We start from the raw sequence: 144,179 nt of genomic DNA on the forward strand, positions 1-144,179 counted from the left end.
TGGTGAAGTCACAAGTCTGCCAATTGTTGAAAAAAAAATGTGGTAAACAATCTGGTACTAGGGTAGGGCCCAGTAGCAGTTCTCAAATAACCTGAGATTAATCTTTGCTGCCCATTCATCTGAGCAAAAAGCAACCAGAAAAAGCCACCAGGAGAAACAGGCTCATTTTTGATTAAATGGCAAATTTATGTCTTCGATCAAGGGTCCTCAAATTATTATTATTATTATTATTATTATTATTATTATTATTATTATTATTGGACTTGTAATCCGCCTTTCTCCCCGAAGGGGAGACCCAAGGCGGCTAACAGCAACTTTAAAACCATAAAATACATAAAAATACATAAAATTATAAAATACAGTAATAAAATAAACAGTAAAACAGCAAGGCCAGCAGCGTTAAAACAAGCAGTATAAAAGCAATTATTTTTAAAAAGCAGCCATCATGCCCTCTATGAGGCATCAAATGCTTTCTGAAGTATGAAAGTCTTCAGGCCTTGCCAGAAGGTTAACAAAGAAGGAGCTGTTCGAACCTCAAAGGGGAGGGAATTCCACAGTACAGGAGCCACCACCAAGAAAGCCCTGTTTCTGGCCACCAACCCCCTCACCTCTTTCAATGGCGGCACAGCCAACAGGGCCCCGCCTGATGACCGAAGAGGATGGGTCGGACTATATGGAAGAAGGCGATCTCTCAAATAAACTGGTCCCAAGCCATTTAGGGCTTTAAGGTCAAAACCAGCCCCTTGAATTGGGCCTGGAAACAAACCAGCAGCCAGTGGAGCAACTGGAACAGTGGCGTAAAAGAGTCAAACCACTGACCTCCAGCAACTACACGAGCCTCCGCATTCTGCACTAGCTGCAACTTCCAGACCGTCTTCAAGGGCAGCCCCACATAGAGCGTATTGCAATAATCTAATCTTGATGTCACCATGGCATGGACCACCATGGCCAGTTCCAGCTGAGGCAGGTACGGCCGCAGCTGGCGCACCAACCAAAGTTGGGCAACGGCGTTCCTGGCCACAGCTGACACCTGGGCATCCAGGAGCAGCTGTGAGTCCAGGATACCCCCAAAGCTGTGAGCCTGCTCTTTCAGGGGGAGTGCAACCCCATTCAGAGAAAGGCGATTATCCAGCACCCACATCATGGATTTCTACACCAGGAGGACCCCTGTCTTTTCTGGATTTAATTTCAGCTTGTTTGCCCTCATCCAGATCCCAACTGCCTCCAGGCAGCGCTCCAGGACAGAGACAGCCACACTGGAGTCCAGTGGAAAGAAGAGATAGAGCTGGGTGTCATCATCAGCATACTGATGATCCAACTCCCGGATGACCTCTCCCAGCAGATGTTAAATAACATGGGGGACAGTATAGAACCCTGCGGCACCCCACACTCTAAAGGCCAAGGTGCCGAACAGGACTCCCCCAGGACCACCACCTGGGACCTGTCGGCCAAGAAGGAGCAGAACCACCACAAAACAGTGCCTCCAATCCCCAACTCAGCCAACCGTCCCAGAAGGACACCATGGTTGATGGTGTCAAAAGCCACTGAGAGGTTCAGCAGGACCAGCATGGATGCACTCCCACCATCCAGCCCTTGGCAAAGGTCATCCAAGGTGACCGACTCCGTCCTAAAGCCTGGCCTGAAGCCAGACTGAAAGAGATTCAGATAATCCGCTTCATCCAAGGCCCTCTGGAGCTGAGACGCCACCACCTGCTCAACCACTCCCAGCCAGGGGGCTAGATGCAGCCCGTGGTGAGACTCTATCCAGCCTGCAGTCAACCTCTGGTCCCCATGAGCTTCTAGCCCACTCAACCAAACACAACCGGAGCTGTGCTCCGGTTGTTTCCGGAGAGTGTTCTGAGGGACAAGGAAGCTGCCTAACCCACCACTTCCTGGTTTTCTTGAAAAACTGGAAGTAACGTTTTGTGCCTTCTGAAGGTTTTCTGAGGGTTGGGGAGACCTCCCCGGCCCTCAGAACAATGCTCGAGTGTTTCCTATGATGTGCTGGGTCAGAAGTATTTGCTCTTCTATATTTAAGTAAGCTGCTTGGGGGGAATGGGGGTCCATTTGAGTGTGCTTTATTTTTTTATTCTTTCTGTGTGCTTTATTTCTGTGTGTGCTTTGTTGCTTGGAGAAATCCTGGAAATTTGAGTCCATTCATTCATTTATTCGTTCATCTAAGTTCCATCTCTAATGTATTTATTTAAATTCTATATTTAAAAAAAAGTTTCCAGCATTCAACACCATACCAGATATTTGATGCAGCCCTCTGGCTGAAAAGTTTGGAGAACCCATCTTAGATGGCCACTTTACACAGTCTCATCAGCAGACAGGCCTTCCTTCCCTCCCACTCACACACAGCTGGGAGAGCATTTAAATGCTATAAGCAAAAGCTCTTTGCCATTAAGAGAGGAACCTTTTTGCATTTGTAAAATAAATCAGATAACTTTTTCAGGGAGATGAAGGCATCTGAGACTCCTTTGACAGATGATTCTCTCATTTCTTTCCCTAAAAGCAGAACCAACTGGGGGGGGGGGGATTCCTTGAGGCGTAAAGAAAATGAAACATTTTCTCGTCTCCCCCTCCGAGGTATGTGTCTATATCCAAGAATGAACTTTCTCCTTGCCTTTTGATAAGGCAGGCATGCCGGTGAAAAACAGTTGGAGTGTAAAAAGAAATATTGATATACCAAATGAGAGTTTCATGACTTTTAAGGCAGTTGGTGGGATGCAGTGCCACTGAAATGTGTTTATTAGCTAATGGGAAAAAATACTGTAGATCAGAGTTTCTCAAACTGTGGGTCAGGACCCACTAGGTGGGTTGCAAGCCAATTTCAGGTGAGTCCCCATTCATTTCAATATTTTATTTTTAATACATTAGACTTGATGCTACTCTGGTAAGTGAATGCATTTGGGAAAATGTCACAGATCTGAAGGATTGTCAAAAATTTTCCTGCTTGATGATGTCACTTCCAGTCATGACATCACTTCCGGTGAGTCCTGAGATTCTTATTCTATAAAGTGGGTCCCGGTGCTAAAGGAGTGAGAACCACTGCTGTAGGTAAAAAGCAACGGAATGAGAGAGGGTGTAGAATGGCTTGTATATTGGAGCGTGGGGGTAATCAGGAGGGGGTTGAGGGGCTTAGAAAGAGAGGAAAAAAACAGAGCAATTAAAACATATTAGAGGGAGGGGAAGGAGCAATACCACAGAAAATATTTCTTTCCCCAGCATGTAATTAATCTGTGGAACTCCTTGCCACAGGATGTGGTGTTGGTTTCTGGCCTAGATGCCTTTAAAAGGGGAGTGGACAAATTTTTGGAAGTCCATCACAGGTTACAAGAATGCAAGGGATTCAGGTGGAAGGGATGTCATCAGGATGCAGGTCTCTTGTTGCCCTGTGTGCTCCCCGAGGCATCTGGTGGGCGACTGTCCGATACAGGAAGCTGGACTAAGAGCCCAATCCTGAGCTTGGCAGAACGGCTTCGTGCCACCATGCAGTGTTGCAAACGTGCCATAAGCACTGTCACAAATGTGCTGGGCTAGCGCCGGGCTCAGACTGCCGAACCACGGCACAGTAAGTGAGGGCGGGGAGGAGGGTGGGGAGGAGGCATTCCGGGGAGGGGCGAGGCGGATGGAGGGTGGAGAGAGGACAGGGAGGAGGCATGCCGGGGAGGGGGAGCTGGGAGGCAGAGTGGCGGATTCATTGGAGCTCTACTCCACCGGATCCTGTCTGTTCATGTAGGGCTTGGCGCCCTACACGAACGATTTTCCAGCCATTGCGGGGCTACTTCCCTTACCCAGGAGAAGGGAACAAAAGTCCCCTTCTCCCAAGGCACCGTCAGTGGCAGGTTGAGGCGCGCAAGATGCGGCGGCAGCCGTGTGCCCCAGGCAGCTCAGGATTGGGCTGTAAAATGGGCCTTTGGCCTGATTCAGTGGGGCTCTTATGATCTTAGAATACTATGCAGGTGATGATGTATGAATTTTTCCCAGGCCATGGTAAAGATATCCCTGATATCTTAGATCTAGTAAGTCTGTAATCTCCTGATCAGTTTGAGAGATCAAGATTTCCACTGTTGCAAGACCTCTCTCAGCAGTTACTGCCACTCTTGTCCCCCAAATTACTTTGACCCCATTCCAGCTCAGCCTGATTCTACGCATGTACATCCCACTCGTGTCAACAGGATTTACTCCTACAAAATGAGCACAGGTTTGCTGACTCAATCCCATTGAAGCAAAGCGTTTTGCTCATAATTAAACTTGCTCAGGTTTAATGCTCAGTGGGACCTACAGTGCAATCCTATGTATGTCTACTCAGAAGTAAATCCCACTGATTTCCATGGGACCCACTATCAGCTATGTTTGGATTGCAGTCCTAGTTAAAATTAGCTACATAAGAACAGCCCCACTGGATCAGGCCATAAGCCCATCTAGTCCAGCTTCCTGTATCTCACAGTGGCCCACCAAATGCCCCAGGGAGCACACCAGATAACCAGAGACCTCATCCTGGTGCCCTCCCTTGCATCTGGCATTCTGACAGCCCATTTCTAAAATCAAGAGGTTGCACATACACATCATGGCTTGCACCCCGTAATGGATTTTTCCTCCAGAAACTTGTCCAATCCCCTTTTAAAGGCGTCCAGGCCAGTCGCCATCACCACATCCTGTGGCAAAGAGTTCCACAGACCAACCACATGCTGAGTAAAGAATTTCACGCTGAGCTAGATTTCAGTTGCTAGTAGTGGCACCAATTTTAATAGATTGGGGCCATTCATATACAGTATAGCTCAAACATGGGGCAAGGCATTTTAAAGAAGTAAAAGAGACAGGTCCCTGCCCCAAGGAATTTACAATCTGAAATTTTGATATAGGAAAGACACTGGAAAGGGGAAGCAAGGTAAAAAAGGGAAGAATATCAATTTAGAGCACAATCCTATGCTTGTCTACTCAGAAGTTAGTCCCATCATCTTCAATGAGGCTTTCTCTCAGGAAAGTTTATATAGAGTCGCAGCTTCAATGTATTTAGGCTGTCACAGTGGAGAAGGGATAAAGCCCACAGTGGTTCTACAAGTGGTTCAAATTAAAAGGATTTTTTAAAAGTCGTTCCGGAACATTCCAAACAAAACTGAGGATGTTCATGCAATCAAACTTGGACAGCCTATCTTGGCAGCTGTATACAATCCAACAGCTGGGCTTTTTAAGCCAGGCTGCTCCACTGGAGTAATGCGAGGTGATGGCCCCGTCCTTGGAACTTTGGTTCACTTGCTCTTGCATCCAGCGATCCCTGGGAACTGGCCAACACAAGAGCTGATTAGGGAGGTCCAGGGTGTAGGGGAGGGGCCAGAAAAATGGCAAGAATGTCTTTTTGTTTCCCCCTCCTTTTGGGCGATGGCAAGTCAGTCTCAGAGAAGTCCAAGTCTGCCTCCAAAGGGAGGTGAGAGATGGCGATCAAAGGGTTTGTTCCATTTGGTGTGACACGTTATAAGCAAGGCCGTTTTGTGGCTGCAGCTCAGTCAGTTTAAATGGGGAGGGAGAAAGAAACACTGGCAAGCCAGAGAAGCCAAAAAGCTTTATAAGTGACTCAAGGATAAGATGGAAGAAAAACTCAATTCGGTTTTGGAGGCTGCTTCTAGTTTCCCCAAACTGAAGCCCGCCCCAGTGTAAGGTAAGGAGGCGTAGGGAGCACATTGCCCCAAGTACCACGCCTTCAGGAGGTGCAGATCCCAAGGCACAGGAGAAGGTACTGCAGCAGTATGGTGGCCTCCTCACTGCCACAGTACCTTCTGCTGCAGACACTCAGAGCAGTTGCAAGCCATCACATCACTGCATTTTACTTCCGGGTTAGCACTTCCAGGGTGATGACATGTGTCAGGGGTGTCATGTGCCCTAGGTGCCAGATGCCTAGCTACACCACAGACCTGCCTACTCCCATGTGAACCTGCAGAGGCGTTAAGGACTTCATCAAGTCACTTCTCCAGGTGCCCCCACTATCAGATGTGAGGTAGGCAGTGACCAGGGAGAAGGCATTTGCTGTGTTGACCTCCAGCTTATGGAAAGCTTTCCCCACAAAGATTCACTGGAGTCTTAGGTTAGATGGATCCAAAAGCCTGAGATTTCTAAGGAAGGGGTCCGTTCATACCTCAAGTCAGAGGCTGGTGATGTCACAAGACTACGAACCTTAGAAAATTGGGGGGGATCTGGAAACAGCATTGACCCTCCAAGAGTAAAAGGGCTACATTTCAGCAGTCAAGGGGCAGAAGTATCCCCAGCATATTGAGATAGTTTACAACCTGTCTGCCTGAGGAGAAAGAAGTCAGAGAAATAAGATCATTTGGGCTAAACTGGTAATCCTAGTGTGTACACATTTTTTTGATGCGCACGAATCAGATCCCACTTTCCCTTCTCCATTCGCCCCAGGTTAAGCCTTGGTTGGAGAGATTGCCTCATTTCAGAGATGAGGGAACAGGCACTTGAAACTGGGCCAACAGCAAATGGTTTAGTGGGTAAATGTTTGTTCAGGGATTGAAAGTTTTATTTTTTTTTAATTCTATAGATATATGTAGTTTTCTACAGTATTACTATACACTTCAATGGGTTCCCAGTGCAGAGCCAACACAAAAACTCCCAGAGCCTCACCAAATAACCACCCCATTTTCTCAGTGTGGCTGAGAAAAGAGTGATGGCACTTATTTCTGAATAGACAAGTATAGGACTGTGCACACTTTCCTATGTACACTTTCCTGAGAATAAGCCCAATTGAAGACAATGGAACTTACTTCTCTTGTAGACAAGCATAATTGTCTCCCCTGCAACTGGTACCCTGAGGTTTTGCATAGTCTTCATGCCTAATAGCCACTGTTGTGTCTCCCCCCATGACTTTTTCTAAACCTAAGAGCTGCTACCAGTCACATTGCACCTTACTATGTGACATTCAGGTGGAGCCAGTCACACATATCCTTTCCTACCCAATTAGACCCTTCACAAGAGGGTGAGAAGTGCCTACATAGTCTACTATACGCCCATGATCACGATATTCACACACACGCCCCAGTCACATGAGCTCATGCCTAGAACAGCAGCTCACACACTGCTGGGAAGATCACCACTGGCCCAGATTCCCTTGTTAAGGTACAACTAGACAGCATAGTTGTGGGCCTAGGCACTAGATTCATTTGATGCAGTTGACATCTTTGGTGACCTTTTTCAAGCTCCCAAATTTTGCCTGTACTTCATAGACAATGTCTTTCTAGCAGAGGATGGGTCAAGGTACACCCGATATTTTAGTTGGGCAAGCTGCACTGTCACTTGATGTATGACCCATGCCACCAAACCATCCTGGAATGGAAAGGTCATCCAACAAGCGTCACATTCCATTTCACCTTGGCCTAGGAAAAGAACAAGAAGAGCAGCAAAGACAGACAGGGGTGTTTGTTTCCATAAACCTCTCATGCAGAACTTTGCGACTGTCCTGCGGCTGTAGTTGGCTGTAAGGATTCCTCATAATTTAGTTGTCTAGAAAGGCCCGGTTGAGTCCTGACCCCCCCCCCGGCCCCAGATACAAATATACAGCCAGTTTTCTGCTGAAAATCATTCTTCATTGAACTGAAGTTGAGTTTTCCACTCAACCATTTAATAGTTTCGAAGAACTTAGCAACGTGCTAAAAATGGCAGTAAAAACTAAACTACCAGAACAAATAAAACTCCACTCTTTGGCAGCCTCTCTCTAAATTTCCAAGTGTTTCTGGATAGGAACCATCCAATTAATCCTCTGTTGACGTGAACGAGGATAAACTTGAGTAATGTGTGGAAAGAAACCAAATATTTAGATCTTTCCATGCTCCATGCGAAGGGGGTTCTAGAGGATTTGGAACTGACCAGTGCAGACCAACTGCATGGGAAAGAAATTATGGGACAGCATGGGGCCCACCTCCTGAAAGCAGTAGAGCTATGCAAGGGGGGTGAATATGAGCAGAATCACACCCAGCCCTATCAATTTTGTGTTTAAAACACCTCCTTTGGAATTGACTTAGCACTGATTAATAAGCAGATGAGTTACTGAAGGGGAGCAGAGCTCTGGGACACCTCCTACAGAAGGAGCAGCGATGGCATCAGCAGGGGTGCTCAAGCTAAATTTTTTCTCTTAGCCAAAAAGAAGCATCAAGTGGAAAACTGAGAAATTTGCCTATGGGCACATGTTAATGCCTACTCTCTTGCATGTGAAAATATATGGCTTATGTTACGAGGGTCGCCCAGAAAGTAATGCATCACATTTTTTTTCTTCAACAATTACTCCTAAAAAAACAGTTTCTTTGCTCCAGTGATTTAAAAACAGCCTTGCTGAGCTTTGTGATGTAAGATAAGAGTCATCAGTCAACCTCCAAGCTAGCCCCTCCCTTCACCAATGCAAAATTATCACCTTTCTTTCATGTGCTCAGGGGGAAGGGAGGGGTCTGCTGGAGAGAGAAGGATGGATGGATGGTCAGCCAGCTGCCCTCTCTCTCTCTCCCTCTCTCTCTCTCTCTCTCTCTCTCATTAAGGAGGCTACTGTTAAAAGACTGTTCAGTTTTTTAAACTGATTTTAAAGGGATGCATTTTCCCCTTCTCCAGGGATCAGCACATTCCTTCTCATTTGCAGGGGGCCATTCGTGTTGAGTCAAATCTGTGTATAAAAAATTTGTGTATAAATAGGCTGGACCTGTATAATGAAATTCAAAAGCAGAAAGAAATGGCAGGCACACTGGTTGGCAACCTTCAGTCTCGAAAGACTATGGTATAAGCCTACAGCACCTGGTATTCCCAGGTGGTCTCCCATCCAAGTACTAACCAGGCCTGACCCTGCTTAGCTTCTGAGATCAGATGAGATCGGGCATGTGCAGGGTAACAGTTGCTGCTGCAGGCACACTAATGAAGGAATTTAATTTTTTTTTGTATTGTCTTAGTAGGGTGAGATGGGGGTCATGGCAAGCTCATTTCATTCCATTTTTGTAAGCTGCTTTGGAAATTTTGATTGAAAAGAAGGATAAAAAACATGTAAACAGACAAACCTTTTCAGTCATCCATTCTTCATTCATAAATCCCCTCCACAGCAGCTAGAGATCCCTTTCACACTTCCTCATCATTCCAAGTTGATAGATTCCTTCTTTTCCGGTGCACAGTAATTTTAAAAAGTCACACTTTATTCCAATTATCATGAATACCGCTGTTGTCACTTGTCATTCATCCATCCTTTGGGAACTTCCGATCATATTGGGCTCTGTGTGGAGCTGCCTTTGAAAGCAATTCAGGAGCATTAGCTGGAGTACAGTGCTTTTGCTTGGTAGTTGGCAGGTATAGATTGATGTGTCAGTCTTCTTGTGAGACCTGCACCACATACTAATACATTTCTGGGCCCAATTCCAAGCGCTGTTTTTAAAACAACAACAACAACAAAAAACTTTTAAGCCTGTAAATAAGGGGTCCCCAAACTTCTTGCCAGCAGGTGCTGAGATGGGCGCTAAGGAGACCAGGCCAGGCCAGGGATGCACCTCCCACTGTCTCCACCAACTGTTGCTCCCTCCATCTCACCCGCCCAGCCAGGGTTTGAGATAGTGGAAATACAGAAGGGAGATGCTCTACTTGCCATACTTCCTGTATTTTGCAGAGCAGGGCAGATGGGGGTAGGGCGTAGAAGGAGTGGAAGAGGCAACAGGGGCCAGTAGGTAACCAAATAGTTCTGCCAGCACACATGCACCTAGGGCAGTGTTTCCCAAACTGTGGGTCAGGTTGCACCAGTGGGTCACAAGCTGATTTTTGGTGGGTTGCAAAAAGTTTCTGAAATATTAAAAAAAAAAAAATCTTGCAAGGACTCTTGCCCTGTTTGCAGAAAAAAATGGTAGCAGTAGGCAATTCAGATGAAAAGACCACTCTCGTGGCTGGAATGCTAACCCGTGATATATGAAGTAATCATCATACCCCCCCCCCAAATTAAAATAGCACATTTTCCCGTTTTCTCTAGTAATTGGTGTGCTATAGATCACATGTGATCAGTTTCAGCCTTTTATCTGACCTGGAATTGCACATCTTGCTATCCAGTTTTCTGGGCACTCTGGAATGACTAACAGTTTGGGGGAACAGTCCTTGAACTCCATTTCTAGGGAGAGTCTAGCAAATGTCTACATGCATATATAATATGTACGGTCTCTAGCAGCCTTGGAAGCACAGGACCCTGATTATTAATAATTTAAAATAGTTATTTCTATATCTTTTTTTGTCTAGTAAAGCTGTGAGGGTCACGATAGTCATTTTAAGAAGCGGGTCCTAGTGCTAAAAAGTTTGGGAAGCACTGACCTAGGACTGTTATACAGAGAGAGCCTTGCTATAAGTGGGCTACAGCAGGATTATATCAGGGAAGCCCTCTGTCCCATGCAAGAATCACCTTTCCTATACTTCACATTTTCTAATAAAAAACTTGTTCCAGATTTTGTCTTATAAGAGGTCTCAGTGAACTGTTACAAGGAGCAGGGTATTCTTGGTGTTGGCTCTGACACTTAAGAACAGTCCCACTTGATCAAGCCATAGGCCCATCTAGACCAGCTTCCTGTATCTCACAGCAGCCCACCAAATGCCCCAGGGAGCACATCAGATAACAAGAGACCTGCATCCTGGTACCCTCCCTTGCATGTGACATAGCCCATTTCTAAAATCAGGAGGTTGCACATACACATCATGGCTTGTAACCAGTAATGGATTTTTCCTCCAGAAACCTATCCAATCCCCTTTTAAAGGCGTCCAGGTCAGATGCCATCACCACATCCTGTGGCAAGGAGTTCCTTAGAACAACCACATGCTGAGTCAAGAAATATTTTCTTTTGTCTGTTCTAACTCTCCCAACACTCAATTTTAGTGGATGTCCCCTGGTTCTGGTGTTATGTGAGAGTGTAAAGAGCATCACTCTATCCACTTTATCCTTCCCATGTATAATTTTGTATGTCTCAATCATGTCCCCCCTCAGGCATCTCTTTTCTAGGCTGAAGAGGCCCAAATGCCATAGCCTTTCCATATAAGGAAGGTGCCCCAGCTCAGTAATCATCTTAGTCGCTTTCTTTTGCACCTTTTCCATTTCCACTATGTTTTTTTTGAGATGCAGCGACCAGAACTGGACACAATACTCCAGGTGTGGCCTTACCATTGATTTGTACAACGGCATTATAATACTAGCCGTTTTGTTCTCAATACCCTTCCTAATGATCCCAAGCATAGAACTGGCCTTCTTCACTGCCGCCGCACATTGAGTTGACACTTTCATCGACCTGTCCACCACCACCCCAAGATCTCTCTCCTGATCTGTCACAGACAGCTCAGAACCCATCAGCCTATATGTGAAGTTTTGATTTTTTGCCCCAATGTGCATAACTTTACACTTACTGACATTGAAGCGCATCTGCCATTTTGCTGCCCATTTTGCCAGTCTGGAGAGATCCTTCTGGAGCTCCTCACAATCACTTCTGGTCTTCACCACTTGGAAAAGTTTGGTGTCGTCGGCAAACTTAGCCACCTCACTGCTCAACCCTGTCTCCAGGTCATTTATGAAGAGGTTGAAAAGCACCGGTCCCAGGACAGATCCTTGGGGCACACCGCTTTTCACCTCTCTCCATTGTGAAAATTGCCCATTGACACCCACTCTCTGCTTCCTGGTCTTAAACCAGGTTTCAGTCCATGAGAGGACCTGTCCTAATTCCCTGACTTTGGAGTTTTTTCAGTAGCCTTTTGTGAGGGACCGTGTCGAGCGCCTTCTGAAAGGCCAGATATATAATCTCTATGGGTTCTCCTGCATCCACATGCCTGTTGACCTTTTCAAAGAATTCTATAAGGTTCATGAGGCAAGACTTACCCTTACAGAAGCCATGCTGACTCTCCCTCAGCAAGGCCTGTTCGTCTATGTGTTTTGAGATCCTATCTTTGATGAGGCATTCCACCATCTTACCCGGTATAGATGTTAGGCTGACCGGCCTATAGTTTCCCAGGTCCCCGCTCCTTCCCTTTTTAAAGATCGGTGTGACATTTGCTATCCTCCAATCTTCTGGCACCGTGGCCATTTTGAGGGACAAGTTGCATATTTTAGTCAAGAGATCAGCAACTTCATTCTTCAATTCCTTAATAGCTCTTGTGTGGACGCCATCAGGGCCCGGTGACTTATTGATCTTTAATTTATCAATGAAAATGAATTAATTTATCAATAAATTTATCAATTTATCAATGAGGTCACTTCAGGATTCTCTTCCTAGAGGAGGTACACTTTTTCAAAATGCCTTTCAATTACTGATCTGTTTTTATGTTCTGCTCTTTAGTGGTTGCCTGAAGTTTTGTGACAACATTAAGCAATGTAAATACGTAGTTTGTGTACAGATGTGAAATTGTATGAATGGTAATATTCTTAGAAAGGAAATAAGAAAAAAGTGACCTACATGGCACTGCTTGGGATGTCCGACATAAATGAGGACCTCTCTATGGACCACCAAACTGGCTTCTGACCATCATATGGCTGCAATAGTGCTGCAAAATTTACGTTGTATGATTCATGGCAAGGACTGGAAGTTTACTGCGTCCTGATGATGTCTACTCAACCTGATCAAATTGCGAAACGTTGCATTCGTTTCCGGGCTTGCATTGCAGAGGGATAGCAGGAGATAAATAAGGGTAAGATTATAGCGTGTGGGTTGAGGGTGCCTGTTATGAGTCTACGAAGGCAAGGCGGAAATACTAGCACACAGCAAATGATGATTCATAGCTGAAATGTCAGAGTTTCTCTAAATGCTGCAATGGCTTGTTTCACCAAATGTAAATTATGTTAATGCCATTAAAGTTGCTCACATACCCAAATAAGATGTCTAGACGATGGGAGTGTATATAAAGTAATGCAAACACAACATTTCATAGGCCCTGGTCTTCACCACTGTATTTTGAATTAACTTCACAATCATTTGTCTAACAGTATATTTTAAGTTGATGGAAACCAGATGTGATTCTGGGCTATCCTCCCTTGTGCTCAAGTGTTAAAGGCATGGCTTAAGACACACAAAAAAGGTCTCCTTCTCCCCCTCCCTACCTGATATTTGCAAAGGTATAACCCACGCGGAGATTGGAAAAGTTTAGCACTTTTCATCACATTCTTCGCCTTAAGCATTCCAGAAATAGAACAGGTTTGCTTCGGCACTGTTCAGCATCCACATGAAGCCCCCAGATGTTCGAGGTGGAATGTGAAGTCTTGCTAATGTATCTTGGGGGATATCAATCAGACTGAGTGAAAAGGGAATATTTGGCCTGAACTGACATAGCATCACTTCCATGGGCATAGCAGCAAAGCTAGCGTCAGCAAGAACCAATCTGAGTATATTAACTGTGCGTGGAGGCTTAAAAGGGCAAACTTCCAAGGCTGGGGGCAGTTAGGAAGGCTGGCATTTGACTGATCTCCACCCGCCCTTCAAATGTGTTTAGATATTAGATACAGTTAAACAATAATAATCAATTTATTGGAAGGGGAGCAAAGAACAGTTAGAATAATTATTATGAAAACTAACATATTTTATGTAGCATATGTAAAGGACTCAAATTAAGGTTGGGGAGGTGGGAAAGGATGGTTCCAGGCAAATGGATCCCAGATTTCAGACTTAACATGGCTCTCACTTCAATAGCTTGTTGTTGCTGGCTTAACTTTTGCACACTCTCCCTCTTTGCAATTTAAACACAGGGGTCATGGTGGGATCAGTTCACAGGCCTGAGTGGATGTGGGGTTGTCATTTATTGGGTTGATGTTTCTGTACAATTTCTTTGTAAAATAGGGAAGGTGCAACAGCACTGGAGTTAAAGGCTTGGATCTGTCTTGGCCCTGCTATCAAATGATAGCCAACTTGACGGGCACAAGAGCCAATCGGAACTCTGCCACTGGTATGAGCTGCAGATGCAGTTGCGAAAGCACCCAGGACACCACAACATATTTTACAAAATCCATACCAAAGCCATTGCGCCCGGATGCCTTTTCGTATCTCATTGGGTCATGCCAGATGGAACGAAACACAAAGGCGGGCTGGTGGATTCTCCCAGGAGCCATCCATTCTCAAGCCACTACTTGGCTGTGCCAAGTTTGCTGCCTTGAATTAACAGCAGATTCAATATTACTTAAAAACAATGGCTGAGAGGAAAAAAGGTCTATATCCACTGATTTCTTTTTTCTTTTTTCTTTTGCTTAAATGGGGGGCAAGGCATAGGGATGAAATGTATTTATGCTTGTTGGAAATGGATGAGATACTGAGGGCAAGTATGCACTCAAGATGGGATGTGCTTCAGAATAGATTCATTCTGTACTCACAGGGCCTTGTAATTAAGATGATAAAAAGGAGGACGGCTTATATAAACTTGTGCCAAAGTAATTCAGAGTTCGATTGCAGCCTGGAGAAGGCAACTCCTTCTCTTTGAAGATACAGATCTAAGGCCTTTATTGGCAAACAAGGCAGCCTGTCTTCCTTGGGTTGCATATAAATATCCCCCCCCCCATTCCTCCCTGTGCTTTTCTTCTCAATGCTGGCAGAAGCATCTCATGTTGAATCACTGTTTCTTTCATGCTACAGAGACTCCCTGCATAAACACAAGCATACAATATATCTTCCCTTTAAGATCCTACTTCAAAAGCAGGAAAGGAGCTATGGTTCTAATCGGAAGAGATCCGGATTCAGATGCTGAATAAGAATGCAGAACAAATAGGAAACTTGTCCAACAAATGTAAGATTTGTGGGGCCAGTTAATATGTTTACATGGGAAGCAAGCCCATTTCCAGCATGAAGCAGGGATGTGCCATGTTCTCAGCCATGCACCTAATGTTATGTATGAGGTAGGTGCACCACAAAGAAGCCTATGTACACAAGTCAGATTCTCTCAGTTCTCTTTTTCTTTTTGAGAAGAATTGTGACAGGTGCCTGTGTATACAAGCATCTGTGTATTGTTTATATCAAACCTTCCTTTCTTACAATGCATGACATAGCTTACAACAAGTGGAACAGTTTCTACTACAGGTAAAAACAATACCACAATACTACAAAATGAAGGGCACAATCCTATCCTGCGTTGGAACAGGCTAACTAAGAGGCTAAACCAAAACGGCTCAGCCAGAGGTACGGGGAATCTTTTCCCCTTATCTCCAGGTAAGCCACCCTTGCACCTATGGGTCTCCTTGGACTTACGCTACCTCCTGGGGTGGCACAAGTCTGAGGAGAGCGGAGCAGCTTGAAGCCTCTCCCAGTTCCCTGGGAACAGGAGTTGGGATCCAGCATAATGGGAGGATCCCAGCCTCACCTCCTGCTCTCCACCCACTCGCCCCCAGGGCCATCCACCGCCCACTCTCCCCCCCACCCCGGAACACCTCCCCCCCCGCCCCAGTGTCTTGCATCGGCTGAGGTCAGCCAACGCAAGATGCAGAGCCTCCATCAGCGCAGAGGCTTATTCCAGCCTCCGCAGGCCAACGCACCTCTGCGCAGCTCAGGATTGCACTGTAAGACTGAGTAGCACAGGATAAAACCAGCAAATAACTGCAGAACATACAAGTTATACCTGTTAACTAAAAGGTCAGAAAAATAAAATAGTCTTAACCCAGTGCTTCAGTGACCCTAAGGAAGGTGGCCAGGATAATTTCCCTAACACGTTCCAGGGTTACTATTCACTTGAATTCCAAAGGAATAATAATAATAATAATAATAATAATAATAATAATAATAATAATAATAAAACTTTATTTCTATCCCGCCCTTCTCCCCAAAGGGACCCAGGGCGGCTAACAACATATAAAACAGATTAAAACATAATTTCACAAACAGATAAAAACACATTAAAAAACACATTAGCAGAACCCCTAAAAACACTAGTCAGATAAAAGTCAGAATAAAAGAGCATAAAACAGCAGTACTTAGAGGAATCAAGCCTGTAGAAAGCAACTAAAAGATGTATAAAAGATGTTAAAAAGGCCATGAAGTCAGAAGGCTTGATTAAACAACAAGGTCTTCAGGCCTCACCGAAAAGTCTCCAGAGAGGGAGCCATTCTCAAGTCAAGGGGAAGGGAGTTCCACAACGTTGGTGCCACTACTGAGAAGGCCCTATTTCTTGCCGCTGCCCCACGTACCTCCTTAGGCGGCGGCACTTGTAAAAAGGCCTTCTCTGATGACCTGAGAGGACGAGCCAGATTGTACGGGAGTAGGCGATCTCTAAGATAGCCTGGCCCAGAGCAGTATAGGGCTTTAAAGGTCAAAACCAGCACCTTGAATTGGGCCCGGAAACGAATGGGCAGCCATTGTAGCCCCCGGAGAAGCGGACTGACAGAGTCAAACCGCCTAGCTCCAGTGACCACACGGGCCGCCGCATTCTGCACTAATTGCAGTTTCCGAACCATCTTCAGGGGCAGCCCCACATAAAGCACGTTACAATAATCTAACCTCGATGTCACCATAGCATGGATCACCGTGGCCAGGTCTGCACGATCCAAGTACAGACGCAGCTGGCACACCAGCCGAAGCTGAGTGAAGGCCCCCCTAGCCACAGCCGCCACCTGGGTATCCAGGAGCAGCTGCGAGTCCAGGTGGACCCCCAAGCTGCGGACCTGCTCCTTCAGAGGGAGTGCAACCCCATTCAGAGCAAGCCGATAATCCAGCACCTGCATCGAGGATTTCCGAACCAGGAGAGCCTCTGTCTTGTCCGGATTTAATTTCAGCTTGTTAGCCCCCATCCAGATCCTCACTGCTTCCAGACAGCGCTCCAGGCCCTCAACCGCCACCCTGGAGTCTGGAGGAAAGGAGAGATAAAGCTGGGTGTCATCAGCATATTGATGACACCCCACTCCAAACCCCCGGATGACCTCTCCCAGCGGTTTCATATAGATATTAAATAGCATGGGGGACAGAATTGAACCCTGCGGCACCCCGCACTTCAAGGGCCAGGGTGTTGAACAGGCATCCCCCAGCACCACCATCTGGGACCGACCAAGTAGGAGCAGAAACACCGCAAAACAGTGCCTCCAACTCCCAGCTCGGCCAATCGGCCCAGAAGGATACCATGGTCGATGGTATCGAAAGCCGCTGAGAGGTCCAGCAGGACCAACAGGGACGCACTCCCCCTGTCCAGTCCCCGGCGTAGGTCATCCACCAAGGCGACCAAGGCAGTTTCCGTCCCAAAGCCCGGCCTGAAACCAGATTAAAAAGGATCCAGATAATCCGCTTCATCCAAGACCCTCTGGAGTTGGGCCGCCACCACCCGCTCAATTACCTTGCCCAGAAATGGGATGTTGGAGACTGGCCGATAGTTGTTCAACACAGTGGAATCCAGGGAGGGCTTCTTCAGGAAGGAAGGGAGAATTGTAGAAGCAACTTCCAGCCCTGATCTTATCTGACATTGGCTTCCTATGGAAGAAGATAAGTCCCAGACTGCAAGAGTTTTAAAAGAACCAGCATCTTGAATTGTGCCCAGAAACAGACTGGGAGCCAATGAACTGGATTACAAAGATTCTAGCAAGTCATCATACAAGACTCAGCCCGTGTCTGGTTCTATGTCCCCCTTCCTCTGCAAAGGAAATGGAGATTTAGTCATCCTCTGCACCAAATCATGCTGCAACAATTTTGTTCCTATAAACTGCCATCAGGAAAGGGGCCAAAAACAAGCCTCCCAGGACAAAGAGTTCCAGAGGCTAGGTGCCACAACGGAGGAGTCTCTGTCCCACATATCCATCAACCATGCCTCTGTCAGAGGGTTTCCACTGAGGATGGAGAAGACAGGAAAGGTCTAAAAAAAACCCTAACTGCCTTGCTAGATCAGGCCAAAGGCCCATCTAGTCCAGCTTCCTGTATCTCACAGTGGCCTATCAGATGCCTTTGGGAGCACAAGACAACAAGACACCTGCATCTTGTGCCACTCCCAAAACACTGTGGATTCAGAGAAAGACAAGTAGTACCAGGCAAGGTCTCTTAACACTACCAATCTTCTCAAGGAGCTCCCAAAAGATTTTGAATATCCCCATGGTTTTTCAGAACACCGTTTGAAAACTATCATGTTACAAAGAGAGGCAATGAGTTCAACTACACAGAGTGCTCTGTTATCTGAACGAACGTGCAGCCAGTTCAAACATGGCACATACTTGTAATTCAAGGATCCATACCAACTTCTTAATGAGTTCTCCAAGTAACCTGCCACAGGTAACAGATTATGCCTGGGCAGTGTTTCAACCTAGGAAATCTAACCTGAATAAGCAGGTAGCTGGGACACAGGAGCATAGAATTCTTGTTACAAAAATTCTTCTTCAGTTGAGGCGTGCAACTGGACGGATTAACCTCATAAACAGAGCACAATTCTTCCAAATCAGCTCTACACGTTCACCAGCCAATAATAAGAAAAGCACTCTTGGAACAAAAAGAAAAGATCTAAAAGAAAGACATACCGAGAGAGATTGAACATCTGTTATTTGTTATATTTATGGCCATTAGATTTACTCAACTCATGGGTGTTGATAAGACTACAACCTAGCAAGAACCTGACTTGAACAACTGAACCCATGGTTGTCTTGCCCAACACGAGAGACAGCCTCTTCAGCAATTGTCCCCCGCTGGTGGAATTGCTTCCTGAAGGAGATTCACACCACCCCATCCTTCTGGCATTTCAGAAGCTAGTAAAGATCATCCAGACTTTCAGCAGTAAAGGGGCTGCTGTATGTGTGTTGTGACCCCTGCTGTTGATCATAAGCTATTCTACTGTTGCCTTACTTTTTCCTTGATTACTGCTGTTTTTACCATGCTGCAATTTTAATTTTTCTTAAGAATTGTTTTATGATTTATTTTGCAAATCAACCATCTTGACATGAAAAAGTTTTTAAAATAAAAATAAGAGCACCTGAAGCTACCTTATACTGAGTTGTGCCATTCCAGCATAGTTTACATTGAGTAGTAGTTGCTTTCCAGGGTTTCAGACAAAGGTCTTTCACATCCCTGCCTGGAGATCTTGGCTGATTCAAATCAGTCATGAAGTTCAGTGAACCTGTCACACTCCCAGTCTCCCTCACAGGGATCTCCTTGAAGGAAGTGTGGGTTAAACAGAAAATTAACCGATTATTAGAGCCAGCTTCCAGTGGCTGGATTATTAAATGACCTAATCCAAGTCTTCACTCCTGCTTCAACTCCTTCCCCAAACTCTCAGCTGAGGTCCTTGTGCAGCAGCTTTGCCTTCCAGGGAAGCAGGTACAAACTCATGCCTCTTTCATTATATTACAAAATGTAAACCAGTCACCTCGAGCATTTTGATGGGAAAAGGCAGTATATAAAAACACAATCAATAAATAAGAAAAGTTTAAATAAATAAAAGACAGTTGTAGAACACTGTTCCATTTCTTCATTTAACTCAAGGTTGTTTTCCACATTATGCAAGGGAGAAAATTTGGGATTGCCACCGAGTATGCACTGCACAGGAAGTTACAGCTGCACTGTTTCCTAACTGAGCGTATAGAGAAGTATGACTTAAAACATACTTGAAAATTTGTTTGTCGGATTACACATGTTGGGCTCTCTCATGGAAATAAGAAATTTTTGATCCACACCTAAAAATGTGTGAAGTTGCACTCTGCCTGAATAGTTCCAGGATTTCTTTCATAGCACATGGAGGATATACTGGTACTTATTCTAGACCTTCTGGACTAGGCACTATTCAGCTGTGCTGCAGCAAATGAAAAACAATCCTTTAACACCTCAGATTTGGGATTTATGAACAGAATAATTTGTTAGCCTTCAGTCACCAGTGCATAATTAATCTGTAGAACTCACTGCCACTAGATGTGGTGAGCAGAGTGCCAAATGAAAGCAACAACCAAAAAGGATGAGCATCGGGGGGGGGGGTGGAGTTAACATTCAGTGCAGTAGCAGGGAACCTTGGAGGACTCCGGGGGGAACTGCTAACTAGATGTGTTTCCAGAGGACTTCAGCAACTGTTACCCTGCACCTGCCCAATCTCGTCTGATCTTGGAAGCTAAGCAGAGTCAGGCCTGGTTAGTACTTGGATGGGAGACCATCTGGGAATATTGGGTGCTGTAGGCTTATACCATAGTCTTTCGAGACTGAAGGTTGCCAACCATTCAGCAATGAGGGATTCTTCATTGTCCAAGAAGAAGACATGAAGGCTGAGAGCTTGAACTTGGGGGATCTCTAGCGACGGCGGTCACAGAGGAAACCCCCAGATATTGCTATATGCTGGATCACATCGTATACCAGACGCCATCTTCGGAGAAGACAGATTCGGATAGCTGGGTACCCCCTCCCCCATGGCCAAGATACAACAACATGAAAGTGAAAAAAGCTTTAAACTGTGAGTAACCAGTTCATTAAAAGGCTATAAAAAGAACTGCAATCAAGAGGTTGGAAGGAGGGAAAGATAACTTTAAGATTATTTATGTTGGCTGGTAGCCACCCATAGGGGAAAAGAGCGAACCTGGATTTAAAGAAACCCTTGCTGGAGTATTTTTTTCTTTTTTGCAATAAGGGTGACTGGAAGAAAAGGTAAGAGATAAGATAAGATAAATAAGGGAAGATTAAAGATCACCCTGCTGAAATGGTATGCATGGAAAAGAAATAAATAACTAACCTTTAACGGCTGAAATAACTTTTACTTTCGCTTTCCTAGCAAGAAGGCTGGATTCAGGCCTGGTCATTTAAAGGCATGCTAACTTAATTTGACAGTGTTATTGACCTGGATTACTGAACCACCCCTTTTGGATATTAAAAATTAAGGATTACCTTGGACAAGAAGGGATGCAAGATAGTAAGACTTGGATGACTCTTTAATTGTTTGATTTGACATTGTTATTGACTGGAAGTGGAATATTGACTTACCTCTTTTGGATATAAAAATTGGAAATTAGCCCTACAAGAAGGTGAAACAAGATAATGAGAGTTGGTTGATTTTTTTTTAATTGTTGAACCATTTTATCTCTGTTTTTTACAGCCAGAGGTATATTGGCTTGATTTGATATTGATAAGAATGGCATTCAAAAATTTAGTTAGTAGAAGCCAGTCCTTATTAATGGATTCGTTGTGGGATTTCAGAAGTGAAATGAAGCAACAGGTCAGAAAATTATCTGAACAAATTAAACTCCTCCCTGACAAGCATGCAGGAACAGATTACAAATAACAGACAAGAAAAAAGAATGGATCAAGTGTCGGATGAAACTAAAGAAGTGGAGATTTTTGAAATGAGACAGGAGATGGAAAAAGCAACCGTTATTATCAGAATTAAGAATTTTAAGGAAGAAAAAAGAGGGAACTTTCAGAGAGCCGTCGTTTCAAGAAGAAGAAGAAGAAGAAGAAGAAGAAGTAGAAGAAGAAGTAGAAGAAGAAGAATTTTTGGATTAAATCCAAAAAGAACAGATTGAAGAAAAAGAAAGAAGAAAAGAGAGGGATCAAGAAATACAAGAGAGTTAACAAGAAAAAGAAGAAGTGGAAGGAGCAGTGAGAGAAGCAAGAAAGAAAACACCAACAAGACAGAGAACAAAGAAGGTACTAAGACAGAAAGTGAAAATGGTTGAACAAGTAGAATTATTTTTTTTTTTGTAGACCAAATTCTCCTTAATGGACCAAATTCTCCTTAAAAGTGAAGAGTATTCCATTAATTATATCAAGTCAAAGTAGATGTAAATTAAAACAAATTTGGAACACAAATATTGTGATAATGAAAGTGGTATTAAAATAACTAAAATGGTTACTTTTTAAAAGAGAAATTATATAAAATGTTTTATAGATGGTATTTAATTCCAGAGAAAATAGTAAAAATGTACCCTGGGTCATCAAACAAATGTTGGATAAGTAAAGAATTGAGGGAGCTTTTTATTATGTGTGGTGGATATGCAAAAAAGCAAAGAAATATTGGAAAATGATATATAAACTGTTTCAAGAGATACTGAAGTGTGTATTACCATTCAAACTGGAAACATTCCTTTAAATGCGACATCAGAAATTAAGAATCAGATAAGAAATATTTTATTCTAAATATTAGTTCAGTGGCAAGAATAGTGTATAAGTAAAATCTGAAGCCTTTTTATGATAGGATAATTTTAGATAAAAAATATTGAGTGTTTAGTTAAATTATATTAATCAGTAGATTAACAAATATGATAATTTTTGTATTGATGAATATTTTTGTTTTTAAACACTATCAAATTTTTTTTGGACTAATGCATGTTGTAAACAATGGCCAATACCCTTATGCGTAACCTGTGTAGTCCCAGCCCTAAGTCTAACCTATTTTCCTTACCTGTATCTGTAATAAATAAATAAACACCGTTGCAAAAAAAAAAAAAGATGAGCATCAGAAAGTAGGGCTTGCTTTCTTAACACTAATGCTTCGGCACAATAACAACAACAACAACAAAAAGCAGAGAAGATTCAGGAAACCATAGCACAAACACAAAGTTATCAGTATGTTGCTGATTCAAGCCAAGGACGTATGCGAAAAAACAGACAACTCATCTGAAAACTTGAAAGAGAAAGATTTTACCGTGATAATGTCTTCAAGGAAAACATTGTGTTTTAAACAACAAAAAAAGCATTCTAGTAATTTTATAGTCCAGTTTAGGCCTTTGTGAAAAATACCATAAAATACTGAAACGCAGAGGATGCCATGTGTTTACAGTTTTTGATCAGTGATGCGCTGTAAGCAAAGCTTCATGTAGGAATCCTTGTTGCGTATCTCAATCACTGCATCCCTGACAAGTTCAATGAACATCTGAGGCCAGAGTTTCTGCAATGATTCATTTTTCATATTGATATCAGACGCTTCCTTCACTAAGTCTTGGATGTAGGTATGGCAAAACATCTTCCTGTCCTTCGTTTCCTATACAAAAGAACCATTGACAAGGGCAGAGATCAGGAAACAAAGCTCTTCAGAACAGCAAACTTTAATTATACAAATAGCAAAAACATAATAGATGTAGTGGCTCACATTCTGGTCCCCAGAAATACCAAAGAGGTAAGGGGATCTCTCTCTGGGGAGAGAATTCTCTCAGTGGGAGAGCATGCAAGTCTCTGAGTGCCACCAAGCTCCTTAGGCTGATGGGAAAGGAAGGCAACTGTCAGCTTCAAAGTAAAAGTAGGTTAAAAACAAAAACATTTCAGTCTTTTCGTATACTAGCCTGATCACAGGGTCTTTTGTCCACTTTGAACAGATAAATATTAACTTGAGCTCATGGATTTTTATAAAATTTTGTATTAAAACTATGTTGTTATTTATTATGTGGTGCTTAATGAGATTATCTACAAGCATACCAAAAAAACCCAGAAGCTGGTCTGGTTTTTTTCCTGATGCAGTAATTCCGTCTTCACTCTTCAAAGCATATAAATAACTGCATCCACAGAAAGTACTGATTTCCTCCTCAATTTGGCACCTTTCTATATAACACCCTTCTTTTGGTGTGCTGTCCACATGTTGTTTGTGCAAAGTACTTGCTTGTATGATTATACATTTAAATAATAATTCCGTGCTTGCTTTTGTTTAAATTCTTTCAGAGTGAGATTTGGGGGAAAGGATGTTCCCAATGTCACAGGCACCCTGGCAATCAGTGCTCTGAAACAGCCTCCTTTGCTTTAAACAGATATAACTTGCTTTCTCAGACTGAACATGTGACAACAACGTAGTAAGCACACTTCAGAGGAATAGTCTGTTATTTATGCATATTGAGATATGCACCAAAAAGCATTTTGCAGTTAAGATGGTCACCTGAAGGGAGATACTTCTATTCAATCAGCCTTCCTGACTCAGCCCTTCTGATCTGTTCTATCATGTTCCAGATCTACAATGCAAAATTCTTAAATAATTCAGTAAAAGGGCAGAGAAATTGCACAATCATAGTTGTTCAGGATATTCCTTGTCCCTTCTTGACAAATACAGCTTTGCTATGTCTGAAAAGCTACACATGAATCTGACACACATATTATAGACCACAAGCTGGAGGAATGCAGTGCATGAGTTAAAATGTGCTGTTTTCAGGCATTTACAAAGTTGTGTACATCAGACAGTTTTTCCCAGTTCCTTCCATCTTCATGACACAAGTTCATGACTTCATGACACAAATAAGCTCTCGAACAACCCTTGTGGCAATACATTTTGGGATTTTATTTGCCACATTCCAGTGTTTGCAAGTGAAACTACAACCTGGCTGAGATCCAAGATAGACACAATTCTGCCGAAGCCTGACTTTATGGCAAGCCTGACTTGGGACAGGCAAGTGTTGGGGAGCATCTGTTGTCCCAACATTGAGGCTTTCTTGTTCCATTATCCTAATCCCCTTTTATGAAGTTTTTCCACAAAGCCCTGTAACAATTTGCCATAACAGTGTTAAATCTAACTGATTTTTAGCACAGTTGAAAATGCGAGGTCATGACTTGCCCCTCCAAACAACAGAGAACTCTTGTGAATGGGTGATACCAACAGTGCAAAGCAAATCCCTTCCAGCTGTCTAGATATAGAGAAAAAAACCTTAAAAGGTCATCAATGAAAATAATTTGCCACCCTCAATAGCGATCTGGCTTTGTCACACGTACAATGACAGTTTGTTCTGAGCAACAAGCAGGAAGTGGCAGGTACTAATTATCTTGCTTGTCCTTTTGAGATGTATAGCAAGACACAAGTAGAATGTTTACTATCTTCATAACGTGCAATCTATGATACACCTCACAAAGAAACCTGCACTTTATGCAATCATGAGTTCTCTCGAGGTGTCTATTTCACTGCAGAACCTTTGTTCCAATAGGATGTGAAAGGGAGCTTATTCTTAATTTGCCCTATATACAATTCACTGTTCTTTTTCTGTAGACTCTCCTGTGCTGAACAAGAATTTCACACACATACCCAACTCCCCGCCCCCCAATAGTTTCTGCAGTGCATTGGATGTGTGCACATTGTGAAGAAGGAAGTCCTCAGTCAAAATCAGACCATAACCATGGAAGTGCTATTAGTCAAGATGGCTATAAGGCACCTCAATGCTCAGAGACAATATATTTCTGAATACTAGCAAACAGCAGCAGGAGAGAGCTATTTTCCTTCAAGCCCTGCTTGTGGGCTTTTCACAGGCCTTTGGTTGGTCACTCTGGAAAGCAGGATACTGAGCAGGAGAGACTTTTGGTCTGATCCAGTAGGACTCTTAGGTTTCCTGAAGATGACTTTAGATTAATTGCTACCCTCCAGCCTTCTTTATAATAAATAGTAAGTTATCCATGCTCTGGAGACATCCAGGTTGGAGTACTGCAATGCATTGTATGTGAGGCTTCTACTGAGGATTTTGAATCTAGAACTGATCCAGAATAGAGCGGCTAAAATACTGCCCAGGGATTAGTCAACTGAAACACAGCTCATTATTATTATTAACAGTATTTATTATTATTATATTTTAATAATCAATTAAATTTGAAAGCCATTACATTGCTCATCAATTTTAAAGCAGTTACACTGGCTTCAAGTTAGTTTCCAGGCACAATTCAAAGTGCTGGTCTTTACCTTAAAAGCCCATATGATTCAGGCCTGCCAGCTCCACATGAAGTTGCCCACCAGCTGAGCTGATCACTGGAGGCCCTGCACCAGGTGCCTCCTCCATAATAGGAAAGCACTTTTTTGGTAGTGATCTCCTGACTTTGAGATGCAGTCCTCAGGGCCATTGACCATTCCATGCCAACAAGACATTTCAATTCGTCCAGACTTATCCACAATTTATTAATGTTTTTGTACTAACTGCAGCTTATTGTTTTTATTATGCTTTTACTATTGTTGATTTGACTTTTGCTAGATGCCCATGAACTTTGATTATGACGCCTTTAAAAAGAGATTGGACAGATTTATGGCAGAAGAGTCCATCACAGGTTAGATGGATTTACTGTGGATTTTCAGGGGTTTTAAGAGGTTACTGTACTGTTTGAACATCTATATGCAAACTTCTGGGTTTGAAAGGTGGCCCATCACTGAATGCCAGATGCAAGGGTGTGGCCACAAAATATAGTGTTATCTTCAGTGCTCCCCGAGACATCTGGTGGGCCACTGTGGGATAGAGGAAGTTTGACCAGATCCAGCAGGGGCCTTCTTATTTTAAGGATTACTTTATTTTTTTAAAAAAATTAAGTAAATAGGCAGTAGGGTAGCTAGCAGGGGGCGAGGGGGCAGTCTGCCCCAGGTTCCACCCTTGGGGGGGTGACACACCACAAACGCTCCAACATCGCTAACATTGCGATGGTTAGGAGTAACCCCATCATGCCATATACTGTTGGATATGGAATTTCCAGCAGAATGCAATGCAAAAATTATTGAAATATCTTCTTTCCATCAAAAGCTATGGCAAAAAAACAGAAACAAAAAAAATATATGGAACCTATGGAAAATGAAACTGAGCCATATCGCACATTTACTCGTGAGTAGGTGAACTTCATCTGAAAGGGCAGGTTGAGAGGAATCCATTGACACAAGAATGGTTCCTATCCAATGAAAGCAGCCCGCAAAAAACACCCAAAAAGGAAGTTCCTCCCTCTAAGCAGGAGTATTGAGCCCTATGGAAAGAAAAGTAAGCAACAAGGTCACATTTACTCGTGAGTAAGCAAACTTGCCTTGGCTCCTGGTCGAATCAGGCCAAGGGGAATGCAAGGTTAGCTGCATGGTCCCAATCTAATGAAAGTGGAGCTCAACAAATGCTCCAGAAAGCAGCACCCCCAAAGAATAAAACAGGCTTCAGATGGTAAGGTCCATTTTACTGGTTTTTAGACTTGTAAAGCCAGGTGGGTCCTGATAGTGCTATGCTTGAAATATAAGAATTTACACTGAACTGGGAGGTTCAGTGGGGAGGACTGAAAGCTCACTGATATTTTTTTTGGGAGGGAGGTGTTCTTGCAGGCAGGCTACAGAGAAAATTCACTTGGTGGAACAGGACTGGCTTCCTCTTATTTAATTATCTGTTTTACTTTAATTATTTATAATTTTTTTATTTTGCTTGATGATGTCACTTCCAGCCATGACATCACTTCTGGTGGGTCCTGGACAGATTCTGATTCTAAAAAGTGGGTCCCAGTGTGAAAAGTTTGAGAACCACTGCCTTAACTCAAAACAGGCCAATGAGACATCCTGGAGCGGGGAGGTGACACCCTAGTGACCAAAATTCTGGAAATTGTGGCTTTTAGGGAAAATACCATCATGTTATATATACCATTTGATGCAGAATTCCATCCATTGCTTGTGGGGAAATATTCACTGTATTTATTTTCTGGTCATTATTATTAATTTCATGTCATGACTATTACTATCTCTCCGTCTCAACTACCTCACAGGGTTGTTGTGAGGACAAAATAAGGGAAGGAACCATGTACACCACTCTGAGCTGCTTAGAAGAAGGGTGGTATAAAAATGTGAATTAATTAATGATAAATAAATAAATAATTATTATTTTGTATGGGGTGACAAAAATTTATGGGCCCCGGGTGTCAAATGACCTAGCTACGCCTCTGTAAACAGATAAGGAATGGTACTGGCATGATTTGCTTTGGGCTGTTGTAAAAATTACTGAGGTAAAGCATGTGAAGTAAAGAGTTTGATATTATGAGGTTAGGGCCACCAGGAAAGAGGATTATGAAGGAGTTCAGCAGCAGGGAATATCTAGAGAGGAGGGTGGAGGAGAATGTAGGATTACACACATCTACTGCTGCCACATTCTACTGCGGCAGTTGATTATTTTAACAGCAAGTCCTTTTAGTTCATTGTAAAATGCCTTGGGAGCCATTATGGCCAAAAGGAAAGTCTACAAATATGATTGGTAAATAAAATAACTCTGCATTAGTTCACTCCCAACTGCACATTCTTACTGCACATTCTAATACAGCTTTTTTAAACCATGAAACGCCAACGTGTTTATATTCACTATAAAGCAGAGGAAAAAAGGAAAGAATGTGCCTTTGCGCCTGTTCGGTTTGCACTGGATATCTCCTTTTGCAATAAATGTATGCGTCAGTTTATGGATATTTTTAAAAGTGCTACTGCCACATTACTGAGTACAAGGTAAACTGGAACTTAACCATTTCACTGGGTGGAAGCTGACTCTGCTGTTACAGGCAAAAGAAAATATGTAAGAATGATTAAAAAGTAGATGAGGTACCACCACAAAAACAAACATTTGGAATTTTTCATGGCACATGTTCTGCTTGGCCTCTTTACCTCCAACTTTTCTGTCTGGGCGTCTCTGGTGGCATAATTCAATGTAGACCGATTGGCGTTTTCCCCTCCAAGCTTTCGGCGGTCATTGCTATCTTCACTTACAGGCCCCAATTTTTTTCCTTTTGCCTCCAAAAGGTAACACAATTGTTTCTTCCTGAAGGTAGACAAGCAAAAGATTTACAATAATCTAAATGACTTTGGGCACAATCCTAACCAGCTTACCAACACTGGAATAGCTGTGCCAGTGGGGCATGTGCTGCATCCTGCAGTTGGAGGGTAGTCATGGAGGCTACCTCCTCAAGATAAGGCAATGTTTGTTCCCTTACCTCAGAGTTGCATTGCCCTTATGTCAGTGCTGGAAAGTTGGTTAGGGTTGTGACCTTTATTAGCAATTCCTTGTAGCAATTTCATATGTTGGCCTTTTGGGGAGGGGGGAATCATCCATTCTAATTTTCAAGTGCCCAGTTTACTGCATATCCGACTGCTCAATGCATGCAAAAATGCTTTAAGGTCAGTTTCTGTTATCTCAGAACTGAAAGCGCTTGATATATGTATGTTTGATGGATACTGTAAACCAGTGATTCTCAAACTGGTGGGCTGCAACCCACCAGTTTGTGTAATACTTCCCCCGTCCCTTTAAGGGGAAGGGGAAGGAGGCAGCACTGCGATCCCCAGAATCACGTTACTAAGGGGGGGCGCTTTGCACTTACTGTCAGAAGGCAGGGCTGCAGCAGGCTACAGGAGGTGCGGGGGGCCCTGTGCAGCCCTGCACAGCACTCCCCAAGGCTTGGAACTTTCACTAAAAGCGGGTGCAAAGCACTTCTGTTTGGCAGGAGGTGCTTTGTGCCCGCTTTCAGAGAATGTTCCAAGCCTCGGGGAGCGCTGTGCAGGGCTGCGCAGGGCTCTCCGCACCTCCTGTAGCCTGCTGCAGCCCTGGCTTCTGAAAGTGCAAAGCACCCCCCTTGCCTGCCCCTTAGCAACATGATCCTGGGGATCGCGTTGCTGCCCTAGCCCCTCCCCTGCAAGAACTTACTGAGGGAGTAAAGCTCCCTCAAATTTTGAGAACCACTGCTGTAAACATTTCCCCAAAAAAGGAAGGGTGGGAAGAATCCAAAAAACAAGGAATAAGAAACTATGGTATATATTCTCCTCCTCCCCCCCCCCCCCAAAAATAAACCCTGCTGAAAAAAGACTATATATAAATAGTCTTCTAATCCTCTGTCCATGCCTCGAAGGAGAAAGCTGTAACATGCATACAAGGATCCTACGCACACACCGGCCTCTGTTTTTTATTTCAACCAAAAGAACAATTCAATCTGCCAGAAAGCCGGATATTATAACAGAGGAATGCCCTGTAAACCCAGGAAGCAGCATTGTATCTTAAGTCGTCTGCTCTCTACCTCCCTATCAATCATGATAAACCTTCCACTTGGTCCAAAGGAAAAGTAGTTACCTCGTGTGTAACAAAAAAAAGGCATGACTGCTGCTACCAGGGAGTATAAGAGAGCTAGTAGTGTGGATTTTTTTTTTTTTTTTTTTGTAAACCAGAACCTTTGTATTTGGTAATCCCTACAAGAATAATTATTCTCACACACATATGGGGTGATTTTACCTGGAATCCCCAAGTAATGAAAGCAGGCGGCAGTAGGGGACATCTGAAGATGCTACATATGCCAAGACACCAAACAGTTTTTCTGCCATTACCATATCATTCTGCATAACCTGCAAGAGGCAACATGGAGTAATTTGCATTTGGTGTGATCTGTTCCAACAGAAGAGTGCCACTCAGAGGTGAAGCTGGGCAGCATCTCTTCTGAGGGTTAGAGTAATAACTATTCATTTATATACTGTGTTTCCAGCATCCTTCCCTTATACTCTCTCTTCAAATCATATAACAAGTCTGTAGCTATGCCAGCATCATCATCTTTCCGTTATTGATGCAACACCTTTTCTGCTCCAGTTTGTTTGCAGAATCAACTCAGAGTGCTGACCTTCAAAGGCTGTAATTGGATACATCCTTTCCTGGGAGTAAGCCCCATTGACTGCAATGGGACTTACTTCTGAGATGGCATGCACAGGATTGCACTGACTGCCCTTTACAGTCTGATTTCTCATTTATGGAACTCCCTCTCCAAAGAAATGTGAGTGGCTCCCTTACTCACTGCCTTCAGAGACAAATAAACACATTCCTTTATAAAGAGGGCCTTTTCACTCCAATCTTCCCCCACCCCACCTCAGCCAGGATGTTTTATATTTTTATGCTGGGTTTATTATTTTATTGCTTGTTGCTTTCAATTTCCATTGGTTTTATTACGTTACCTTGATTTTACAAGCCGCTTCATTTTTATGATATGGGGTATACAATTTAAACTAACAACAATGCACATGTGGGGCTGAAGTTGAGAGATGGTGGTTTACCTTCCAACTTCTTATCTCAAGCCAAGTTTTGAACCAGGAACTTGCCTCACAACTCACACGCCTACCATCCAATCCTATGCATGTCTACTCAGAAGTAAGTCTCCCTGAATTCAGTGGGGATTACTCCCAGGTAAGCATGCACAGGATTGCAACCTAAGCCCATTATACGGGACCACAACAGGTTTCACTTGGTTGCCAGTTTTATATGCCCAGATCCAGAAGTTTAAGAACTGGTAAGATTGTTATTGTTCAAAAACCAATATAGATATTTCAGAAAAAAATATATGGGATGTTACATTTTCAGACATATTTCAAGAGGGAAATAGTGAACCTTTTTTATTTTCAAGCATCTGAACGCCATTGCACCCCAATGGGTCTCAGATAAATAAAAAATGTTTGCTTTTACAGTGCAGGATTATCCTAAAATGGTCTCATAAAAATTATTTATCTTTTGTTAAGGAAAAATGTCCACACCAAGATAATATTAGAAATTTAATGTCTTGTTTTCCTTATAAGATCCTGAATGACTAAAGAGAGCTATTCTCTCTCCTCTTTTTCCTCCCTCTGGGAGGTTTCAGTTGAGTTTAGTGTTTGGGCCCCTTCTTCCTCTTCTCCCGTGATTAATGTGTGTCAGATCTGAAAAGTAAATCGTGCACTTTGGGATACATGTTTTAAACTATCTGATATAAACCCAGTTTGTAACAAACTATAAACAACAGTTTCAAATTCTCAGTTAACTGTTACCTGAATCACCAAGATCACCAAACCAAACAAATCCCACAACGACCAACTTTGAATGGGGTTGCTTTGACCAAGCCCATCAATATTCAGTCGGTCCCCGCAATCTTCCAACCATCCACTTACTATCCCCTGTACGACATTCCCTTGCTTTGCCTCACTTCATCTTTCTCACACTCTCCCTTCCAAAACTGAGTGCACATTGGTCTATGCCGCTCTTAGCCTCTCCTCTCCTTCCAGTTTGCCTGAAAGGGAAGAAATGGCAAAATGACACACTAGGCATCCCATGCCAATTAGTTGCCACTCAGTGGAAAAACAACTGGAGCCATGACTTCCCACTGGCCCATCTCTCTCACTTGCAAATGAGATACATAGGCTCTTGGAGCCCATGTAACAGGTTGCATTTGAGGTAGGTCCCAACTCTCGACGAGCTGAAGATCACAAACTTTCTTGAACATAAAACTATGCACAGGAGTACTACTCACATAAGCAACATAATGTAGGAAGGGAGAACTCACAGGTTATCTGAACCGTCTTCTAAGTGCTTGGGCAAGGCTTAAATTTAGCAACATGTGCTGTAGGCTTGAAAAATATTACCTTTTCTTACCTCTATCCCATTTATTTTTTGCAAGTTAAAATGGCTCAGTCTAAACAGAACATAATACTTCCAAAGGGTGAAGGTGACAACTGGATTTCCCTGAGCGTCAACTGTCAATTGCTCAAGGCGGCGAAGCTGTGCTAAGGCATTGAATTGCTGCAACATGACAAGTTTTGTTTCTTTAAATTTCAGGTGCTGGAAACAAACAAAAGAGAAGTTTCAGGCAGAAGACAAAAAAAAATGCAAGGGACCAAGTTAAAAGCAATAAACACTAAGGTAAGGGCTTTTGACTAGCCTAGTAACTAGCACCAAAGTTACTAATCTTAGTTTCTAGGTGTTTGTATCGTGAACCAGTGTAATCCATCAAAGGTCATATACTTGGAGTTAGTTTTTTTGCAAGAGGGCTCCCACAACAAAACGTTGCAGTTTGCATGCTACAGTGGGAATTACTTCAGAGTATGAAAGCTCTAGATCACACACCAGATGTCATAAGCTTGAGGAAATCTTCTGCATGGAACAGCTAGCCATACTTTTTGCTCATTCTCTGGTTCAGAGCTTTCCAGTTTGTTCTTTCTGAGTTGGTGTTAGTATTTTTACAGTCTGTTCTCTGTTTCTCTTTCACAGAAATGAAATTCTTTCACTTACACTGAAAGTTCTCTCTCTCTCTCAGTTCAATCCCTGCTCCCTACCTCTTGCTGGAAGCATGATACTTATCTAGGAATCTTCAGTGATCCTTGTCTAGGAATCTCTGCCTTTAACCCCTAAGACTTCCCATAAAGGAAAGTAATTTTGGATTTCTGTCCTACTTTAGTTGTCTTCTTTTAAATGTTTCAAACCTCTGAACTTCAGTGAGTATGTAGAAATCACCATCTTTTTTATGGATGATCTCTTAATATATGTAATAATGCTGCTGACACAGGGCTGGGGACTTTAGAAACAGATTACCTACATACACATTTGTATTTTTGTGGTTTGTTACTCAGTTTGGTACGCAAATTTCTTGTTAAACATATATCATTGTGAGAGTACCTGAATGTGTGCATTGCTTTAAATAGGTCAAATATAATAGTCACCACGATTATTCAAAGCAGCTAAATGAAACTACAGTGTTACAGCATCTGCTGATAAAAACTGCCTGTCATTCATTCTCTATGGCAGTGAAGTAAAAGCTGCTCCACTTCTATGAGAGGAGACTACAATATGTGTTAAATTCATTTACAGTTTAGCCATACCTTCCACCTGTGGTCTGCTGGCCCCAGGAACACAACTCCCCTGCATCAGTTCTGGAGGCAGCCCCCAAGTAACCTCCCTGCTAGAGAGTAATCGCAGGACAATCAACACTTCCCTGAACCTGATAGGATAGTCCTGCTTCCATCTTCCTATGATTCTGCCCCAGAACCAGTAGGGGAAGCACTACTTCACTAATGCTGCACTTGCTGTAATACTAGGAGGCTTTACTGTAATATTGCTGTAATACTTTGTCCTCCGATACATTCCTATCGGAGGACAAAGCTTTGGAATAGTGCTCAGTACCTTTCATTCTAAGTCATTTTCTCCCAGGAGGGCGGGGCTTTACAGTGCTACCATAACTTTTGACTCAGTTCTGGAGAAAGCTCACTGCTTGTCAAATTGACTTCCATCCGACTTCACTTGGTATTCAGCCCCACAGTGAGCTATCTGAGGTCCTGATCACCTGCTAACCTAAACTCATGCTGGATAGTGTATTTGTGCAGGCTCTGGCCTGGAGCAGTAGGGCTAATTGCTTAAGTGTGGAAAAACTATGTGACTCAGTTGCTACTGCCAATATAGTTGCCTGGCATTCAATCTGTTACCTGCCATGTCCCGTACAAATCTGTAAAGCACAAAAGTTATGCAAAGTCGCACCCAATACGAGAAAACTGGAAAAGTAGTTAACTTGAACTAAATAAGGCTCCTAGACATCCTGAGACTCATCCAGACTACCAAAAGCTCAGGAACAAATTCCTTACCACACAATTGGGAAATTTGATCTTCAGTTTGGGTAGCACTGGAACAATTTCATCAAAGTCTATGAAAATAAAGAAGATTGTGATTATGCTTCCAGCTGTGTGAACACTCCAGTTGCGGTCCAGGGATTCCAAAGCTCCAGAACCATACAAGAACAGAGTGTCGCCTTCTACTTCAACCAGGTGAGTGTCTACAACAGACAGCACTTGCGTAGTTTTGTTCAATAACGAATCAAGAGACCTGAGAGGGGGGAAAAAAGACCATTATTTTAAAGCAAGTTCCTGTTGGGTATTGCTTAGCAAGGGGCTGGGCCACTTGTTTAATGTGGAGATCCAAGTCAGAACACATTCCAAGATCAAAGGCCAAACGTGCAAGTCAGCTTGGCACATGCCACACACATCAGCAGGCGGATTTGATGCAGCTACAAAAATAAACTTGTCCAGAGACGGGAAAATCTTGGAAAAAAAATTACGTTCTTCGATGCCTTAAGAACTGAGTAACTAATGATTCGAATCCTCGATATGACTCCACTAGCCAATCAAGGTAGAGTCAGTGGACTTCAGTTTGTCAAGAGCCAGAACCCACTTCAAACCCCAACTTACAACATGGGACACTTGTTAAAAAAAGTCCAGCAAGAAGGAGAGCAGCTAATTAGTGTGTGCTCCCAGTGGGCGGTTTTGCCCTTTCTTCCCTTCTAGGTAAACTGGAAGGAGAAGTGGGGCAGAGTGTGGCACGGCGACAACATGCACTCAGTTTCAAAAGGCAGAGAGTGAGAAAGAGGAAGTGGGACAAAGCAGAGAGTATTGTAGCTATTCCCTGTACGTGGATGGTTGGGAGACTAAGGGGGCCCATAGGAAGAGTAACAGTTCTTCCCAATGTTGCATATATGCAACAGACACCAAATGTGTACACCTGTGGGTTGGGCAGAAATGGGTTAACAGGCTTGGCCAAAGCTACTCCTTCCAAAGCCCTGGTGGACAGTGCAGAAGAGGTGGGATCAGATACAGAAATAACCATATCTGCTTCAAAAGAGCAGGCCAGGACAAGATTAGGTCTCATGTTGGAATATGGTCAGCTGCACTTTTGACATCTTTGCTGAAAACTTCACAAGGTAAATACCCAACTTGCCTTCCAGCTGGGCCACGCCTGTGAGAGGTACCAGGGAGGAGGTCTTGCCCCTTATAAAAACTGAACAGTCTCTGGAGGAATTTTGAGAGGAGGATTAGAGTGTAGGTCCCCCTTCCCTCAAACTTCATGGTACCATTCCAAGAATAACCAATGTACATTCAGTTTACTTTCCCTGGACTGTGCTGTACAGGCTTAATAATTCACATTCCTCACATCCAGATATACATATTCCAGAGCAATTGAAGCAGTAAAACTAGAAATTAATTTGGTTGCTCTGCAATCTCTGTTGGCTTTTTGTTTACTCATTGTATGTCTCAAGTAGCACACACAAAAGACAAGAAGCTTATTTTCCAGCCAAAAAACAAATAACCAGCTGCAGCAAGGCAGCTTCTGAACAGATGCTTTTTGCTAAATTAGGACAAGACACCAGAGAAGGAGCACAACAGAAATGAGAGGAGATTATTGCCCATTTATCGCTATGGGAGTTTGAACTTCTTCAGCTCTACTGTATTTTGGGAACAGTGGGACTTCTGCATGGTTTATTATATGTATTAAAACCCCACCTTCTACTTTGAATAGAAATGCTCAAGGTGGGTAATAAGAAAAAAAAGTGCAGAGCAATTCTATGGATATTTACTCAGAATCAAGCCCACAGCACTCAATAAGGATTTCTCCTTTCTAAGTGTGAATAGGATTGCAAGTCTAAGACGCATCCAAACATACTTGGTGATACTTCCTGTTCAGTACAATATTATATGGTCTCCTGTGTGTGGCCTATGTTTGCAAGGCTAGACTGTGCTTTCCTTGATGTCTGGGTGATCTTCCTATAGTTCGATTCTTTGACCAGCTCAAGGTGGGGGCACACAGGCTGCATCTCTGTCTAATATACATCAGGTCACAATGTAGGCTCCAAGATCGGTGCCACCTGACAGTAGCACAGCTTCCAACTGGGCATGCTCCCCAGTCCAATATAAAGGGAACAAAAAAAAAAATCTGTCTGCCTTATTACCTCACTTATTTTGATTTATAGAAATGTAACCAAAGCTCAGAAGTGGGAACGCTGGTGAAACCTCTGACAAAGGCCTCTTCAGTTCAGAAAAACCAGCTCCGATTGCAATCCAAAACCCACTCACTGCAACACTGAGTGCCTTTAACAGAGCTGCTCTGGGGTAAATATGCAGCAAACTACAAACCAATTTACCATAATACAGGGAGAAATGAAGAGATTGCTGCCCAGAACACACCCAGAATAGTTATAAACACTGCAAAACCACAACAGCAAAGTTGCTATGGTTATTTGGTATCTCAAAGTACTGTGCTGCTTTATTTTTAGAGGAATAAAGGTGGAATGATTCTTCCAACATCTCATTCTATAAAAGTAAATTACTACTTCCAAAAAGAACATGGAAACTTATTTTACACACATTACATTTTTTATTTTAGAAGGCTTGGCTAAAGAACCACTGCGTTCACAATCAGGAAATTACTAAGAATAAACCAGCCTGTCCCAAAGTAAGTAAAGAAAACACTGCACAAGGATCTTTGCTTTAACTGGGTGGAAGGAAAATATCCTGATAGTTCACTAATGTAAAGTTCGCAGGACAAGGAAAGGAAAAAAACTAGAAATGGTGCTGTAGGATTCAGCTACATTTCTATAACATGACAAAAAAAATGTTGTACAGGTGATTTAAAATGTTCTTTTTGCTAAAGTGGTCCCTACAGATTCTAATGAGGGTTATTTGTTCAATTGCTGTTGAAGGGTCTAAACAAATTGAAGTTAAAACATTCACTTCCTCCCCACTCCCTGACTTTGCCTTAGTGGAATTGGAGGCCAGCAGAGCCAGCCAAAACCTCTTCGTGCCTGAGGTGATATGGCAAATGCTGCTACCCCCCTTTATGCATTGGTGGAAGAGGGAGGATGGAGGAGAGTGGTGAACTAAGTCTCCCAAAACTTATGAGGATAGTCATAGCCCTGTGATAGTTTACTACATGCAGAAATTCCCAGATCCAATCTCTTGCATCTCCCGGAAGGGCTGGGAAAGACCCTTGTCTGAAATCCTGGGGAAACACTACCAATTAGTATTGACAATACAGGGATAAAGGTTTGGCTCACTATAAAAGCAACTTCCTGTGATCCTTTCTATGAATATAGGGACAGGTGTATAAATAGGTGCAAAAAGAATTGCTGCCCTAAAAGTTCCTTTCCTTAATTTCAGATATTGTATTTTAAGCCAGGCTGCAGTTACACAGTAATAAAGGAAAGCAATCTGCACAGTGTCTTTATTCCCCTCTCTCTCTTCCATATATCCGGTAGTAAAATAGGATTATAAGTTCATGTCCAACACATGGATTTACAGCTTTAAATAAAAAATGCATACAGAAAAGGACATCAGACATATTTGCCTGCCGTTGTGTAGACAAAGATTCCAGTCTCACCAAGTTTCCATTTTAGAATCCTGAAAGAAGCACTGATGCCATTATTTCAAATAGTTTTAAAAAACTTAAATAAATTACAATTATTGGCTTTGGCAGGCAAACTCAAAGCCGTAAGAATAAAAGCCAAAATAATTCCAGAAATTATCTTATGAATCATCAGAGTAACAGTTAAAGAACAGTTTCTGCTAAAATAACACAGGTGCAGGGTGTCAACCAGGGAAGGAGACAGTTCAGCTTGTCAGAAGCTTTTCAGAAAGGCCAGTGTTTACAGGAGCTATTCATGCACAAAGAATTAACAGCTTCATTCAGCTGATTTTGCATTATCCAATTGTTGGTCTGATCTTATTAAACCAGCTGTATATTTTTAGTAGATCTGCCAGTGAGGAAAAGAAAAAACCACCAGGGGATTTAAATGCCACTCTGAAAATAACGATTTGGAAGAAGAAGAATCCCAATAGATTCAGCTATTAGGTTTACTAATCATCAACTTTCTAAAATAATCATATCATTTGAAAAGGTAAAATAAATCATAAGAACTCCCAGGATCAGATGAGAAGATCCACCCACAGTAGTTCAGCATCCTGCTTCCCACAGTGACCAGACTACAGCTGACGGATCTGAGATCCTGAAGGAAGCTGAGCTCAAAGATCCCACTGCCACTTAGAACAGACAGTATAAAACTATAACTGAAAGACCACCTTTGTCTGCCTGCTCATGGCATTTATAATTAGAGGACTTGCCCCAAGCTCCATCACTTCCAGGAGAGCTGCTGATGGTGATGTGAGGGCCCTCTCTGTGGTGGCACCCAGTTGGGGAACCACACTTTCTTGGGAGACCTAGTTGAGTCAGTCAATGGTTTCCTTTCTTTTTGGAAAGGAGATCAAGAAAGAAAAAAACTACCACCACAGTAGTGGTTGCCCCACCTCATTCTTTGATATCAGAGTGGCAACAGGTGATTCTTTTCCAGAACACCTGGGCCACTTTCCCATAAAACAGGCTGGGAGCAGGCAAAAAGAGCAAAATACAACTTTCTCTTCTGATTTCTCTGCCTGCTTTAAGCCTGTCTGAAAGAGAAGCAGCCCAGGCAGAACTTCGCCGCCCTGAGGTGAGTGAAAAGTAGGAAAAAGGTGCATGCACAGAAAGCAAGCAGAAGACACTGTCATGAATGCAGGCACCAAAAGGAGGCAGCACTATAGGGTGGTCTATAGTGTGCCTCTGTAGTATGCATGGATTTTACTGTGCATGAAGAAAACCAAGTTAATCCCCACAAAAGGTAGCCAGAAAAGCAACCAAGAGAATCATGTTGGCACAGTTGACATAGAAGGAGCACTTTGGTTTGGAGGGATGGAAGTTTGGCAGGGTGGCACTTGGACCCAATTCTATTCTCCTATGCTTATGCTTTCCCAACAGCATTTAAAATTCTTTAACTTAGTTTTAGCTGCTGCTATTAATCTTGCTTTTAGGTTGCTTCAATTCTGTAGCTATTTGCTGTACCTTTATGGTTTAATTGACACTTTCACTTTGATGCTGTATTTTATGACATTTTTTGTAAGCCCTCATTGTCAAGACTTGTAAGCCACCCTACATAAAAAGCACAAGCTGATGTAACCTTGTAAGTCACATTCCTCTCTTCTTGGCTAGCGCTGTCAGTTTATTCAGGACTGGGGTCTTTCAAGGCCTGCCTACTCCAACATGAACCTGCCCGCTCATTAAGAAATCATTTCTTCACTTTTATCTCACTTTTTAAGCTTAAAGCATCACACAGGCTGTGAACAACATAAAACACAACAATAAAACTATTATCAAGACAAACACAGAAGAAAAACAAGCAGTCTACAACCTTAATGTCCAGCAAAAACCAAAAATAAAGAACTGGCACACAGCTCTATCACAAGAACCACCAGCGGTGATAAAACCAGAGACAGACTAGTTTAAAACTTGATGAAAAAGCTTAGTGTCCTTTCAAAAGCAGAGAGGGTAGTGGTCTGAAACTTTTTCCCAGGAAATGAATTCCAAAGCTGTGGGCACCTAGTTCCCGCAAAGCCAATCTCTGTCAACTGAAGGCCAGAGAGCAGGGCTTACAAAACAGATCAAAGCATCAGAACTTCAATAGCAACCCTGCTCTGAGTGCCACTACCTGCACAGGTGGGATGGGTGGTGACAGGGCTCATTCACGGATGATGTTCTATGGAATGTTCTCCCCAAGGACACTGAGTTGGCACTGACTCGGTTGTCTACTTGGCACCAGGTGAAAGCCTTTTATTCTCCCAGCCCTCTAGCAGATAACTTTATATCTGTCTTCCTTGCTATTTTCTTGCTGTTCTAGCACCACCTTTATCTGCTATTTTGTAGTAGTTTTTAGTTTGAAACATTTACAAACAATTTATGAGTTGTTTCAAAATTCAATTTGTGAGTTGTTTCAAAAAAATCTTCTGGAAGCTGCCTTGGAAGCCGACTGAAGAACAGCCTAAAAATCTTTTAAACAAACACCACACAATACACTCTTAACTTCTTTGCAAATGAAATACTAAACATAGATACATAAAATGCAAACAGTAAATATTTGTAAATGATACTTAATATTCTGCAGTGCTTTCCAAATACATAAAATGTTTTACATGTATTTTCTTGATGGAATCCATACAACAACCTTGTAAGGTGAGTTAATATTATTTGCATATTGCAGCCAAATGGGTGAATCTAAGATGGAGTGGCTTGCCTAAGATCACCTACTGAGTTCACTCCAGACAAGAGATGCAAACTGGGAAAGTATCAATTTGCAGCTCAGTTTCAGTGCAGCCACTATGCTGTACCAGATCTCTTAAATAATGAGAGTTTATTTATCATAATGTTTTTAGTACAGTTAGTACTCTCTGGTTCACTTACAGCAAGCTAGAAGTCATACCTAGATTTCTACTTCCTCCCATATTTTTCATAGGTCTCTGGTTATTTGAAAAGTTCAACAACTGGAAGCAGAACCAAACAGTCACAGGCAGTCTCAACAGATATTACAAAGGCTGACTACAGTTCACTTCACTCCACATGTAACTAAATGTGTGCCTGCAGAGAGGGACTGAGCTCACTTGCTCTGCCCTCAATCTCTGTATGTTTAATAAAACGAGACAACAGGTCTCTGCATTTGTTTATGTTCCTGATCACACATAAAGAATCACGTTCTCATGTTCCACTGAATTTTTGCAGATTGGAGATGAAGCCAACAAGCACAGTCTCGCTCGCTCCCTCCCCCCCCCCGCCCCACGACCACCTGAAGGAAGAAGTGGCGGGTGAAAATTGTGCTTAGGTTTTGCAGTATGAAAGAGTATATGGCACATATTTACTGACACATATTTACTTAGCCTAGATCCTAGAAAGAAGGTATTTCAACCATAGGAAAGAGCCCAAATTGTACACACTGAACATCTCTCAAGAAAAAATATATTTTCACAATGTAAACTTTCTTCAAAGTTCTTTGGTCTCACATGCCCAGGGCAAGGATCTATCTTTCTCTGACAGATCTCTTTGACAAAACTGCTCTCCCTCTTCCCAACAAATCCATTCCATTCATTTTAAAAAAAGAATTTGACCATCCAGTTGCATAATGCCTCAGGTGGTGCTTTTGTCCCACACTCCATAATTAACATGATGAATGATAAAGCTCAAGTGAAGAATAGGACTTAAAAAGAAGACTAAACTCCCCTCCAGCCAGGCACCAGAAAGCCTCAGACTTCCAGCCACCAATCTTCTCTGATCACGAAGCTGTACACATTTTCATGTTTCAGAACACAGACTAAGAAGAAAAACTCTGACAACAGAAGCGAGGAGGGGGAGAGAGATAAGGTGGTTTTTTGATTTATATGATAACCACCAACAGAGCTGTCCTCTGCTAGCCATGACAGCCAAATGTAATCTCTGCATTCATAGGCAGTTTACCTCCAACTATCAGATAGCTGGGGCAAGCAATAAGAGATGGCAACACTGTCTTCTTTATTTAGTACATTTTTGACCCGCTTTCCAGCAAAAGCTTGCAGGGCAGCTCACAAGTAAATAAGAACAATTAAGGTAGCACAACAAACCTAACTACATTAAAACAGAATAAAAATATACAAGGAGCAAGATGTAACCAGAGTCAGCTGATCCTGCTTAAAGCCTGGGAATATTAAGATTTGCCAAAGAGCTGAAAACACATCAGAATTGGAGCCAAGAGGCAGTGTTCCAAACGCAAGGCCCCACATACAAAAAGGCTCGTCATCCAGTTGCTGGTTGCTCCAGCACAGAAGGCCAGCTTTTCTGCTCATGGGCATACCACCCGGCACGTCTGGTTGGGCATGCATCAAGCCAGACTGCTGGCCTAGGCAGGCCCCATGTTGAGAGTTCTCTTATCCTCCAATACTATGTCAAGGGGAATGCTTGCATACCTGGTCTCCTCAGGAAATACGTATGCATCACTTCTATCATTCTGACCAGATTCGCCATCTGCATTGTTATCTTGATTGGAAGACTGAAGGCAAAAATGATTCTGCTGACTCTCCCAGTGACGTGCAATATTACTAATTATTAACCGTTTCTTCTCCTGAAATGAGGTTCAAAATGCTTAGTCAAAGACCACAGCTTGCTGCAGATTGAAAGCCAGCACTCAAAAACAAAGGAAAGGTTGTGCAAGGTCAACAGGGGCAGTATTATGGAAATCATACTAATTATGCCAATGTTACTTAAGGTTTTTTTTTTAAAAAATGAAGTCAGTCTGGTTTAAATCATGAACACCTTATACATCTGTGATAACGACTTAATCATCACTCATTCTTCTAATTTGTTGCCCCCATATTTTAAACAGTAAAAAACAATTGACTTTTGGGGGGGATATATAGCATAACCACCTGAAATTCTGTTTTATGATCAACAAATACAAAGAAATCATTAAAAAGTTATAGGAAAGGTTGGTTCAATTCAAAGGATATCAAGATGCAGAGAAAGATTCTACATGAATGTCTGCACATCAAAAACAAGTGCACTTGGCTCTTCAATATAGTTCTACAATTATAAGAACCACAATTTCCCATTCATCCTTGAAGGATGCTTGTCTTGCACATTGCCTGCATACAGTCCCTGCCAAGCTTTTAAGAATATAATACATGTGAAAAGCCAGCCTATCCCTGGATAGCAGCAGCCAATCAAATCAGACTTCTGACTTTTCCAGCCAAAAGATATTTCCAGCTATATTTGCCAGCCTCCAAAAGAAGACAGAAACCGAATCGCCTACGTGGATGACAGGTTCAAAAGAGTTTGAGGGTAGCCCTTTTAGAAACACTATTGATGGATGGGAGCCAAAGCCAGACTTGATTGAAGTTACTTGGACACTTCCATATGTTTCCACTAATGTATTTACTACAACTGCACATCAACATTTTGTCAATGAACTCCAGGCAGTTCCAACTAATGACTTATCTATTAAGTTGTCATTAGTTTGAACTTACCTTGTATCTATTCAGATACAAAAGCGGCAAGAAAAAAGGAAGAAAAGAGATAAAAACTCAAGTACCATAGCCCTCAGCGTAAGAGATGGGTCAAGGAGATGAGAGACAAATGGCAGATGGATCTAGTCAGGCCTCACTGTTTTCCTCTGATGCAACCATATGGAATGGTCACTAATGGAGACAGTTCCAGGAGAGGAGGAGCCAAATGACAGTTGGTCCCAGATGAGCGAATGGAGAGGAGGCATTCCTACTCTTGCAGGTGGCTTTACAAGCCAACATCTAATTCATACCAATCCTGATTCTTTCCCATTTTCTTTCTTGCAGCATGTTATTACAATTCTCTATTACGGAGCGTGAAGGACAGTGGCAAACAGTTAAGTTCCAATTCCACCTTACCCATGAATTCATTAGGTAACCTTATGCAAGCAGGAGAAATAGATCAGTCAAGAAACAGAGTAAAGATATTCTGGAACTGATGACACATGGAGATTGTTGAATAGGGAGTACAGTGGTAGGAAGAGAAAGACATGCCTCAGGGGGCATTAAGCAAGTGGATAGAAGGGGACTCAAGTAACCTCAACTGGCATCATAAACTCCACAATTTCGTACCTTCAATAGGGTCTGCTTGTGGCTTTCTCGCTTCCTCTCTTCCTCTTTTCTTAATGTGACAGATGCCATGCGCCTTTCTTCCTCCTGTGGTTCAAATATAAAAACACACGATGCAAGTGAAACTCTCGGCTGTATCAGCAAAAAACCTGATAACTGCATCATTCCATTAAAGAAACAAAATCCCAAAGTAAAATCAGCTCACCTTTACTAAAGCTAATGAAAATGTCACAAAGTTGTGAATAATATTTCCCAATTTCAACAGCATTTTTTTTTACTGAATGTTCAGTGTGGAGAAAAGATGTTGCTGAGCATGGTGAAAAAAGCCTCAGACTGCAGTGTTGTCATTGTCTTAAGCTGGCATAACACCTCTGCTCATCTAAATTGGGATGTGCTATGCTAAAAGCAAAAAACTATCCCAGGTTGCACCAAAAACAGGATTTTAAGAGAAAAGCAAAATGGCTGCTCTCCCTTTGAAAATATTAATGCCAGAAGTGGTCTGACTCTGTCTCAAGCACTCATCAGGACACACATAATACTACTGCAAGTCCTCACTTAAAGTTGTTTAGTTATAAACTGTTTCGTTATAAAGTTAATGAGGAAAAAAAATGATTCCTGGCCAGGCCCCTATCTCTGTGGAGTTTGCACGTTCTCCTCATGTATCTGTGGGTTTTCTCATTTATTTCAATGTTTACTATTAGAAGTGTTTGGGATCTTTATTTAGTAGTTTGGTGATGTTTTTGTGACCAGAAATATGCTGTAGGAATATAACTCTTGTTTATATATATCAATTAGCCTGTGGATAAACTGGATTTGTTATAAGTCATTTCGCTTAAAGCTGCCATTTCTATCAACAACTTTAAGTGAGAACTTGCTGTACTTTACTAGCTATAGCAAGATGTATGCAGTCCGATCATGAAGACTGGGATTTAGAAAATATGGAAACACCTGCTTTTCATACGGAAGGACTGGGGTTCAGTTCCCTGAATTGAAAGAAACATGTAGAGTTCAGAAGGAGAACTGTAGGCCAAACTATATGTTAGAAAGAATGTGTGAGTTCGGTCTTTGCTTTTTTTAAATTTTAACTAGGTGATGGGTCTTAGTTCTTGCTGTGGTTTTGATCCCCTCCACTATGCTACTGACAGTGGAAAAAGCTTCCATTAACTTTAGATTGAAGCTTCTTTAAAAAAAATAGCGCAAAGGGGACACACGATCGTGGTCAGAACTATAATGGAGGCTAACAGCTAAAGCTCCCCTCCCGCTAGAGTTTTGGAAAACTTCACAACCCACCCACCCCGCAACCAGGTGCTGGTTAAAATAAAAATAAAAAGCAAGGGCTAACATTTTTCATAAAATGTAGTTTGGATCTGAGTAGCAGCGATTTTCTACCGTCTCAGGCAGAGCAAGCAATAATAGGCAAGACAGGTCAATAATCTGACTTGGGACTTGGTCATCTCTTATTTATAGGCCATTTAGAAGTTGGCAAGAATATTAACTTTGGAAGGCCTATATTCACAAATAAGCACTAATGAAAGAGTGGTCTTCTAGCATCAACTCTGTAAGATCAGAAGGGACACTCACACTAGATTAGAGCAGCTACTTCTCTGGATAGGGTGCATTGTACTCAACATGCACACAATTTTTTCATGTTAAGTATTGTTTATTAACTTATACAGTGTCACCTGTGCAAAGAATGAAAAGACAGGTTGCAGTCCCAAAAGGTTCACAATCCAAAAACACACAAGGGATGCAACAGAGGAGGAATAATGAAATAGGAGGGGAAGAATATGCATTTACGTACCACATACACTGACTTGGGCCTGGTTCAGTACTTAAATTTAGTAACTACTTGATCTGTAGTGGTTGCTGTGATCTTACATGAGTAGCTCTGCGGATATTACATGACTCACACAAGTAGATCACTTGCATTGGTGGCTGAGAATTAAACAGTGCAATCCTAAGCATGTCCACTCAGAAGCAAATCTGGGAGTTTAATACACCCAGATAACTGTGCAATAGGTTTAGCTGCCACCCCCCAATCCTGAATATGCATGAATTTTAAAAGGTTCAGAACACAACCATGAAAGCAATCAAGAGCCACATGATATCCCTTTTGGACAGATTGTGTAATCCCATTGATAGAAGTTCAACCATTCCCACAGCAGTGTATTTTTAGAACATGTACTTTCCAAGGAACAAAGTAACAGTCACAATGAAATCAAACATTAAATAGTTCTACAACACAAATATTTTGTGAAGCATACTTTTAGATTTGTTTTGATTTGTTGTTCTCCCTCTTGGATGTTTATTAAAGCTTCTAAAAACACAAGATAACATTTCTAGAAAGCCGGAAATTTCTAGCTCTAGAAAGAACGGAATTCAGTTTTTGCACCAACAAATCTTACACGCTACAATGCAATTAGGGCATTTGGAAAGTTAGTCTTAAAAGAACATTCGTGATGCTACATTTACTTGAAAAATGTATGCTTCAAATGCTCATTGTGATTTTTCTGCTTAGAGTAGCTGGATGGATGCCTGCTGAGAAACTAATAATATTGAACAGGAAATCTGTGACATTGCATTGTCAGTTTAAGCTGTTAAATACCTTGTTAACTAGTTATTGCAAAGATGTAAGACAGCTTAGTGGTAGAGCACATGCTTTGCATGCAGAAGGGCCCAGGTTCAACCCCTGCTTTCTCCAGTTAAAAGAGAACTTTGGGTAGTGGAGAGTTCTTTGGCATTCAGAGTAGACACTACCGGATAGTGGACTGAAGCTGCAATCCTATCCACACTTACCTAGGAGTAAGCCCCAATGACTATAATAGAACTTACTCTTACATAGACATGCATAGGATTGGGCTCACACTCAGCAGAAGACAATTCCACATGACTAATACATAATGCATAACAATGGTTGGATAGAGACATGCATTCTAATCTTTTACCATTTTAGCTTGTTCCAGGATTTTTTTAAAAATGTACACACTCCAGTTTTCAAGCATGTGCATTTAAAAAAAAATACCTGATTGGAACCGGGCTGCCTCAAACCAGTGCCACCTTGTGAATTTAGAACTCTTGATGCCTGCATGGAGTTCCTGAGCAGGCAAAGATTTGCTTTTTGAATTCAATGAACAGAATATAGTGGAAAGTTCTTCTGAGACCATCCCAAGAATGGGAGCTGCACACTGGTTTCAATGGGGCTTGTGTGAGAGAACTCCTTGCTGGATTTGGGCCCCTAAGCAGCACTGACTCTGTGCTTGCAGAGAAGATGGGTGTACTATGATAAACACAAAATACATTTATGTTCTACCTTGCATGACTGTTACAACAACAAAAAATGTTTATAAATACAGCAAATTTAATTCCACTTCATTTTGAAGATCTCATTTAAAAAAAATCTCCAAATCCCCAATTCTGTAAATAGATCTAAATGAAGCCACTGAAGGCCTAAAAAAACATCTAAACATATCCATAGGTTTACTCAAATATTGTAATTGTGAAACCTGTAGTCAAGTAGCACCTCATTCACAGGATGCCCATGTTCTAGGTTGAACAGGTTTGTAACATCCTGATAATAATTTTTTCTTTTTTTTGCTTCATTCATATGCATGGTGCTTTACATAGAATGAGTTTTTTTTTTTACAAAAATCTAAGAGGATGTCAAGTTGGAAATAAAATAGTTGCAGACTAACTGCCTAAACAACTGTAACACTTGGAGAAGCGATGCAGCAGCACCAGCACGGCATCCACTGCAACCCATGGGGGAGTTTCAACTTTCAGAGGTCTCCTCAGTGTAAGGGAACAGCTGACAAAAGTATAAGTTGCTCCGTGAGGGAGGATCAGGACCATGAAGGGGATAAGGATTCAGCATGCGCCACTGCTGCCAAACCTGCCCCCCTCCTTGGCCTGATCCCCCCTCCTCCCCACCCGTTTCACCCACCCCAAAATAATGATGGAAACTGAACGCTTTCCACATGCGCTGCCTCCGATGCATTCTCGGCATCACCTAGCAGGACAAAGTTCCAAACAACATAGTCCTGGAACGTGCTGGAATCCCTAGCATGTATGCACTGCTGAAACAGAGACGCCTGTGTTGGCTCCGTCATGTCGTGAGAATGGATGATGGCCGGATCCCAAAGGATCTCCTCTATGGAGAACTCGTGCAAGGAAAGCGCCCTACAGGTAGACCACAGCTGCGATACAAGGACATCTGCAAGAGGGATCTGAAGGCCTTAGGAGTGGACCTCAACAAGTGGGAAACTCTGGCCTCTGAGCGGCCCTCTTGGAGGCAGGCTGTGCAGCATGGCCTTTCCCAGTTTGAAGAGACACTTGGCCAACAGGCTGAGGCAAAGAGGCAAAGAAGGAAGCCCCATAGCCAGGGAGACAGACCAGGGACAGACTGCACTTGCTCCCAGTGTGGAAGGGATTGTCACTCCCGAATTGGCCTTTTCAGCCACAGTAGACGCTGTTCCAGAACCACCATTCAGAGCACAATACCATAGTCTTTCGAGACTGAAGGTTGCCAACAACGACTAAGTACTAAAGCTTCCCATTCCCTCACCACAGTTTTGCCATGTGTTACAACCCCTCTTGATGTCTGTAAACAAAATAAGCCCATATAAGGCCATGTTACAAGATAAAGTGTGTGTCCAATTAAGCCCCATGTTAAGCTTAATTGTAAGCTTAACATGTAACCCCATGTAACATGTAACCCCATGTAAACCCAATTAAGCTTACATGTTGCTGAAATTAAGGCTTATTTCCCAGTTTATCCTCCACGACTTCCTCTCCTCTCCAGGTTGCTTTTCCTCTTTTTAATTTTAGATTGCAAGTTCCTCAGGGCAGAGACCTGTTTTCTTATTATTCTGTACAGTACAATGCACACTATTAAATTACATTTTTAACTGCTCTTCCATAGAGTACAAGGTGGTATATATGGTCCTCCAGTTTATCTTAACAACAGTTCTGTGAGGTAGGTTATGCTGCAAGAATTATTGGTACCAGGTAACAAAGTTCACTTTGTGGCTGAGTGAGGATTTGAACCCAGATCTCCCAGTTTGTTCACCATTTTAGCTACTACATTGTGCTGGTTTTTACACTGAGTGCATAATAACAATACAAATAGAGGCCAAGATAAGCATACAGCTGCTATGATCAGAAACAGCAACTATGGTTTGTGTGTGTATGTTTACTGAGTGTTAAGTATCCTTTCATCTCCTTGAACAGCCTGCTTTGAAGTGAATCTGTATGAAAATGTGTACAGTATAATGACTGCATCAACTGTTCTGCCATGCTAGTAGCTCCCCCTAGTGGACAATATGGCCTGACTTAAATCAGCATTACCACCAGCTTCTCATATCAGATCACAGAAATCTTGATTCAGAGGCACTGCTACAGATATAACAATTCCCCCTTTAGCTCTTGCCTAAACAAACTATGAGAGGAAAAAACTAATTCCAATATTGCATAAGAAAGTGGTCTTGCAATTATGCAAGTGAGAGGAAAACCAGCCTGGCCCCAGCTGCTGGACCAAGAGCTGCTGCAATGTGTCACCCTCTCTCTGTTCCAGCAAGACCTTCACTAGTAAGACAAAGATCCTAGTCACCAGGCAGAAGATCAGGAATTGCTGGAAGTTTGCCCCCTTTTCTTCTCAGAGTGCTTTAAGAACATAAGAAGAACCCTGCTGGATCAGGCCAAAGGTCCATCTAGTTCAGTTTCCTATATTGCACAGTGGTCCATCAGATGTTTCTAGGAGCACACAGACAACAAGTTACCTGTCTAGCTTACATGACAGGTATCTAGCTTTCCACTCCCTTGCAGCTGGTAACCGACCTATGGTTACTGAATTGAAAGAAAGGACTGCCTAATAGCAGTCACCTCCAAAGACCCTAGACCAGGGGTGCTCACACTTTTTTGGCTCGAGAGCTACTTTGAAACCCAGCAAGGCCTGGAGATCTACCAGGGGGGAAGGAAGCATCTGACAGACCCCCTTTAATGTATGGAGCCCCTGCTGGAGTCTAGTCAGTTTCTTCAGTTTTGTTGCTGCATGCCTGAAGAGCAGCTAAAGTGTCAGTTTCAGTGTCAGTTTAGTGTCAGCTAAATATGTCAGTTTCATCTAGTCATTAGAGGAAACTGCTGACATATTAACAGTTTGGAGAGACAGGGCTCCGCGATCTACTCATTTTGCCTCGCGATCTACCAGTAGATCGCGATCCACCTATTGAGCACCCCTGGCCTAGACCATGGCTAGGAGAATGCAGCTGTCCTCCATCCCAGCAAGAACATGCTCACCACTGGCAGATGCTCCATGAGTCACTGGCACAGGGTACGAGCTATAGAGGAAAGAGCACGGTGCTATTTAGGGAAATTCCACTTCTTGGTCACCCAAGTGCACACACCAGGGGCCCAAGGTATGGTCTGCAGCTGTGTGATGCTGCCAACCTTGTGTAAGTAAAGTAGTTCTGGGTCTGGTCCCAGTCTGGATGAGAGACTCCTATGTACATCATTCTGAGTTTCATCATGGGAGAAAGGTGCAATGTAAATTTAATAAATAGATTGTTGGAGCTGAGACTTTCATATTACGTCATATCAAAAATATATAACCTGCATTTCTTCTCCACATAGAGAAACTCAAAACACCTCACAATCAATCCAATTAAAAAACAAACCCCTGAAACAGCAGCAACTAAACACAGGAAATGTGGTACCCCAGTTCAGCTAAAACAACTACTTGGTGAATATAAACATGTTAAACATGTTAAAATGTTCCCAACTGACCCTTCCACTTCAAAACCATTCAAGTCTACTATCATATACATAATCATATTACAATATGACAAAGTTAAATTCAAAATATAAAATCCATATTTCAAAAAACAAGAAAATCAATCACTAAACACCAGGAAAATAAAGCCATGTCAATTTCATTCCTAAAGGACAATGAAGTCAGTGTCCAATGGATTTGGGGGAGATGAAGAAGACAGTCTTCAACTAGGGCATCATCATAGAGAAGGCCCCATTACTGGTTGCCACTTCCAAAGGGGAGAACACTTTGACAATGCATCAGACAATTATAGGAAGGAATAGGGCTTTTAGAACAATGTTTCTCAAACTGTGGGTCAGGACCCACTAGGTGAGTCACGAGCCAATTCCAGGTGGGTCCCCATTTATTTCAATATTTTATTTTTAATATATTAGACTTGATGCTACCATGGTATGTGACTGCACTCGGGGAAATGCTACAGATCTCTACTTTTATCAGGTTACTATGCTTTTAACAATGATAGTAAATGGAACTTATTCCTGGGTAAGTGTGGACAGGATTGCAGCCCAAGATTGTTAAAACTCTTCCTGCATGATAATGTCACTTCCGGCCATGACATCACTTCTGGTGGGTCCTGACAGATTCTCAGTCTAAAAAGTGGGTCCCGATGGCAAAAGTTTGAGAACCACTGGTTTAGAAAATGGTCCTTCAGATACGCTTGTCCCAAACCGTTTCAGAAACAGGCCCAAAGCTTTCTTGGGCACACAGAATCAACTGCACAACTGCCTGGGTCACACCTGATTTCACAGGACAGTCATGATAATGAAGGCAATTGGGGAGTTAAGCATTTTATACTTGGAAATATGCTATGAAACAGCCTTAATTAGAATACAAATCTGAAAGGCAAGGTAAAAGTTTTAAAATTCTGGTTAAAATTCTTTGCTTAAAGTTTAAGTCCTCAAAGGGTTTCTTACTGTGATTTTCTTCATATCTAGCTGTCGGAGCTGCATCATATGGTGGAGAACCGTATGCTTGTACCATGTCTCCTGCGCTATCGGGTTGCCATCTAGGGTGACATCTGAAAGGGACGTGGAATCGGCAAGGCACACAATGTCGTTGAAACTAAATGAAAGCAAAAGGAAAGAAATTGTCACTGATTTCAAGCATACATGCACCAGATTCCAGAACTGCCTTGACCTCTTAGAGTACTTTTCAAATCACTGCTATTGTGTTTTATTATCCTCTATTTCAGATAGATAAAGCAGCATTTTGACCATAACAGGCTAAAATTTCTTCACACAATCGGTAAGGTTTTGATATTTCTTTTGCATTGAATTTAATGGGATTTTATTTCAAAAAATATTCACGAGCTGCAATTGCAGGTCCCCGCTTTTGATTTATATCCATTCTTTGTACGTTTCCTCAACACCTATGTCACATCTTCCTGTAACTGCAGGCTTGAACTTCCAATTTCCCCGCCTTAAGAAGTGTTAAATTTGCTCAGTTGCACCGAAGCACAATACAGTATGTGATGCGACAAAGTGAAAACAGTGAGATGGGATCCTGAAGAAGCCCTATCTGAAGTCTCATTTTGCAAAAAGAAATGGACAAATAGAAAGGGCCTAAATGTTAGTAGAGAAACAGTATTGCTCCATTGCCCTGTGGGGTTTTATTCACACAATACTCAATGTACATCCCAACCACACTCTTACTGTCAGTTCCCACAGCACTATATAGGCAGAGTATGAGAGAGGCCTTGCAGGAGAGCTTGGTCCATTTCACTTGCTAGCCAATGCATAAAAGTCAAATTGACAAGAGGCAGGGTACTCTAGTGCTGGAGAGTCAATGCACACAGCAGTCCCCCAAATTAATTTTAAGTTAAGGAAGGTGTGAGTGATCTAGAAGCACCTGTGCCAGATGCACTGTTGACAAGGCAGGTGTTGGCTTGATTTACAATTCACCACTGAGAGCTTTCTAACAACAATAGGCAGGCAAACTACTGCAAGGGTGGAGGAAGCTTTGCTTTTTAATACCCTTCTGCTTTAATGGTGGGTGGAGGCTCAGTGTCAGAACACAAACAAAAACTCTCTATTTAAAAAAAAAAAAAGGTGCAAAACTTAAAAAAAAAAAGCATGCTAGCAGAATTTATCAGTTACCACCAGGGATATCACAGATACTAGCCAACTAGTACAGTTTTTTACAACCAGCAGACTAGCTGGGGATCACATTTTCTCAGTCACAAAATATTATTTGAATGTGACTTTCCCAAACAGAAAGTAAGTAAGAGAGAAGGAAATGAGGTACAGTACTGTATTACATGCAACTAAGAAAGAACTGCACATTTACTGTATTGGGGAATATATAACCCAGGACAGTGGTTCTCACACATTTAGCACCGGGACCCACTTTTTAGAATGAAAATCTGTCAGGACCCACTGGAAGTGATGTCATGGCCGGAAGTGACATCATCAAGCAGAAAATTTTTTTCGCAATCCTGGGCTGCAATCCTACCCACACTTACCCAGGAGTAATTCCCATTTGCTATCATTGTTAAAAGAATAAACACAGTAGCTTGTTAAAAGTACAGGTCGATAACATTTCCCCAAATGCAGTCACATACCATGGTAGCATCAAGTCTAATATATTAAAAATAAAATATTGAAATGAATGGGGACCCACCTGAAATTGGCTTGCAACCCACCTAGTGGGTTCCGATTCACAGTTTGAGAAACACTGACCTAGGAGGTTCTTCAATGATGTTGGTTAAAATTTTCAAATACAGAAATAGATGATGTTCAAAACTTAACTCATTAGAGATTTGCAGCTTGGGACCTTTTCAACTTCAGAAATATAAACGCTCTTTGATCCTCTATGTTAGACTAAATGTTACTGAGACATAAAATATTAATCATAAACTAATACTTTTGACCTTCAAAGCTAGGGGTTCGTATATAAAAATGCCTCCCACATCTTCACTTACAAACACTAATTCCTGAGGAACTTTAGATCTTCCAATGCTATAGGCCAGTGGTTCTCAAACTGGTGGGTCTCAACCTTTAAGGGTCAGGGGAAGGGGAGGGAGGCAGCGACGCGATCCCCAGGATCACGTCGCTAAGGAGGGCAAGGGGGGGTGCTTGTGCCTTACTTTGCATGATGCTGGGCTGCAGCAGGCCCTGCACAGCGCTCCCCAACGCTTGGAACCTGCAAAAGAGGCGGGCACATAGCACTTCCGTTTTGCAGGAGGTGCTTTGCGCCCGCTTCTTTTGCAGGTTCCAAGCATCGCAGAGCGCTGCTATAGGCTATTTTAAAAAGAGAAAACAGTATTCTTTTTTCTGAAGGAAGAATATATTCTGATAATTTTGTCCATTTTTTAATCAATTTTTCTCCCAACTGGAAGTGCTTAAAATTTCTGAGCATTCAAACATAGCTGACAGCATTGACACAGAAAATACTTCCCTTTTCAGTTAATAAACCGAACTTTCGTTAAAATATTGAATAATAAAACAAATGGTAAAGATGGCAGCAAGTGTGCCATCTGACAGTGAAAAGTTTGCTACTTCAGATCATATGGTGATCGTAGAGACGATCTTTCTTGCTATAAGCATATGGACCTAAAAATTGAAAGGAACCTTACCATAAAATCAAGAAATGAGGAAAACTCAATTGGGATCACACTGACAGGCTTGTATCAATGGCAAGTAGGGTGGGGAAAGAGAAAGAAGGAAGGCTTAGAAGAAAATTCTCAGGTAGTTAGTGGTCATTGCCCTGGAGTTTCAATAGATGACTGGTTTACTAATCAAGTTCCGGGGACTTTTCATCAGTTGGGACACTTTTTCTTGTTTCCGCAAAGAGGTTTCCCACCTAACCCTAATGATTAGGGCCACAATGATGGGAAGGCCACTAATCATCATCTTTTCTTCTTGATCACCAGCCTATTTAATAACTGCCTTGTGGCTTAAGCATCTGTCCTGTCAGTCTCATTGCTCCAAGTCTTGTAGTTACTCCTTAGTAACTTCAAATTTCACTTTGCAGACATCTCCCTAAAGGAATATACTGGGAGCCTTAACCACACTGACATCAAACACAGACTAGTAGTTTACTTTCCTAAAACTCTACATTTTCATGTTTTTATAGGTTATATGATCTACATATACTACTTCTAGCAGGGGCAGCAGAAGCCAATCCACCACCTATGTTCCCTCCAAGAAAAGTGTGCAGAGCTGTACGCTATCTACATGGGGATGGCTCCGGAGCACTTGGAAATGTCACCACCATCAACAAACTCTAGAACACCAACAGGGAAGCCACAAGGGGCTTGAGTTCTAGCTGAGCAGCTGTCCAGCTTTGAGGGAATGCTTCTACCACCTGACTCCACCCTAGTTCCACCATGTGCCCTCTATGCAGAAAGCAGCAAACCTGACTCCTAACCCCTTAACTTTCTCCTTCTTAGCATCCCTGTAAACAAAACAGAAAGTGTGGAATGTGCTGGCAGCACTTGGCTGGGACTGCCAAGAAGGAGAAAGGTAAGAGGGTAGGAATCAGGCTTGTAGCCTTCTGTTTCACTTCCTACTTGCTTTTAGTGAGCAGGAAGCAGACTGGCTAGGCTCCATCTGCATCAGGCTGCAGGAAGGCAGCAGCAAACTCTGGGCAAGAAGTACTCCAAGTCTTTTTGCCACTCAGAACAGCTTGCCATTCAGTGAGAGCCACAATTGTTGCCTTACCCTTGAGCACCCCTCTAGAGGACATGAATCTATATACCCTGCTGGATGAATCAAGGCTGTCTGAATATTCTGTGGAAAGGCTCTTTTCTCTGCACAATAAGAGCTACTTTTTCACTCAACATAAAAGAGTGAGGGTCAAGGCATCCTGCCCTCACTCCGATTTGGTTTCTGAGCAAATTTCACCAAATCTCACTGACTTTATGATGTCATGAAGCCATTCAGAGTGAGGACAGAAAGTATTGCTATAGCTTTCATCCTGGCATCTCACAGACACAGGAAAAGAAATGGCACTCAGGAACAGTAAGGTGCATAATTACTGCTATCAGTAGATGGAGCAACCTTCCACCGCTACTTCTAACAACCTCCCGTCACCAAAATGGTTCCCTCCAATTTCACAGACAGTAAACAAGGTAGTAACACTGGGAGAAGTCATCTTGGTTCTACCCTGGTCTTGTCTAGATAATTTCTTTTAAAAGTCTCCTGTTTTAAGTCCAAAAACCACCACCACACATCAAGTTGATCTTCGTGGGAGAGAAAATGGGACACTAGAAGAATTATGTCAGTTGCACTGAAGTATAAAGTCATTCTCAAATGACTGTAAGATCCAAAGAACAGACTAGAGGCAGAACTGCTATGGTCTTTCAGCTCTTGAGGGCACAATCCTAACCCCTTATGTCAGTACTTTCCAGCACTGGCATAGCGGTGCCAATGGGACACATGCTGCATCCTGTAGTTGGGTGTCACTCACGGAGGCCTCCTTAAAGTAAGAGAACATTTGTTCCCTTACCCCAGAGCTGCATCGCCCTTATGTCGGTGCTGTAAAGCACCGACATAAGGGGTTAGGATTGCACCCTGAGACCATATCTTAACTCATTAGCCCAGAAAGTAACAAGTTCTATTGGGCTAGTATTTAAGCATCAGAAACAATCTAAACAATCAAAGAGGACCAGAGGGCAGGTTAAACTTGAGTAGTCATCTGTAGGCATCTGGTTTATGTAGGAACTGTAGGCATCTAGGTTTATTTCCGGAGGACATACTGTCAAGTATTGCTTGGAATGAAAGGTACTGCAATCATATTAAAACATCAGCCTCATACTCAGCAAGTGGGGCACATCCTTTCATCATTTAAAACTGTATCCTGCTGCATGCAATATTTCAGTTGCTAATGTAACCAGCACCTCAACACTGATTACAATTAAATCACTTCCCCATTCAATTTCTGCAGTACACAAGCACAATAGGCACAAACAACAGCAGCAATTACACATGGTGAAATTCCACTGAGACCCCTTCCCCTGCCCCCCCACCACCACATGGCTGATTGCAGGATTTCAGCCAGCACTTGCAGCAATGAGACACTGCTGCAACCCTTAATTGCCTCTCAGCAAGAGAGTTAAGCATACAAAACTATGGCAACATTTATGATGATGTTCCAGGAAAACAACCAAAGTACTGCTTTATAAAACAGCCTTAAACTTTAAAAAATATACGCAACTGCCAATATTATATAACTATGAAATAAGGCACACATAGGTTTCCTTTTCCAAGAGGAGAAGCTTCTATACAGAAAAAAAATAAGTTACCCCGGCCTGCTTCAAGAGAAGCATAACCCTGAACAGACTGCAGTCTTAGGTAACTAATAAGGATGTTCACAGACCTGGACAGATGGAAGCCGGTTACTTCAATTAAACAGATCACAGTTGGACAAAATTTATGTCACAGTCTATAGCAAACACAAGGAGCTGTATAATCTCAACCGCACCAGATCATTTTCTATTATAAGCATTATCCCGATTCACAAACCAAGTCCAGTATCACTGAATTTGCAAAATGTAAAATGTAGCGAGGTCATATTTTCACTAGAAGAGAAACATCTCCACAGAATGCTCTGTGCTTTGAAGGACTGGATACATTTTGATTTCATAGTCACTCTCTGAATCTGAACATTTATCTTAATCTGAACATACTAAACATTTTTTGGACCAGTTTGGCATATCAACACACAACCATCTGCAAAATATTTAGATTTTAAATGGATGCCTGAAAGGAAAATACTTGAGAGCAAGCAAACCGAGACTGAATCCCCACCCCGCCCCCAGAGTTGCTCCTTACCGAGATATACTATTAAAGCTGAGGAACAGACGTTGGAGACTCGGCAAAGTATCCACATCTTTCTAGAATGAGAAAGAGAAAATATCAGTTCAGCTTCTGAAGGAGAACATGCTTTGGAGGCCCAGTTTCTCCGAAGGACGGCACATGCCGACTGCTATTTACTGTAACCTTGCTGCAGCACTGACTGCTGTCGAACACGCGGCTCCATCACTCTGTGGTGCAGGTTACAAGGGAGTGTTTCAGTGCAGAGATCTCCTCGGGAAAATAAGCTGTACCACTTGCAACAGAAAGCGTGTTAAGCAGGGAGACAGAGAAAGTGGGAGCAGAAGGCAGGCGCTGGCCTCTTTTTGAGCAGGCTTGCCGGAAAAGGGCCAAAAGGTGCTGCCTCAGCGTTTCAGCTGCAGGGAAAAGGGTGCTGCAATCAAACGGCATGTGAAACAAAAAGCCGATTCTGTAGCCGTGCTGCTCTCCAAAGCGTCAAAGTGCTAACTCATGCATGTAATCGTCCAAGCGGCAATAGAGGTACGAGTACTTGAAGTGACAGGTCTAAGTAGCAGTTCTGCATTCTCAGACATATCCCTATTTTCTTCAAGCAGATTAACAATCTGCAGTCTCCATCAGAAAGGCAGCCCAGGGGTGTGCTCCATGACCAAAATTTTCATCATGATTAACAGTTACCAGTTTTAATCACCTTTGGGGAACCCAGAAAATGTCAGTTCAAAATGATGGATATATTATAAACTAGTGCAGGGGTCTAAAACATAAGGTCTGGGGGCCAGATGTGGCCTGCGGAAGCTTTTTATCTAGCCCTCAGGCTCTCAGCTGCTGAATAGTGCTGAGGTGTTACTGCTGCAAGGGCAGCCCACGTGAAAATTGGGCTCTCCTATAACTTGAAATATGATCAAGATTTGCGTATACTGTCATTTGCAGCTAATGAGTTCCTAAGTGAGAAAAAGTGCTTATTTTTTATTATGACCTGTTTAATGATATCACTTCCTGCCTAATGACATCACTTCCAGCCCTCAGCAGACATCATGAATGCTGTTCGGCCCTCGATATGAAACAAGTTTGACACCCCTGAACTAGTGGTTCCCAAACTCCTACAGGGGATTTGGAAACCAGGTAAATATGGGTCGTGCCTTGTTATCCACTAGGATTCCGTTCTGGAACCCCCAGTGGATTAAAAAAAATCAGTGGATACCAAATCAGTGGAAAAATAGCTTTAAAGACTCACTTCCATGTTTTTTGCTGCTCCATTGTTGCCCCAGAATGCATTGGTATAGACACTATAACGCATTCAGCCACTAGATAGGGTGAATAATGGAATCTAGCAAAATGAAATTATAATTATGTAACAGCACAAAGATGGGAAATTGGATTTTGGTGCTTTTTTTCCTTGATACCGAGGTTCACCCTTAAATGCCTTGTATCAGTGGTGAGTCAAATCAGTGGATACCAAATCAGTGGATACCTGTATTTGTGTGTGTGGGTGGGAAGGAAGGCAGAGGGGGGGCAGCAAGGATGCCACAGCAGTGTCACTGCCAAGGAGTTTATTTCTTGCCTTAGGGGCAAAGCTTGCCTCCTGCAGGGTCCTGGAGGCTTGCAGCCCCCTCCGTTGTCCTCTGAGGCTTCTGAAAATAATCCTTATCTCCAATCAGCAGCTACTTCCATTTTCATGAAGTAGCTGTTGATCAGAGACAAGGATTGTTTTAAAGAAGGATCAGAGGACAACAGAAGGGGCTGCAAGAGTCCAGGACCCTGCAGGAGACCAGCTCTGCCCCCAAGGCAAGAAATAAACCCCTTGGCAGTATTGTGATCCCTGCAGCACTGTCGCTGCCATTGGAGCAAGGTCACTCCCCTTAAGGGGGAATGCCCTCCTTCCAGTTTCCCTGGTGAGTCATGACCCACCAGTTTGGGAACCACTGTTATAAACTATTTCACAAATGACAGATACCTTTTTCTTTATGCTACAGCCTGCACACAAACCAATGGTCAGTAGATGGGTTGACCTTCCTGTCTATGAAAACTCTAGTAAACTGAACAAAATGTGGGGCATCACAGTCTCTCGTGGCTCTTGGCTGCTGAATGGACAAGCATATAGGCCACACGTTACAAGCCAAGCCTATGCAGAGTGTTTCTCATCCAAAGAGTCAGAAGCTAAATAATCCTCTCTCTGGGAAAATTCTTCCCCATCCACTGAAGAACAGACTCACTCTGCCATGCAGACTTTAGACTTACTTCTGAGCTCCCTAAACTTGCATCAGTACTCTAGAGAGATTCAGATCTGCATAAACCTTCAGGCCACATGACAGGATAACAGTGCACTCTGACCACCAAGACAGTGTATTCACAGTGATGCAAATTAGTTAGTTCTGCAGCACTTCTATTTATTTAGGTATTCCTCTGTGGCGCTGCTGCAAATATGGAACAGCCTCCCTTTTAAATTGAGAGCTGCCCCCTCCTTGTTAGTATTCTGATGGAATGTGAAGATCATCATGTTTCACTCAACATTTTTGCTTTGCGTTTGGGTGTTTCTGCAGATATTATTGTGTATTTTATTGTTTACTTTTAAATGTTGTATGCCACCTTGGTAGAAAATATGAAGTCAAACTGCAACTTCTAAACAGCAATTTGTCTTTTAAAAAACAAAAGAATCTATTTTGTTGCAAAGAAAGCCTGCAAATCTTAGTTCTCAAAGGCGATTATATGTATGGGAATAGCAGCAGTTGCCTCCAAAAGACTTGGTTATTTTTTTTTTTTTTAAATCTATACATGAATTTCAGCCCACCTCACTTCTGCAACTCCTAGCCATCTCTTTCTCTTTCTCCACTCTGCCTCCCACAGTCAGACTTGTCATCAGATCTTCTCATTCCTCTGAAACAACTGCTCTTCCAGTCCTTTCCTAGGATCCAATAGACCAGGGTTTCTCAAACTGTGGGTCGCAACCTGACTGTGGGTGGGTCGCGAAGCTGCAACTGATAAGCTGACAGCAGACGACAAAATGCATTGAACCCTATGAAAAGTGAAACTGAGCAATACCATATGTTTACTCACAAGCAGACAATTGTGCCTTGGTCCACTACAAAGGACAGACTGAGAGGAATTCAATGCCACCAGAATGGTCCCAATCTGATGAACGCAGCCCCCCAAAAAGTCTCTCCCTCCAAGCTGACAAATGTACTGAGCCCTAAGGAAAGCAAAACTAAGCCAGCACTGTTACATTTACTTGTGAGTAAGCAACCGTATCTTGGCTCATGTGGAAGGCCAGACGAAAGGGGGTGCAAGGCTACCAGAATGGTCCCGATTCTATGCACATGGAGCTCAATAAGCGCTCCAGAAGGTAGCCCCCCATCATAGTACAGTAAAAAGAGGCTTGAACTAATAAGACCTTTTTTCTTTTTTAGTCCTGTAAAGCTAGGTGGGTCCTGCTGGTGTGTTATTTTAAAAAATGGGTTCCAGTGCTAGTAGGTTTGGAACCACTGCTTAATTGGGAAGATTGTTGTCTTTTACAGATTCCTCTCTCACCCACCAAACCAGTAGAGTCTTATTTCTTTGCCTCATCATTCTGCATTTTTAATGATGTTTAGAGGGAAGCTTTGAATCTCAATCCAGCCTAAACAAAAAAAATATTGGATCTAAAATTGATTTTGTCCCAAATAACACTGAACTGGCTTAAATATAAGAATTTAAATTGAACTGGGTTTCAACTGGGGTAGGGCTGAAAATCTTACAGTGTTTGTTTTTTGGAGGGAGGATGTTTGAGGTTTTTGCAGGCAAGCTACAGAGGGAATTCACTTTCCCATCTCATCTCCCCTTATTTAATTGTAAATGGCACAATTTCAGTGCTTGCTATAGGCAATTTCAGCACTTACAGAATCCTCAGGAAAGCACTTCCTGCTTGATGATGTCATGTCCAACCATGATATCACTTCCATCCCAGACAATCATTCTAAAAAGGGGATCCCGATGCTAAAAGTTTGAGAACCACTGCAATAGACCCTTGGCCTATTGATGGAAATCCTCTCTTTTCCTAGGCCCCCGCTCTTGCTCTCTCTCTCTCTCTTTTCTTTTTGTCCCACCCCCTCAACAATCAGAGCAATTTAGTCAATGACAGCCAGAAACCCTTCTGCCTGCCCTGGCCCTCTGAAAGATGACAGATGTTCAGCCAACATCTGCAAGAGATATAGCCAAAAAATTCCTTAGTGCATTTCTATACAGTACATCATAGGTTGGACCCAAACAGCTGTGAGTGGAAAGAAAATTGCTGCTAGCTATGCTTCACAAACACTTGCCCAGAGGTTCCTGCTGTTACATAACAAGCAAGCTCTATAGGAGTTCTTTTGCTTCCACTTGCACAAGAATTTATACAAAAACATCATCTTATTCTTTAAGTTCTTGCATGCTACATTTCCACTTTAAAGCCCCAAAACAACTCAGAACACCAACACATTCATTCACAAAAACAGCACTAAAAATCTACAAACCAAATTTAATTTCACTTTTCTTACACAGCAATCTATCCTGCAGTAAGCAGTAAGCCTTCAGTAAGCAAAAGGGAACCTTTAGATCCAACCCAATGTGTTTCCATAGTTTATCATGCATTTGTCCAAATGATGTTAAATACTATATTGCAAGACCAGCAACAAGCTGAAAGCACATTTTGAAGCTCCAGTGGCAGCATGGCTCAAACCAATCACAACATTTTTTAGCAGAATCAAAGCAAACAGATTCAGTTCACCCACTTACCACAGATGTGATCTGATTATATCGAAGATTAAGTTCTGTCAATGAATCCAGTCCATTGAGGTTTTCAACACACGTTAAGCAATTTCGGGCAAGATTTAAGACTCTGAGCTCACTTAAATGATTGAGATTTTCTATGCTAGAAATCTGTAAAGAAAAAAGTAACAGTGCATTAGCATGAATATTTTAACAACTGAGGTCCATCCCCTCTTCCCACCCCAAGAATTTATATCCTAAGTTAATCATGACTAAGCACTACTGAAAAATCAGTGGGACAAATTATCCATTAGTAATTAATTTCAATGTGAGTCACAATGCAATCTTAAGCATGTCTGCTCAGCAACAAGTCCCATGCGTTCAGTGAGGCTTACTCCAAAGAAAGTGCCAACTTTCTTGAATTAAGCCCCAATGAACTTAATGGGATTTACTTCAGAGTAGATATGCATAGGATTGCACTGTTAATCATAACTAATTCTCTTGTACCCAGGTATCAAATCAGCTTATCTTCTAAGATTCCAACACTTAAGTGGATGTGAAGCATGGAAGTGAAGTAGTTAATTGCTTGATACCCCACTCCCATGCACGTTTGCTCAGAAGCAAGCAACCACATTCAGTGGGACATAGTCTCAGATAAGTGCGCGATTGTTTGCAACTCAAGTTAACTGTAGATAAGCTACACTTGCATGTGCCACATAGCCTCCAAATGAATAATTATATGGCCAATCATGAAAATAACAGATTTGGCAAGCAAGGGTATAAACAGTTATTTAGAGCTGGATATCACTCAGACTGCAACAGATGGCAAAGCATGAATTGCAGAGCTCTCCAAATATGGTGTCTAACAAAGAGTCCTGCAACACATGCTTTCTAAAGAGCATTCATCTGGGTTTCATGAAGAATTCATAGAGATGTTATTTATAACTTCCTCTCTCAGTGCTTCCTTTATTTCTTCTGCTCACAGCTTCTTCTTTTGCCTTTTAAAAATCATATATATTTTATTAGATGATGGCATGGGCTGGAGAGACATGACATAGTAACCCTGCTGAAGTCTGGTTAGTGCAAGGATGGCAGAACCTTGCATCTGGTTCTGGTTAGAACCCTGTCCGAGTCTGGTTAGTGCAAGGATGGCAGACTGGCAGAGAAAGCAATCAAGCCAGACTTGTTCCATTGTAGAATAGGTATTGCCCATGATCTTAGTTAAAAACATAAAAGTGAAAATGCTATTGATATTTCATTTGTAGTTATTAACGGTATGCTTGAAGAGAGAGAGAATCCAATGATGTATAATGGCGAACCTATCCCACTGATTTTGCAGTGGTGCTTAGTCATGACTTGTCCAAAGTATAACTTCTCTTGGATACAGCACATAATTCTTATGTGATTTTTATCATTCCATATATCATTGGCATCCTTAATAAAGTCAACAAGTCTGGAGAACCATACAATTTCTCAGTTTAGACATCCATTTTCTGAGCTTCACAGATCCATTTCAACATCATGTTTTCAACATTTTGCATAGTAAGACCATTAAATTTGGAATCTCCCAGCCCTTCTTTTCTTAATGATAGAAAAAAATTCAGGTTAAACAATAACATTAAGGATAACCATTTGCATCAATTAGGCATTCTAAAAGACAGAAATTGTTTGTTCTTCAATACTAAGTAAAAATGTCCTGAGTATTTTCAAACTGAATGATTAATACACTATGGCTGGGATGCTTGAGTGGGCTCACTTGGATTTTTGAATTAAGCCTTTCTTCTCATGCCATATGACTAAATGCTTTTGAAAGTTCCCTCAGTTTCAAAAATGGTTTGATGTGAGAAATAGGGAGTTGCTGTAAACACATACAAAGCCCACTTTGGCATGTAGAACTCAGCTATTTGGATCCCATCCCAAGACTACATATCCAAAAAGCATATATGTCACTTTATTAAACTCCTGAAAGTAATCTGTCTTGTTCTCTAGACAAATTTCTTTGAATTCATCTTGATATCAAAGAGTCAGTAAGAGAAATCTAAATAAAAAGTGCATGAAACTGCAATCTCAAAATGACTCCCATATTTATACCATGATTAACATCCTCTGACATTTGAATGAACAGTCACCCCCATTATCAAGCACATAATTTTCTCAGGCACACATGCCCAAGATATTTAGGTGATTGTCATTCACTTCTATATATTGTATTGATATACAATCATAATAGAATCAATCGATATGATTTACATTAAAGAACTCTCAGCAGCTCACAGAATATCCAGTTCACAAGTTCATACTGAAGGTCAGAAGAACTATGTTTATTTATGTAAATAATTTCAACCAGGGATGTGAATGCAAAGGTGCCCAAACTCAGTGGTAGAGCACACGCTTTGCTTGCAGAAGGCCTAAGCTTCAGACTCTGGTATCTCCAGGTAAGAGAAAGACCACTGCCTGAAATTCTGGAACGGTGCTGCCAGTAAGTGTCAATTCTAAGTGAAACCTCTGGTCTGAGTTGGGAAAGGCTACTTTCTACATTACCCTGCCTTTCCCTTCCAAAAATAATGCTCACAGGTGGCCTACATAGTGACTACAAAAACTTTGTTTTATCAAACAATCACACACAAAAGTGAAACCTTGAAGAGTTAGATAAAGAAGCTAATGATATATCTGTTTTTCTGAACAAGTATAATTCTGAGATCCAATTTCTCAACAACCTACTGAGACTGCACATGACTATTGTTTCTGCCAGAAAGAAACAAAGCCACGTTTTTAAAAAGGTCCACACGAGCTGCTGAAATGCTTTTCAATAACTACAAGGTTAAAAAAAAAATGACCTGGTCACAGATGAAGAGAAGCAATTCCATAAGGACAATAAGCATCCTGTTCAGCAGAATTACAGGTGGGGCCTCAGGATCTGCGAGGGATGTGTTCTTGGACCCCTTGCTGATATCCAAAATTGCAGATAATCAAACCTGCGATTTTCCGCCCCTTTCTCCCTCCAAAGGGGACCGGAGCTGTGGAGCCAAGTCTGGCTCAATGCAGGTCCAGGAGATGAATGATTCATCCAGATCCGTGGATGAAAAATCTGTGGATAAATAGGCTCCACCTGTAGTTTTAGAGCCTGATCCTAATGGGCATACTGCCAGTGCTCCAGCCCCAATGCCAGTGCTGGGTGTCATAAAAGTGATGTAAGACACTATACTGCCAGCAATAAATACCCAGCATGACACCACATCAGCTTAGGATTGCACTGTCCATGTTTTACACCCCTACTGTAGTAGAGACGATAGGACAATTATTCGCTTAGCATAGGTATACCTGCTCAGAAGACTTTACCAATCCAGAAAAATACCACGTGGGTGGAGGGGCCAAGGTCAACTATTTATCTTATAGCTCCAATAAAATATATGGTATATTCACTTGATAAGCAATTAGTAAATTTAACTCCATGTTAACTTCTGGAAAAAAATATGCTGACAACGAATGCCCGAATTTGGTAATCCCCACCAAAATGAAAGGAGGATGCAGAACAGCAGCACATAATGGATAGTATGTGAAAAATGAATAACCAGCAGCCCGTGGCCAGGGCATTTTTGCAGAACAATTTGACAAACTATACCTGATTTCCATGAAGATCCAAAACATCAAGGTTTTCAAGGTTTTCCAGATTTGATATTGTCTTTATTCTGAAAAATTCAAGCATTGAAATATCTTCACTTCAAATGGTTTTTTTTCCCTTTTTACTCCCACTAGACTACAACCCATGACCAGTTTTTATAAAGCATAATAGAGAATCTGATCCAGAATTTTAAGGGAGCTCCAGTGCATCCATCAACCTCCAGTATATATAGCTCCCCTGCTTGAAGGCCGAGAATGTTCCACACAGAGATCTAACACTGAGCTATCCCTGCCATTAAAAGTAAATTGGAAAGTCAAAATGTTGAAGGGAGAAACAGAACAAAATTCCATTCAGTCTAAGATTATGCAAAATGAACACCCCTTGCTAATTCAAATGAGAAGTTCCCTTTAAGTAGTGCACTGGTACACTGTTCCATAGATCAGCCATTTTCGGTCACTGTGCCTTGGCACACTAGTGTGCCGTGAATGGTCTGCAGGTATGCCACAAGAGTTTGAGGGAGGGCCAATGGGGATGTGAGCTCCCCAACAGTATGATGTGCCTTGTCAATTGTCAAAAAACTGATGGTGTGCCTTGACAATTTTAGTACCTTTTCAGTGTGCCATGAGACAAAAAAGATTGAAAATCACTGCCATAGATACTTGCCTACAGGGCGACAAATTTTTGCCAAGTAATCAAGCTGAAATTATCACCTCGCCTTATCTCCAAGGTCGATCAGAGGGCAGAACTTTCCAACTCTGTCCTGTCCTGGGTTTCCTTTCAAGCAGCTGCATTTCAAGCAGGCACTGCTTGATTATTAGAAACAATTCAGAGATCATTAGAGGGTTGTTTATTTTTATAGTTACCTTGCTGGGAAATTCCAGCCAAACTTAACCTTTTATTCTCCTCATTCCATTTTGCAAATGCTGCTGCACCCTGGACCCCTTTTGCAAATGCTTGCGTCTGGCAGAGGTCTGTTTTTTTCAACACCAAGATGAGATCCTCCTTTCCAATCGAAACAAAGTCCCAGACTACAATTCAGTGCACCATTACTTAAGAATAACACCCATAGAAAACAGTGGATCTACTTCTGAGTAAAAAAGGTTGCAACTGTATGTAGCTGCACTTGCTCATCTCTCTGCTGTGAACTGAATTGCACACTCCCAGTTATGTGTTTTAAGTTGTATGTTATACGTAGAGCTTTGGACTTAACACACCAACACCTTAAAGATGGATTCGATTCATGGTTCTCCTGCAGTAGTTCCCAACCCTTTTCACTTGCATATCCCTTGGCAGTCTATTCCCATAAATTGTACTCTTCATATTAGCAAAATGTTTGTAATTAAAAATAAAAGCCCCCATCTCCTATCTATGAAAACCCATACTTCATGTATTCATCAAGTATTTTCTCTTTTTATCTGTCTGAAGAACAGAAGACTCTGCCTTTGCACTGTTTTGCACCAGAAGTGTGCTGAGAAATTCTGCGTGATTGATCACTTTCCATATTATGTTTCAGCTTTTTACTATGCTTGTTTTCTATCACTGGTTCATACATGAACTGATGACCAAAAATTAGCTATTGGTGAGGCTTTCACAGCCAACTAGCTACCTCCCTTCCTGCCTTGCAAGGCATTCTGGAGCACTACCTGCCTTTTTCTGCCACTATTCCATTCTTCTTCAAGTACCCCCTAAAGGTCCTGTTGAGTGCCCCTGGGGGTACTTGAACCCTAGGTTGGGAACCACTGTTTTATTGGTATGTTGTTTACAGTGCACTTACTCTGATAGTGTTTATAAAAAGGTGGCAAAGACCAGAATTTAAAAAGAATAAAAATGTATCATGATCTTTTACTATGTTTTAATAAATTAGAGACTGTACAGTTCTTAGGTAACAATTACTGGTAGGTTATTTTTCAGGATCTGGCCTCAGGTAAAATCAGACAAAACTATAGTCAGACACCCTCCTAAGTTTAACTCCCAACTAATCCGAGGGTCATAGAAAATTCCATGATTTTTCCCTCTAACCCTGCCCTCAGATTATCTGTGAGATCGACTTATGGGCGAGGGGCTGCGGTAAGTCCAACATGATGCATTTTCCATGCCTGTTTGCTGGTGTTGCTCCTGTACACTATTTTTTGTTTTATAAAGACTGTGAGCCCCTTCTGAACACAGAACCATGTCTTCATTTATTCTGCTGTGTAAACAGTTGTGTGAACTTTTTTAAAGAAAAGCAATACAACAAATTTTTATCAATAATAATATAAAATGGGTATTCTGGAAGTGGAGTGCTTGACCATTGGGCAAAGGTGGAAAGATAGCAAGATACAAGAACAGTCCCAGGAAAACTGAAGCTTCCTAGTCCTCATACAACACTATGAACTCCATTAGAGGAGAATGAACATATAAAGACACAACAGAAGCCCTGCTGGATCAGGCCAGGGACCCATCTGGTTCAGATGGCCCACAGTGGCCACAAGCAAGAGAGAAAGGAATCGTCTCCCACCATTGTTCTCCTGCAGCTGGTTCGCAGAGGTATACTGCTCTTGAACCTGGAGGTAGCGCATAGCCATCAGGAATAGAAACCACTGTGATAGACCTGTTCTCAATGACTTTGTATAATACCCTCCTAAAGCCACCCAAGCTAGTGACCACCACACCTTTCGGCAACCAACACAAATTATGAGCTACATGAAGACACACTTCCTTTTCCCCATCATAGCTTCCCCTTAATCAGCTTTATTGGATGACTCCAAACACAGTAGCCTTTCGTCATAAGGAAGATGAACTTTTTAATTGCTGTCTTTTGCATCTCTTCCAGTTGATATGTCATGATTACTGAGATGTTCGGACACCTGAAGTAAATTCTGTTGCATTCAGTCACCCAACTACTCCTGTTACCCAGTTAACCGGGTTACCCTGTTACTCCTGCTAACTAGGTAAGAGGCTGTTTTTCAAATGGGTGCTCCTATTTTATTTAGCAGGGGGAGAGTAACTGGCCCTCCTCATCCCAGCAGTGTCTTTTCTAGTGACTGTCTGCTGGTGTTCTTTTGTATCTTTTTAGATTGTGAGCCCTTTTGGGACAGGGAGCCATTAATTGTTTGATTTTCTCTGTAAACCGCTTTGTGAACTTTTCATTGAAGAGCAGTATATAAATACTGTTAATAATAATTATTATAGGGAACATATATGGCCAATCGCTAAAGAGAACATACTGTCCACAGTTACGCTAAGAATCCCATTTTAAAAATAACCTTTTAAAATAAGTCGGCCACCTCTACCTGTTATTTCCAAGTAAAAGGACACGGAGAGACCTCAGTGTGGAAAGACCACTTATTTCCTCTATCTGATTATCAGACAAATCTAGGTAAATAAGATGGTGCAAGTTGGAAATATTCTGAATCCAAGTTATGGAATTATGTTGCAAGCTTAGCAAGCGAAGGTGTTCTTCTCCATCAATAATTGGACAAACTGTCAGCTTTTGTCTGAAAAAGGAGCAATAAAGGAAAAGTCTAAGTAGCAGTTAGCAGAGCAAATATAGGTGATAAGTTCAAACTCCCTCACACGCATATGCAAACTATTTTGTACCAGATTTCACAAAAGAGTGAGCAATATTAAATACTGTCAAACCCCCACTGTAAACATTTGCTGTGACAGTCATAGTTCTAACATGGTTTGTATGGAAGGACGATTTATTCAGTACCCAAAATTGAAAAGGATCCATGGTAGCAGCAGGCCCTGGGAGAGGGGGGTAAAGGGGGTAATTTGTACCCAAGCCCAGGGTCAGAAAGCGGGCCTAGGAGCCAAAGAAAGGGGCCCAGAAACTTCCTGGGATCTTACATTTTTCAATCTCAGCCAGACTCACTGCTCACGTAGGATGCTGGAGGCATTACTGTGGGCACATGGCAGCGACTACTGCCACAAGCCATACACACCAGGCCCAGGAATGCATACATTCCTTAACAGCATCACAACTGGGAGGAAACGGACCTGCTATAGTAGTTCTTTGGTTTATGGATGACTGTAGCCGATGCAGAAGTCAGTTTTGGTGCACACAGGACACTTTCCATTCTAGTGTGAGCCTAAATACAATGATACTAATCTCCTGCAATGATTTTCTATATTTGAAAGATTTTAGAGAGATTTAGGAGTCAGTTTTCCGTATCTAGCTGCCAACACCAGGCAGGCAGGCAGACCTCAGCTCTACATTGGGAAGACTGATAGACCTGGGCTCCAAAGACTGTACCAGTTTTTGCCACTTTCCCCTGCCTGTTTTGCTCCCATTCTGCCCACCTCCACTGCCACAGTTCAGTCTGTTTCATCCGTCCCTCTTTGGGAAGAGGCCCAAAAGAAACTTTGTACCCCCTGGTAAAATTCCTCTCACAGGCTCTGGGTAGCAGGTCTGAGACCTCGGTGAGCTGTTGTCAAAGTGGATAATATTTATTTATTTATTTATTTTAGAAATTTATATCTTGCCTTTCTATCCAATGAAGGACACTCAAGGCGGCTCACAATTAAAAACATTAAAAATATATGATCTGATTTGGTATTAGATAGTTTCATAAGCACCTATGACGTCACTACATGCCATTTCGGCTCTACTATCATCACTTCCATTATGCACATCTGAATGATTGTTTAATAAGGTAGCCTTGAATATAACAGCACAATTGCACTTTTCTTTTAAATCGTTTCAAAATAAAAGTGAATTATTATTTCTGCAATCTTCTAGCAAGTTCAACTTAGATGAATTAACATTGACCAAAAGTGCTTGTATATCTCAAAGTTTCAAGTGCCCACAGTCTTCCCAGACAGATGAAGGCTGCAAACTTATGCAGAATCACCTATGAGTAAGAATCATCTTGGGACTTACTTCTAAATAAATACACTTAGGACTGTGCCATGAACAGCATTACATACTCATCTTTATTCAATATAGATTTATCCTGCCTTTCTTGACATGGTCACCAAAAGATGTCTTACAAGAATGACTCAAATACAAAATATCAAACACAAAACCATCTAAAAATCTCATAGCACAATGAGGGCCCAATCCTATCCAACTTTTGAGGGCCCATGCAGCTGAAATGCAGCCTTGAGGAAAGGGAACAAATGCTCCCTAACTTGGAGGAGGCCTCCATGATTACTTCCCCACCAAAGGATGTAGTGCATGCCACCTTGGCATAGCTGCACCGGCACTGGAAAACAGGATAGGATTTGGCCCTGAGACATCAAAATCAGCAGAGAGAATAACTCAACAGGATTATTTTTAAAAAATTTTTAAAAGGGATTTCTACAGCCTCAGCACCAATACTAAAAAAGCCTTGACACTAGTACCCACCAGCCAGATCATCCCTAAAGAAAGGCCTAGGAGCAGAGCCTCAGAAGTGGATCTTAAGGTTTGGGCACATCTATATGAGAGCAGGAGGTCACTGGGATACTCTGGTTCCAGAGCATTCACGGCTTAAAGCCAAGACCAGCATTTTGAATTCAGCACACAAGCAAATAGGCAGTCAGTGCAGTTCCTGTAAAAATCAGTGTTATAGGTGCCTGTCTAGCCAGCTCCTGCCAGCACGCTGGTGGAGGTACTCTGCACCAACTGAGGATTCCAGACCATCTTCAAAGGCAGTCCCACATAGAGAACTTTACAATCGTCTGACCTGGAAGTAAAGAGGGCCTTACCTTTCCAGCGTCAATTTGTCAGATTGCAGCGTTTTCTCTTCTGCAGTACGACGCACCAAAGGAAAGGAAGCATTCCCATAACTGACATCTAATAAAAAATCATTTTTAAAAACATCAGAAAAATATTTCATACATGCACCAATTTTACTACCAGATGCTTATAGACATGTGCCTATTTGGCTCTACCACTGCGAGTGACTGATTCAGAGTTCAATCCTCTCCAACTTTCCAGTGCTGATGCAGCCATGCCAATGGGGCGTGTGCCTTATGCTGCAGTGGGGGAGTAGTGCAGTGCTGGAAAGTTGGACAGGATTGGGCCCTCACTGCTGGGATGCCTCACTTAAGCTTCAATTCTAGATATATTTTCTGGAAGTGCTTGCAATGGATGTGTGGATGTTGAATGAGGATCCAAAACAAACATTTAACTTCACATGCCTGCTGATTCAAATTGACTGTGGCTAATCAGGAAAGAGAGTTATGTTGGAAAGATCAGACCCCTTGGTGTGTGTGGGGATTGGCTTCTTGTATCTGTCACAGGTTTTTGGAGTGAGGCAAGTTCTGTAACTAAATGAAGTTGATATATGTCTATTTGCCAGAACTCAGCAGCCCAGTTACCACACAGAAAGTGGGAAGGGAGAGTAACAAGAGAGACAAGTTTCCGTAATGATCAGATGAGGACTAGGAAGAGCCAGGTTCCAATCCTCCCTCAGTCATTAAGTTCACTGGGTGACCTTCGCACAGCTACCATCTTGCAGGGTTTGTGGTGCGAATTAAATGGAGGGGCAGGGGAGGGGAATGTCACTTTGAATTCCTTGGAGGCAGGATGAGAAATAAATGCATTATATACATAAAATAATAAAGGAACATGGGAGGGAATAAGGAAGAAAAAGGGAAAAGGAGGGCTAGAAGCAAAGGGCATATCTGACACCTTGGCTACAGCTCTTTAAACGTACCATTGAAAATCTGACAAAAGGTTTTTATTTCCTTGCTATAGCAGTAGAGGCAAGCAAAATCTACTATAAGAGGAGTAATGCATACTGACAGAACCGAAAGAGCAGTAACCTATAGCTTTTGGATGAAATGTACCATTTGACAGCAAATGTTTGGATGATTGCTTTAGCAACCTTCATGTCAGTTACCTGAAATATTTGGGCCAGCACTATGGCAGCCCTGTTGAATCCTGTATTTGGAAGGGTTAGGAAAAGAGCAATCACCAAATGCTGTCAGAGACCCTGAGCCAGGTTTCATATCCAGTCCAGGAATATCTGCAAACTGTGACGACATAGGGACGTACACCTTTTTACTGCGTGCTAAAGGACTTAATCTTCCATCTGCTGGAGAGCGGAAAAAAATAGATTATGACAGAACCAGAGACCAGCACAGACAAAACTAATCTGTCAGATGTGCCTATGAACAAGCAATTTCATTAATCACAAACTACCAGGTTTGCTAGAATTACATTCTAAACATTTAAACACATTTCTGTGCAAACAACGTTCAGTGACATTCTAATTTACTTAATTACCCCTTCTTTTATGCCACTCTTCCTCCAAGGAGTTCAATATGAAATTTACAGTACTTCCAATGACCATTTTATTGTTCACCCTGTGATGCGAGTGAGGCTGAGAGATTTGCCCAAGGTGACACCAGAAGTTTTCTGGATAAGTGGGGATTTGAACCTGGGTCTTTCACTCCTAGTCTGACATTCTTGCAACTACACCACACTGAAATTCACCCAATACTTTCATTAATAAAGACAACTTCACAGGCATGATGCTTTACAGAGGAACAGCAACAACAGGTCCTGCCCCCAATGAGCCAAAAAACTAAATTTCAACAGAGGTAAGAGGAGTTATAGATACAGCTAGGGAGAGAACTAAGGGCCTAATCCTATCCAAGGATTTTCCAGCACTGGTACAGCTGCGATGCAGCCCCAAGGTAAGGGAACAAATGTTCCCATACCTTAAGGAGGCCTCTGTGACTGCCTCCCTACCACAGAATGCAGTGCATGCCCCATTGACACAGTTACACTGGCACTGAAAAAACTGGATAGGATTGGGCCCTAAGACATCAAGCCAAAGGCTTCAAAGAAAACTTGTCTGAGACAGAATAATGTGCTCTAGAAGGAAGTTCCAGGTAAAAAGAGCATTAAGGGGAAAGAGTTGAAATAATTTAAGGCAGCTAAAGACCTTCAGGCAACTAAAAGCGAAGGAGCTGGTGAAATGAAGATCAAAATTCAGGGACAAAAATGGAGAAGGGGGCAGAAAGATAGAAAAGACCATAAAGGGTTTTGGAGGTAAAAAAACAAGGAGTCTGCCAAACATGGGAATGGATAGCAAGAGATTTAAACACTGAGAGAGAAATGAACAATTTGGTGACAGAATTCTGAATTCAGTCGAGCATGATACTTTTGTATGCTACTGAAGGTAATAGCAGACATGGAAGCAGCATAATTTCTGCCTGAACTACTGCTGATCAAAAGTGGGCACAAGGGTCAGGTTTAATGAACAATTTTCTGTAAGAGAGATTCCAAGCCCAGAGAAACTTTCAAGGCAGACATTTCACTTGGGTATGTAGCCCTTCACGTCAGAGAATAAAAGGGCAGTAAATGACAGACACAATTACTAGAGGCACACCAGCGTTTCTCACAAGAAAAGATGACATTACCCACATGTTTAGAGTAAGACTTCCAATTTTATCCGTTCATCTATTAGAAACCTTTCTAATCAACTAAAAAGGTAACCCTGAATAGTAAAGCAGTATTGTAGAAAAATATTATTATTTATTAAATACAACCATTTATTAAATGTGTAGATGGCAGACACTGTCCTCCCTCTTCACTTTCACACATAAGGGAATGTCTCTACTAAGATATCGGCTGTTGTGACCCAGATATGTGCATCACCTAAAACAGAAGGGCATATACTTTTTTCCTTCAAAACGGTTGTAACAATGTGAAGACTAAGGGCCCAAACCTATTCAATTTTCCAGTGTCGGTGCTGCAATGCCAATGGGGTATGCACTGCTTCCTGTGTTGGGGAGGCAGTCACAGAGGCCTCCTCAAAGTATGGGAACATTTGTTTCCTTACCTTGGGTTTGTATTATGGCTGAACTGGTGCTGAAAAGTTGGATAGGATTGGGCGCTTAGTCTTCACATTGTTACAACCATTTTGAAGAAAAAAGTATTCCATCACCCACCTCCTCCACCATTCCTCCTCCTGCTCCCTGGACCGGAAACCAGAGGAAGAGAGCAGAAGAGAACATGTAGAGGTGAGAAGACTAGTGAGCTGAACTGTCAGAGACACTCTAGCCCCCTAGTCTCCTCTTTGTCATGCATCCTCTTCCACTCTTTTCCCATCTTCCTCTTAAAAGTCAGGGAGGAAAAAAGGATTGCCACCATGGGTGAGTGGAGGGGTGGCATTTGACACAGCAAGGCAATATACTAAGACAGGGGTGGCATTTGGCACACTGCCTCAGGTGCCCGGAGATCACGGCCCAGTTCTAAAAGCTATTACACACAAAAATTCATTCCTACTATAACTGAGTCTATTCATTTCATAAACACCATACATAATTTTTAAAAAGGAATCAGCCTCCCAACATTACCTTGTTTCCCTGAATAGTTCTTTTCAAGATCATGTTGTAAGAGCCTGTTGTGAAGATATGGTTGCTCTTTCTGAATCCTGAACTCAAGCTGCAACACAAAATATTACAAAACAAATAGTATCCTGAAAATACAAGCAAGTTGAGAAAACAGAAGTGGATCTAACCCACACATTTTGGAAGTAAAAGTACTTAAAAGGACATGAGGACAAGAAATTGAACTTTATTCTAGACACACACGCATGCTGGAAATATCTGAAAAAACAATGTAAGCCACATGTAATAAAGGAGCATATGAGAACAGTTAGGCTGAGAGGAAATACGAAGAAAGTCTGGAAAGATTTTTAAGAGACAATTAGGCAGTATATATAGAAATCAGAGGTGGGCAGGAAATAAGAGCACATTATTTTACCAAAGTAAAAGTGGACAGGTGCTAAACATTGAAAGTGGAGAGGTGCTAAACACTGACTAAAAGACTCAACTGTTGCTTTTGTATTTCTCCTCTCTGTTCTTTGGTTGCTGTAGATTCCTTTTGTCACCAGCTATGTGAATATGCTTGGTAAGAATTATTAGAATAAAAGAATAAAAGAATTCTTTTAAAATTCTTAAAAATAAAAGAATTCTTTTAAAATAAAATAAAATAATTAGAATAAAAGAAAGTGAGGGAAAGATAGAGAAAGGGGAATGGAAAAAAGGTGAAGTGTAATACATTGTCTTCATGTTGCAAAAGCTTATAAGAACAATCTTTTTAGGTAATTCTACCATGGGGGGACAAAAAGTACAGTGCAGCTAGGATACGCAGTGGAATGGATGTCAGTAAGTTAACAGCTCATAATACTTTGATGAATACATTCTGAAGGTTTAAGCCCCTTAAAGAAGGAAGTTTATAGTTTGTGTACTGTTTGGAAGTAATACAAGCAGTCAATTTCTCCCAAGTATAGTACCGATTTCTCATAATTGAGGGCCAGCTCTAATACTGAAGTGTCTGGAAATTTCATAGAATTAGATGAGCTGTTGGGTACATGTGTCCCTCACTACACATAAAACACTAGCCCAGTTTGGCACTATGAGAATGAGTCTGTGAGCAGCAGGCTCAAGATTCCCCCTGCCCCGTGTGGTTTGATATCCTAGTTTGTTTCCACTAACTATAGTTAAAACAAGCCAGTTCTCTAAGTTTCAACATACGGTAACTTGCTTGTTCAAAACTGGAAGCTTTTCATCTCCTCTTCTCATGCACAGGAGGAGGGATCGGAGAGTACACAAGCCCAGTTCAGTTTGCTAAGGCTCGAGTATAGTTAGAATACAGTTTGCTATGGCTCAATCTTGCAGTGCTAATCCATGGTGTGCCAATACATTTGAACCAGACCATAACTCTGGATCTACATTCATACATAGGTACACAGATACATCCTGTATTATATGCTCAGCTTAGTATACCATCTAAAGTCCCCTGTGTATATGACATTTAGTGAAAAGATTGTGAAACCAGCTCCAAGTGGAGTACAATATATGCCTCGCTCAAAAATTGTGCTAATTTTTTTTAATTTTCTCAATTACTCTTCCGTTAAAAAAATTCTCAAGGTGATTCATAGTCAGATTATTTTTGATACTTAAAAGTATATTCCAACAAGATACACAGCAGGAAAGTTGTTCTACCACTTGCACATCTCAGCAGATTGGCAATACTGTACACTCCTCACCCTAATGGTGTAACCACCAGACAGTAAAAATGCTGTTGCAATACTGAGATTTTAAAAATCTGCTTAAGGATTCATGGGTTCTATTCATTAACATGAATAGAAATTGAAGGTCCAACTGTTTCAACTGAGTTTCAAAGTCTCTGCCAAAGTGCATTATACACAAAATAGGATTAAACGCTTTTACAGGATATCTGTTAAGAATAGCTTTATTTATTTGAGCAAATGAGTGAACAGGTTTAGCAGATACAAAATACGTTGTCCATAACACAATCGTGCCAATTCTCATAGTAATACGCCTAACAGTAAAAAAAAGTAGTAAATTTCATAGAAAGTCTTCTACAAATAGAAGACATCATAAAAATCACATACAGAGCACAGCTGTATAGTTTCATACATCTGAAATCTTGGTATATCAATAATAAAAATTCAAAACTCACAGGTTTGTTTCTTTCTGACACTGCTGCAGACTGGAGAACTAGATGAAGTCCATAATTGTTACCCTGCAAATTGAAAGCGGAAATTAAAAGAAAAAAGTTAAGGACGCTTGCCTTAAGATAAAAGAATGATGCTTGCCATTAGCTAAAATCCAATCTAATGAACAAAAATGATAACTAAATGTTCAGAAATAGAACTTTATCAATTTTTTGCAAATTTTCATTTTAAGAACCTATTTCCAAATTTTAGCCCAACAGACCACACACTACTAATTGAGTATTTTGTGCAGTATCAATTATGCTATATGAACTCTTGAAGAGACTGACTCTTTGCTCCTAATACTAAATAACTGTAACTTAGCATTATGATCATGAGAAATCTTGAGCCCTCATGTTCCCTTATTCCTCTTCCCTCAAAGAGAAGAGGAAATTGGTCTCTGTGCAGCCTTTGAGTGTCTGGCAGAGAGTGTGTTTAAACAACAAAGGCATATGATTGGGCTGAATGTTCACTTAATGACCTAATCGTGTAACAAAGGGGACTGGAGAACATATCGCAGTCAAGTGCTGCACACCTGTACACAAACACACACTACACTTTACTATGCTATAGTGTAGTTTATATAGTAATAGTCATGTCGTGAGAATGGATGATAGCCAGATCCCAAAGAATCTCCTCTATGGAGAACTCGTGCAAGGAAAGCGCCCTACAGGTAGACCACACCTGCGATACAAGGACATCTGCAAGAGGGATCTGAAGGCCTTAGGGATGGACCTCAACAAGTGGGAAACCCTGGCCTCTGAGCGGCCCGCTAGGAGGCAGGCTGTGCAGCATGGCCTTTCCCAGTTTGAAGAGACACTTTGCCAACAGTCTGAGGCTAAGAGGCAAAGAAGGAAGGCCCATAGCCAGGGAGACAGACCAGGGACAGACTGCACTTGCTCCCGGTGTGGAAGGGATTGTCACTCCCGGATTGGCCTTTTCAGCCACACTAGACGCTGTGTCAGAACCACCTTTCAGAGCGCGATACCATAGTCTTTCGAGACTGAAGGTTGCCAATAATAATAATAACTTTGAATAATTATATTAAATATAACATTATTTCATTATTATTAATACATAATTAATATATTGTTGTGAACATATATAATATAATATATTGTTGTGAACATTGTTGCATCTTTTTAGATTGTGAGCCCTATTGGGACAGGAAGCCATTAGTTATTTGATTTTTCTCTGTAAACCACTTTGTGAACGTTTTGTTGAAAAGCTGTATATAAATACTGTTAATAATAATAATATACAGATATATGTACATATATATAAGTACATATAAGTGTGAGTATATATATACACACACACACAAGAATATATGCACACTACTTTACAATGCTATAGTGTAGTTTATATAGTAGTATATAATTTTGAATAATTATAAGGACATAAGAACAGCCCCACTGGATCAGGCTATAGGCCCATCTAGTCCAGCTTCCTGTATCTCACAGCAGCCCACCAAATGCCCCAGGGAGCACACCAGATAACAAGAGAACTCATCCTGGTGCCCTCCCTTGCATCTGGCATTCTGACATAACCCATTTCTAAAATCAGGAGGTTGCGCATACACATCATGGCTTGTAACCCATAATGGATTTTTCCTCCAGAAACTCGTCCAATCCCCTTTTAAAGGCGTCTACGCTAGACGCCAGCAACACATCCTGTGGCAAGGAGTTCCACAGACCAGCCACACGCTGAGTAAAGAAATATTTTCTTTTGTCTGTCCTAACCCGCCCAACACTCAACTTTAGTGGACGTCCCCTGGTTCTGGTATTATGTGAGAGTGTAAAGAGCATCTCCCTATCCACTCTGTCCATCCCCTGCATAATTTTGTATGTCTCAATCATGTCCCCCCTCAGGTGTCTCTTTTCTAGGCTGAAGAGGCCCAAATGCCGTAGCCTTTCCTCATAAGGAAGGTGCCCCAGCCCCATAATCATCTTAGTCGCTCTCTTTTGCACCTTTTCCATTTCCACTATGTCTTTTTTGAGATGCGGCGACCAGAACTGGACACAATACTCCAGGTGTGGCCTTACCATAGATTTGTACAACGGCATTATAATACTAGCCGTTTTGTTCTCAATACCCTTCCTAATGATCCCAAGCATAGAATTGGCCTTCTTCACTGCCGCCGCACATTGGGTCGATACTTTCATTGACCTGTCCACCACCACCCCAAGATCTCTCTCCTGATCTGTCACAGACAGCTCAGAACCCATCAGCCTATATCTCAAGTTTTGATTTTTTTGCCCCAATGTGCATGACTTTACACTTACTGACATTGAAGCGCATCTGCCATTTTGCTGCCCATTCTGCCAGTCTGGAGAGATCCTTCTGGAGCTCCTCACAATCACTTCTGGTCTTCACCACTCAGAAAAGTTTGGTGTCGTCTGCAGACTTAGCCACTTCACTGCTCAACCCTGTCTCCAGGTCATTTATGAAGAGGTTGAAAAGCACCAGTCCCAGGACAGATCCTTGGGGCACACCGCTTTTCACCTCTCTCCATTGTGAAAATTGCCCATTGACACCCACTCTCTGCTTCCTGGCCTCCAACCAGTTCTCAATCCATGAGAGGACCTGTCCTCTAATTCCCTGACTGTGGAGTTTTTAGTAGCCTTTGGTGAGGGACCGTGTCAAACGCCTTCTGAAAGTCCAGATATATAATGTCCACGGGTTCTCCCGCATCCACATGCCTGTTGACCTTTTCAAAGAATTCTATAAGGTTCGTGAGGCAAGACTTACCCTTACAGAAGCCATGCTGACTCTCCCTCAGCAAGGCCTGTTCGTCTATGTGTTTTGAGATCCTATCTTTGATGAGGCATTCCACCATCTTACCCGGTATGGATGTTAGGCTGACCGGCCTATAGTTTCCCGGGTCCCCCCTCTTTCCCTTTTTAAAAATAAGCGTGGCATTTGCTATCCTCCAATCTTCTGGCACCGTGGTCGTTTTGAGGGACAAGTTGCATACCTTAGTCAAGAGATCTGCAACTTCATTCTTCAATTCCTTAATAACTCTTGGGTGGATGCCATCAGGGCCCGGTGACTTATATTACATATAACATTATATTATATTATAATATATTATATTACATATAACATTATTTGTTATATTATATTTGTACAACGGCATTATAATACTAGCCGTTTTGTTCTCAATCCCCTTCCTATGATCCCAAGCATATATTACATATAACATTATTTTATTATTATAGTAATAATATATATTAATTAATAATATATTGTTGTGAACATACAGATATTTGTACATATATATATACACATGCATATATGCATGCATATATATATATATACACACACACACACACGTACATATATACACACATATACATGCACATGTACACACACACAAAGTGGTAATATCTAGCAGCCTGTGCATCAGTGTCTGGCAGGGAGTGTCTGTTGACACACCAGAGGCACTCCACTGGGCTGAATGTCTGCTTAACAACTTAACTGCATAACAAGGGGGATCTGAGAATACATCCGCATTATTAAGTTATGCACACCTGTATACAGGCACACACACACTATACTAGTATAATATATAATTCTGAATAAGTATATTATATATAATATTTTATTATTCTTGAGTGTGTACATATATATATATATACACACAAACACATATACACACACATGTGTGTGAACACAATATATAAACACACATACAGTATGTATAGTGTGTGCATATATATACATATATACACATATATATATACACACCGTGTGTATATACACACGCACACACATTTGAATGTGTCTGTGTAATTTTTATATATAAACATATGTATATATCTGTACATAATATACACACACATATACATATATATATACACATACACACACACATACAGGTATAGATGTGTGTATATCTATATCTATCTATACAGACACACACAAAACGTGAGGAGGGGAAAACATATCAGCCACCCCAGAAAGAACCTCACACTGACACTCACGGGGAGGGGAGCCAGAGGGCTCTCAACAAAGACAGGCGGGGAGCCGAGACCGGTGCCAGGCGCCCGCACAGCCCCCTCCCCCCGCCCCTGGCGAGCGCTCCTCTCCCTCCCCTTACCGAGGCGGCCGGCGCCGGCCTGCTCCCCGCAGCGGGCCGGCACTTGCTGGGCACCATGGCAACGGGCTCCAGCCGCGACTCCGGCGGTGGCGGTGGCGACCACGGCCGGCCAACGAACCTCCACCACCTCCTCTAATCCGGAAACCGCTAGACTGTCGCCATGGCAACCCTCCCATCCGGGTACCGCTCCGGCTCCGCCGGCCAGCGCATCACTTCGGCCTTCATCCTTCGACCACCTGCCTCAGGTGAGGGCACGTTCCGCGGCCATGCAGGCCCCGCCCGCCGTCACTAAGGCTACAGCCACGCATTGGGCGGCACTCGCATGACAACCCGACGTGGCGACTGTCTGCCGCGCGCGTCTTTTCCTATCTCTATGAGGAAGGCTTGGGAACGGTCGACGGCGGGGCTACGTAGCCCCGCCCACCACCACCCCGACTCATAGGGACGGCCACGCAGAGGGCGGTGTTTGTATGATTACCGGAAGTGTCGAATGTGAGCCGCGTTTGCCTGGTCCTACCTCTATGGAGAAGACCTCGGTCTCTTTGCCCTGCGCCTGATGCTCTACCGTGGCTCCCGGAGTGGTTAATGGCACGTGTGAATGCAGCTCACTGAGAAACACGCAAGAATATCTCTGCTTTCCCAGGCTCTGAGCCCATTGCAGGGCAGTCCTCTACTCAGAAGTAAACCCCATTGTAGTCAGTGGGGCTTACTCCCAGAAAAGGAGTTTAACCATTCAGGGCAATCCTAGCCCTATGGATGTCCACTGAGTTCAGTGGGAGTGTGCTGCAATCCTATCCACACTTTCCTGGGAGTAAGCCCCATTGACCATAGTGGGACTTACTTCTGAGTAGACATGGATAGGATTGGGCTGTAACAGCTCAATTGTATGCGGGACTACTCAGAAATTAGTCCCATTGTAGTCAATGGGGCTTACTCCCAGGTAACTGTTGGTAGGATTGCAGATTTAGGGCCCAATCCTATCCAACTTTCCAGCACTGGTACAGCCACAGTGCAGCCCTGAAGTAAGAACATAAGAACAGCCCCACTGGATCAGGCCATAGGCCCATCTAGTCCAGCTTCCTGTATCTCACAGTGGCCCACCAAATGCCCCAGGGAGCACACCAGATAACAAGAGACCTCATCCTGGTGCCCTCCCCTGCATCTGGCATTCTGACTTAACCCATTTCTAAAATCAGGAGGTTGCGCATACACATCATGGCTTGTACCCCATAATGGATTTTTCCTCCAGAAACTTGTCCAATCCCCTTTTAAAGGCGTCTAGGCTAGACGCCAGCACCACATCCTGTGGCAAGGAGTTCCACAAACCGACCACACGCTGAGTAAAGAAATATTTTCTTTTGTCTGTCCTAACCCGCCCAACACTCAATTTTAGTGGATGTCCCCTGGTTCTGGTATTATGTGAGAGTGTAAAGAGCATCTCCCTATCCACTCTGTCCATCCCCTGCATAATTTTGTATGTCTCAATAATGTCCCCCCTCAAGCGTCTCTTTTCTAGGCTGAAGAGGCCCAAACGCCGTAGCCTTTCCTCATAAGGAAGGTGCCCCAGCCCCGTAATCATCTTAGTCGCTCTCTTTTGCACCTTTTCCATTTCCACTATGTCTTTTTTGAGATGCGGCGACCAGAACTGGACACAATACTCCAGGTGTGGCCTTACCATAGATTTATACAACGGCATTATAATACTAGCCGTTTTGTTCTCAATACCCTTCCTAATGATCCCAAGCATAGAATTGGCCTTCTTCACTGCCGCCGCACATTGGGTCGACACTTTCATCGACCTGTCCACAACCACCCCAAGATCTCTCTCCTGATCTGTCACAGACAGCTCAGAACCCATCAGCCTATATCTCAAGTTTTGATTTTTTTTGCCCCAATGTGCATGACTTTACACTTACTGACATTGAAGCGCATCTGCCATTTTGCTGCCCATTCTGCCAGTCTGGAGAGATCCTTCTGGAGCTCCTCACAATTACTTCTGGTCTTTACCACTCGGAAAAGTTTGGTGTTGTCTGCAATCTTAGCCACTTCACTGCTCAACCCTGTCTCCAGGTCATTTATGAAGAGGTTGAAAAGGATCCCAGGACAGATCCTTGGGGCACACCGCTTTTCACCTCTCTCCATTGTGAAAATTGGCCATTGACACCCACTCTCTGCTTCCTGGCCTCCAACCAGTTCTCAATCCACGAGAGGACCTGTCCTCTAATTCCCTGACTGTGGAGCTTTTTCAGTAGCCTTTGGTGAGGGACCGTGTCAAACGTCTTCTGAAAGTCCAGATATATAATGTCCATGGGTTCTCCCGCATCCACATGCCTGTTGACCTTTTCAAAGAATTCTATAAGGTTTGTGAGGCAAGACTTACCCTTACAGAAGCCATGCTGACTCTCCCTCAGCAAGGCCTGTTCGTCTATGTGTTTTGAGATCCTATCTTTGATGAGGCATTCCACCATCTTACCCGGTATGGATGTTAGGCTGACCGGCCTATAGTTTCCCGGGTCCCCCCTCTTTCCCTTTTTAAAAATAAGTGTGACATTTGCTATCCTCCAATCTTCTGGCACCATGGCCGTTTTGAGGGACAAGTTGCATACCTTAGTCAAGAGATCTGCAACTTCATTCTTCAATTCCTTAATAACCCTTGGGTGGATGCCATCAGGGCCCGGTGACTTATTGATCTAATTTATCAATGAGGTCTGAAACATCTTCTCTTTTAACCTCTATCTGACTTAACTCCTCGGTTAGGAGGGGCCGTTCGGGCAGCGGTATCTGCCCGAGGTCTTCTGCCGTGAAGACAGATGCAAAGAACTCATTTAATTTCTCTGCCATCTCTAAGTCTCCTTTTATCTCCCCTTTCCCTCCCTCACCATCCAGAGGGCCAACCGCTTCTCTGGCGGGTTTCCTGCTTCTAACATATTTGAAGAAGCGTTTATTATTCCCCTTAATGTTGCCGGCCATGTTCCCTGGATGTTCCCTGACCTGGAGAAGGCCTCTGTGACTGCCTCCCCAACACAGGAAGCAGTGCATACCCCATTGGCACAGCAGCACCAGCACTGGAAAATTGGATAGAATTGGGCTCTTAGTGCCCTCCCACGTAAGTGTGGATAGGATTGCAACCTTGCTTCCTAGCAGACTTGCAGTGTGACAGTTTAGCGCTGTTAATGCACTAACAGCCCAATCCTATGCATGTCTACTCAGAAGTAAGTCCCATTAGCTTCAATGGGGCTTACTCCCAGGAAAGTGAGGATAGGATTGGGCTGTAAAGCAGTTACTCAACCAGTGGTACTTGAGGTGGTGACTGGTGATACTTGTGACACCTGCCACCTGCCAGCAACACCAAGTTCGGGATGCAACAGACAGTGGTAGGAGGCTCAGCTTAGAGGGCAGAGCTCCAAAGCATGCTTTTCTGTGCCGGGAAAAGCCCTCCCATCCACCCTGAGCCTCTTACTGGTGTTTGTCTGTCTCATCTGGCCACCCAATCCAGAAGTAACTGGTGATGTTGTACTTACCAATTACTTCCAGTGGTACTTGGAATAGGTAGACCATGTGTAGTGATACAGCAGAAGACAAACCTTGAGAAGCACTGCACTAAAGCAGTGTTCTTCAACCTGTGGATTATGATGCCATGGGGATCAGAGCAATCTTTTAAAGTCTGTGCAAGAGAGGGCTAGGATCCAATCCAAGACTGGGTTCTTGATATAAGCCTGCACAACCTCTTCTTGCTGTCTTGCCCCTCAGCTCCTAAGTCTGGTCCTGCTGAGAAGCTGCTGAGGCTGCTACCTCACAGGGTTGTTGTGTAGGGGGAGACACAGAAGTAGGGGGAGGCAAGGCAGGCAGGAGCAAGGGTTAGACGGATCAGGTCTCGAGAGGGGGGCAGGATTGGCAGTGGGGCCCCAGTCTCATTATTTATGTTTTGACACTGCACTAAAGGGTGGGAGGTGCAGTGAGCGCAAGATTCCCTTCAGTAAGGACTGAGGACCCAATTCTATCCAACTTTCCAGTGCCAATGCAGCTGTGCCAAAGGGGTGGGCACTGGATTCTGGGGGGGGGGGCAGTCCCCAAGGGGATATTACCTCAGGATTGCACTGTGGCTGCATCGGTGCTGGAAGTTTGGGTAGGATTGGGCTCTGAGTCCTCAAATATCAGGTGCAGAGGTCAGATTTTGTTCTCAGTGCAAACCTGCCCCAAATGCAGGTCTTCACTCCCCACCTCCCCACCAACAGTGGAGTAGATGGCCACTTTTCCGTAAGAACATAAGAAGAGCCCTGCTGGATCAGGCCAAGGACCCATCTAGTCCAGTTTCCTGTATCTCACAGTAGCAAGATATCCGTCTCCTCATGTTTGCCACTTCCTTGCATCTGGCATTCAGAGGGAGGCTAACTCTAAAACCCAGAGGCAGCATATAGCATTCATTCAAACATTTTCCTACCACTGTACTCAAGACCATTTTACAATTGAAGCAATGGTATACAATCTAGGCATAGTTCAAAAAAGCAGGGAGGGAAGAGAATAAGCAAATGGAGGTACCAATTTTGACATAGTGTCACCTAACAACAATTAGAGCCAGGATGGTATAGTGGTTTGGGAGGTGGACTTAGACCTGGAAGATCAAGATTCAAATCCCCCCTTGGCCTGACCTTGGGCCAGTTACTTTCTCTCAGCCTCACCTACTGATTCTCTCAGGAGAATCCTGGGTTCTCCTATATAAATGGCTTTCCTATATAGTTTTCTAACTTTCTGTTGAATCAGATCAATACAGATATCTGGGCTATTAAAACCGACTGTAATAGATTCTGTACCATCCTCCTGGGAAGTTTTAAATGCATAGGAGAATAAGAGGTTCAATTAAGCTGCTCTCATTAACAAGGTATTATTTAATTGCAGTAATTTCCCTTGGCTGTATATCCGTGGATTCTTCTGTTTGTCTGCATCTTTTCAGTAACCTAGGGCAAAAGCACTGTTGTTCCTCACTGCAGTGTAAAGTAATGCACATTGGAGCAAAAAATTGAAACTTCACATACAGGCTCATGAGTTCTGAGCTGTCTGTGACACATAAGGAGAGCAAGCTTGGGGTGCTGGTGGACAGCTTGATGAAAGTGTTGACCCAACATGCAGTGGTGGTGAAGAAGCCTAATTTCATGCTCGGGATCATTAGAAAAGATATTGAGAATAAAACGGCCAATATTATAATGCCATTGTACAAATCGATGGTAAGGCCACAGCTGGAGTACTGTGCCCAGTGCAGGTTGTCACATCTCAAAAAAGATATAGTGGAAATGGAAAAGGGGCAGAAGAGAGCAACCAAAATGATTACTGGGCTGGAGCACCTCCTTTATGAAGAAAGGCTACAGTGTTTGGGACTCTTTAATCTAGAACAGGCGTGTCCAAAGTTTTTGACAGGAGGGCCACATCATCTCTCTGACACTGTGTCAGGGGCCGGGGAAAAATTAATTTTCATTTAAAATTTGAATAAATTTACATAAGTTTACATAAATTAATATACTAGAGGTGCAACTTATATGAATGAATGAAGGTCTTGCAATAGCTCAAGGCCTATAAAAGGCCTTGCACAAAGCAAGGCTGGCCTTTTCTTTGCTGCCGCTCACAGACATGATACAGCAAGCAGTGGAGGGAGCCCTCATCCCACAGCTAACGCCAGAGGTCAAACAGTAACCCTCACACTGAGAGCAGTTGCGTCAGGCCACTGCAGGCTCCAGCAAGTTTCCGGAGGGCCAGAGGCTCATTGGGAGTCCTCGAGTGGGCAAGTGGCCCCAGGGCTGGGGTTTGGGCACCCCTGGTCTAGAAATAAGGCACCTGAGAGCAGATATGATTGAGACATACAAAATTGTGCAAGATATGGAGAGAGGGATGTTCTTTTCTAGGTGGGTCGTGAGCCAATTCAGGTGGGTACCATTCATTTCAATATTTTATTTTCAGTGTATTAAACTTGATGCTACCATGGCATATGACTGCATCTGGGGAAATGTTATAGGTCTGTGCTTTTAATAGGCTACTATGCATATACTTTTAACAATGATAGTCACTTCTGGGTAAATGTGGGTAGGATTCCAACCTAGGATTGTTAATAATGTTCCTACTTGATGGTGTCACTAGTAGTCATGACATCACTTCCGGTGGGTCCTGGCAGATTCTGCTTCTAGAAAGTGGGTCCCGACTCTAAAGGCTTGAGAACCACTGATCTAAGGCAGGGGTCTCCAAACTTTTTGGCCGAAGGGCCTCATCAAACATCTGGCACGGTGTCGAGGGCCAGGAAAAAAATGAAATCTAAAATTTAAATAAATACATTAGAGATGGAACTTAGTTGAATGACTGAAACGAATGAATGAATGAATGAATGAATGAATGAATGGGCTCAAATGTCCAGGATTTCTCCAGGCACCAACACAGCCCAAAAAATAAAGCGCACACACTTAAATGGAGCCCCATTTCCCCACCCTACAAGCACAACTCTGGTTGTGTTTCGTCAACTGGGCCAGAGGCTCTCAGGGAATCAGAGACTGGCCGCCGGCCAATAGAGGCTCTCTGTGAGCTGCATCTGGCATCCAGGCCAGGGTTTGGAGACCCCTGATCTAAGGGATGCAGAGAAAGAGGAGGGGCAGTGGCCCATGTGAAGCTTTTGCTTTCAGCCAGTGTGCTGAGATTACAGCCATTGAGCCCAATCCTATGCATGTCTACTCTGAAGTAAGTCCCATTAGAGTCAATGGGCTTACGCCCAGGCAGTGGCATCACTAGGGGGGTGCGGGCCGCACCGGGTGAATGCGCACTGGGGGGTGATGCACACTGGGGGGTGACACGCTAAAATCGCGTGGAGTTTGGAGTTTGGTTAGGAGTAACCCCATCATTTTATATACTGTCAGATGTGGAATTTCGAGCGGAATGCAGTGCAAAAAACCAGAGTGAAATATCTCCTTTCTAACAAAAGTTATGGCCAAAAAACCAGAGAACAAAAAAATGCATGGATCCCTATGGAAAGTGAAACAGCTGTATCATGCGTTTACTCGCAAGTAGGTGAACTTGCCTTAGGCCATCAGAAAGGGCAGGCTGAGAGGAATCCAATGACACCAGAATGGTCCTGATCCAATGAATGCAACCCCAAAAAATACCTGAGAAGGAAGTGCCGCCCTGCAAGCAGATGAATGTATTGAGCCCTATGGAAAGTGAAACTAAGCCTCAGGATCGAGTTTATTCTGGAGTAAGCAAACGTGCCTGGCTGGTGTGGAAGATCAGGTGAAGGAGAGTGCAAGGCTACCAGAACGGTCCTGATCCTATGCACCTGCAGCTAAACAAGTGCTCCAGAAGGCAGCCTCCCCCCCCCCCCACTAAAAAGGATCAAAACAGAGGCTTCAGCTGATAAGGTGAACTTTTTTGAGACTTGCAAAGCCACTGGATCCTGCCAGTGATCTGGTTTAAACAGAAGTTCTTAAATTGAACTGGGCTCTGAGTAGAGCTGAAAACCTTACTGGTTTTGGAGGGGGGGCTGTTATTGCAGGCAGGCTACAGAGGAAATTCACTTGGTGGACCAGGGCTGGCTTCTGGTTATTTAATTATTTGTTTTACTTTAATTATTTGTATTTATTTATTTTAATTTGCCTGATGATGTCACTTCCACCATGACATCACTTCTGGTGGGTCTTGGACAGATTGCCATTCTAAAAAGTGGGTCCCAGTGCTAAAAGTTTGAGAACTGCTGCAATAAGGTGTTAGTAGGTTGACACCCGGGGTGTATGTGTGTGACACCACTAGTGACTAAACTCCTAATTTGGAAGAAGAATACCATCAGGTTATATATCAATCAATGCGTAATTTCATGCAGAATGTGTTCTATCTTTGTTCTATCAAAGTGGGGGCGGAGTGATGGTGTATCACCACGCCCACCACCTAGGTTGCCTCGCCTACCGCAGGGGGGGTGTCGCGCTGGCATCCCCTACCGGGTGAGCGAACCCCAGTGACGCCACTGCTCCCAGGATAGGATTGGGCTGTTAGAGCGCGGACAGCCTTCCCCCTGCAGGCATCCGGGAGCGCGGAGAGGCTCCCCGCTGTCCCCCGCAGCGCGCAGGAGGCGGAGGCTGGAGCTGGAAGCGCCGCCCGGGCGCCAGCAGCTGGCTCAGTTCTGCGGCAAGGGCAGCGGGAGGCGGACGCGGCAGAGGCAGAGGGGGATCGGCTCTCGGAGCTGCCCGGGGCGCGCAGTGCCCACCCCGGGGCTGGGGCGCCTCTGGAACTGCGGGCGGGCGGGCGGCATGGCTGAGCTGGAGGGGCTGCTGGGGGCGCCGGGAGTGCCGGTGGAGATCCGAGTGGCCGCCGCCCCGGACAAAGAGGCTGATGATGGTGAAGACGAGGAAGAGGAGGATCGCCTTCGCCGCTGGCGCCTGTGCCCGGCTCTGCTGGGCGGCGGCAGCTGCAGCGAAGACGATTCCAGCCGCGGAGGCGGAGGGAAATCCAGGTGGGGCTCCCTCTCCCTCTCTCTCCCCCGGGGCGACGACGAGGCTAACGATGACGGTGGAGGGGAGCTCTCTCCTCGGCCTGGAGTCCCCTCGGCTGGCCACCTCTGCACCCTCCTCTAAGCTCTCTCCTGCTTGGTGCTGCTCACCCCTTTTCTCCATCACCCAACAAGAGGCATCTCCCATCTCTGGGCTTGCCATATCTCCATCCCCTTGGAGTCCTTGGGTTGGACTTAGACCCCAGTCCTATACCTTTCTACACAGAAGCAAGCCCCACTGTAGTCAATGAGGCTTACTCCCAGGAAAGTGTGAATAGGATTGCAGCCTTAGTAGCTATGCAGATGGGGTGCGCAGGGCAGTCGTGCTAGACAAACTTGCCTTTTTCTCTGGGACCTGAGCATGTGCAGAGTGCTGAACTCACCTGGTTCTTTTTCTTCTTCAAATCTGTTGGTAGGATATTTTGATTGGGGGGAGGGAGAAATGACATTACTACACTCTATTTGATACAAGTCAACATCCACCAGGGCTGTCCCCTTATTTATTGTACAGTTTTAAGGTACTTCATAAGGGTTTCCTGGTGACCTTCTGAATCAGACCATCCATCTCCCACTCAGTACCATCTAATGCCTTGGGAAAAGGCTCCTTTTCCTGTATTGCTGTAAACTTTCATTTTAAAGATGAGCTGCTCATCTTTTTTCAGTGCACCTTAATAAGGGTATGTAGGAAACTTCCACTTACTGAGTCAAGCTCTTACTTTATCTAGTTCAAGCTGCCAACACTGACTGGCAGCAGCTCTCCAAGGTTTCAGATAGGAGGTTTTCCCAGCCCTATGTGCTTCTAGATGCTTCTAGCGGACTGAACCTGGAACTTTCTGTATGCAAAGCATATGCCCTATCTCTGAGCTTTCTATCAACCCCATTCACACTTGCCTGGGAATAACCCCCATTGAGCACAGTGGGGATTACTGCTGAGTAAGCACACATAGGATTGCACTGCTGGTATTTTTCTTACTCGTTTTCTGTTGTTGTTTGCTACTGTGCTTTCTATAGTGCCTTGGAATGCAGCTCTATAAAGACTCCCAACTTTTTGTAAATCATAGGACTGTAAGTTTGAGGTCCGCTTGAGAATCAATAGCAGCAAATGGCTCAGGGAACAATTTCTGTGTTTGTGTGTATGTCCACACAGAGGTTGCATTCACATGAGCATTTTGCTCTTCTAGCTGAATGGCCATATCTTGCCTTAGCTTCTTTTTCTTTCAGCTGCAACGTTGGGCTGATCACATCTTTCTCATCTTGGTGGGTGCACCTGAACAGAATTTGCTCCTCAATTTCCCCATACCGTTTGTCTCTAGGGAGCCGCAGCCTATCCATGGGGATTGCACATTCATGGCAATCCTATCCATGGGGATCACATATCCTATCAATGGGGGTCCTTCCCACAAAAGTGGAATTCTGCTTCCCCTCTCCAATGCCAGTTGCAGAACCTGAGAACTCCCAACATCCACTATGCAACCCACTAATTCCCCAGATTTCCTTCTGTAGTTCAAAAGTGCCATTTGTCAGCAAGCACATCTGCTTGCCAGACTGCACATTTGTTCCTTGGCAAAAGATTGCACCATCTCTTCCCTAATCCAGGGCTGTAATGTAAATTCTTTACTCAGAACCTTCGCATTCTGCAGATCATATGGGAGGGGGGAGTGAGTATTTCCTCCCTTCCCCAATCTTCTTTCTCCCTCTTTTTTATGGTGTGTTACTCTTTATTAGCATGTACTCACTATTCCTCAAGAGGGATTCTCAATTAAGCAGCCTTTATGGGCAATTGATCCCTTTTGACATTTTGAACCCCTTTTGAATTTCTCCTTGCAGCGAGAAGGACCCCATAGCTGTAATGGGGAAAAGCATCTACGCAGGCAGAGCCTGATGCAATGAGTCTTGAGAACTCCCAAATCCAACAGGAAACTTGGTGCAATTGAGACAGGATGTTGCACTAAGCAGTTTTTTTTTTCTGTTTTCAAGTCCTTTGGCAAGGAGCCTGGGAGGCGAGGTTTCCCTGGGAGGGCGGGCAGGAGGGAAGGGTGGAAGGGATCTCCTGGTGATCTGGGACTTGGCAAGAGAGAGAGGGCCGGACTGGAGCCATGGTAATCTGATGCTGGGGAGGAGCAGGGGGTGATGGCTGGAGGATGAGCTGAAGGAGGTGACCTGCCTTGCCTTTCCATCCTTCTCAATCCATCTGGTCAGTCTGACAAGTTGAATCATCCGAGCCCTGTGCAGCATAATTATTGGAGAAATGAAATCCTAGTGGCTCTTGAATCTGCTGTTCTTTACCGGGGGATTTTTTCCCCCCAAGAATTAATGCAGCCAGCTAGAGGCATTCAGAATATTTTCCCCCATCCTATCCTTAAATTCACTAAGAGTCTAAGATGAGCCCTGCTGCATCAGACCAAAGGTCCACCTATTTCAGCATCCTCTTGCTGAGAGTGACCAGTCAGATGCTTTTTGGAATCTATAGGCAGGGCATGGAGGTGATGCCCCCTCAGTTTCACCCCCCCCCCCAATTGGTATTCAGAGGCAGCATACTTCTGAAGGTAGAGGTTCCATGTAACCACCATGGCAAATAGCCATTGCTAGGTCCCATTTTCCTTGCATTTGTCTAACCCTCTTTTAATTAGTGCCCATCCCCATGTTCTGTGGCACTGAATACAGTACTAAATTTGTAAGGAAACGTAGTGGATGGTTTTGAAAGTCTGTTGGATTTCATTGGTCTTGCTGAATGTGTCACTAAGGAAGGCAGAGAAGAGAAAGAAGCCATAGAGCAGCATTAAATCATATTCTTAATAAGAGTAACCAGACCTATGTAATGAGCATCACAGTGAGAGTCCCTCTCTAAGTGCAAATTTGATTTAATGCAAATTTGAATATAAAGAAAAGAATGTATGTCTCTAAAGCATGTCTTCTGTTTCTGGATAAGCAAACGTAGGAAGTCACCTTTATATTAAGTTGAGCTTTTGGTTCAACTAGTGCTTGACACTGACCAGCAGTTCTCTCTGCTAGACAGCGCAAAAGGATGGCTTGTGAGCCAATTGTATAGCTAGTCCCAGTGCATGGTGGTCAGATCAACAATGCCAGGTTTTTTTGGGGGGGGGGGTGAATGTCCTGATCCCCAAAATTAGCCATTTATCAACCTTTTTCATCTCACAGAACACTGACAAGGTGCTAACATTTTCAGGGTACATCACCCATTTTTTTTGGCAATTGACAAGGCACGCTGCAATGCTGGGGGGGGGGTTAACATCCCCCAATGGCCCTACTAATAAATTACCTTCCTCCAAACTCCTGCAGCACACCAGGTGAAATGCACTACCCTAAATCCATTTGGATCTGACTGAATATGTATATCTGAGTTTCCTCAATTTAGTAAATGACTTTTAAAAAGCTGGTTCTGTTAATTTTAGGTATCTCACATTTTTCCAATAGCCAAAGGTATTTAAACTGAAGTACTGTACTTGATTTGAAAAAGAAAACCAATAAGGAGCACTTAATGTGGTCTAGACCGGCTTTTCAAACCAGCTTGAGCTTCATTCAGAGATTAATTTTACTGGAATACATGTAAGTACATTGAGACATGACAACTCAGTAACATGCTTTCTTACATAATTGGCCAGAGCCAAATATAGAGAGGCAGGATGGTGTAGTGGTTCAGGCATTGGATTTAAACCTGGAAGATCCAGGTTCAAATCCCTGCTTAGCCATGAAGCTTCCTGGGTGACTTTGGGCCAGTCACTCTCTTTCAGCCTTACCTACCTTGCAGGGTTGTTGTGTGGATAAGAGAAGGAAAGAACCATGTACACCATCCTGATCTCCTTGAAGGAAGGGTGGTATAAAAGTGAAAAATAGACTTTAAATTTAAAGGAGATACAATGAAGGTATTAATAACTGTTAACCTACTAGCTGTTTTACACTCTCAAAGTGCTCTCTATTTACCTGCATGCTGTAACTAGGGAGAATTGCTTGAGAAAACGTTAATGACCACTCACAAGATGCCCAACTTGGCTGGTGTATCTATTCATTATGTTACTAATTAGTGCTATGAAAGAATGTATTTTTAGACATAGACGATCATCTGCTGCAAGACTACTGGGTGTTGCATAGCGTACGGGTCTCTGGCTCTGTGGCTGGGGAGTGGAAATGTGATGTTTGTGCCTGACCTGTATGTGTGTCATGCTGTAATCTTGACCCGCTGGGCACCTGTTCCTGTCAAAACTGCAGGGCTGTAGGTTCTGTTAAATCTCATCAGCCGGCTGGTGTTCAGATGGTGGAGAAGAAAAGCTGCTTAGGGTGGCTGGAATCCATCGAGCTTCCAAAGATGGAAGGGCAGCCTATTGCGCTGTTGCCGTTCATTAGCGGGATTGGCTTGTTACAGCTTCCCTCTGGGGTGTGACGCACTAGTGGCCGTCAGCAGGGAGTTACCTAGAATTGGAAGATCCGAGGCAGCTCAGAGTAGGAGCCTGATCTTGGATTACCGCAGTCTTAATGAGCTGGCTGCGGGCATTCCCCACAGCTGTGTTGCAGGGTGGGGGTTCTGGGTGCGTTCTGTACCTGCTTGCTTTGTTTGCTGTGACCAAATCCAGTATGTTCCCCTACTGCCGATTAACAGCACAAACTCTAGTGCCCATGCGTAATAATCCCACAGTTCTCTAATAAAGATCAAGAAGAGTAGAAGAGTAACCACTCTTGATAGACAAGGGACACTTTTTCAAGTAGTGTTCCTCCTATAGTGTCACTGTCCCTTTTTACCCTAGCACACCATCTTTTCTAGTAGCTGTTTGCTGGTGGTTCTTCTGCATCTTTTTAAATTGGGGTGGGTAAACCCTGGTCTGGGAGCCATTTGTGGCCCTCAGGGACCCTCAATCTGGCCTGCAGGGAGCTCTCAGTCTCCAAAGAGCCTCTGGCCTGTCGGAGACTGTTGGAACCCGCGCTGGCCCGTGACTGCCGGTTGCGACCACCAGACGCGAGCTACGGGCCAAGTTATAGTTCTCATGTGTATTATAAATAAGCTAAGTAAAATTCATTCATTCATATAAGTTCCGTCTCTAATGTATTCATTTATGTAAATTTATTCAGATTTGAAATATAAATTAATTCTTTGTTTCTCAGCCCCCAACCCAGTGTTAGAGAGATGATGTGGCCCTCCTGCCAAAATGTTTGCCCACCCTGTTTTAGATTGTGAGCCCCTTTGGGAAAGGGAGCCATTTAATTAGTTGATTTCCATCCGTAAACCATTTTGAACTTTTTTTTGTTGAAAAGGGGTATATAAATACTGTTAATAATAATACTTCAATAAAAAGTAGGAATTTGCTTTTCTTAATGAATTGAGCTTATTAATTTTCAAATATAATCAGCACAGCTAAACATAAAGAACTTGGCCCCACTCTCCCTCAATAAGAGCTAATTAAATAATTCTATTGGTAACTGGGATGAAATAAATTAAGTTTTTGTCCCAAATACTTTTCAGCCACCAGCTCTTACTGTTCATCTGTTCTTTTTCTGTGTTTCTCACCCAACATCTGTCTCCAACTGTCTAGTCCTCTCTTCTGGATCTTTTCCCTTCCATCTACAACAGTGCAACAGGAGACAGAAAGGATTGCTGTCTGTGAAATACCTTGGAGGTAAAGGGTGGCACGGAATGATTCCATGCCAGTAGCAGAAGAAGAATTGATTTTTTAACATCAGAGTTGCAAATGATCATTAGTGTTTTCACAGAGGTGCCAGCAGGTGCTCTGTGTTTTGAGAGTACCCTGACGTGTATGAGTAAGTTGGAAAGTATGACTCAGAGCAGAGCATTTCAGGGGTACTAAGGAGATTACAACTTGTCTTAGACTCTTGATACATGCGTACGCTGTACATCCATCCTAATTTGCAGAGCAAACACAAATAGAACTTGTTAGATGTTAACAATGGAAGGTTGAATGCCCCTTCTGTTTCAAACCCTCCCCCCAAATGTTGGGTTCTTTGTGTCTACAAAAAGTATAAATTCATTCTATCTTTAATTCTGTCTTTAACACATTCAAGTGGTTCTATGGTATATGATGGGCATATTTATGGAAACTAGCTTAGCTGTCCTCAGACCTACTTTGTTACCCTGGACACCACCTCTCCTTCTCCCTCAAAACTTGCCTTTCTGATGACACCTAGTGTAAACCCCCTGATCTGAACTGGATCAAAGCTTTAAGCATATGGAGCTACATTTGCAGATGTTGATCCTTGTGACATTTGGCCCCCACTATACTGTCTTTGTACAGTGCCTCTTGAATGTGCAAAGTAACAGTCTTGTAAAATAAGTATCCCCGTATTGCAGATGGCAAAGACTTTCTAGAGTTTCAAGCAGGGGTCTTTCCCAGCCCTGGGACCATGTGCATACTTGATCTCTATTTTTTTTGTTTTGTTTTTGGGTAAGAGAAGTAATAACAGCAATCCCCTCCACCAAGTCAAGACCTCGTGTTCCTTCTTCCTGAGTTACTGAGCCCAAAATGATGCCCAGAAGTGACATCACTCCCAGGCTTTTAATAAAGTGTAAATGGGGGAAAATCCGCCTCCTTCTCCCAGCAGCCCACCGCCCACTTGCTATACCGCCTCCCCCCAATCAACCTTGTTGGTTCCCTATTGTATCATAATAAAACCTAATTGACTCTTGGAACAATCAGTCTCATTGGTCAGTTTTGAGTAAAGAAAATCCAGTTTTTGTCATATGTGTTTTTAATTTTCTGGTTATTTGACTATAACTTTTAATAGAATAGAGATATTTTAACATGATCTGTTTCATTGCATTCTGCATTGAATTAGGCATTGAATGATATATAATATGATGGTATTATTCAAAAATACCATGGTTTTTACAATTCTGGCCACTAGTGTCAAGCTCAGGTTGTTGCCCCCCTAAAGTTTGTTGCCCGGTACAATTGCTACCCCCGCCACTGTCTGTGTCTGTGAAAAGGAAGTATTTGTGCCTGCCGTCTTATTTTCTGGGAGGGCAGCTGAATTGCTTGCCAACTTCTTTTAAAACCCAAGAATATTGGGTGGCGGAACGAGGGAAAAGAAACATGACTGAAAAGAACCGTGGGTAGTGAGACGAAGATGCCTAGAAATGGGGATTTGAATCACAAGGTTTTTGAAGCATTCATAGTGGTGGGCTACGAGCCCAGGCTGTCTTGGGGGCCAAATGTGGTGAGACTTGGGCAGATGCGTGTAAACCCAAATCTGCCTCATGTGTGCGAAAGGGGGCTTGGTTTTAGGAGCAAAAAGGGGCACATGGGCACAGGGTATCTATTTTCTCTTCTTTCTCCCTGCCAGATCTCTTCTGCAACTGTTAGGTTCTGATGCGAGAAGATTCTCTGACTATGGGGGTGGGGGGGTGCTCCCTGGAGGGAGATGATTGGATGGTATGTGGCAGGTGTGGGGAGGGTTCAACCCCTCCTTCCTGCTTTATAAGGTGGTGACCACCATGCAATTGGGATGGGCCCAACCTTACAGAAATTGGCCTGCACAACCCTTGTCATGTCTAGTTTGGCCTTCATGTCTGCCTTCCAGTTTAGTGTCCTTAAGGGAACTGGAGGACCATATTGTCAGTGGAGCTTGTGCGAGAGAACTTGCCTGTGAAAATGGGCCGCTGGACAGACACACAAGAAAACAGGTGGTCTTTCAGGAATGGGTAGCATGAAATGTTTAAATCAGTTATTTTTCAGCCACTATGATGCAGCACACTGGTGTGCTATGGATGATCCACTACTATGCTGCGGGAGTTTGGGGAAGGGTCATTTATTAGTGGGGCCGTTGGGGGTGTGAGCCCCCCACCAGCAGTACATTGCGTCTTGTCAGTTGTCAAAAAAAAAACACAACTGTGGTGTGCCTTGACAATTTTAGACCCTTGTCAGTGTGCCATGAGATGAAAAGGATTGAAAGTGGCTGCTCTAGTACACTGTTTCTCAATGTTCGACCTCCACCGTACCACTTCACATGGTCCACCTATTTGAAGTACCACCAGAAGTAACTGGTGATGACATCAGTACCAGTTACTTCTGGGTTGGGAGGCCAAATGCAACCCAACAAACGCCAATAAGAGAGTGGACGGAAGGGCTTTATCCAGTGCAGAAAAGCATGCTTTGGAGCCTCCTACCACTGTTTGTTATAGGAGGTCTTGGTCTTGCTGCCGGGCGGCAGGGGTCCAGAGATCCCGTGAATACCACCAGACACCTCTTCAAGTACTACTGGTGGTACCTGTACCACTGGTTGAGAAACACTGCTCTAGTATAATATTAGAGCTGTTTTGGCTATCACAACCCTGTTTTCCAGCAGTTTCTTTAAAGGGCAGACACAGCAAGATAGGTTTGTAATTTATGTCTCTGTTAGCAGTTGTAGACATGATTCACTGCTGTTATCTTTGACACTTGGCTCAAAAGAGGGTAGGCAGGCTTTTCGTGTCTTTCTTCCAATTCACCCCGCCTCCCCTGAAAAAAAAAACCACTATATGACTATTCTGAATGTCTGAGCTATATTTCACATTTCTATACCTTCCTTCTTATTCTTCAGTAGCATTGGAGAGCCAACAGCTTGCCCTTGATGCGTCCCTGTGTTTGGATTTTCTTGGATGAGTCACCATCAAATATGGTTGTTTTTTTTTCTTCAAGGCTGCTGAAGCATTTATTTATTGTCCATTGCATTCTCTAGAATCATGCAGTTCCCTCCCCTCCATTTAAATGTATTAAATGCAAATTGGTAGCATCTGTGAAGTCACTGAAGTTTCTCTCCTCCCCTTCCCTTTATTTAAACTTCCAATTCAAAAACAGTTTTGGGAGGTGCACTGTTTATTGAGATGACTACCACTGCGATATTATGTTTTTGGGTTGTGCTTGAAGCACAAAGCCGGAGAACTGAGTCATTATGAAGTCAGTCAAGTGCAATGCTGTGTGGCCAGGCTTCAGCTGTATGAGATATAGTTTATTTTTCTGAATCAAAATTGAAGCCTCGTTCAGTTACATCCAAAAGGTTTCCTTTTGGAAGAAAGAGTGAAGAATGACCTGTATACAGTTGCTGTTATTGGTGGTGCTGGAATATTTGCCTAAAAGTTCTCCAAATCCTTTATATAGCAAAAGGGCCAAGATTGTGAGTCCCTTTGGGGTATTTATTTTCTTTTTCACATTTTTATACTTCCTTTCCTCCAAGAAGCTCAGGCTGGTGTACATGATTCCTTCCTTCCTTTCGTCTTCACAACAACCCTGTAAGGTATGTGAGGCTGGGAGATAATGATTGGCCCAAGGTCACCCAGGAAGCTTCATGGCTGAGCAGGGATTTGAACCTGGATCAAGTCCAATTCCCAAACCCCTACACCATCCGTGGATAGCCCATTTTTAGAAATGGGCTATGTCAAAATGCCAGATGCAAGGGAGGGCACCAGGATGAGGTCTCTTGTTATCTGGTGTGCTCCCTGGGGCATTTGGTGGGCCGCTGTGAGATACAGGAAGCTGGACTAGATGGGCCTATGGCCTGATCCAGTGGGGTTGTTCTTATGTTCTTATGATACTGATCCATATTTGGGGGGGGGGGAGAGACAGAAAGACACCACTGAAAGAGATGCTGCTAGTGTACAGGGTAAATACGTGAGTAGGGAAAGTTGCTTTCTCTATGCTCAGTATCAGAGAATCACCATTTAAAAGGTGCCTCTTGGTCCTGTTGGAGATGGTAGGTGCCTAGAACTCACTGAAGTATTTAACCTCAGACAGCAGATTCCAGAGAGGTGGTCGGGTTGGTCTGTAGTTCTAGGCACCTGGTTTTGTTCCAAAAGTATCATATGGCATCCCTGGGCTGGTGCCTCACCTAGGCCTGCAGTTTGGTGCAAAGGCTCTGGGACAGGGGTCGGCAACCTTAAACATTCAAAGAGCCATTTGGAACCATTTTCCGGAGAAAAGAAAACCTCAGGAGCCACAAAAGCCTCTTGACATCTAAAATGAAGATAACACTGCATATATAGTTTTTTTATCTTTATGCTATGTATAAAAAAACTATAGTGTGTTAAAATCAATGGGATTTCATTTGATTCCAAAGTGGAGTCAGGGGAGGGGAAAAAAACCGACAGATGCTGCTTTGTGCTGAATCGAAGCAATGGGAAGACTTATGCAGGCTTACTCAGAAGTAAGCGCCTCTCTGATTTCCATGGGGCTTCCTCCTTAGTCAGTGTGTGTAGTATTAGGATCGCATCCTTCACCCTCGACTTCTTTTGGGAAGTCTGCCCTGTCAGTTTCAGAGGGACTGACTTCCATGCTCAGGCGCACTGACCAGGAGAGAAATCGCACGAAGGCTAGAGGGTCTGATTCCGGAGTCGGCTCCCAATCCTAAGCATGCCTACTCAGAAGTAAGTCCCATTCAGTTCAATGGGGTTTACTCCCAGGAAAGTGTGCACTCCCTGCAGGCGCACTCCAGGGAGCTCCAGAGTCGGTCACCCCATCTCTTCTGCAGTGGGGGGGGGGCAACATTAAGGCAAAGGGCATAATGAAGCCTGCCTGACTCAGAGGGATGGAGCCGAAGGATCCCCCTGCCTGCTCTGTGCCAGGGGAGGGGGGGCCAATGGCGCCAGGGTGAGAAGAGCCCAGCCTGGGCACAGGGGAGGCGCACGTGCACCTCGGGCTGAGCACTCCAAGTTGCGGGGAGGGGGTCAGAGGAGACTTCGGAGCACAGCTTATCTGCCTCAGAAATGCCTTTGTGTTTTTACATTGTAATTAGTTTAGCAAAGGGGGTGACAGAGAGGCGCTCTGTCACCCCCTTTGCCACTTTCACCCGCCCTTCCCCGCTGAGCCCATGCGCCAGCTCTCCCTGCCCGGCCACAGGGGTCCCTGCAAAGCGCCCCCTGCGCCTGCCACCAGCGGCCCTGCCCCGCGGTTCAGCCCCCTGCAGCTGCAGGGAGAAGGAAGGAAGGGGGCAGGGAAGAGGTGCCCGGCTGCCCCCCCCCCCGTGCCTGCTCGCAGTGGGGCGCCTGCGGCCACCTGCTCACAGTGGGGCACGGAGAGCAGGTGCGGGAGAGCGCCGATTCCCTTCCCCGCTGAGCCCATGCGCGGCCGCGCCAGCGCTGCCAGCTCTCCCTGCCCGGCCACAGGGGTCCCTGCAAAGCTTCCCCCGAGCCTGCCACCAGCAGCCCTGTCCCGCAGCGCCTGCTGGCAGTGGGGCGCGGAGAGCAGGTGCAGGAGAGCGCCGCTGCCCCTACCTGCCAAAGGAGCTGCTGTGGGCAAGGGCGGCGCCCCGACCTGCACTCACCAGCAGCCAGTGCCCACAGCACATTGCGCGGGAGAGAGGCACCCTTGGGGCTGGGCTGGCTGGGCGGCGGCCACGGGGAAGGCGCCCCGCTTCCAGCCGCCACTTGGGAGCCGCAGCAGACCGCTGAAAGAGCCGCATGCGGCTCTAAAAACACAGGTTGCAGACCCCAGCTCTGGGAGAACGGATGCTCCACGCCCTTAGTTTCTTAACATTATCCAAAAAAGAATATAATGAAAAATTGTATCATTGTTGCATTCATTGTAAGGCGATCAGACTCCCTCTTATGTAATTCCCCGCTCTTTTAGGACATCTCACCACAACCTGGCTGTTGCAGGAACCCAGACCTTCTGACTCACTCAGGGCTGAGCTGGCATGCAAGACCTGTATTTTGCAAAGCCCAGATGATTCTAGGGCCACCACAATTCAGGTTAAAATTCATGCCAGCTTGCCTGGGTCCAGTTTCCCCATAAATGTCCAACAGGGCAGATTTCTCAACCTCCCTTGGCAAATTCTAGTAGGGTGCTTGGCAATTGTGTGCGCTCCTCTTCTGCACATCAGAGCAGGTGCCCCCGTGTCCCCAGTCGTGCCACCTTTTGTAACATGCAGCTGCTAGCTGATGCCTCTGCAACGTGCCCAGTGGTGTTTGGTGTTGGCTAAAGGCGATGACTCACTTCTGTTCACTAAGCTTTGCCTCTGGAGTGAGCTTGAGGATGTTTGCTGCCAGGAAAAAGGAGCCTTTTGAAAAAGGAGGCCTTGCTGTGCTCATTCAGACACCGCCTGCACTGCGAGCGAATTGGAAGCCGTGGCTTGGTGCGCTTTTGAGGGCTGTGGTGATGTGTTGACAACACACATCCTTCCAATATAACTTGGGTTGCTTGGATACACCACATGTTTAGAGCTGGCCCTTTGCCCTGGAGCTTGTCTTCAGTACTGAAGTCCTGCCTTAGAACAGTGCTTCTCTAGCCGTGATGCTTGAACTGCTAGTGGTACTTTATGACAGAGCAAATGGTACTTGGCCTCGCTTTCATGGCAACTATTTGACTTCCAGGCAGGTACTGAAAGGTGGAGGTGCACTAGTGGCAAAGTGTGACTTTTCAGCTGCCTGCTCCTTCCAAAGAGGCATGCTTAAGGGAAAGAGGGCCCCGAGCCGAGTTCTAGTTGTGGGACAAGCTGCCCGCTTCTGTGAACCACTGTAATCTCAGATGGTAGTGGTTCTCACAAAAGCGGTACCTGCAGACATGGTTGAAAAGCTCTGCCTTGGGATGTGACATAAATCATGTGCCACTAAGCATGAGCAGAATGCTCCTCGTTCACCACTGAGTAAAAGCTCACCTTTGTGCAGCTGGGATTTTAGAGGATTTTCTACATTGGGTGTCCTGCCTGGTTGGATAACTTTATAATTAAAAATAATAATCTTGACGTCAGCTGTTGTTGGATAATACAAGCATTCTGCACAATAATATTTTCATGAGGCCACTGTTATTGACAGGATGTTGCAGTTTTGCTCATAAGAATGGGGATGGCCTGTCAGTGAAGCTGCTTGAGAAGGTTGCCTCAGGTGGTGGATTAATAAGGGGGAGTGATTGCAGTCTACTTCTGTCTGCCCACTTGCCTTCACTGCTTTTTTTTTCTTCCTGGAGTCAAAAAGAGGGCAATGGAAGAGAGGAGAGTGATAGGCCAGAGTAGTGAAGACACTCTAGCCCACCGCTCTTCTCTGTTCCATTTTCCTCTTCTTTCTCCCCCCCCCCCCCTACAATTACAAGGATGGAGAATGTTGGCAGCTAATGCATCACCAGGTGCAGGCATGTTAACTTGCTATGTAAATGGTTTTGTGAATACTGGTGCTTTTTTTGGAGAAAGGCATTTTTTAAATATTCATAATAGTAGTAGTAATATTTGACACCCTGTCTTAGGTGCTGGGAAGTCTTAGGCTGGCCCTGTGAAAGAAGAAATTAGGATGTCAGCTCTGTGTTTAAAACTGAGTTGGAATGGAAAGTGTTGACCAAATTCCTCCACCCCTCTTTTGTTTCAGCGGTGGCGAGAATGATGGAGATGACCTTGGCCACAGCTGGAAACCTCCAGAGCATGAACTGATCTTGAAGCTGGTGGCTCAGATTGAGTATTACTTTTCAGATGAAAACCTTGAAAAAGATGCCTTCCTTCTGAAACACGTCCGGAGAAACAAGCTGGGCTATGTCAGTGTTAAGCTGCTGACATCCTTTAAGAAGGTGAGTTCCAGGTTGCTTGGTTGGTTTTTTCCAGCAGTAGTGAAACCTTACTGAAATCAGATGGGGCAACAGAACAGGACCTGGGAGGAGGGTGGTCCTGTGTGTATGTGTGTGTGGTTTTCCTGTAATTTCAGTACAGCAAGTAGAGATCATCGTTTGTTTAGAGCAGCTATTTTCAACTGGTGTGCTCCATCACCTTGGTGTGCCATGAAAAGTCCACACGTGTGCTGTGAGTTTGGAACACAGTAGTTGAAAATTGCAACAAAAAAAAAAGGCAGCTTTGTGTATTGTGAGAAGAAAAACATTGAAAATTGCTGGTCTAGAGGCAGATATGGGCTATTTTTAGGCTCGAAAGACCCACTTCCGGGTGTCACAGATGTTCCTGGCTCCTCCCAGGGACACCCCAGAATGTATTATGGGTTGATCCTAGGAGGAGCCAGGAGACCCCAAGCTGAAAAATAGTACTGGAAGCAGAGAAATGGCACCCTTTGACTACACAAAGGTAGGAAAAGCAATTTTAGTCCCTTTTTTGTTTCTACAATGCTTTAAAAGTGGACCCCAGTATCTGCAGTGGACTCTGATATCCACAGATTTTGGTATCAGAACAGAACCCCCGTGGATACCGAGGTTGCACCTGTATTACATCTTTTATTCTGCCCTTTTCCCATGGAGTTCAGGGTGCTGTAAACTTATCTTCACAATGATCCTCTGCATAACCTTGAAGGCCCATGACCTTGCCTGAAGGTAAGCAGGGTTAGGTCTGGTCAGTACCTGGATGCGAGACTGCACCCTCACATATATCACCTGTGACACAGAAAAGATGGGGTCTATGTTTAATAAATAGGCTAAGAGAGTATTGGTTGAGCAGAATTTGAACTCAGATGTCCTCAGTCCAGTGATGACTTTTCCCATTTTGGCATGTTAACTCATGGCTAGCTAGAGGTGGGAGAAAATGGTTTTATTGTTTTGTGGATTTCAATGTTTTCCAAAGTTAGAACTGCAGAAAGCAGTGTTATGTGTTCTTATTGGCATTATAAGTGGTGTTAAGTGTTTTTATTTCATTATCACTGTTTTCTCCCATTCCTACTTGTGGCATTTCAAACTATTTTTGCCTGTTCTGAAAGTGCTACCTTTTCTTCCAGGTAAAACAACTGACACGTGACTGGAGAACCACAGCATATGCCCTGAAATATTCCGATGTTTTGGAGCTGAATGAAGACAACAGAAAGGTTCGACGGAACTTGCCAGTTCCAGTGTTTCCCAGCGAGAATCTCCCTAGCAAGATGCTTCTCGTCTACGACATCCATCTGGTTTCCGATCTCCTTTCTCTGGATGGCGGGCAAGAGAATGGTTGTGTTCAAGAGAAGATTATGGAACATCTTCTCAAAGCCTTTGCCCAGTTTGGTGTCATCTCATCCGTTCGCGTCATCAAGCCAGGTCGGGATCTTCCACCAGATATCAAGAGGTTCAGCAGCCGATACAGCCAAGTCGGAACAAAGGAGTGCGCCGTCGTCGAGTTTGAGGAGGTAGAAGCAGCCATAAAGGCTCACGAGTCTATGTGTGTCTTAGACCATGAAACCAGCATGAAGGTTGTCCTCATTGGTATGAAACCTCCAAAGAAGAAAGTTCTAAAAGACAAGAACCGCGATGAGGACCATGCCAAGGGTCTTAAGAAAGCACGGTCCATGAATAAGAGAGTTGAAGAACTTCAGTTTGTTGGGGATGAATCTTCAGCCAACAGTTCTTCAGAGCCAGAGAGCGACCCAACATCTCCCATGTCAGGCCGCAGAAGTAGCTCCTCCAACAAATTGAGTCCTTGTACCTATCAGAACAATCACCTTAGTCCAAACGTCTCGCCAAGATCGAGCCCTTGGAACAGCCCTTCTTCACTGCGTAAAGTTTCTAGGATGTCTCCACTGGCTGAGCAAGGCAGACTTAGCCTAAGCACTAGTCCTGAAATGTCAAGGAGGTGTGCAGATTATTCGTCAGACAGCAGCATCACCCCGTCTAGTAGTCCGTGGGTTCAGCGGAGGCGACAAGCTCAGACTCTCACACGAGACAAAAGTCCAGTTGGTAGCCCAATGCTTAGCCCAAAAATACAGGGTGCAGGTGGCTTACCCGTTGGAGTGCTGCGTTTGCCAAAAGGGCCAGATGGCACAAAGGGCTTTCATAATGGGAGCGAAAGGATTAAACACATCAAGAGTGAATAGACTTTGTACAGAGTGAATTATTCTCATGTTGAGTATCTTCAATGACTTGGTTCAAAGCAGCATTTCATTTTTTTTTAAAAAAAGTTTTGTACCAGTGTAGCTTTGTATGTTTATATTTTCACATAACCTACATTCTTTATTTCTGTTCTAAAATTTCTGCAACATTCATGTGTTTTACTTTTTTTTTTATGCCAAGCTTACCAAATGTTTTACAGGAAAGAGAATTTTATTTTGCAAAGCTTCTGATTCTTAAAATGGCAAAATGCAAATATTTAGTTGATGTAATGGTCTATGGTACTGGTTGGTGTAATGTTCTGTTGAAGTCTTGTTCTTCGTGTGGGTTTTTGTCTTTGTATTCATCTCGAAAGGAAACTCTTGAGTTTCTGCTAGTTTTATGTTGCTAGCCTAATATTCCAAAGACACTTCCTAGCATACAGGTTGACCAAAAAGTGTATTTGATGGTACGAATGAATGCAAACATCTAAAACTATTCTCTAGGGCTGTCAGACTTTAAAATGCCTAGATGGGGATTGTGGAATGTATAGACCAACAGCTTTCAAATGTTGACTTGTCTGCTGAGAAACTCAGGGTTGACTTCCGGAAGGTTCTCAACTGTCTTCCTTTTCTGGCCCCCTTAAGATTCTTGGTGAGACTTACCTTGGCAGATTGATGGGAGACAGAAAAGGTAATAGAGCTACTCTCATAGCCAAGAGTTGCTCTACCATCATGCAAAGCTATATAGGCTCAGAGGTGTACAGGCATGCAGCGCTTAACAACCTTCCAGTTAATGACAGACCCATATATGACGGTGGTCAAAGCACAAGAAAGAGTGAGGCAGTCAGGTCTCTCTGCAGCAGAGTGTCTGTTTATACAACTAAGGCCCAAATCCTAACCTACTTTCCAGCACTGGCATAACTGCACCAATGGGACAATGTGCAGCATCCTGAAGTTGGGGGGCACTCACGGAGGCCTCTTCAAAGTAAGGGAATGTATGTTTCCTTAACTAGGAGCTGCATTGCCCTTATGTCGGTGCTGAAAAGTGGGTTAGGATTGCACCCAAAGAGGCTCTTAATGCAAATAAGAGGCAATCTATCTCCAGTAGCCTATGCAGCCAGCTAGTGCCTGGCAGGGAGTGTCCATTTACACAACAAAGGCACTAGATTGGGCTGAATGTTTGCTTAATGACCTAATCACATAACAACAGGGATCGGGGAACATATCCCCATTGTTAAGTGGCGCACACCTGTACTTGGAAATTGGCAAGAGTTCTCCAGAGTGTTGTGAAGAATTCTGGGTAGTCAAATTCAAGGTACACTTATGATAGTCCTGCTCTGGTGAAATATTTGCAGGAATTCTGAGGGAAGTTGCAAACATCTGAATATAGATCGGCCACATTCTTCGGAGAGAGATGTGTGGCCCATTCAAGTGTGAGCTATTGGATTGTGCATGGATCAACCAGGCTGTGTCTGGGCTTAGCATGAGCGGAGAGTGCACCCTGGTGTGTGTGACTGTGCATTACAAGGATGGATAAACTGCTTTTTAGGGAAATCTCTCAAGAACCTCTGATATTAAGCATCTGAGGAACCTCAAGATTCCTAGGATCATCGTTTGAAAAACTTTAGTGTAGACTACAGGGAGGGAGCTGTGTAGAGATGCAAACAATGTCTTGCAGTTCCATTAAATAGTGGAGTCAATGTTTTGAGGGACAGCTAAGATACCTTTGGCAACTTGCTGTTCTATGCACTATACACCATGACCAAACCTTGAATTAACCCATTTTTGCCCAACCCACACATGTACACATTTGGTCCCTTTTGCATATATGCATTGTTGGGCAGAAATGGCTTAAGGGAATAATGGTTAGGTCTGCAAGATAGACCAGTCAACCGAGCAGAATGTGAATGGGTTCCTTTTCAAAATATGATACATGTCTTTTAAATAGATGAAGTGTACATCTATTTGAGTCTTATCAAAACTTGTTCCCTTTTTTAGAAGTGATAGAAGTGTGGAAATCTTAAATGGACAAAAACTGACTCTTTTTTAAAAAACAAAACAAAAACCTATCTTTAATGTTTGTGTGATTTTGTCACGTAGTAGCACACCAAAATATCCTTAAACAAGTGTGCCCTGAATTAACAACACCAACAATTAAAATCTCTCTTGCCAATTAATGCCCCCTCCCCCATGTGAACAACCCATTATTTGGCTTGTTTGCGCAAGAAGTAAGCTTTGTTCAGTGGGACTGATTTCCAATTGTGCATGAGATTCCGAGATTGACTGTAGAGGCTGTAGCTGAGTAGCAAAACAACAGGATGGCATGCAGAAGATGCCAGGTTGAATCCCTGGCATCTCTGGGTATGGCAGGAAAGTCCCCTGTCTGAAACCTCACCAGTAAGTATAGTCAATAAAAGATTGACTGAGGGTTTGGTTCAGTATAATTTCTATGCCCCTAGGAGAATGGATGATGGCTGGATCCCAAAGGATCTCCTCTATGGAGAACTTGTGCAAGGAAAGCACCCTACAGGTAGACCACAGATGCGATACAAGAGCATCTGCAAGAGGGATCTGAAGGCCTTAGGAGTGGACCTCAACAGGTGGGAAACCCTGGCCTCTGAGCGGCCCGCTTGGGCCTTTCCCAGTTTGAAGAGACACTTGGCCAACAGACTGAGGCTAAGAGGCAAAGAAGGAAGGCCCATAGCCAGGGAGACAGACCAGGGACAGACTGCACCTGCTCCCAGTGTGGAAGGGATTGTCACTCCTGAATTGGCCTTTTCAGCCACACTAGATGCTGTTCCAGAACCACCATTCAGAGCGCGATACCACAGTCTTTCGAGACTGAAGGTTGCCAACAACATATCAATATACAGCTTACCCAACTAACATCCAATCTTGTAAACTCTCTCTTCCGCCTTCCCCATGTCAGAGCAAACTGCAAAGGGCATGGCTTACTGTTTATCCTGAGACAAAGCATAGGCTAAGTTTGCATTTTACTAGACTGGTGGTGGAGCTCTTCTTGCTCCCTTCTCCCCCCCCCACCCCACCATGATTCCTTTTTAAGGATAGCTTCTACCTAAGGTTCATAGGAAAGGAGCTTTCCAGACACACTTTGGTGCTATTCCAGAAAGACTGCATGGTCAGGCAGACAGGTTGTTTTGTGTTCTGTGGAGTCCTCCCAAGAGCAATAGATTCTATCTAGATGACCTGCTGGGATTGGCATGTGCCAGCCAACAAGGCATCCAAGTCCACCTGAATCACAGGGCAGGTAGGAATGCCCAGGTGATCATAAACAATATAATTGAATAGAAGGGCCCAATCCTATCCAATTTTCCAGTGCCAGTGCAGCCGTGCTAATGGGGCATGCACTGCATCCTTTGGTGGGGAGGCAGTCACAGAGTCCTTCTCAAGGTAAGGGAACATTTGTTCCCTTACATCAGGGTTGCATTGCAGCTGCATCAGTGCTGGAAAGTTGGATAGGATTGGGCCCTTTAGCTCAAACCCAAAGATATTGTTGTTTCAGCTTGGCTCCCTCAGAGAACACATCTGTCACCTGGCTCCCTGGTGATCAGAAAGGTGTAATGATATCCCTGAAGCTGATACTGAAGCAAGTATAGTTAGGAAACAGACCTTAGGTATGTTAGGGAATTGTTTTGCTTTTAATTTTGACTATAATTGCCTGCTTCAGTGTTTTTGCTGGGATCCGCAGCTAGATGATGTCAACATTCAAGCCATTTTTTAAAGCCTGCTTGTGTTATTTTCTCCTTGTATTATCTGACACACACTGTATTTTAATAAACTCTTTTTATGTTGAAACTCTTTACCTGCCTATGATTGGTTGAATTCGGTCAGAGCCATGCCTCAGTCCTCCCTGACCCTTGGCTGACAGAATGGTTTCCAGAGATGGTTCCAGCAGCAAGCAGTAGCCCACTTTTGACAAGTGTCCTGAAGGTTCCCCCCCCCTTTATTTTGAACAAGCTGATTCTAATTTAACAAATGGTCTTAACTCTTTTGCCTCTTATTTACATTGGGCAGTGGTTCCCAGATTTTTGCCTGCCACAACCCACTTTGTCCTTCACGGTTGATCACACCCCCATGCTCGATGCTCCATTGCAAAGCCTTTCTGGGAGTCCCCAGAGGCCACTTCTGGGTTGTGCCAGGCACTGACCCACTCCATTGGCCTGGGGGTGGGGGCCAGAATGCCTCATGGAAGTGACCGAAGCTACTTCCTGTTTACTTCTGGATTGCTTCTCCTACAAGGAATTCTGGGGCCAACCATAGCCAATGAAGGGGGTTGTGGGCCCGATGCAACCTGAAAGCAGTCTCCAGAGGCTCCCAGAAAGGATTTGTGGCAGAGCATTGAGCATGAGGTCGCGACCCACCACATATTGGGTTGTGACCCACAGTTTGGGAAATACTGGCAAAGGGCCTTCCACCACAACTTAAGAAACTGGAAAGCATCCCCAGCAGAATAACAAGTGTCCATTGGGTTTACTGTCTTGTGTCAATTGCACTCCTGTTGGGGGGGGGGGGAGGAATGTAACCAGCACTGCCCTAATGTCAGCAGTCTTGAAACAGCATCTGTAGTAGGGGTGAGATTATAGCTAGAAGGCTGCTGGTACAGTGGAATTGGGGATACTCCAAGAATGTGTCCTCATACCAATTCCATTACAAGTTTTCTGTTCCAACAGGTGATACCTGGGCCCAAGTGAGGACCAGTCTGTCTATCACAGTAACCTCAGGTAGCAATTGGTGGTGTGAGGACCCCTGTTCACCATTCCTCCTCCTGCTTCCTAGAGGAAGGGAGGAATACAACAGAAGAAGAAGTGTAGAGGAGAGCATCTCTGATACTTTAATCCACCACTCTCTTCTCCTCCAGACTTCCTCTTCTGCCCCGTTTCCCTCTTCATAGCCATGAAGAAGTGTACAGGTAGCAAAGAACTGGGTAAGGGGGCTAAATTTGGTGCAAGGAGGTCTTGGACCAGTCTTATCCAAGTGTGCTACCTGTTTCCTTTAAACCCTGGCACTTATCCTGAAAATGTGAAGATTCTAAAACTTGTTTAACCTGAAGCTAATTTATCCCCAGTCTCTGATGCCTGTTCTACATAGTGAACTAGAAAGCAAGGAAGCCAAAACACAGCATAGCCCAAAGCAACTGTTCTCTGGAGTTTATGGTAAAGCAATGTATGAATTGAGATGTAGGTTATTCCCACAAGCTGCTTGTCATAATAAATACTGTGCCTCACAGGGCACCTGTGTGTGGTGGTGAGGTCACAGCTAATTGGCCAACCAGCTTCAAGCAGAGTCCATTGTGAGATCATGGCTGGTATCTATGGGCCCCCCCCCCCCAAAAAAAAAAATCAAATCTGGAACCATCCAAGAGCTGGGAAGAACACAGCATGGCTCTCCACCAGTATAGGTAAGTCCTAAGCATTATTTTGCACTATTTCTGTATGTGTAGTGCAACTTCAGTTTTCAGCTAGTAGTAAATAACGCAGTTATGATAGTAGCTGAATTCCCACTGTGTGCCTTGCTGATAGTAGTGATCAATTATTGTAACATTGAAGCCTGGGGGACAAATGAGATGTGATGTGGGAGAGCCTTGATTGGAATCTCCCATCTCATCCTTAAATTTTAACATAGGGATGTCATGCCCACAAAATGCACGAAAGCAACTACTTCAATGCTGGGGGAGGCAGCTGACTGATAGAAATGTCCCATGTACAGAAAGGTGACACCACTACTAGCCCAAATTTTAAATACCTTGGTATTTTTGAATAATGCCATCATTATATATCATTCAATATGTAATTTTATGAGGAATGCAATGAAACGAACCACATTGAACCGCAGGCTCAGAGGCGGTCGGGCTCAATTTCAGCCCAGCCCAGAGAATCAAGGACATAAAAAGAGCCCCACTAGATCAGGCCATAGGCCCATCTAGTCCAGCTTCCTGTATCTCACAATAGCCCACCAAATGCTTCAGGGAGCACACAAGACAGCAAGGTACAACCTGCGTCCTGGTGCCCTCCCCTGCATCTGGCATTCTGAGGAAGTCCACCTCTAAAATCAGAAGGTTGCATGTACCCATCATGGCTTGTAACCCATGATGGACTATTGATTATTGAGAGGGTCTTAGCTTTTGAGAAGGAGAGTCTGCACATAACCATATTGATCTTACGAAAGTGTTATTTGATCACAGAAAGCATAATATGGTTTATATTAGTTTACTGCTAACGGGGCAAAGAGGCACCTTTAAAAGTGGTGTTCTCTTATATTTAGCAGGGGAAAGCAATAGTCCCTTTTCACCCCAGCAAGGAGTCTTTTTCCTGAGTCTGCTGCTGGTATCTCTTCTGCCTCACTTTTTAGACTGTGAGCCCTTTGGGGACAGGGAGCCCTTTATTATCTTGTTTTGTAAACCGCTTTGTGAACTACTTTTTGCTGCAAAAGTGGTATATAAATGTTCTTAATAGCAATACTGATAAGCAGACAGCTGTTGAAGAACACCACAGATGGGTGGAATGGCTTGCAAAGTTGGTTACCCCTGCCTTCGAACAACTGTGTTGCTTGCATAAGATGGACTAACCCTCTTAATGTGCCTGCTTGTCCTAAGCAAGAGTTGTTTTATTTGGGATTCCAGACAGAATCATTTTCTGTTTCACCAGAAGGGCAGGTTCCTTTTGTTTCTCCTCCCCCCCCCCCCACACACACACTTCTAGCAAAGGGTTACCAGGGATGGGACATGACTCAGATGATTCAGACTAATCGTGATGGCTGCCCATTATGACTCATGGGTGACTCAAGTTAAGGGAGGCAGAGACTCAGGGCTCGACTCGAGACTCAGTGCCGTGACTCCGGCACATCCCTGCTGGTTACAAGCTGTATTTTAAACTCCTCACCCCTGAAATTGCACAAGTGTGACATAGCAGAGTGAGGCATCTATCCCAGGGAAGGGGGGGGCAACTAGTTCTGCTGGGTGGACACAGCTTCTTTGGATTTGCATCAGTGCAATAAGGTATGCAGGTGATTTATCTCAACTTTGCCTGTTATACATTTTCCACAGAGCAGTTCTGCCTCCCTATGCCATCTCCCCAAACTTCACCGCTAGACCACCCTGCCTGTATGTTCCCAGCCCGGTAAGTATGGCTCCCCATTATTTCACTGCAATCCTATATGCAGTAATCTGGGAGTATAATGGAACTAATCGGGGCTTACTTCTGAATAGACACATATAGGATTGCAATGTCTGTTGTGCTGAACTTGGTATGGCTCCAAGCCTAGACTACTGTCATGCGTTTCATACTGGGCAGCCCTTGATGAGTGTTCAGAGACTTTGGTTAGCATGTGGATCATTTCATGGCAGGACTGAGTGGTCGGATATGTGTGTTGCTGGTGCTTCTGAGTTTTCACTCACTCCCTGTAATCTTCATGGTCTCCAAAACTTCCCGGCATCTTGAGGTGGCACACTGAATGCCACCCTTGCTTATCTGCCTGCATCTCCAGTGTCAGTGCCAAGTTGTTAGGGATTTGGAGATAGTGGTACTAAGGGTTGTGGGGTTGGTTTGTCCAAGCGGACATGGACTTGTAGTCTAAATGACCCCTAACACCACACCCTACTACCATTTCTCCTTGACAGGAGATATTCTAGCCCTCTTCACTTCTCCATTCCCCTCTTTGGAATCCAGGGAGCAGAAGAAGGAGCAGCAGCAGAGGAGGTGGATTGATGAAAGTAGTCATCTCCACCAATCTGCCATCTGAGACAGACATCTTAGGGCCCAATCCTATCCAACTTGCCAGCTCCAGTGTAGCCACAGTGCAGCCCTGTGGTAAGGCAGCACATGCTCCCATACTTTGAGGAGACCTGAGTGACTGCCCCTCTATTGCAGGATGCAGTACACACCCCACTGGCACAACTGCACCAGCACTGGAAAATTGGATAGGATTGGACCCTTAGTCAGCCACATAGATGGCTTAGCTTCATCACATATTGCATATAGGTTAAGGTTAAGTCAGAGGAAAGGGAGGAGAAAACTTATGAGTGCCAAGTGTTTTTAATTTACATGTGGTCAAAAACAGATCTCAAAATCATCTCTGCACCACACACTGAGATTGTGATACAGAGAGGCTAGAGAACTGAATACAGTAAACCCTCTGTATCTGCAGGAGATTCACTCCAGGATCCCCCGCAGATACCAAAATCCATGAATGCTTGAGTTCCAGATGGGGGCAGGGTCCCAGCGCTGCAATCACTTACTCTGATGCTGTGCCAGACCCTCCAGAAGTTGTGCCGGCTCACAGTCCACTCAATGGGCCTCCCTACCTTCTCAGAAGGCCTCCTGAATATGACCAGAAAACACTTCCTGTTCATGTCTGCGACCTCCAGTTGCATCCCAGAGGTGTTTTGAGGCTAGGGAAGGCCAATGGCATGGACTGCGGGCCTTCCTGCAACTCAGAACACCTCCCAGACACGACCAGAAGTCGTGCACACAAACTGGAAGTGGCTTCTCGTCATGGCCTGGAGGCCATCGGACATGTGGGGAGGTATCTGCGAATGGTGAAATCTGCAGTGCCAAGTCCACAGATAAGGAGAGCCCAATGTATTCCATCTCTGTCTATTCATCAGGCCACAAAACCATGTTGATTTTATTTTTGCATCCCTTAAAGATTGCGGACTACAATGGATATATGCGAGAGAGCATTAAAGAGCGAGGAAGCATGATTGTTGATCTAAGCCATGTTACAGGTAAAACTGTGTTTCTGCTGATGTGTTCAATATGAGGATCACTTTGTTAACCAAAGTTAAAAACTAAGCCTGGAAACTCCCAACACTCAGGGTTCCCCAACGCCTGATACCTGGGGCACAAGCTTCATAGCCAGCATAGTATAGTTCCTCTTATGAGGAAAGGCTACAGAGTTTCGGGCTCTTAAAGGCACTTGAGGGGGGACATGATTGAGACATACAAAATTATTCAGGGGATGGATAGAGGGGTGTCATTTTCCCTCTCACACAATACCAGTACCAGGGGATATCCACTAAAATTGAGTGGTGGGAGAGTCAGAACAGACAAAAGACCCAGCGTGTCATTAATCTGTGGAACTCCTTGCCTCAGGATGAGGTGATGGCACCTGGCCTAGATCCCTTTAAAAGGTATCGTTAAAGGGGGATTGGATAGATTTATGGGGGGGAAAGTCCATCACAGGTTACAACCCATGATGTGTTCATGCAATCTCCAGGCTTTTTAGGAGTAGGTTATCTCAGAATGCCAAATGCAAGGGAGTGGCAATGGGATGCAAGTATCTTCTTGCTGTCTTGTGTGCTCCCTGAGGTATCTGGTGGGCCACTTTGAGATACAGGAAACTGGACTAGATGGGCCTTTGGCCTGATCCAGCAAGGCTGTTCTGATGTTACCAGGTTCAAATTGGAGCAGGATAAGGTTGCCAGGTTGAATGCATTAAAAAAAATCCTGAGGTTCCTGAGGATGTCACAAGGCTGATAACTCTTAAAAAATGTGGCAGAGAAATCTTGTAAAAGGGTGAGGCTCAGCAATGAATGGATGAAAGGGGATTGGACAAGTTTCTGGAGGAAAAATCCATTACGGGTTAGAAGCCATGATGTGTATGCGCAACCTCCTGATTTTAGAAATGGGCTATGTCATAATACCAGATGCAAGGGAGGGCACCAGGATGAGATCTCTTGTTATCTGGTGTGCTCCCTGGGGCATTTGGTGGGCCGCTGTGAGATACAGGAAGCTGGACTAGATGGGCCTATGGCCTGATCCAGTGGGGCTGTTCTTATGTTCTTATGTCAAGATGAAATAGCTTGAGATTAACCTGTGTCACCATCTGCCTGATGGGGAATAAAGCAAAAAAACTGGAGAAAGAGAGTCATTCTGGGCAAACGGTCAACCCTAGAACAGGGAGAACCAGATTCAGATCCTGACACCATTGAGGAACTCATTAGGCCAGTTGTTATCTCTCAGGCTAGCCTACCTCACAGGGTTTTTGTAAGAATAACAGTAGAGAGAACCACCCTGTGGGGAGAGAAGCACCCTGAGCTCCTTCAAGGGGGGTGGGTGGGATCTAAACGTAATAAATTGAACTTGTAGTCAAATTTTGATGACACTCAAAATATCTCTGCACTCTCTCTCTCTCCTAAGGTGCTAACTTTTCATTTCCTTTTTTGTAGGACGTGGCCCTATGTGGGAGGAGAAGTGGATCAACTACATCAATGTGATCCATTCCATCAAACCATGGAGAACAGCTGGCAAGCCCTTTGGTCAGTTTGTGCCTGCTTTTCTTTCCTTCCCTGGGACCTGCCTTTCACCCACATGGACAACTCCATTCTTGGCCTGTCTCTGAGCCAGTCCATTCAGGCATACCCATCACCGGTTGATGGTGGCACGTGATGATTTGCATCTGCAAACTGTAACTCCTGGAACTGTTGATTGCCCAGCGGCATCATCACTAGGGTTTTCATCATCTGGTGAGGGAGGCCAGTGCATTACCCCCATGATGGACCTCCTTCCATGCAGTGGGCGGGCATTGCCTTGGGTAGTGGCAGTGGTGATGTACCATTGCCCCGCCCCTGCTTGTTTTTTGGCTATAACTTTTAATAGCATAGCTATATTTCAAGGTGGTTTGTTTCATTGATTTCTGCATGAAATTACGCATCAAATGATATATAACATGATGGCATTATTCAAAAATACTAAGATTTAAAAAATTTTGGTCAGTAGTAGTGTCACCCTCCCGTGTGTATCACCTGGTGCGGCCCACACCTTCCAAGCGATGCCAATTTCAGGACCATTTGGGGCCATCACCAGGCTCCAAATCTATACCAAGAAGTTCACTCCCAAACTTCCCCCCTACCCCCGTCATTCAAGCATTGGCAGTCTTTTGATATCACCAGGGCCAGGCTCAGAATCTCAGGGTTTTTCATCAGAGCTGGCAACTCGGTGATTATTTTATTATGAACATGTTATTAACAGTTATTAACAGTAGCACCCTACCATTGAGTGGGAGATACTGTGTATTGCTTCAACATCAAACTGCAGAGTGTATTGCATTATTATAAAGAATAATAAGTTGAGAACCCCACTTCCAGTGGCACAGATCCAACTCCAAAGTCAGGAGCTTGGGTGCCCCTAATCCTGACTTGCCTGAGAGAAGAAGACAGGGAAGAGACCTCTCCTAGTTTTTGTCCCAAGAAGGAAGGCTCACCTTGAATTTTGAGAATGTTAGCTTCCTCCCTCTGCTTCTTTCTCCACATTCCAGTGCTCTGACTAAGAGGAAAGGATGCTTGTTCTCTGGCTGGACCATTCTGGTGGATTGCTCATACAAGTTGCCTCTTTGTCTCTCTTACCTTTTGCAGTGTGTGACCGACTCTGGCTCTGGACCAGCTAAAGACCAGAAATGAAGGAAGGAAGGACAGAAGAAAACCTGTGTAACCCCGTCAGGCTTTGTGCTTTATTAAACTGTCAGCTCCTTGAAGGAATACCTGGCTGGGTTAAGCGACTTTCTCTTCAGTCTTTACAGAACAAAACAAAGGGGAGGGAAACATTTGATTTTCTTACAGAAGCTTTCATGGTGATGGATGGCAAAACCAAACTACTGAATGAAAAACATTTCAATATTGGCATCTTATGGTTACCGCAGACCTACCTCCCCTTGATGGCACTAACAAGCTTCATCAACAAAATGTAGAATTTTAATGATGTCTCTGTTTGCTGCCGTTTGGGTTGAAAAATACCTAATGGCAATCAGTGCTTTTCAAAGATCTGAAATAAGGCAACTTGTACATATTCTCTTCCCCACCCCCCACCGTGCAAGTGCACATATCAAAATTAAGACTCTTCAAAGCAGCAACTTGTCTTTGATTTAGACTCTTCAAAGCAGCAACAGCCTGCAAATTGATTGGGCTCCACCACAAAATTATGATGTCCTGATTGTGTCTCATACCTTCAAGTGTAAGAATGACAAGCATTCATTAGATTGCCAGTTTAGATATTATAAATCATTCTCCTACTGGAAGAACCCAAACTGCTTATTTTAAATGGGAACTGACTTCATTCTGCTATTGTAGGAATCCATTTTTCTCCCCCTCTCCTTTTGTCTGCTCCAGAAGTAAGCCTGAGGGTAGACAAAACTTAAGGTAGACAAAACTGTGTCTTTGATTATAGGGGAGGGGTTCCTTCTTATCCAAGGGTAATGGGGTTAAAAAAATAAATTGTAGCGCTCTTCAGGTAGTGAGGACTTTATCCCTGTAAGAAATAATGGGATATGTTTGATTTTAAACAATATCCCCTCCCAAAAAAGCTTGTTTTGAACACTGTTTAAATACAGTATAAATTATTATGAATTATTATTACTATGCAGGTTTTTTACTTAAACTTCTATGTTTTGTTAAGCCATGTAAAAGTAAAACATGTTAAATTCATTCACTTAGGGAAACAAGGTTTAAGCAGAGGGGAGTGACAGAACCAAAGGGGGGGTTCAGCTGCCATTTCTTCATTATTTCCTTTATTTTTATTTACAAATATATATCCCTCTTAATCTCCCAAGTGGGCATTCAAATTACAGGATCAGGTTCTGTCATCTTGACACTTTCCTCTAGAGCGCAAACTCTTGCCCAAGGTTCTGATTCCCTGACAAGTCTGAAGGGCTGAAACATGAATTGAGAGTCATTTCCTTTCCTTCACATATTTTCTCATAAATGGTTGGCAACCTTCAGTCTCGAAAGACTATGGTATAAGCATACAGCACCCGGTATTCCCAGGCGGTCTCCCATCCAAGTACTAACCAGGCCTGATCCTGCTTAGCTTCCGAGATCAGACAAGATCAGGCATGTGCAGGGTATAATAAGCAGAGGAAAGCCTGGGAGAAAGGCAAGAATGCTACAAAACAATCCCTAGGTGGCAGCAGAGAGTAGAAGGAAGGCCCTTGAATTAGTGCTGTACTCCTGTATTCTTACCTAGAGATGCAGGGGGCAGGAATTGACCCTGGGACCTTCTGTGAGCAAAGTACATGCTCCAGTACTAGCACTGAACTACAGCCCCTTCCTTGTTGCCAACCAGTTCTTCATCCTACTCCCTCCCCCCCCCCCGGATCAGCCCATCCATGAGGTCAATTGAAACAGTCGCCTCAGGCGGTAGATTGATTGGGGGGGGGGTACCCATCTCTTTGCCTCCACTGCCCCATCTCTTTCCATGCCCTGGATTAGAAGAGGTTAGAGAAGAAGAGGAAATGTGCTGAATGAGAACATTGAAGAGTGGGAGGAGAGGAACGGAGGCTGGCACATCATCATAATAATGGAGTCAGCATTTGGCACACTGCTTCAGGAGGTCATGGTTCGACCCTGCCCTCACTCACCCTCAATCAAACAGCATGATCGCCTTTATCCCAGTAAAAGATTCCATCCTCCCAGTCCCAGAGGTTCTGCTGAACAGTCTAGTCATGATACAAAACCAGCCCTGAGAGCAACAGAAAGACATGAAACCACTAACAGATATGCCTTCCCATGGGAGAGAGTTTGATTCTAACTGTTTGGGCTTGAATGAAGATGGGGGTTTCTTATCTCACTACTGAAATAACTTAGTTCAGCTAGAAAGACTAATTGCTGCGGTAAATTACCTATGTATTTAGTTTCACATATGAACAGTCATCCACTGTACCACAACATGGCCATTTGTTGATCCCTTTATCCATGCACCTAGATCAGGGGTGTCAAACATAAGGCCCTAGAATGTTTAAGGCTGGATGCGGCCCTCAAAAGCTTTTTATCTGGCCCTCAGGCTCCCAGCTTCTGAGCAGTGCTGAGGCGTTACCGCTGAAAGGGCAGTCCGCATGAAAATTGGGCTGTCCCTTATCTTGAAACATGATCAAGATTTGCATGTTTTCTCTTCTGTCATTTGCAGCTAAGTGAGAAAAAGTCTTCATTTTTGGTTATGACCTGTTTAATGACCTCACTTTCTGTCTAATGACATCACTTTCGGCCCTCAGCAGACATGATGAATGCTATTTGGCCCTCTGTATGAAATGAGTTTGATGCCCCTGATCTAGATCCTTTCATTTAGGCTCCAACAGGAAATGCTCCTAACTCAGTATTTTAAGTTACCATAGCTAGGAAGCCTGTCTATGACTACAGCCTTGTGAATCATCTCAGCATTTGTCTCTTATGTTTTAATGCTACAGAATAACAGTCACTGACTGGCTTCACCTTTTAAACCTGGAGGACATTCTTTCTTTATCCCCCATGTATGTATTGATGGACAGATGGATGGGGAAAGCAATTCATGGATCTGATTAAGGTGATTCTCATCCACAAACACAGTGCTGAAATAAATGTTAGTTTTTAAGCTGCCTCAAGACTATACAGTACACCAACCTTTTCCTTGAGCACTGTTTATTGACAAAAAAATTGTATTCAGGAAACTTACATTTTATAGCACCAAAGTACAGAAACTAGTGCCCACTGAAAGCAAAGAGCTGGACAGCTTCTGATCCATAAAACACTCCATTTAAACAAAAAAGCCTCTGAGAAAAGATAAAACTTTAACACAGCCTGTCATTCATTTGCCTGAATCCCTTAAAGTAGGGATTCCTACTTTAAGGACACTTTCCTAATCTAGGCCATTAGCTCCCTTCCTTTGTGACTCCCCATTATTTGAGCTTCTTGACAAATGGAAACTGCTAAATGAGAGTTGAGCAATTTGTTCTGAAGAAATGCTGGCATCCTCAGTCTGGTCACACATACGGCGCTCATTACTTGATTTATTTCCACTGTACATTTCAGGGTTAGCCCCTGAACATTAGAGGTTACTTGTTAGAGGCTCATCCCTGCACTGGAGGTTACACGGGGCAAGGCAAGATTCCTAGCCATGCTTTCAAACCTGTGATGGCCAGTTCACATGTGTAAGTAATTACTGGCTCTTGCACATGAACAGTGAACATGCCAGCACACAGTGGGCTGGATCCAAGTATGCCCTTCTGCATGCACAACCTGTCTTCCACTCACAGAAGGGCGACTTAACAACTCAAGCTAGACTGTTGTAGGCATGTTCTTTGCTTTTTCAGCAGAGACCAGTCAAAGATGTGAACTCCAGCATGCAAGCTGAAGTTGTATAGAATTGCCCAGGGGAAGTTTCAGCAATTAACTTTTCTGAGCAGCCTGCACTCTATCTAGAGGGTACTCTACATGGAGGGCATGTAGGTGCCTACCCAGATCTTGGTATCCAGTGTAGCTATTCAAGCAGAGATGACTTCGATTTGTGCCACCGTTCCTTTAGCTTTGCTTTGGTTTGACTGGAAGCACAAATGTAGTTGATGGCATCATAGGAGAGGTCCCACATCTGTGCTCGGGACAGCTGAAATGTGTCAGCAACCAGCTGGTACTCCTGCGACAGGTCAGTTGCAAAAATGCCTTTGTCGTCAGTCTAGCAGAAACACAAATTTTGAAAGATCAGATGTGAATCCTCTTAGCTCTGAACATCTGACACCACTGGCCACTTCCTTAACAGAAAAGCTGTCCTCTAGTTTAATGGTTTTCAAACTTTTTACTTCCTGAGAATGTAATTTTTATTTCCAATCTGTTTGCCTAAATTTGTGAAAACGCTGCTTGCATATTGCAGATGATTCAGGGGTATACTGCATATTGTATAGTACACAGTTTACACAGGGCTCCAGTAGGGTCTGCTGGGTCTCAAACGTCCTTCAGAGGCAGGGCCAGCCCAAGCCCTCCTCCACACCTGAGATGGCTATTACTGAACCCTGTGCACAGGAACCCTCCCTTCCTTCCTCCACACTGCCATCTTTGTTGCCACCACTTCCCCCTCTTCCTCCTGCTCCACCATTTGAAAAAAGTCAGAGAGAAGCAGAAGAGGGCGTGGAGGAAGAGAGTAGAGCAGTGACCTAGAGTGTCCTCTTGGAAGCTGCCACTCTACCTCTCCACACCCTTCTATTTCGGTTCCCCTGTATGGAGGTGGAGGTGGGGAGAAAAAGTAGTTGCAGCTGCTACTAGCACATGGCCAAACCAGGTTAGGTATGAGCCTGCAGAGATAGCAGATGAAGGCCACAGGTGCAGGTACATGGGACACCTGCCCTCCAAATCCACCTACTGAGGCAGCCACTTCACCGAGGCCATCAGCAGGCCATCTCCTGTCCATACAACCCGAGCATGCAACACATTAATGCTCTCCTTCGCTGCACAATACAAGGGAAGACTGGTAGCGGGTGGCTAAACAGTCATTCAGGAAAACTGGTCTGACATTACTGGTCTTCTCTTTGAGGAATGCCTAATAACCTGGAATGCTGTCTGAAGACCGCTCTAGAGACAACGGGACATTTACTGCTAACTGGTGCCATTCTACCGTAGGGTCCCCAAACTGTTGACCTTTTTTGAAGTGCCCAGCTGCAGATTTAAGCCTTAAAATGACTTGGTGACATCAGAAGGGGGGGGGTCTCCATATTGCCTCTGAAACAATGTCCCCATCCTGATCGTTAATGCTCAGATAGTCAAACCATCTTACACACAGCACAACGGGGTGGCCCATGTTGTACCAGAATCCAAAATGGTGTTGGTCACTTGAAAGCACAGTCTGAGCTTTGATGTTTGATGTCACACAGAGTTCTGAGAGAGAAAAGGGAGAATCTGTATAAGATAAAATCCAGAGGAAGGGCTTTTCTAGCTTCTTTCTCTTGCAGGACTTATATAAAGTGCTTCTTCATACAATATTTCAACCGACGTGCCGTGAAAGATCTGCAGGTGAGCCATGGGAATTTGGAGCACAATGGTTGAAAATAGCCAAAAAATTATTCCGAGTTGTGAGGCTCTATTTCTAGGGCAACTGTCTGTAGTAACAAATTGTGTGTCCCTCTTCCTCCACTGGCCATGGAAGTGCTTTCAGGTCAAAGCTCCCCACTGGGGATGAAAGTTTGCAATGGAACGGTGAGATAGGCATTCAGAGGGATGAGAACTGGTGATGCTCATCCAATAGTTTCTTTTGAATAGCCATCCAATAGCCAGTTTCTTTGCCTCTCGTACCACAAATAGGCCTCTACCAGTTCTGAGGCACAGTTGCTACAGCAGTGGTTGTCATGGCAGCAAGAACCAAGGCAGCAACATGAGATGACACCATGTTATGTTATTTTAAAAGATGTGTATCCAAGCTCTTTCCCAGAGGATCTCAAGTACCTAACGACATCATTGAAAAGAAGGAAATGTGAACTCTAAATCTCTCCACCCCATATTTAAAATGTCCTTCCTTACCTAGCGGGATATGATTTTGTCTAACAAGCTGTACCAGATCCTGAGATGTTGATGAAGAAGAATGAAGAAAAGTGCCATGTCCAATTCTGTCTGGAGGCAGGCCCAGGAGAAGCTTGGTCTCCTCTTCCTGGTTTGGGATCTGAAAAAAGATCAGTTGGACTCAGAGATGGGCCAGCCCTGACTTTAATGAGTGTTCCTACTACAGGTCCCTCAAATGGAGAGCTAACCAGGGTCTGGACCAACTTCAGAATGATACCTCAGAGAGATGCACTGCCAGCTTCAGACCTGCCTTTTTAGCTTCTAGGAAGGGTTCCAAAAAATCTTTCCCGTGTCCTGCCTTAAAGATAAAAACAAAACAAAAATTTAGCTTAAGAAACAGAGGTAAATAATGCTCACTCTATTACAACAACATGTAATAATTTGCGGGGGGAGGGAGGCAACTTACAGCAGGATTTCCACTGAAGTCAAGGCCTACAACTACCCCATCAGTGGAAAGCAGAAACTCCTCAGCCAGCTTCACTGTTTCCTTGGCCACCGTTGGCCCCCCTCTCCTATCCACAGACATTAAAAACCTAGGATAAAAACACCCAGGTTAATTTGGGGAAGGGATATCTACAGCCTACGTACTTATGTAAGAAGTGTTGCTAGGATTCCACCCCTATACTAACAGCACAATCCTATGCGTGTTTATTCAGGACTAAGGCCCAATCCTAGCCAACTTTCCAGTGCCGGTGCAGCTGCAACGCAGCCCTAAGGAAAAGGAACAAATGTTCCCCTACCTGGAGGAGGCCTCCGTGAATGCCCCCCTTCTGCTGGATGCAGCATATGCCCTATTGGCATAGATGCCGCAGCGCTGGAAAGCTAGATAGAATTTGGCCCTCAGTCCCACTGCATCCAATGGGGCTTACTCCCAGGCAAGTGTGCAATAGGGTTTCAGCCTCAACAGCTTAGAACTCACCTAACCTCTATGTCCAATTCCTCTTCTTTACATTGTCTTATGCCCTCAAGTATGGCTTCCACGTACGTTCTTTTGGTCATACCTATGAAAAAGAAAATGGAGACAAGATCTATATTGATTTACATTGCACCAGGAAAGAGTCATGGCTCAGCCTGGAACCCAGCTATGGGAAGGCAAGAAAAAGTGTGCACTTTAAAGATGTACATTCCACCCTTCTGCCATAGTGAGTTACAAAATACAACTAAAAAACAAAATTTAACAGTTAATTGTTAAAAGCTACAAAAGACACAGAGAAGCAGGTTAAAATGCCAGCAGAGAGCCATTCCAAAAAGTTGGGCAAATAAAACTATGTTCACCTGGTGAAGAATGTAAAGATGGCAACAGGAAAACTTCTTTGGCACAGTTGGAGTGCCATCACAGAAGAGGCCCTGCTTTCAGTCACCCCCCCCCCCCCAATCAGAAAGCACAAGGGCTTGGTGCAGGATTTTTGACAAGATCTGGGCAGGATCATGTGGGAGAAAATGATCCTTTAAGTACTCCAAGCCATTTAGAATTGTAAAGGTTTAAAACAGGAAGCTCTAATGATGTTTGAAAATACTTCTGTGCCCAAGCACAGGAGCTGGATTTGGGATGAGGAAGAGAAGCAATCACCTAGCTTTGGAAGCTGAGCATATATTTCCAATGTGATGTGCTTTCAAACTATGGATCTCCCCCTTCAAAAAGTCCCAGGTTTGGGTGCGAAATGACAATGTATTGTTGAAAGGAGAAGTTGGGGGGCAGGGGTGGAGAAAACATGTAGTTCAATAGCAAGATAGAATAACGGAGTCACCAGTGGCAGACTCTTCTCTGGGTGTGCTCCTCAGCTCTAGGTATTTGACTCCATCAGCAGCAAATTCTTGAACCACATCTTTGGTTATCTGAAATTATAGTCATATTTGTAACAAACACATAAGTGAAAAATACTCTGCAATGCTTTAAAGCTAAAATGAAACAAAAAAAACCCCAATCACATAGGAGGATCTCACATTCACTCACATCATTCTGTCCATCAAGATATTCACTGAATGGCACATCCCTCTCCCAACCCAGGAGACTCTGGCTGAAATCCCCACTCAGCCTTTGCCAATCACTGTTTTGCAGCCTAACCTACCTTGCAGGGTTGTTGTGAGACTAAAATGGTGGTAGGGGGAAAGAATTTGTAGGCTGCCCTGAGCTCCGTGTAAGAAGTGTTGGATTAAATCTAGTATTGACATCACACACCTCAGAAATTAGTTAACGGTTGATCTTTTTTCAGCTTTATCTGCCCTCAACCAACACTCTCCATCACCTTCAAAGGGGAATATGTTAAAAGCAGCTTGAATTAATTTACCATTAATATGTCTTCGTTCCTATTGGTAATCTGATGGATGATCTGGAACATCTGAAAACATCTACAACAAAAAGGTTGAAAAGAAAAAAAAAATCACACAAGAGTATATTGATAAGACCTAAGTATTCAGAAACACGCACCCCACAAATGAGAGATTGGAGCTCATTCTACTTTTGTTTCATATCACTATCTGCACAGGTGGGGCAGAAACTTTCAGCACTATGCCTTTATTCCCATTCCTTAGCATAACTAAGCTTAAGTAGTGTAAATGAAAGAATTGCACTCTTTCCCCTCCTTTCCACTCCCGACTCCCTTGGGTCAACATCTAGACCAGAGGTGGTCAACCATTCAATTTTAGGGCTCCTGGACCTTTAACAACTGTGTAGAGGAGAGAATTTCAGCAGGTGCAGCTTGTCATAAGTTCTGGCCTAGTGCAGTGTTTTTCAACCAGTGGTACGTGAGGTGGTACTTGAGGAACCCCCAGACCCCTACTGCCCAGTAGTGAGATCAGGAATGCAACACAATGAACAATAGTACGAGTCTCGGCTCGGCAGGCAGAGTTCCAAAGCATGCTTTTCTGTGCTTAGAAAGCCCTTCCATTTATCCTGAGCCTCTTATTGGTGATGACAGTGTTGCAACCGGTCTCCCAACCCAGAAGTAACTGCCGATCATGTCATCACCAGTTACTTCTGGTGGAACTTCAAATAGGTGGACCATGTGAAGTGGTATGGGGGAGGACAAATGTTGAGAAACACTGGTCTAGTGGATTCTAGTGGGCTTCCAAGTGCCACAACTCAAGATGCACTCACTCTTCCAGACTCCTCTTCTTCCCCTTGTCAATCATAGTCATTCCATTCTTAATCTGGAGATCTGGTTTCTGGGCCATTAACTTCTTCATGGTATCAGAACTGATGGAGCCATTCAAGTGAGCGTGAAGTTCCTAAATCACAAGCAAATCAGTGTTTAGTTCCAAGTGTTTTTGCCAACCCCAACATTTCATTTGAAGCACTTTTTAAAAGCCATTTCCTGATTCCGAATCATTTTTAAAGCCAAGGAATAGCACACTCTTTTGATTGAAGTGATCCTAGAAAAATATGGTTGTCCTATAATCTTGCCTCAACAATATGTGAAATGGTAAGCTGTAGTCTGTGAGGTGCTTCAGAACTCATGCAGGGGAGGGGAGGGCAGAAGACGGGTTGCAGGGGAGGGCATCAGAACGCAGGATGTGTCTTGTCTTGTGTGCTCCCTGAAGCACTTGGTGGACCACTGTGAAATACAGGAAGCTGGACTAGATGGGCCTTTGGCCTGATCCAGTGGGGCTCTTCTTATGTTCTTATGCATATGTATCTAGATTAGGGCTTCTCAACCTGTGGTCTGCAGGAGCAAGGAAAGTGGTCAGTGAACTGACTAGGCCTGGCAGATGGAAGGCAAGTGGAGCACCATGTGCTTGTTGCTTTACTGGCATTTGTGAGGGCCTTCCTTTGGTCTGGACTGGTCCAAAATTGGGGCAGCCACTGGTGGTGGCACGATGAAGTCATTGCACCATCACCAAGTCATCCCGTGGCTATGCACCCGGTGGTCTACAACGGATTCAAGTGCGGGCGCAGTGGTCCATGCTTGCCAGTAGGTAGGCAACCACTGACCTAGTTTAATGCGCATTAAGAATAAGATGCAATCACCATCAGGAGTCCCCAACTAGAGATGTAACTTACAGAGATACTGAACAGGGAACTACGTTCTGAAGAGCATCACCACCAGTCCATGAGGTGGACTGAAGTAGCAGGGGTTAACTCCCACCTCCATCATCACTGCAGTTCCTCTTTCCATACTTACTCTAATGGGAAATAAGAAGGGAACAACGAGGAAGTATGAAAGAGAGTGGTGGACTAGGGCGGCGGTTCCCAAAGTGTATGTCACAAAGCCCAAGGGCATTGCAGGAGCCCTGCCACCCAGCAGTGAGACCAGAATTTGAGCCTCCAAACAGCGACAGGAGGCTCAATACAGCAGGCAGGGCTGCAGCCGCAAAAATAGCGGAAAGCTCTCCCTCCCACCCCAACCCTCTTACTGCTATTTTGAGGCCCACATCAGGCCTCTGAACCCAGAAGTAACATCTTCTTCTGCAGTGACATCATCACATGACACGTTTCATGTCATCGCCACACACTTTTGGGTTCTGAGAACATCGCAGCAGCGGTAAGTTTGGGAGCTGCTGGGCTAGAATGACAGGCGCTCTAGTTCAAAACTCTCTTCTTCTTTTCCTTTTCAAATACAGTGTACTTTGGAGGAAAAGAAACAGACACTCTTCGCATGCTGCCCCTGAGCTAGATGAGCGGTAGCAGCAGGTGTGAGGAAGGTGCGGAGGAAAGGTTGTGGGAGTGTTTCGAACCATCTCTGTTGCTAGTAAGGCATACTAACCAAACGTTAATAAGCCACCCTCAAAAAGCCAAAACAGGGCAGGGGATTGACCAAGAACAGATGCCAGGAAACAGGATCAGTCCCTGGTTAATCAAGGCACATGGAACAAATGAACAAAAATAAACCAAATGAATGCAAGATAAAAACAGAGCTAACAGGCCTTACACTACTAACGCCGTATTTACCTCCACAGTACAAGATACTGTAGTGCAGTGATTTTCCACCTTTTTCAGCTCATGGCAAACGGACAAGGCACTAAAATTGTCAAGGCACACCATTAGTTTTTTGACCATTGACAAGGCACACCATGCTGCTGGTAGGGAGCTTAACTTCCCCCAATTGCCCTACTAATAAATGACCCTCTCCAAAGTCCTGCAGCACACTTGAACACCAGTGTGCCATGGCACAGTGGTTGAAAATCTCTGCTGCAGTGTACGCCATCATTTGACACAGCATTACTCTTGCTCATTACTAAAATCTTCTCTGTTCATATCAAACTGTCTCAGCTAATGCTTTGATCCTGGCATCAGGACAGTTTGCCAAGTCTTCCACTGGACAGACACACCACACAGCCTGTTATGGTAGTCTGGCAGCCAATTGCGCTTCCAGGAATATACACAGCAAAGAAATTACAGCATGCACACACACATATATGGGAAGCAGCAGAAACTGTTATCAGAGGAACCCTTATGGGTGTGGCTCCAGAGAAACTAAATAACAAAAAAAAAAAAAAAAACAAGGAAAAAAATGTGTTGATTTGCTCACAGCTACAGTTTTACAATGTTGGCAGCTGGTTGAACTGTTGGATTTGTTCCTTTTTAGTTCTATCTTTATTTGTGTTCTTTGGTCATTTTTAAGCCAGGTAATTTTATGCTTGCCTGGATTGTTTTTTATTATTAAAAGCAGTCACAGGCATTCACAAGAGTGAAATGGCCAGATATAAATGCACAAACATCGATAATAAACAGTACCAAGCCTTAAATACATACATTTTTGGAGTAGCACAACCACCATTTCGAAGACAATCCATGTACCTTAAGCAAGCAACATGATTTTTAGGGCAAACGCTTTGTGTTACAATAAACTGGTCTCCCTGTTACCTTCTAGGTATCTTATTGCAAAGATGAGTAGCAAAAGGAGAAGAGCCTTCAACAATGTGTAAGGAGGTAGGACCTCTTCCCCTTGAGTGAGAGCAGAATATTCCAGATTCAAACACTAGTGTGTCCAGGAAGGACTGGGAAATAGTCATCTGAAATAGCTGCTACAAGGCAGCTTAGGGCACAATCCTAACCAATTTTCCAGCACTGACTTAGCCGCAATGTAGCCCCCAAGGTAAGGTAATAAGCATGTCCTTACCTTGAGGAGGTCCCCCTTGACTGCTTCCGCAATGCAGGATGCAGTGCACACCACACTGGCACAGCTATGTCGGTGCTGGAAAGTTGGTTAGGATTGGGCCCTTAACTGGACCAATGATCTAACTCAGAGCTTCCCAAACCTTTTAGCACCAGGACTCACTTTTTAAAATGACAATCTATTGCAACTCACTAGACCAGAGAGAGAGAGTGAGAGAGAGAGAGAGAATTTTATTTATTAATTTTTATTAATAATAAATATTAAATAAATAATAATCGGGGTCCTGTGGTCCCGAGGCTGCCAGAGACCTTATGTATAGATGTGTGTGTGTGTGTGTTAGACATTTGCTAGACTTTCCCTAGAAATGGATTCCAAGGACTGTTTCTACACTATGGACTATCCAAGGACTGTTCCTACACCATGGCTTCCTCATGAGGAAGCTGCTTGAACCATTCACTAGTGAGGCTATACTATATCTCTAAAACTAGACGTGATAGGACAAAACGGATGCCGTTTTTGGAACTGGCACCCCAAATTCATATCAAACCACCTTAAAGTTTGGGGAAAAATTTTTCTGCCCCTCAATTTTGTAGGTCTGTGTAATCATTCCAGGATACCTAGAAGGCTGAATTGGAGAGCAAGATGTGCAGTTAGACTTCCAGACCAAACAAAAGACTGAAACCAGGTTCACATATGATCTACAGCATGCTATTTGCTAGAGAAAATTGGAAAATGTGACATGTGAATTTGGGGGTATGAAAAGTACCTCATACCACAGGTTGGCTTTCTAGCTAACAATTTTCTCTTGCAAGGGCGCTTGCAATTTTTTTAAACGTTTCAGAAACTCTTAAGCTCTAGGCCTCCAGGTGCCATCACTAGGGCCTAGGAGAGGAAGGGGGTAATTTGTACCTGGGCCCAAGGTCAAAAAGGGTGCCCAGGAACCAAAGGATGGGGCCCAGAAATTTCCTGGAATCTTATCTTTTCCTAAGACTTGTTGCCTGCACGAGATGCTGGGAAGGTTATCACAAGTGTGCGGCTGCAGCTTCTGGGCCAAGGAATGCATACATGACACACCTTAACACAGTGTCAAATCTGGAAGAAACTGGCCTGCTACAGTAACTCTTTGGCTTGTGGATCTGCTTAACACCGTGGTTTTCAAACTGGTGGGTCACTTCCCTTAGGGATGCAATCCTTAGGATTGCTTCCCTGCCCTTGCCCCTTTCCCATAAATACTTACTGAGGGAGTAAAGCTCTCTCAAAGTTTGAGAACTACTGGAAGGAGTGTATAGGAGCTCAGGGACACGGCTGTTGGACTACAGCTGGTACAGCACTGGACGCTTTCCATTCTAGCGTGAGACCAAATACGATGGTGCTAATTTTCTGCCACGATTTTCTCTATTTAAAAGGTTTTAGAGAGACTTAGGAGTGTGTTTGGTTTTCCGTATTACTGTATTTAGCTGCTGATGCCACGTGGGTGGGTAGACCTGGGCTCCAAGGACTTTTCCAATTGCCTTCCCCCCCCCATTCTGCTTGCCCATCACCACCCTCCCCTGCTCTGTTCCACCCCTTCCCCTCTTTGCAAAGAGGACCAAAAGAAACTTTGCACCCCCTGATAAAATTTGTCCCGGGGGGGGAGGCCCCCTGGCCATCCCCACATCCTGTGGCAAGGAGTTCCACAGGCTAATGTTTTCTTGAGTCTGTTCTCCCAACGCAGCCTTTCCCGGGCAGCCGGTGCAGGGTCAGGTCCCTGCGGCTGGAGCGGGGAGAATGGGGTTAATTCCCGGACACCAGCCATTCCAGGGGCGGGGCGCGCGCGCAGAGCCTCACCACTTTGGGCAGCTGCTGGTAGAAGCGGCGCGCCGGCTCCGGCTCCTCCGTGGCCGCAGACATGGCTGGGAGTGGAAGGCAGCCAACGGGCTCAGCCGATCGCGACCATCTGCCTCTCTTGCGTCTCTGCGCTGCAGCCGTGACGCAGGCGAAGGGCGCTGCCTGCACTGGCCACGCCGATTCGCCAGCGCAGCCTCTGCAAGCTCAGCTAGGCTGACTCCCAAGCAAGCCCCCGGCTCAGGGCGCCTGGCTGCCAGGGCAGGGGGCAGCAGCTCCACCGCGGGGCACCCGCCACGTGGAAGAGGGCATGCGCTGGGAGAGCACCAGCTGCAAGTACCCTGATTCCAAAGGAGAAAAGGGGGGGGGGAGTTAGTGGGAGGGGTGTCAAGGAGGGACCAGGGAGGATCCAGGGTTTGTATTGGGGGGGGGGCATAAGCACTACCTTAAAACCCATTTCCGCCCTGCACAAAAGTGTGCACATGTGCAACATTGGACAGAAATGGCTTAACTCCTGAGCCCAGGTCCATCAGGCGGGTAGACCTGGGCTCCCGGTTGAACTTGTGGCCTCTGCAGCTGAGGTTTGCTGCGTGGGTAGAGCTGGGCTCCAGCCTGGACTTGGAGCCCAGATCTACCTGCCAGGTAGACCTGGGCTCCCATGCCGCCTGCCCTCTGGAGTGGCCTCTTCCAGGTCGGTAGACCTGGGCTCCCTGTTGAAATGGCCTCTGTGGCCAAGGTTTGCTGGGTGGACTTGGGGCCCAGATCTACCTGCCAGGGCTCCCGACCTGGGCTCCCATGCCGACTGCCCTCTGGAGTGGCCTCTTCCAGGTCGGTAGACCTGGGCTCCCTGTTGAAATGGCCTCTGTGGCCAAGGTTTGCTGGGTGGACTTGGGGCCCAGATCTACCTGCCAGGGCTCCCGACCTGGGCTCCCATTCTGCCTCTAACAGGCAGGTAGACCTGGTCTTCCAGCTATGCTTGGACTGCTCCCCATCCTGGTGGGTGTCCTTCCCTATTGGCGCAACAGTTTGGGGGGCATGTTTCCATGCCCCCCCCCTTGGATCCACCCCTGGCAGGAGCACATCTGACATCTTGAGACCTTGGAAAACCATTGTTGAGCAGACTGGAGAGATGGGCTAGTGGCCAGCTTCCTGTGGACTGCTATCCATGCCAGGGGCTGCTGAAACAGTCTTTAAAGGTGCCACAAGACTCTTTGGCCCAAGTATGATGTACCTCTGCACTCCCTATTATGAGCCCTGGTGAGATCAGAAAAGATCCCAGAAACCTTTGAGCCCCCTTCTTTGGCTTCTTGGCCCTGGGATAGATACACCCCCTACACCCCCCCCCCCATGGGTGCCTCCCCATCTGCTGCCTGAGGCATCTGCCTCAGTCGAGCTCATGGATAGGCCAGCCTTGCAACAACCTCTGATGGTGTTACCCTGCACATGCCTGATCTCATCTGATCTTGCAAGCTAAGCAGGGACAGGCCTGGTTAGTACTTGGATGGGAGACTGCCTGGGAATACCGGGTGCTGTAGGCTTATACCATAGTCTTTCGAGACTGAAGGTTGCCAACCTGTTGACATTCCAAGAGGCTCTCTATATTGGAGAGACAAGGTCCCTCAGAGGTGCATGCAGTTTGCATGTAGAAGATCCCCAGCTTAATCTCTGGTTTGTCAAGCTAAAAGGATGTCAAGTTGAGGAGCTACAAACAAGCTGCTTTCTATCACCTTCTGCCAATCCAGGTAGACAGGTCAAGGGCCATATGGGGTATCTGCATATAGAGTGACATTTGGGTGATCTTGAAGGATACCCTTTCTCAGCCTAAGCCTAACCCTGTGTTTTCTCCAATTTCAATGTGGTTGTACTGCCTAATGCTACATTCAGTTGACAGGCATAATTCACAGAGATGAGAAGATAACCTGAGCTTGGACTGTACCACTTTAGGCCTCACATAGGGGCTCCACATTTAATAACTATAAAGATATACCCAATCTACACATGACAGAGGGAGCAAGGGAGGTAGCATGCCAGCTACTCTTCCAGCTCAGATTGCAGGTGGAGAGTTGCATCTTTCAGTCCTCCATGCCACACACATCTTGCTTGTAAGCAAACCTTACATTTCTGGGTCTGCACAAGAGGGTCTGCATGAGACCTTGCCTCTATTTTGCTCATTTCCTACATGCAACAAGGATTTCTTTTGCATGGAAGATTCTAAAATATGGCACCACCTCCATGTGCACGTACACATAGTCTGAAGCAGAAGAGTCCAGAATTTTATCCAACTTCCTACCTCACTCTGTGTAATATGCAGATTGGGCTTACTCATTTTCAGCATACAAAAACAATAAGGAAAAGGGGGGGGGAACAAGCATGACGAATGAAAATATTATTTATTAAGAGTCCATCATATTAAACTGAATAGAAGGTTCAACTTCTGCATTTATCTGTCCATCACAAAACTGGTGAATGCCCAAGTCCTACAAAAGCCAGAGTATCTTGCTATGTAACATACACCGTGTGTGTGTGTGTGTGTGTGTGTGTGTGTGTGTGTACTGTATCACACACACTCAAAATTAGAAAGCAAAGAACTGAAGGATATGGGAACAAAATGAAAGTCTTAATGTTTGTTGGAATTACTTATCTGGTGCTAGAAAGATGCATCATTTATAGATTAAGTCTCCCCTTTCTACAAGATCCACATGCAAAATTTACTCTCATCAACAGAGCAAACAGAGCAGTACATCCTATTCCAATGAACTGGTGCCATCTTATTCACTAGCTATTATAATTAGCCTATCTTCATTTTTGCTATATTGAGGAGCACAGTCTTCATGAGGACAGCCTGAATACAAGACCCAATTCCTGCACATGGGCATTTGGAACATGCTTAAAAGTATGAAAATGTGACTATTTGAAACATTGCAGGCAAGCACAATTGCAAATGCAGGCACTTGCCTCTGGAGTGTCAAACATACAGACTAATGACCTGCAATACCCATTTCAAAATCTTCCTTTTCAAATCCAGGGACTGGGAGGTGGGGTAGTGGTGCTAGGTGGATGGGCCAAGAGAGGCCATTGGTCCCTGCCAGTCTACCACCTGAAGCAACTTCCTTAGGTTGGCCTCATGAATGGGCCGGTGCAGATTTGTCTGAACAGATTCCAGGCTGTAGAAAGGTGACTGCATGAATTTATTCAGGAACAGAAGATACACAGATTCAAGTATCTAAATCTTAAAATGGCTCTCAATGTCAGAAGTCTAGGTGAAGACCACCTCTCAAGTCATCCATCAGTTCAATATTTAAGAACCTGAGCAGCAATGGGATACGTCACAACATTTCAGCAGAGACAGGTTTTTTAAAAAAAAATCCTTTCCAATCTTGCTTGGAATAAAATTAAAGCTGATAGGCCAGCAAACAAGTGCACATGAGATACAGCTTAGATGAGCATCAACTCCATGGAGAAGTCTGTTCAAAGGGCCTGGAGTTAGGACATTTTTATGCGTATGAAAAAAAATAGTCCTGTAGGCATGAGAGAGAATTTTGCCAGCTTATCCGTGAGCTTGAATTAGTTTACATCTGTCTGTGAAGCAGTTCAGCGCATTGGTTGTGCAACTTAAGCTGTTTTTTCATAGAAAAATAAGGTACATTTGAAGACCAAAGGAAAAAACTTCAGGAAAGCATAGTTCAATAATCATTTTACCTTAAGTTAAAGGTAGGCTAAGTACAGATACTGTACGTTAAATATATGTCTGCATGGCATGGAACAAGTGCTCCTCGGTCTCTTTTGCAAGTCCAGTTTGTGTGTTTCTCCGTGCTGGTCCTTCTCTGATGTCTCTTTTGTGTTGATGGTTAGATGTAGAGTGAGCCGTCGGCAGGGCCCACGTAGCCAACTCCAATGAGTAGCACATCTATCAGGGTCCAGATTCCGAGGCCACCAAAGCTGAAGAGTTTCCCTAGACCCTCTCGCCACTGTCCCAAGTAGAAACGATCTGCTCCAAAACCACCCAGTGTGATGCTGCAGAGACAAGGACATGTTAAATCTGGGCATCCTCTATTAAAACTACAGCAAGGCTACTAAATTCACATGTAAATGACACACTTCAGACTGCTGAGTATCCCTGATCTGAACTGCTTGGGTTAGGAAGGTGTCTGGATTTCAGATCTGTCTAGATTTTGGAATAATTGCATAAACACAATGAGAAATTTCTCCTCTTGCTTTTTACATTATTATCCATAAGGGTGTCTGCTGGCTTCTTAGACATTTTTCAAAACTATCTGTACAGGTACGCACCACAGAGCATAGAACTTACAGCCTGCACTTGCACTGTAATGAGTGCATACACATGGGAATGAGCGTAAGACCTTCTAGTGTTCATACTGCAGAAAGTTTTTAAAGTCTTAAAAAGATGATGATTGTTAGATTAGCAATTTTCAGCCACTGTGCTGCAGAACATTGATGTGCTATGGATGGCCCGCAGATGTGCTGCGGGAGTTTGGAGGAGGAAATAATTTGCCTTTTAGTCAGCTAAAGATTTCTATCAGCTGACAGGGTCAAATGTTCCAGATATGCAAGAAACCCAGAAAAATGAGCATCGGAGACATCCTCCCTACCTTAAAGCCAATGCTGTGGACCATTTATAACCTCCAGTCCAGTTGCAGTAAAGCATCTTGGGAAAGGTACGATTACCTTAAAATAACAGACATTTTAATGTTCAACCCATGAGCACAATAGTGAAAGAACACACTGACACTCAAAGCACAAGCTTTCCAATCACTTTCCCTACTGGCCAAACGGGTAACCAAAACAATCAAAAGCCAGGCTGGAGCACCACCACTAAGGAGGTGCATAAATCTTTCTTTTCAGAAGATACATCCAGCACTGACTAGAAGCAAATATGGAGGTGCCCAACTAAGGATGAGAAGCTTTCGCAGAAATTCTGCAGGTGCCGTTGGTTATCATCACTTGCAAGTAAGATGCAGTGGTTACAGGGTAATGACACAAACCCTAAACATACAGGAAGATTAAAAAACTTCATTTAGCCTAATGCCAAATGACCATATTAGTACCATCCAATTGCACCTCTGGATTCTAGGACAGGGGTGCCCAAACCCCGGCCCTGCGGCCACTTGCTGCCCTCAATGCGGCCCTCAGGGAGCCCCCAGTCTCCAATGAGCCTCTGGCCCTCCAGAGATTTGTTGGAGCCCACACTGGCCTGATGCAACTGCTCTCAGTGTGAGGGTGACTCTCGCGTGAGCTGTGGGATGAGGGCTCCCTCCACTGCTTGTTGTTTCACGTCTGTGATGCAGTAGTGGCAGTAAAGGAAAGGACAGCCTTGCTTTGTGCAAGGCCTTTTATAGGCCTTGAGCTATTGCAAGACCTTCATTCATTCATATAAGTTCATCTTTAATATATTCATTTATGTAAACTTATGTAAATTTATTCAAATTTTAAATGCAAATTAATTCTTTTTCTTCCCTGGTCCCCGACACAGTGTCAGAGAGACGATGTGGCCCACCTGCCAAAAACTTTGAACGCCCCTGTTCTAGCATGTGAGGAAACTACATGTAGCTGGCCATGCTGCTGGAAGCACTGTTTCCCCACGTACGGTAAATCACACATTGATCTGTCACTGATCCCTCACTAGATCACACACTGATCTAGTCAGCTCATGACAGTGCTTGGGCTCATGTGTGCAGGCCACCCGCTTTGATTCTATCTAGTTCACAGCAGATAGTGATTTGTTTACATAGCTATGCATCTAAGCCCAGGATCCCAAACCTCTTCCAAGTCTGCATGTTCCTGCTACAAAATATCTGCCATTCATGCAAAGAAGGCAATATGTCAAAAATGTTGCAAGATCTCTTATTTGGGAGAATGTTGTGCTTCTGAACACATTTAGCGAACAAACCCAAAGACATACCCAAGGGGGGGGCCATGAGTAGCCTAGCCACACCGATCAAGACTTTGTACCAATTTGTTAATTCTTTCAGAACAAATCTCTTAACTTTAGCAGTCATTCCAATTCCCAGATACATAAAGGAACTGTAGTTACAGAGAAGCCCAGTGCTCCAGATCAAACTCTCTCTCTCAAAACAAAAAACTGCATGCAATTGTAAGCCTTTCATATATGTGTGCACACTGATGGCATGATATCAAGACACCTATGGCTTACCGAGACAATGAATATGATCCCGCACAGTGCAATTTGCACTGTATCGCTCTCGTGGACAAGAGACTGTCTTGCAGTTTGTTGGGTTGGAACAAACGTAATCTGATGGAGGCAACTGCCAACAAAACTGGCAAGTCATGTTGACCATAAAGATTTCCGGACGATTGTTTTGCTGATCCTGTACAGGAATTGGAAACCAGCCTCTAAGAAATAACTCATTGGAAAGATGCATCTCTAAGTACTTAACAAATCATATACAATACACTTTAGATAATGAAATGTCTAGCTTTCTTCCTTATGAGTTGCATGACCCAACAGAAATTAAAGATACTTAAGCCACTTCTATCCCATGCTGCATATACGCAAGAGGGCCCAAATATGTACACCCATGGGCTGGGCAGAAAGGGGTTAATAAGATTACAGGAGAGACAATTTTAAAAAATCTCAGCTATTCTGGCTGAATCAAAGGTGGCCAAATGGGTAACTGCACAACCTGTTGGAATCACCCATTCAATGTTCCCAATACTTTGATGGCACCTCTCTTCCAGACCTTACAATTCTATCCAGACACAGCCGTTTAAAAAGCATCTTTGTGGGGAATCCAAAGGGGCATGTTTTTTAATAAAATTTGCATAGTGCTTTCAGAGTGTGAAAAATGCTTCATATGTACTAAACTGATGAAATCTTTACCTCAACCCAACAAAAATATCACCTGCATATTGAGGCTGAGAGGTAGAAGGATGCCTTAGGCCACCTAGCAAATTCATGACAGATGTAATATTCAAGTGAGGAAAAGTCCTGATTTGCAGACAGGGATGGGAGGAGAGAAGCACTATTGCTAAGTGGAACAGCAGCTGCTTTGCATACAGAAGATTGCACACAAGATTAATCCTCGGCATCTCCAGGTAGGGTAGAGAAAGATCCCTGTCCGAAACCCTGGAGAAGCATTGCCAGAGTAGACAATACTAATCTGATGAACCAACAGTCTGACTCAGTGTCAGACAGATTCTGACATTCCTAGTATTGTAAGGAATTGCAATACCACAGCAACAACAACAGAGATGGTTATGCCACCATCTCTAGTCCAGCCAGAAAGCAGCTCAGTAGACTGTCCTGTTTATCTGTACCCAGGACCTCTACTACCTAGACAATTACACAGGTGAAAATTACATAAGCGTGTACATCTGAACACATAGGCGTAAGCATTTACGCATAGGTGTAAGGCAGTGGTACTCAAACTTTTCCGGCCCGTGGCTCCCTTGACCCCCGTGGCTGTTGGCCATAACTCCCCATCATGCTCCTGAGGGCTGGAAGTGTCATCATTAAACAGGAAGTGGCCAGAAATATTAACAATATTTATATTAATTATATTACTCATATCATTAAATAAATGCAGATCTTAAAAATATATTATTAATACACAGCAATATACATGCTTTATAAATGATCAACTGCAGATCACTGTTGGAGACAGCATGCTGGAGTAGGTAGATTTTGTCTGGTCCAGGAGGACTCTTTTTTTTAAACTTTGTAAGCATACCAATAGAATTGTTTTATCAAATGAACTTTGTGAACAACCAGTCTGACCAACATTACACACACACACACACCCCTGTGGACCCCTAGTCATTTCTCCCATTCTCCTTGGATAGGATTGAACCCTTTATTAATTAAATTGCATTAAGTTTTTCCAGCAGCTGGTAGGGAAAACAAAAATAGACCATGAAAATATATCAGAGCTGATAAGGGTTTGGTTAGGAAGCTGATTTGTCTCCTATACTAGGAGATGCACAGCTCAAGCCTATGAATGTCTACTCAGAAGTAAGTCCCATTAGAGTCAGTGGGGCTTACTCCCAGGAAAGTGTGGATAGGATTGGGCTAGCAATCACTTCATCAATGGCTGATAAGTATTCCCTTCAAATAGCAAGATTCATCACTTTAAAAATACAGCCTCTCCTCTACAGTCAAACAACAAGATTCATAAATCACTTTAAAAACTGCTCCCTTTTTCGGCTCTTGGCCAAGAAAAGTGTGCGCTTGCCTTCCCCCCCCCCCTTTGCCAACTACATGGAAACAACTTTAAGAGCCCTGGTGACTGGTCAAATAGGAAGCGTTTTATTGGAGGGGGGGAGGAAAGCAGGACGGTTTGGAGATCGAAAGGGGGGAGTGGAAGAGGGAGGGGGTTGAAAAGAGAGATTTCACTTTGATGAGAAGTGATCTTCTGCTTTAAAAAAAATGCGCAGAAGACGGAGGGGCTCGCATTCTGCCCAGGAAAGGTGGTGACTGTATCGCTGCGAAAGGACTTCCCGCACCTCCCCTGTGCATTCGTGGTGCCTCCCCAGGGAGCAGCGCCTCACAGTTTGAATAACACTGGTGTAAGCCATTCGTTATTTGATTTTCTCTGTAGATCACTTTGTGAACTTTTCGTTGACAAGCAGTAAATAAATATTGTTGTTAATAAATAAATAAATAATAATAACAATAACAATAACAACAACAACTTTTCAAACAAGTACAGTGCAATACTTTTGCGAGATTCCCATTCATGGGACAAATTAAAAACCATCTTACTTACAACACAATGAACTTGGGGTCGGGCTTGACATTCAAAAGCAGCTGGTTTTCCATAGATGCAAGAGTAGTTTGTTTTACAGGTCATACATTCTGGAGGCAGTCGTATGCATAGCCCATTACTAGGGCATTGGGTCACATAAGAAGGAAGTGCTGTGGCTTCTGAAGAATTAAAATCTGGTAAGAAAGAAAGCCTTAGTACCATCCACAGCAGGGTAGGGGAAAAAAAGTCTGACGTTTCCAGGTGCCACCATCAAATGCCAAAACAACTGTGTTTCCCCAGCCTGCTCTACAATGTTCAATAATTCATTTACTGTTACTTTAAATATTTTAGTAGTCACACAGCATGCCCTGATGCAGGTTTACTCTGCAGTTAGGTCCACAGTAGCCCTGCCTTACCCCTGCTAACTGGGTAAGAAGCACTTTTTCAAGTGGGTGCTCCTCTTTTTAGAAGGGGGAGAGTAACTGGCCCGCCTCACCCCAGCAGTGTCTTTTCTAGTGGTTGTCTGCTGGTGTTCTTTTGCAACTTTTTAGATTGTAAGCCCTTCTGGGACAGGGAGTCATTATCTATTTTATTCTTCTCTGTAAACCACTTTGTGAACTTTTTTGTTGAAAAGCGGTATATAAATACTGTTGTTAATAATAATAATAATAATAATAATAATAATAATAATAATAATAATAATAATAATAATAATAATAGCAGCAGCCAGTGAGACTTATTCCCAGGTAAGTGTGTGTTGGAATGTAGCCTCACAGCACAATCCTAAACATGTTTATGTGGAAGACCCACTTAGTTAAGTGGATCTCATCTGTGAGTAACTAGGATTAAGCTTGCAGTCCCAGGCAGCTTATGCAATGCAGGCATGCCCCTTGAGGTGAAGTCAGGGCTCACATCCACCTGGAAGGACAAATGACTGAGACCTTAGGTTACAGAGCTTAGGCTATAGAAGTCCTGGGTTATAATATTCAATGGGGGGAAAAGGGAGGGGAGAAGCCCAAAAGCACAACTGGGAGTTCATTTTGCAAAAGACATAAATTTGAGCTATGATTTATGAGCAGGAAGAGTTTATAGAAGGGAAAATGGGAGAAGTACATATAGTATCAAGTTCGCGGCTGAGTTTCACAAATGCCCAAATAATATTTGCAATCACATGCATTCAAATCATTGGTCAAATATTCATGTCATTTCCAGTGCTATTCCTGGGATTACACTGTTCCGTTTCATTAAAAGCCTTTTGCTCAAGTACCAGAAGGGGATCAATAGCTTTTTACCAACAGCATACAATTCTTTCATTTTTTCCAAAGGTGCCAGATAGAAAATGTCTTTCATGGATAGTGTGTGTTTTAAAAACACGTCTTTAAAAATATTTGTGTTTCCAATTATTTCCACCACCCACATTCCAGAGATTGATGTAATTCTGAGTTTTTTTAATGGAGAAATTTATTTTGCATTATTGTGCATCTATTTTGCATCTGGCCTGGATGCCTTTAAAAGGGGATTGGACAAGTTTCTGGAGGAAAAATCCATTATGGGTTACAAGCCATGATGTGTACGTGCAACCTCCTGATTTTAGAAATGGGCTATGTCAGAATGCCAGATGCAAGGGAGGGCACCAGGATGAGGTCTCTTGTTATCTGGTGTGCTCCCTGGGACATTTGGTTGGCCGCTGTGAGATACAGGAAGCTGGACTAGATGGGCCTATGGCCTGATCCAGTAGGGCTGTTCTTATGTATGGGGCTGTATCCAACAATAGTGGGGCTGTTATGTATAAGTATGGGCATGTTCTCCAGTAACTCAGTACTCATAGAAAGACTGACCCTGCTAACTGGGTAAGAGGCACTTTTTAAGTGGGTGCTCTTCTTTTATTTCGCGGGGAGAGAGAAACTGGCCCTCCTCACCCAGCACTGTCTTTTCTAGTGGCTGTCTGCTGGTTCTTTTGCATCCTTTTAGACTGTGAGCCCTTTTGGGACAGGGAGCCATTAGTTGTTCGATTTTCTCTGTAAACCGCTTTGTGAACTTTTTTGCTGAAAAGCGGTATATAAATACTGTTAATATTATTATTTATTATTTTTATTAATAATAATAATAATAATAATCCTGATTTGAGAAACACTTAACTAAAGAGTTAAGATAAATATTTCATTTTATATGGGAGAAAGATGTATCATATCACAGAGAGCATATTAGCAAATGTATGATTATAATTTCCTAGCCGTTTCCTTGGACTAAAAGGCTTGTTTTCTGAATTTAGACAATTTGGGGGGGGGGCGGAATAGTCTCAAAAGTAAATTTTCTTGTATATGTCAGATCCACCAGCACTTCTACTGAACCTCTAATAAAACCATGTTGCAGCCATGTGAAACACGGGTAGTGAAGAGACACATTTTAATGCTAAACAACCACCACTGTCAGAGAGGGGAAAACACCACTATACCTGGTACATTAGAAGCTGGAATATGCTTGTTTGTATGAATGACTGGAGATTTTGCCAGCTGAGAATGCTCTAAGCTCAATGATCCTGGAGAAAGAAGAAAACAAAATACTAGCATGATTCAAAGCACTTCAGTTATCATTAGGAAGGGACAATGAGATCCAGAGATAAGAAAGAATTAAACCAGGATTTTTAGTGGGAATGTTGATACACATGTAGATAGGTACCTGAGAAGGAAGTCCCAGGTTGTTGAAAAGGAGCACCTACTATGAAATAGGAGGTCTCTTAAAAAGCATGTACAGGTGGGCCCCTGTATTTTCGAATTAAGTTATCTACAGATCAAGGGCCCCACAAGCATCCAACCCATGTGCATTAACATTGTTTCAGAACTTATAGGGGGCAGCCTTGCCTTAGCAGATCGCTGTAAGTATTTGAGCTTACAGCAAGGCGAAATCAGGCTGCCAGCAGCCTGAATACTTGATTAAACTAGCTCAAATGCTAAAGAGGAAGCAGAAGTTAACAGTTTAACTTTAATAATAGAGCTATTTAGTCACACATTCTATAGTATATGTATTCAGACACAGATAATGTACATTTTTCCAGGTTGAACAGGTGTTCATCTATAGAATATAGTTACACACACCAAGACGTGTGTAAGTCAGTTTAAGTCAGGAAAGAACACCAAGTTAAGCCAATGGCTTCACCGTGGAAAAGAGATGTATAGAGACAGAAATTGTAGTCAGGGGAATAGATAAAAAGAACTCTGTAAGTGTACTGCAAGGGAGTTGGAAGCCTTAGGGACAGCAAAGGAGAATGGGTGAAGTCATGTTAAATGGCAAGACATTTGGGGGAAGTGTCACAGGTAGGTATAAATTAGGCAGAGATGGAGGGATAAGGAGAGCAAAGCGATTGAAAGCTTTGAAGTTAAGAAATTTGTGCTAAATAGCAAGCCAGGGAAAGGGTTTAAGGAGCATAATATTGCTTTAAAAAAGAAAAGGGGGGGGAGCACTTAAGAGTAGCACAGTACTGATGTTGACATACTGCTGAAAGGTAGTTTGAAAGCAGCCCATACCTTCTACAGAACAGATTCAATCCCCCTTAGCCTGCTCTAACTTCCTAAAATAAACAGCACACACATCTCCATGAGGCTGACAACTCAACACTTGCCTATTATTTTTTTAAAAGCTGCAGGAGCAAAGTGAGGATGGGAAGGAGAAAAGAAAGGGAAAGGAGAGGCATCCCCATTCCAGACCTCAGCTGGTGCCAGGGACTCAAGCTCCTGCGTCCTTTCCCAAGGCCAGGACTCCACCCCTTGGAAGGCAGGAAGCATCAGATGAGAGACAGAGTGCCCCTGAGAAAGTGCAGAGTGCATTTTCCATACCTTTGGAGTACCTGCAAACACTCACCTTCCTGTCCCAATTAGAGCTTAGTAGAAAGAACACCCCAATCTAAGGAAGACAAGGAACCCCCCATAACAGACCAGGCACTCCAGCACCTCTTCCCTCCCACTCCTACTACTACATATGTGTATGTATGTATATATGAGTCCCCTGACCTTTCCCCCATGCAGCCCTCCATTTATGGTTGGTTCAGCTGCCATCTGAGGATGTGCATCTAAACTCTCCAATGGGGACTATTATTGTTGTTATTGATGATGGTGATAACACACTCTAAAGCAGTTCAGCTTCACAGCCCATCCCCTCCATTACAGACACAGATGTACATACACACATATATATACATACACACACGTATGTATACATATGCGCGCGCACACACGCATGCATACATACATACATAAACACATACACATACACACACATATATGAATACATATACATACATACAAGCACATATATACACATGCATATACATACATGTAAACACATATATATACATTCATAAACATACATATATACATAAACATATATATACATACACAAACATATATACAGACACATACATATACACACATATATATTATATACATCCACATACAAACGTACTGTTCCCCCCACTCACCCCGCCCGGAGAGGACGCAGAGCTGCGAGAGGAAGAGCGCCACTCTGCACATCCCCTTCAGCGCCCTCAGCCCAGCCACAGCAAGAGCGGCCATCTTGCACTCATCCGGGGACTCGCGCCGCCCCTCCCCCCTCACAGGGAGCGCCTCGCAGCCGCTTCCTTGCCCCGCTCTGCGCATGCGCGACTCCGAGAGGCGGTTGGGAGGTTCTCTCTCCCCCCCGTCCGAGGAGTTTGCTCTCTGCTGCCACCATGCGGGCAAAAGGCGCACGTGCCTCTGCTTAGCCGTCCAGCTTAAGAGGTGTCTGCAGGCTGCAATCTTAGGCACGCTTTCCTGGGAGGAAGCCCCACTTCACACAGTGGGGCTTACTTCTTAGGAGACCTGCAAAGGACTGTCCTCTTACAGCCCAAGCCTGTGCATGTCTACTCAGAGGTAAGTCCCATTAAAGGCAATGGGACTTACTCCCAGGAAAGTGTGCATAGGATTCTGAACACACTTTCCTGGGAGTAAGCACCAG

The 144,179-nt window shown here is 43.7% G+C and overlaps 4 protein-coding genes and 2 pseudogenes across 7 annotated transcripts; 2 read left to right on the forward strand and 4 right to left on the reverse strand.

Moving 5' to 3' along the window:
• Positions 1-8,772: 8,772 nt before the first annotated feature.
• LOC136659514 (5S ribosomal RNA) lies at positions 8,773-8,895 on the reverse strand (annotated as a pseudogene).
• An 11,069-nt stretch (positions 8,896-19,964) lies between these two features.
• Positions 19,965-20,084, forward strand: LOC136659767 (5S ribosomal RNA; annotated as a pseudogene).
• A 2,427-nt stretch (positions 20,085-22,511) lies between these two features.
• LRRC49 (leucine rich repeat containing 49) lies at positions 22,512-81,160 on the reverse strand. 3 transcript variants are annotated; one of them, XM_066635624.1, is made up of 17 exons: positions 81,086-81,160; positions 76,950-77,012; positions 74,816-74,903; positions 72,349-72,540; positions 71,210-71,297; positions 68,809-69,012; positions 65,537-65,603; positions 61,942-62,085; positions 57,196-57,257; positions 51,337-51,484; positions 43,603-43,686; positions 41,938-42,092; positions 33,961-34,198; positions 31,982-32,167; positions 29,831-29,940; positions 28,219-28,372; positions 22,512-22,872 (listed from the first exon to the last, which is right to left on the reverse strand). In XM_066635624.1, exons 1-17 carry the CDS (start codon positions 81,140-81,142, stop codon positions 22,666-22,668), a joined length of 2,247 nt encoding a protein of 748 aa, XP_066491721.1. In that variant the 5' UTR covers positions 81,143-81,160; the 3' UTR covers positions 22,512-22,665. The 3 variants fall into 3 exon arrangements, with proteins under 3 accessions (XP_066491721.1, XP_066491720.1, XP_066491722.1); XM_066635623.1 differs by having other exon boundaries at positions 72,349-72,543; XM_066635625.1 differs by lacking the exon at positions 72,349-72,540.
• A 23,143-nt stretch (positions 81,161-104,303) lies between these two features.
• Positions 104,304-105,312, forward strand: LARP6 (La ribonucleoprotein 6, translational regulator). Its single transcript, XM_066636328.1, has one exon. It carries the CDS (start codon positions 104,365-104,367, stop codon positions 105,289-105,291), a length of 927 nt encoding a protein of 308 aa, XP_066492425.1. The 5' UTR covers positions 104,304-104,364; the 3' UTR covers positions 105,292-105,312.
• Positions 105,313-119,669: 14,357 nt separating this feature from the next.
• On the reverse strand, positions 119,670-130,600 carry ADAL (adenosine deaminase like). Its single transcript, XM_066635296.1, has 10 exons — positions 130,471-130,600; positions 125,685-125,815; positions 124,876-124,936; positions 124,336-124,423; positions 123,507-123,588; positions 122,994-123,120; positions 122,805-122,885; positions 122,549-122,687; positions 121,809-121,909; positions 119,670-120,716 (listed from the first exon to the last, which is right to left on the reverse strand). The coding sequence occupies exons 1-10, from the start codon at positions 130,531-130,533 to the stop codon at positions 120,525-120,527; spliced, it is 1,065 nt and encodes a 354-aa protein (XP_066491393.1). The 5' UTR covers positions 130,534-130,600; the 3' UTR covers positions 119,670-120,524.
• Positions 130,601-133,637: 3,037 nt separating this feature from the next.
• On the reverse strand, positions 133,638-143,774 carry TM2D3 (TM2 domain containing 3). 2 transcript variants are annotated; one of them, XM_066635298.1, is made up of 6 exons: positions 143,665-143,774; positions 141,646-141,729; positions 139,212-139,369; positions 136,640-136,814; positions 135,078-135,153; positions 133,638-134,481 (listed from the first exon to the last, which is right to left on the reverse strand). In XM_066635298.1, the coding sequence occupies exons 1-6, from the start codon at positions 143,756-143,758 to the stop codon at positions 134,316-134,318; spliced, it is 753 nt and encodes a 250-aa protein (XP_066491395.1). In that variant the 5' UTR covers positions 143,759-143,774; the 3' UTR covers positions 133,638-134,315. The 2 variants fall into 2 exon arrangements, with proteins under 2 accessions (XP_066491395.1, XP_066491394.1); XM_066635297.1 differs by having other exon boundaries at positions 139,212-139,384.
• Positions 143,775-144,179: the final 405 nt, after the last annotated feature.

This window comes from Tiliqua scincoides, chromosome 8 (assembly GCF_035046505.1).
Source record: "Tiliqua scincoides isolate rTilSci1 chromosome 8, rTilSci1.hap2, whole genome shotgun sequence".
Taxonomy (NCBI): Eukaryota; Metazoa; Chordata; class Lepidosauria; order Squamata; family Scincidae; genus Tiliqua; species Tiliqua scincoides.

Excerpts from the sequence above, each read along its gene's own strand:
- TM2D3 (XM_066635297.1), bottom strand. The coding sequence starts at position 143,758 with ATGGCCGCTCTTGCTGTGGCTGGGCTGAGGGCGCTGAAGGGGATGTGC. Across the intron at positions 135,154-136,639 it reads GGATCATATTCATTGTCTCG|GTAATCGTACCTTTCCCAAG; the intron begins GTAAGCCATAGG and ends TGTTATTTTAAG. Across the intron at positions 134,482-135,077 it reads TCCACAGCATTGGCTTTAAG|CATCACACTGGGTGGTTTTG; the intron begins GTAGGGAGGATG and ends TTGTCTCTGCAG.
- LRRC49 (XM_066635623.1), bottom strand. The coding sequence starts at position 81,142 with ATGGTGCCCAGCAAGTGCCGGCCCGCTGCGGGGAGCAGGCCGGCGCCG. Across the intron at positions 77,013-81,085 it reads GGCCGGCGCCGGCCGCCTCG|GGTAACAATTATGGACTTCA; the intron begins GTAAGGGGAGGG and ends TTCAATTTGCAG. Across the intron at positions 69,013-71,209 it reads GACAAATTGACGCTGGAAAG|ACAAAAGCTGACAGTTTGTC; the intron begins GTAAGGCCCTCT and ends CTCCTTTTTCAG.
- LARP6 (XM_066636328.1), top strand. The coding sequence starts at position 104,365 with ATGCTTCTCGTCTACGACATCCATCTGGTTTCCGATCTCCTTTCTCTG.
- ADAL (XM_066635296.1), bottom strand. The coding sequence starts at position 130,533 with ATGTCTGCGGCCACGGAGGAGCCGGAGCCGGCGCGCCGCTTCTACCAG. Across the intron at positions 124,424-124,875 it reads GGAACGAAGACATATTAATG|ATAACCAAAGATGTGGTTCA; the intron begins GTAAATTAATTC and ends CTATAATTTCAG. Across the intron at positions 122,886-122,993 it reads ACTTCAGTGGAAATCCTGCT|GCAGGACACGGGAAAGATTT; the intron begins GTAAGTTGCCTC and ends TTTATCTTTAAG.